The 144,179-nt window shown below is 34.7% G+C and overlaps 9 protein-coding genes, 1 long non-coding RNA gene and 1 pseudogene across 17 annotated transcripts; 3 read left to right on the top strand and 8 right to left on the bottom strand.

The window, feature by feature from the left end:
• Positions 1-4,682: 4,682 nt before the first annotated feature.
• On the bottom strand, positions 4,683-5,726 carry LOC120623965. The gene is made up of 2 exons (XM_039890260.1): positions 5,613-5,726; positions 4,683-5,031 (listed from the first exon to the last, which is right to left on the bottom strand). Exons 1-2 carry the CDS (start codon positions 5,684-5,686, stop codon positions 4,683-4,685), a joined length of 423 nt encoding a protein of 140 aa, XP_039746194.1. The 5' UTR covers positions 5,687-5,726.
• A 9,495-nt stretch (positions 5,727-15,221) lies between these two features.
• On the bottom strand, positions 15,222-16,836 carry LOC120624134 (keratin, type I cytoskeletal 9-like). The gene is made up of 2 exons (XM_039890499.1): positions 16,695-16,836; positions 15,222-16,001 (listed from the first exon to the last, which is right to left on the bottom strand). The coding sequence occupies exons 1-2, from the start codon at positions 16,766-16,768 to the stop codon at positions 15,296-15,298; spliced, it is 780 nt and encodes a 259-aa protein (XP_039746433.1). The 5' UTR covers positions 16,769-16,836; the 3' UTR covers positions 15,222-15,295.
• A 9,853-nt stretch (positions 16,837-26,689) lies between these two features.
• Positions 26,690-60,909, bottom strand: LOC120624025. Its single transcript, XM_039890333.1, has 7 exons — positions 60,893-60,909; positions 58,635-58,733; positions 36,232-36,319; positions 35,398-35,483; positions 33,790-33,897; positions 27,813-27,872; positions 26,690-26,897 (listed from the first exon to the last, which is right to left on the bottom strand). The coding sequence occupies exons 2-7, from the start codon at positions 58,731-58,733 to the stop codon at positions 26,811-26,813; spliced, it is 528 nt and encodes a 175-aa protein (XP_039746267.1). The 5' UTR covers positions 60,893-60,909; the 3' UTR covers positions 26,690-26,810.
• A 4,415-nt stretch (positions 60,910-65,324) lies between these two features.
• LOC120624138 lies at positions 65,325-68,646 on the bottom strand. Its single transcript, XR_005658743.1, has 2 exons — positions 68,474-68,646; positions 65,325-66,276 (listed from the first exon to the last, which is right to left on the bottom strand). It is a non-coding gene; the product is annotated as an uncharacterized LOC120624138 (long non-coding RNA).
• Positions 68,647-72,746: 4,100 nt separating this feature from the next.
• LOC120623743 (protein qua-1-like) lies at positions 72,747-85,903 on the top strand. 2 transcript variants are annotated; one of them, XM_039889945.1, is made up of 9 exons: positions 72,747-72,896; positions 73,868-73,912; positions 74,519-74,590; positions 75,434-75,691; positions 82,327-82,362; positions 82,444-82,638; positions 83,063-83,383; positions 83,748-84,125; positions 84,651-85,903. In XM_039889945.1, the coding sequence occupies exons 1-9, from the start codon at positions 72,829-72,831 to the stop codon at positions 84,727-84,729; spliced, it is 1,452 nt and encodes a 483-aa protein (XP_039745879.1). In that variant the 5' UTR covers positions 72,747-72,828; the 3' UTR covers positions 84,730-85,903. The 2 variants fall into 2 exon arrangements, with proteins under 2 accessions (XP_039745879.1, XP_039745880.1); XM_039889946.1 differs by lacking the exon at positions 83,063-83,383.
• A 9,254-nt stretch (positions 85,904-95,157) lies between these two features.
• On the top strand, positions 95,158-97,587 carry LOC120624115 (protein rtoA-like). 2 transcript variants are annotated; one of them, XM_039890470.1, is made up of 3 exons: positions 95,158-95,287; positions 96,242-96,375; positions 96,412-97,587. In XM_039890470.1, the coding sequence occupies exons 1-3, from the start codon at positions 95,214-95,216 to the stop codon at positions 97,455-97,457; spliced, it is 1,254 nt and encodes a 417-aa protein (XP_039746404.1). In that variant the 5' UTR covers positions 95,158-95,213; the 3' UTR covers positions 97,458-97,587. The 2 variants fall into 2 exon arrangements, with proteins under 2 accessions (XP_039746404.1, XP_039746403.1); XM_039890469.1 differs by having other exon boundaries at positions 96,242-97,587.
• Positions 97,588-99,691: 2,104 nt separating this feature from the next.
• On the bottom strand, positions 99,692-103,827 carry LOC120623835 (keratin, type I cytoskeletal 9-like). Its single transcript, XM_039890100.1, has 2 exons — positions 103,707-103,827; positions 99,692-101,280 (listed from the first exon to the last, which is right to left on the bottom strand). The coding sequence occupies exons 1-2, from the start codon at positions 103,778-103,780 to the stop codon at positions 99,708-99,710; spliced, it is 1,647 nt and encodes a 548-aa protein (XP_039746034.1). The 5' UTR covers positions 103,781-103,827; the 3' UTR covers positions 99,692-99,707.
• A 9,296-nt stretch (positions 103,828-113,123) lies between these two features.
• On the bottom strand, positions 113,124-114,507 carry LOC120624076 (vacuolar protein sorting-associated protein 4-like). Its single transcript, XM_039890412.1, has one exon. It carries the CDS (start codon positions 114,426-114,428, stop codon positions 113,124-113,126), a length of 1,305 nt encoding a protein of 434 aa, XP_039746346.1. The 5' UTR covers positions 114,429-114,507.
• Positions 114,508-120,478: 5,971 nt separating this feature from the next.
• On the bottom strand, positions 120,479-127,244 carry LOC120623778 (acanthoscurrin-1-like). Of its 6 annotated transcripts, XR_005658731.1 has the most exons (5): positions 127,105-127,244; positions 125,714-126,321; positions 123,572-123,707; positions 122,488-122,606; positions 120,503-120,559 (listed from the first exon to the last, which is right to left on the bottom strand). XR_005658731.1 is itself a non-coding variant. In XM_039890010.1 (3 exons), exons 1-3 carry the CDS (start codon positions 127,173-127,175, stop codon positions 120,513-120,515), a joined length of 726 nt encoding a protein of 241 aa, XP_039745944.1. In that variant the 5' UTR covers positions 127,176-127,244; the 3' UTR covers positions 120,479-120,512. The 6 variants fall into 6 exon arrangements, 3 of the variants coding, with proteins under 3 accessions (XP_039745944.1, XP_039745945.1, XP_039745943.1); XR_005658732.1 differs by lacking the exon at positions 123,572-123,707; XR_005658730.1 differs by lacking the exon at positions 120,503-120,559 and having other exon boundaries at positions 122,024-122,606.
• An 11,704-nt stretch (positions 127,245-138,948) lies between these two features.
• On the top strand, positions 138,949-140,830 carry LOC120623821 (ctenidin-1-like). The gene is made up of 2 exons (XM_039890078.1): positions 138,949-139,104; positions 139,991-140,830. Exons 1-2 carry the CDS (start codon positions 139,031-139,033, stop codon positions 140,724-140,726), a joined length of 810 nt encoding a protein of 269 aa, XP_039746012.1. The 5' UTR covers positions 138,949-139,030; the 3' UTR covers positions 140,727-140,830.
• A 2,926-nt stretch (positions 140,831-143,756) lies between these two features.
• LOC120624104 overlaps positions 143,757-144,179 on the bottom strand; it is a 1,907-nt pseudogene continuing 1,484 nt past the window's right edge.

Genomic DNA, 144,179 nt, shown 5'->3' with positions numbered 1-144,179 from the left:
TCGGCTACATAACAGAAAGCAATGCAACAAACTTTAACAAATTGCGCTACAAAATTGGCAATAGTAAAATCGCTTAGTATCTAAACGAGATAGATTTTTATTGGGCACATACATTTGCCTTGTTTCAAATACAGATGGGTAGCATCTTAAATACAGCGCGAGGTCCTATTTCGGGGAGATCCACAATTTAATTTAATTTAATTCAATTTAATTTAATTTAATTTAATTTAATTTAATTTAATTTAATTTAATTTAATTTAATTTAATTTAGTTTAATTTAATTTAATTTAATTTAAATTTAATCTTAATAAATAAAGAAATTGCTTACCATGGCTTTGGCTTCGCATTTACTAATGTGGCTAATACGATGACGCTAAGATTAAATAGTATAGATGTTTTCATGATTAATATGTTTTTAAACCAACTTCCAAACATGTGATCCACCAATATGATTCGTTATTAATTCTGGTATTCCGTTAATAACGTGCTTTTGTTTCAACGAGAACTTGTGGAATGATATGACCACGTCGGTTTTATTGTTTGGATTCCGGAGAAAATATTATTGACCTCAAAGATAACATTTAGTAACAGTAAAAAACCCCAATGCATCTAACTGAGATAAAGTAACTCTTAAGTTCGTAGGTATAATCTGGATTTCTCTTTTAACGTTTGTTACCTACCTATGTAATTTAGGTACCGATTTGGATTTTTTTTCTTATGTTCACGGTAGGTGCATTTCCTAAGTGGTCATCAGGTTAATAGACATACGATCTATTGGTGGGATTCTGAAGATATTGCGGGCACTCTTCAAATGCTATAAGCACGCCTTCAGCGATAGGTGTATTTTTTAAAGTTACTTGTACATTTTCTGTCGGAAAGCAACAATTGATCAAGTGATGATGAAGTTGTGGATGCCAACCGCAACTACACAATAGTACGTATTTCATGAGTTGTCATATTATTACTTTAATGTGAATGCATTATGGGTGGTAATAATACCAGTCGCAGTAATGTTGCTGAGAGTGAAGTACCAGGAAAATTAAGCAATTAACGTCTCTGCACCCTAAAAGTGATATATTAAAATTTTGTAATCCTACCTACGAAAAAGAAACTTTGTATTGCTTGCTTTTCAGTTAGTATACATTTATAATCGTTATCGTTTTTTTGTAATACTTGCAACCTTCTAATACGTCGTTTCTTAAGTTAAAAAGTTTTCATCACTAAATAGCAGTTCTAACTTAGCATGCTAAGATTAGTTTAGCTGCTTATGTAAAAAGGCACAATTATACAGCAGACATTTTTAACCCCGAGGAATGCATACAATTTGAATGAATGTAACACATACTATCAGTATGTGACTTTTTTATATATTTAGAATCAGCGCCAATGGTACCTCGGGGATTGTTAGGGATGAAAAGTATCCTATACATACATCCTGGATGTAAGCTATGGATGTATTTAATTAATTTCAGAAATAGCAGCTGCTGTGGTTAAGTCGAATATAGATAACAAAACCCGAAAATATTAAATTAGTATTGATAACATATATTCAAGAAGCATTGCTCCTTTTTACAGTGGAACGCGCTAAATAAGTTGTATCGCGTTAACCCCTTGCCATATTTCAGAGCAAACGAACCGGAACTAATGTTCAACAGCACTTTATTCCTCACAGACGCCGATCCGTTCAACCGTTAAAAGGCAACAAACGTTCTATAGTTTCGGTTTAAAAGTTGCCAATGAAGTTTGAACTGATACCTCCTCATTGTTAATGGATGATTTGGCTATTATTATAAGACCATCATCAATAGTCATTAACAGTTCACTGCTATATTAGAGGCCTCTCCCAATGGGAGGTTTGCCCACAATCACAGCTGAGCGTACCTACGGGTTGGTGATGGTAACTAAACTTATTACGAATGCCGGTGTTTACAAGGAGTGGCGGTGAACAACCAGGCTATTCCTTTGCGCAAAAATTAAGCCGGGCTTGCTTATTCTATCTGCTTATGTCTACTTACGCATTAATAATTCTTCTGATATTCCATTCGGCTGGTTTAATATACACAATTTTTTTGTGTATTAGGATTAGGTACTCGGATTTATTTAGAAACTCCTAAGCCTCCTCCTGCAAAGATACTCTTGTGCATTATTCTAATACTTGTTTTCTCTAACGACGAACATGGCAATGGTATCGCCTAGTCTAAGGAGATTCCTAGGTATATATTTTGCCTTACACCGAGCTTTCCAATCCATTTTCATGGGCAACTATTATCCTAATTAATTTCCTAGCTTGTCTATGCAATCTTGCAACAGGTTGTCATATTTCGTGTTTGATTTTGCCTAACAGATAACAGAGAATAGATAACAGTCCTTTATCAGAAGATTTTGCTCAGTGGTTTTGTATCTGAGGATTTTGATGTTGTTTTTACGATCAACAGTAACATAATAAATCAATGGTTTAGCTGGCTATCTTGTGTCGGCTATCCAATTAATATTTAAGTTATTTAATCGGTGTCTTCGATTTTGAGCTATAATATAAAAATAATAATAATAAATCTCTTTATTCAGACAACTAAGGCCCATTTGTTAGTAATACAGCTTAAACGACTAAGTTAGTATATATTAATTATATCATAGAATGATATTATATTGTAAGAAAATTACAAGATAGTTCGGTTCACCGTACAAGCACCGAGATGAAGTGTTGCAAGATAGGTGAATCAAAACTTTCATGCTAACATATTTAATTTTAAGATACTGTTCGAGCTCGACCGCTATAATGTCAGGAGGGATGCCGTCTTTTTCCTTATAAATATATTTACCGACTTTTCATTATATAACATATATAATTTTAAAAAGTTGACTCATAAAAATAACGATTTGAGAGGCAAATTAAGAAGCGCTATAGATTGAAGATGGTTTGTTTGTCTATGATACAATTGCAACAATCGCAATGTTATAATCATAAGTTTCGCGACCGACCGATTTCTTAACTAAAAAAACCCAAATGTTTGTGGGTACTTATCTAATTGAGGTAATTATTTTTTTTATTTCACTACTAGCTAGCCCTTGATTGCAATCTCACGTGGTGGTAAGTGATGATGCAGTCTAAGATGGTAGCGGGCTTACCTGTTAAAGAGTATGGAAGTCATATCCCTAATTGGTTATCTAGGTTTAGGTTTCTACGCAACGTCGCACCGGAACATTTAATCGCTTAGCGGCACGTCTTTGTCGGTAGGGTGGTAAGCTACGGCCAAAGCCCCCCAACAGACAAAACTTTCCTTATTTTAATAAACTTGCATCAACCAATTGTTAATGTACAATTTTTTTTACCAACTAATACGTATTGCCACGATTTTATCCTCTTAGGATTTTTCTGAAATTAAAAAATATTCCAATAATAAGGCTTTTAAATAATATTTTTATTATTAATATACATAAATATAGATAATAAACACCCAGACACTAAAACATTAATGTTCATCGCATAAACATTTTCCAGCGGTGGGAATCGACCCCACTGCTGCCCACTGCGCCAATCGGCCGACCAATGATAAAGATGACACATGGAATCCGATATTAGTGTAACCTCGATATTTATTTCTTACAAGTATACAACTTACCAGTATACCAGTTTAAAATACGAACTAATTACGGACTTTTTTATTATATCACGCCTAAGGACTCTAAAATCAAAGTTGTCAGGAAAATAAGAATTAATAAAAACGTCGTAGTTTTTCTACATAGGATATAAATAAAAGATAATAATAAAAACAAATCGAACTGTATTTTAAAACAGAAAGCAGTTGTTGATTTGTGTTTTATTTCACATCTCCTTAAATCACATGGCAACTAATTAAAAAGTATTCTACTGCTTAGTATTATACATATTCTTCTATTCAAAACAAATGTAGCTAAAAATAATCAGTTGGCACTTTAAAGCCACTAAATTTTTAATTTATGGCTAAAATATCGCTGACACCGAAATAATACCGCAGTAGGATTTCGAGCGCAAATCGGAGAAATCCTAAATGAAAATGTTACATGAAATCGGTTCAATCTTTTCTGTGGTATTAGAGTAGGTTTGCCATATCACTTCTAGTTTTCGCCTGAGACTGCTGCTTACTATCGGTTATCCAGACTTAGACACGTCTGGTGACCTTAGAGCTGGCTCTTATTTAGCCCAATGTTTGATTAGTTAGCCTAGTAATTAAAATCGCCCCAGTTCTAGGTACAATACCCATATAACATTTAGATGGCTACAATTGTTGGCATTCATATTCTGTAAATATAATCCGAAAGAGTTTTAGAAAGTATGTAAATATGATATACTCGTATAAAGCTCTTGATGAAAATGCGATATATAGGAAATCAAATAAACTTTACCTTCTTTTAATTTATTATAATTTTTGCACAAAGTGGATAAATATCAGCAGTGCCGTGCATAGAGGGTATGCACAGGGTATGCAGATGATATAAAATGAACAAAATATCCAGTACGAGTTATAAAAAACGAGGAGGACAGGCATTGTAAGATTTATAAACAGTCTACCCTCAAGTATTTATAACTAATACTGGAGATTTTCTTCATTCACAGTATTTTGGCCTAAGACATTCATTAAAATTATGGTTTATCAACGGCAATGCACTTTTTTGTTATTATTAAAAAAATTGCAGGTTCTAGTTTAATAATAATTATTGTATTGTGAATAAACATGATAATTATTATATCTTCTTGGCTGTCGTCGAGGTGGCCCTCTATTTTTATTATATGTTTCATGAATGTGGACCTTATTTGAGGTACTATTTCCGTTTCCGATATTATAGAGCGTACATCCATTGCAGATCATCGGTTTGTTCTTTTCGGTCACCTCAGATTTAGGTTCATCTTCCTTTTTACCACCTTGATTGCTATTAGTATTTTTAAAATGACTAGGTTTTTTATCTCCATCATCATAGTCGTCACCATCGTAACCATCAAAAATATTCTCCCATTTTTCTCCGCACCACGATAAGCCCAGTGCACCAGTTCCGCTGTAAATAAATACTTTTATTACTACTAACCGACGATGGGAGGAGATAGGAGACGGTATAGTGGGCATTTGTTGTGAGAAAATGTTTGTGTTCGTGTGTAGGCGGTTTTGCATTTCCTACGCGTTAATTTTTTTAGCTTATTTATTTTTAACAGTGATAATAGTTTTGACGCCAATCGCTTCGAGCGTTTTTGTTTCTTATTGCTCTCGAAAATTACGGCTAATAACAGAGAACCACATAAGAATGAAATCCTATCCTGACCCTATGAAGGTTTAACTTTTTATAGATGATAATTTGGCATAATATTGTTGTTTACTAACAATAAGTCGTGAGTTCTCTTGCTAAACAGTTAATACTTGCAAGCTATAGATACTGTAAGAAACGTCTTGCAAGTGAAAATATGACATTATATTTTATAAATAATATTAAAGTTGATCAAAGCAGTTTGCGATTATAGTGGATCGTAGCATTTTGCAATCGTATTCTGACGCTTAGTGTAGTATTTAATAATGCGTTCCGCACGGCTGGCTCTATGTTTGTTGCGACAGTGTGCAATCATCTTAAAAGTTTTATTTACTTACCATGGCTTGGGCTTCGCGTTGATTATTGTTAATAAAGCGAAAACACTAAGAATATAAAGTATAGGTGTTTTCATGATTACTTTACAACCTACTTTCCACAAAACGTGAGGATTAAATTCGATTCGTGTTTTGTATTTCAGTACTTCTATAATATGTTTCTGTTTTAACGAGCTCTTGTATACTGAGTAACGAAGAATATGTAATTTTATATCCCGGAGAATACGTTGACCTTAAAGATAACAATAACTGAAACCCTGATGATGTACCTGAGTCTTTGTAGTTTCCATTACAGATAAACTCATTTTAATCAATCTCCGAACGCACCTCTAACCTTATTTTTTAACTAACTGCTGCTCGCGGCTTTGTCGTCGTTAAATTTTCACAAGATTAACTTTGTCAAAACGGTCTTCAGCTATCGCCATACTAGATGGCGCCACAAGAATCAACGTCGCGCTATTGAAAACTCGAAAGAGTGCGCCATATATAATTTAAAAAAAATCATGGTTTGGACCTTGGTCCCCGAGCACAATACCAGCTCGGAGGAAGATCTTTCTATTATTAAACTCCCGGGCCTGCGCCTGAGTTTGTCTTTGATACGTCCGTATAGACATCTACTGCGTCGGTGTCTGTTGTGCCCGTATTGTTTCCTTCCACATCTACTTTGTAGTGCCTATCTAGCAGTTGGTTGGCCCAAAAAGGTGGCCAAACGATACTCAACGAGTCGTTGGGAGCCACTCAAAACAACCAAGGACCGTGGATTTTGTGCCGCTCCCATCAAAAGACCTATTTACCTACAGCAGTGGACATCTATCTTTTGTAGTAATTATATTGATGCATTAGTATTTAATTTATACTTATTTAGATAAGATTGTGTGTAGCATTATTAATTATTTCTTTTAAATTTACTTATATTAAGGGAAATACGTTCCTCTAGGTGGATAGAACAGTAGGATTTCTTATCTTATAATACTACACAAAACCGGCGAATCGTAAAACGGCGATCAGAGGTAGGATTTGCAGTCCCAATTGGTAATGACAAAAGATCTTACGGCTCGTAAATAGGACTATCACATGTCCGGTCTTTCCGGCTTACTGTTACATTCCTGAAATTCCTGACGTTTACCATAAAAGAACCTTTATCTGTCATGACGAAATGCTGTTCCGGAACGGTTGAGATTCAAGGGACAAAATAACTTCTAGAGAAGCTGTAGAGATGCTGTGCTGTTCTGTGTCTATTTTCATCGATTCTTTATTAAAAATTATCTTTTTACGAATCTTCCTCAAATTTGGTAAAATAAATTCCACACATTTAGTTTTTTTCGCATTTCAAAATAATTTGTTGCCAGAGGCACATGCGACAGCACGGTTTACATCGTTAGCTTTGTGTTTACTTCCACGCATCTTAATAATAAGAGATTTATCTGCAAATAGTACAATATCACAATTGCTACCGATGAAGTATACACAAAAGAAAGGGACTCAAAATTGAGCCCTGTGGGCGAACCGACTGACCGAACTGAGATTATATGTCTTTTATGCATGCCATTTGGGTTCTATCATTTAGATATGTTAACTAATAATATCGTGGCTAACATGATATTATAATTTAACATAATGTATACTTCTATATATATACCTCTGTACTAATATTATAAAGAGGAAAGAGTTTTTGAAGTAAAACTTCTTTAGGCGCAACTAGGAAGTAACTCAGATTTTTTTCTGGCGAAAGTAACGCTTACGTCAGACATCTGTGTAGTTTCCGCTATTTAAAAATAATAATTTTGATTGGTCGTAAGTTTATGGCATATACTCCAAGCCTCTTGACGTATACTCCAGCTAGTGGCAAATATCATAATCAATTAGTATTATTTATTTCCAATATTGTCAAACCGATCAATTGTGAATAGCATTGTAAATAAAAATTCAACAGTTTTAAAAAAAATATTCTTCATTGCAAAGTTTACTCATTATTACCTTAAAATATCCGTGCATTCTATATACATATAACTATCACAGTTAAGCCGCAATAACAGCTTTTGTGTCCTGTAATTTATTAGATCGCCGGTAGAAACAAAAGTGGGTTACATAAGTATCGCAGTAATAATTAAATTACATATAAATTATCAACAAGGGTACCTATTTATATATAAGTAAATACTTTTTAATTTATGCCACTCGGACGTTTAATGTAGATGTTATTGAAAGTTTAAATACATTAAGGACTGCACCTAAACAAAACTTAATTGAGACAGTCCTTTTTAAAAACTACACCCAATTTTTTTAACATGAATGAATTTTTGAACATGAATTTTATATAAGAACTTTAAAAACAAAAATAAATGCGTGCGAAGTTGCAGGCAACAATTTGTATATTTGGACGTTCACAAACTAGCCCGCATAAGAGCTTTATTGTAGCGATAGTTATTCGTTGTAGCATTTTGGCACCGTTGTGCAATTTAAGTGTCGCTTAATGCTGCAAAAAGTTATGTCCAAAATGTCTCTAACACATTTACGGTAGGGCTGCAGTGCAAAATATATCACTTAGCTGTAATACCTGAGGGGTTCCGAACCTTATTAAGCCAGCGGCGCACTTACAAGTTAAGAACAATGTCAAGGCGCTCGCGCTTTAACTTAGCTTGTTAGTTAGGCAGAAGAGCGCAAAAAATAAAACATTCTCATTTAAAACTAATAAAACCATAATAAATAATGAAAAATAAAACTACCCCAACAATGGGATGGCTGTGCTTAGTGGTGTTGGATCTCCTCACCATTTTTCTATGTGTGGGGATAAGTCGTGACATTTCTGCACAAAGATAACTATAGGATAATAACTAATAAATATTTTTTCTTGATTTTTTTCAAGGCGCTTCTCGCTGTGCACCTCTGTACTTTCTACAGCGCCAAGCGCCGCGACTCCCAGTTTGGGAAGCCCTGTCTTAGGGCATAAACAGATTGGCTCTGAAGTCATTAAGCAACATTTTGTGTTAGTATGCTATTTTAGATAGAGAAAAATACATGTTGTTCTTGACCATATTTCTGGCTATCTCTCTCTATCTATCTGTACACGATTAAGTAATTTTTTTCTACCTAAGAAAATTCATTCAAAGTTGCTTCTAACTAAAATTGACAGTAAGGTTTTTTAGTTGTGTTAATACTTTTTGGATAAAGTAAAAAATGCAAAATATTGTGGTTTTAAACTATCTACTACAATTATAACTTTTTATTAGGATAAAAAAGGTATTGACCACTTCTAAACATCGAACCACATAATTAAGTTAGTTTCAAAAGAGTTTTTGCTTTGTGTGTTAGCAGACAGTTTTAATTGTCCTGTAACATAATACACAAATCGGTATCAAACCTATATTTTTCACATTTTTAGCTTTGTAAACTACAGAGACCAAGGGCGTTATAGTTTTTTGTAAGTAATTTTGATGCCAGAAATGTTGACGTAAGTCAGAACTATGATTTAAAAATACCTCTTTTGGAATTTGTTCATGATGTCCACTTAGTGTAGAAATCTGTTCGGTTTGTTTTTGCCCCTTTTTGTAATAAAAATGAAAATATTATTAGCAATCAGCAGTAATAGAGCTTTTTGTGACAGAGCTCGTCAGGGGAAGTCCACCACCACGCTTTTAGCCGCTAGGCAGCATTCTGGCAATTTGATGAAATTCTGGCTGCTGTGTTCCGGTCTGAAGGGCGTGGGTACCGGTTAAAAGGCCCATGAGGCGTATATACGCCTCAGGTTGATAGACACAGGGCAACACTTTGCAGGATGTATTCCTAGTATGTCCGGCGAAGTATTGCTTGTTTTATCGTTTTATAGGTGATGATTTTCCACTTAACATAAGGTGGGCCATCTGCTAGGTCCATTATGACATAACTACATAAATTTGAAAAAGCATTGTCTAAAACTATTCCTAATTTAAAATCGATAGAAGTCTCCAGTAGGTGCTGCGTAAGTTTGATTTCGTCGTGGGTTTTTTCTATTACTTTCCGTCGCAATCATATTCGATACAAGAACGTTGGAAGTGGGCCAGGCCAGTCAACATTTTAATTTAAATAGGTAGAGATGTAAAATATATATCAAGTTTTTTACCATTAACAAAGCTGGTAGAACGTTCCAATTCGTTTAATATCGGGTAAAGCAAATAGCTATACGTCGTCCATCCAGCAGCCAAACGGTGTCGTCGCTTATTAATATTTATTGCTCATTGTTATCCTGAATTTAAATTGTATTTCATGCCTCATGAATATGAATATCATTGTTGATGTTTAATATAATTTTTAGCCTCCGATAAAAGAGGGGTTAAGTTGACCGTTGGGATCGTCTTTGTCATCATCATTATATCTTCTCCGCTCCGAATGACACCCTAGTTGGACCCACGTCAATATCGTGGACAACTCTCAGGCAAAGTTTATTTTTGAATTTTCATGAATTTTTATGAATTTTCACCTTACGAGCATGTAAAGATAGATATGCGTGCCAGATGCGTGATCGAACTCGGTTCCCTCCCAAGGGAGGCCGAAGGTTTAGGTATAACCACTAGCCTATCACAGCTTTGCCATCACAGTGCTTAAATAGATGGATCGAAGTACATGCGACTTTTTTGTTATATACGCAACAAGCACCACTTCTGGGCAGGCCTCTTTGGAATATTTTATAATTCTTACACAACCTGCACACATCGTACTGAACTTGCAAAATAATAAAAAATCTTGTGCTGCAACTTTGTCAATCCGACCATCACAGACGATTTTTCCTTAACTACTAAAGATATTTCGATATCGGTTGTTGTTTAAAATTGTAACCCCGATATTACATTAAAAAAATACTTATTATTATTATTGGTATTATTATATTGGTGTTTTAAAACCGGGGTAATTAAACCTTTAAGATAGATAACTAAGTTAAAGAGTTTTCATATATCATATGAACCTTTACAAGTTTTACTTGTAAATACTAAAACAGCTGTAGCAATAACATTTATTTATTTTTAAGCACAAAAGTTGTTTATTGTTCAAAAGGTACATTAGTCTTTTTTGCTACATAATAACTTCAAGTTTTCTTGCGGGGAACTCTCGGTGCACGAATAAGACTCGTTCTTGACCGGTTTTTTTAAGCAGAGGTTTAGATTTGTTACCGATATAGCCTAAGTTAGGGTTACAAGTTCTCAGCTGATTTTCTTAGGTTCTATAGGTATAAACAGACACTAAAAAAAGTTATTTTTTTACAAGATTAGATTTACTTCCTATGCGTATTAAAATTAATCGTGAACGAAGCTGATTTTATTAAACTTCCGTGAATTGTTAAATAAATTCGGAATGCTGATTGCCTCGAACAGTTACTGGCACAATTTCAATATTCAGAAGAGACTTTTCATTTTTCTATATCTTTACAATTTCTTTAGAGACTTTTGATACAAAAGTGGTTTTTCAATTTAATTAGTATGTTTTGATAAGTATCCGTGTCTATGACGTACCGATTTCTGTAAAATATTGGATAGTCTTTCCTATCCTTAGTTCCTATACGTTGTGAAGTCAACACAGTCGTATGTATATATATAGTCGTATGGATCTGCTTATACTAATGCTGAATTAATTTTAATTGAACCGTCAAATGAAATTGATTGAACATTATTAAAAAAAGATTCAAATTCATTTTCAATATTTTGTTGAGCAACCAATGTTGGGCAACTAAAATAGAATCCGTTATTAGGAGTTCCATAGTAAATTGAACATAAGACACGGTTTTCGAAATCGCAAAAAAAATTCATTGTCTAAGTGAAAAATCTGATGAGATAATTTTCTTGGGCATCTTATCACCAGAAAAAAGTCTAGCTGCTCTAAATAAGACACTGTGTAAAACCATCTTAGTACCCGTGACCCCATTAAATTGAAAACGTAAGCTAAAATATCAGACCGAAGTCGTAAAAGCTTGATGCGTTAGTTACGACCCTCTATCAAAGAGTTCTTTCGCTTTTGCTCGTATAAAACCTATATAACGCGGGACATAGGTTTATAGGACAATAGTAAATTGTGTCAGGTTGATTTATATGTGAAAGTTTATTTGCTTTGTACAGTGCTCCTTTGGGGGCATAAAATACGTGAGATTTTTAAGGGGGAGACAGGGTCTAGTCAAACTGTTACTGATAATTCTTAATTCAATAATTCTTTTCTCTCTAAAATGCTTCAAGCATTTCGGTGTAAGAACTGATTTCGCAAAATGAGGATTTCAATCGATTGGTATGTTTATACATTGAAGGCTATAAAATCCCTTTCATGTCCTGCGAAGTGTTGCTCTGTATGAATGATGAATCTGATGAATTTCCACTTACAATCCAATGAGCCATCTGCTTTGTGTCACTTATTACTTTTGAAAAAGCCGGTACTCTAAATTAGTAAAATAAATAAAAAAAACACTGTTTGAACAAAACATTTGAATTGGAAACGTCGATACGAATAAAACAGTATCGTTTTATATTAGGTGAATTCCAAACCCAGTTTGATTGACAAAGTTGTGACACACGTATCCTACTTCAAACAAACGGGATACATCGAGTATCGAGGGCACTTGCAATTCGGATATTGGACTTTTCAATGGATTTAGGCATTCCAATGGATTGCGACTGGCAATAGTAATATGTAGGCTAACTATGGTATGCACTTTCAAACAGTTTTTTAGGGAATTTTTGTCAACATTCCTAGACCCGAATGAAATTGATGCAGAAAAAATTGATATTGGTCTTTACAGAAACGTAGTCGCTAACTATGGGTCTCATAAGAAGGCTGTGGGTCACTCAGTAGGCCATGGAGAGAGCCACGTTTGGATTACCTCTACGTGATGAAATCAGGAATGGGAGGGAGGTCGTTGAAGAAACAGGGTCAACAATTCGCAAAGCTAAAGTGGCAAAGAGCGGGGCATATTGAGGTTGGAATGCCAAGGTACTGGAATGGCGACCTCGCACCGGTAAGCGAGCCGTTGGTAGTCTCCCGACGAGGTAAATGGATGCTATCACGCGAGATAGAATTTTCATAAACTCGTTCTGTTTTGATTTATTGGCATCTAACATCTTGTGTGCCGTGTTGTCAACACCCCTCCTCTTCCCGAGGGTGTCGTACGAGGCTACTAAAGCAACATAAAGAGAACGGGCAACAGCGTTCTCTGAGCTACTTCTACTGTCTACTGTCGTCTACGTTTGATTTTGTTTTTTGATGTGGCATTCAATTTAATTGTAGTTCTAAAAAAAATTAAAGTATGCAATATCACTGAGCCTTTAATGAGGGGTTTGCTGCTGTCCGCTGAGGAGTCCTGTCCTCTATCTCTAACCAAATTCATCAGATCTAAACAGTTTGGGCAAAATAAAACACATATTATAACCTCTATAGCACAAAAATAATTATTTAAAATGGTTAAAATTTGTCGGAGTTACGGTGTAAAATCGTCAAACACTTTCAATCCCTCTCCCAAAGGAACCGAGCTTAATGTCTGGATAAAAAATATTCTATATTACTTCTAACACTTCCAAGAATATGTGTACAAAGTTTCATGAGGATCGGTTAAGTAGTTTTTGCGTGAAACCGTAACAAACAAACTTACATTGACATTTATAATATTAGTAGGGATAGGGATTCATGTCCTACAACCTTGTTTTTGTATATCTTCCTACCCTCTTTCTGCACACACTGAGCTACTTAACTTTATGCCCGGCAGCAGCCGCTAACATTTCAATATTTATTTGAAGGCCTTACATTATAATCTTATCAAACTTCATACGTTTGAATAAACTTTACAAATTATGGGCCAGTGTGTTTGCTATACACACATACGTGTCGTGAAGAGAAGCCTTCACGCGGATGACAACCAACGCCCTGTAACTGGGTTAATGAAGCACTTTGATTCACGCTTCATATTCGTTATCAGACTTGAAAGCTGTGGCGTTTAAAAGCTTTGACGATTTTCATCGACGGAAGCTTCGGTTCTAATGACGATTGTAAATCTGTGATTTCTACTTTGTTATGTTATGGCTGGAATGATTCAAGCTTTCTAACAACGTTGTACATTAAACGTTCAACGTTGTTAGACATAGTAGTGAGGGTATCATTATAACGTATATTACAATACATATAAATACAACAACTTACTTCACGTAAAGAGTAATTATTTACGTAAGGTGATGTATAAGGATATGTTAGATATTATCTAATATAACTCATTGAGACTTATTCTATTAACTTGATGTGCGATGCGGCTTCGCCCGCATAAAATACGGAACACAGCACACATCTTTATAGTCTACACCTACCTCAATTTATCAGATAACAAACGTAAAGTTTTTTCAATAGTACTGGAAGTGCCAAATATACAAACCTTTACAAACCTATGATATTAAGTACAGATAGTCATCATCATCATCATCCACCTCGTTGGGGGTCGACCAACGCTGCGCTTACCAGTTCGGGGCTGCCATTCCAGCACCTTGGGACCCCAACGTCCATCGTTTCGCCGAACTATGTGCCCGGCCCATTGCCACTTTAGCTTCGCGACTCGTTGAGCTATGTCGGTAACTTTGGTTCTTCTACGAATCTCCACATTTCTGATTTGATCGCGTATAGATACTCCGAGCATAGCTCTCTCCATTGTCCGCTGAGTGACTCTGAGCCTTCTAATGAGTACAGATAGTATTTCATAATATTTAAACGAACAAATATATCTGTTCTGACTCTTGAAGGTGCAATAACCCACTATTTGAAAGCCATAATTACGTAAACATTCATGTCCTGAAGACCTACCCCCGTTTTGTCTTATTTAAAGTAATTTGAATTCCCTACAACGAATGACTGCTTTAATAATGTGTGGTTTAAAATTCAAAATTTAAAATTCATTTATATAGAAGGCCTACTTTATATGCACTTTTGAAACGTGACTACAGGAAGAATCGAAATAGTTGTTGTATTGTTTTTCGATTCGGTTAGCAAACCCAATATCTTAAATTTTCTATTCACTCGTAGCAATAAAGACCTCAATAAAATTTGGCAACACTTTACAGATTCAGTATCGGTAAACTCAATCTCTCACGTTCATATGATTTCAACGAAATAAAACTAAACTGATAGTATAACCTATCCAGTACAAAAATAATTGTTTAAATTATTTAACATCTGACGGAGTTATGTTGTAAAATCGTCAAACTCTTTCACCCCCTCTCCATGAGGAACTGAACGGCATTTCGGGATATAAAGGATCTTTTGTCCTGTGTGATGAACTCAAATCTCGCAAAGTTTTATTTGAGTTTATTCAGTAGTTTCAGCGTGATGCGCGGCCCAAATACAGACCGATCAACAGACATACACGAATGAAAAAATCACATTTTGGTTCCGAATTGGCTATAGAGTGCCCTACAATTTTTTTTTTCTTAAATCTTCTATGTATAGAATTCAGTTACAGTTTTATTATAAGTATAGATGATTCAATGGTACTGTTCTTTCGATGAGGCCTGTCTAAATAGATGCACTTGAATATTTGTATTCACAACGGGTAGATATAGTGACTGATATGAATATAATAATGATATAATAGGATCCAAAAAAATAATACTTTATTTTATATATTTTTAAATAACAATATAAATACAATGTTTTCAAAGGTGGACATAGTTTTTATTTCTCATTTTCTTAGAGACAATTTACTGCACACGAACTTCATTAATATTGCTCCTTCCATTACCAACATTGGTAGTTGATCCTCCACAGTTAGGACAATTGCTGCTACTGCTTTGGTGAGTCCTACCCCCGTTATTGAAACCACCACCGTTGTTTCCACTAGCCTCACCGTAGCCAATATTGTCACTTCCAGTGTTATAATTACTATTGTAACCAGCATCAGTACTACCGTAACTGCTGTCTTGGCTACCGACAGTAAAACTAATACCATTATTGGCATCATCATAGCTGCCACCTTGACCACTAGTAGGATAACTACTACTACTGCCTACATCGTAGCTGCTGCCTTGGCCTCCAGAAGGATGGCTTCCGCTGTAAGTGCTGCCACCTTGACCACCAGTAGTGAAAATGCCACTGCTATCATCATTGCGGCCTCCATTATAGGTGCTACTTAGAGATCCGGTAGTGAAGGTAATCCCTCTACTGCCTTCACCACCATTGTAACCTTGACCACCCACCTGGCCGCCATCTACATTCTGATTACCACCATAACCTCCTTCAGCGTAGCTGCGACCACGGTTAGCACCACCTGCTCCATTGCTACTACCTCTAGCGCCAGTGTTACCGCCACAATTTGCACATTTTCTGCCATCGCCGTAGTCTTCGCTACCGTCGAAATAATCCTCCCATTTCTGACCACAGTACTTTAAACCCAAAGGTCCTGCGCCGCTGCAATAAAAAAACTCTTATTACTTTCTGTTATCAATATAAATTAATGCTATTAATAAACATTAGTGATACAGTACATAATTACATAAACAGGGTTTAAATAAACAAAAGCGAAATAAATGACAGCATAAATATATAATTCTGTAAGCTGTAGCTGCTGAGAATTATTTACAAAAAGTTTATACGAAATTATCAAATGACTTCCTACGTTCTTAATTAGCTTCTTAACACTTGCGCGACCTTTGAACGTAGTCTTAAATTACTTTACTTTTTGTTGTTATAGTGTAAGTGTTTTCTGAGATAGGCTTTATTACTCTCACTCTGTCAGTAATTTATTTCAGAGAAAAGAGATATTATTAAGTACATAATTAATTTAATGAAGTGTTTCAAACTGCGTAAATTATTTGAATTTTTATTAACCATGCAAAAACTTATACATTGCTGAAGACATTTTATATATTGCCTAAAAGATACTTTAAATCGGATAACGTAATACTCCCTGTGATTAGTGAATTTGATAATTCGTCAAAGGGTACTAAACTGAACCCAGTTGCAAATAGTCACAGTTAAATCAAAATAACTTAATCAGTCCGACCCAGCAATGTGCATTTTCGCGTAGTATTTGCCCTATATTCTTAAGTCAATGGGATTTGAAAGGTTCGGTTTTGTAGAAAATAATATTGTTGTACTTACCATCTTTCTGGATTCGCGTTAGTCATCGACAAAACAGCGACGAAGCTAAGAGGAAACAATAGAGATAGCTTCATGTTTATTATTAAAACTCCAATAGGATTGCTCTACAATCGTGTTTCTGCTCCAATGTTCCCTTGGCTACTAAACATTCATGCTTGGACTCGTGTTTATATAGCATTAATATGATACGTAAACCTAATAAATTGTTCATGAGTCATAACGAAAACCCATTATCTTTATATAACTTGAGTTCTTAATCAATAAAGAGGTCAAAAATAACCCAAGTAATAAGTAAACTATCAGCTATCGGCTTCGCTTCATAAAAATACTACTAACTTTTTTCTGTGTTTATTGGTACATTGGTTTCATTTACAGCTCACTGGTTAGTACCACCAAGCTATTTAAATATGAGTTGATAGGCTTAGGTAACAAACTACGGTTTTTGGGTAAAATACGTATAACATATAACGTTAGTGTACGTTAATATTGTAACGTTAAGTATAATGTGTACGTGTGATAATGATCAATGATTTAACTTGCTTTCCATAACATGGTGGGAAGTTAAAGCCAAATTGTACCCACGATAACTGTCACCTCGAACACTTGCAAAGTATCGGCCATTGAGCGCTAATTTCATAAAATATAGTATAATATTGATATTTTTAGTTTCTTGTATATGGTCAAAACCAAAATTTGGGACACTGAATGGGGTTTCTACGGGTTCATATCTATCAACGATATGAACCCGTAGAAACATATTTAATCAATGTACATATCAACCAAATAAAAGCGAAGTAGTAAAAACTAAACCCTGACCAGTAAACTTTAACAAGTAAAATAACGCTGCACTATATAGAATAGGCCACGGCAATTTAATTAATGCGACCTGTTTATAACATGCGATATGTTTTGGTAGTATAAGGGCTGGAATGCACAGGATAAACTAAGATACCCTGAGAGTCTGAGAGACTTTAAAACCTACGCCTTAACTTAAAGAAATACAATAAAAGAATCCTTTCTTTTGATACCCAATTTGGGTAGTTGTGTAATCTGAAAATTTTCTTTTCCATTTTCGCCCTCTTTTCTATTCCTTAAATAGAAAATCCTTTCCAATAATACATTATACACCTGCTCCTAACAACACAGTTTGTTCCTTAAATCTTTACTATCAAAATCAAAGTACAACTTTTATACTTAAGAATAACAGTAATATATTCCTTTATGTTCCCACAGGAACCTTTTCTGATATTGAATCTTGGCGGGGCATTTCAGTAAGGCCTGTGATATTTGGGGAACATTTAACAAAAGATACGAGGGTATTCTTGTAAGGGTGCGGTGTGACATTGTAGAAGAATTTATGTGAATACATAAGCACCGAAATGCTCAGAGGGAAATCTCTAAGTGTACATTTATTTTATTTGTTTTTGGTAGAAGAGTGTTACAGGTGTTGTGAATGCTCAAATTGTTGTGTGGGGCTGTTTTAGTTGGATGGTTTAACTGCTAAGATTTATGACCAGGCATCTGTCCCACTGGAGTAGCGAGCAGAAGTCGAAGCTACCTATTTTTTGGTATTTATAAAAGATTTTAAAATTGATGTGATGAAAAAAAGACTTGAACTACTGAACTATTCTGAGAGCTGACCTATACTCCAACGATTTTTTAGCAACTCAGTGTTTCCTCACTTATGTAAAACCTACGCCTTTAAAAATACAATTAAAAATCCTTTCTTTTGTTACCCAATTTGGGTAGTTGTGTAATCTGAAAATGTCCTTTTCCTATTTCGCCCTCTTTTCTATTTATGGAATAGAAATGAAATCTTTTCTATTCCTCTAATCGTGGATAAAAAAAAAAGAAAATAATTATTAAGAAAAGAATACTCACGTGGAATGTTGCTAAGTACACACATTATATATATGTACTCTATATATACATATATATATATATATATATATATATATATATATACATATATATATATATACATATATAGTATACTCTAAGTATATACATTGGCGCAGTTTGTAGCGACCCTGCTTTCTGAGTCCATGGCCGTGGGTTCCATTCCCACAACTGGAAAATGTATATACTTAGAGTATACATATATATATAAAGTATAATCTAAGTATATACATTGGCGCAGTTTGTAGCGACCCTGCTTTCTGAGTCCATGGCCGTGGGTTCCATTCCCACAACTGGAAAATGTTTGTGTGATGAGCATGAATGTTTTTCAGCATCTGGGTGTTTATATGTATATTATAAGTATTTATATATATTATTCATAAAAATATTCATCAGTCATCTACCTATAACACAAGCTACGCTTACTTTGGGGCTAGGTGGCGATGTGTTCCGTCATAGTACATACATACATAGTATATATAAAAGATACATTTTCCCGCAGCACAAAAAGTTATAGTACCCCAAAAGAAAGAAGATCTGAAATAGCTCAAAAAGGTTGTGTTTCACACTTCGATTCCCTTCATTTATTAGGCTCTGCAGTGTACAAATTTGATAATCTCGTTTGAATTGTGATCGAAATAATAAGTGTAAGCAGAAGTAACGCGCTCTGGTCTAAGAAGGAGCCAAGAACCAACTTATGGCTAGGTAAGCCTCCCACTCATTCATTAATTCATTAATATTGTAGTAGTCGAGCTTTTTGTGACAGAACTCTTCCGGGGAAGTACTATCGCCATCCTTATTTCTGCCGCTAAGCAGCATTGTTGCAATGCTGTGTTCCGGTCTAAACGGCGTAGTTGCCGGTAAAATTACAGTCACATGAGGCTTAAAGGTGCGGAAGCGGTTGATAGCCAAGTGGGTAGGACTTCGACTTCACTTTCGAGGGAGCAGGTTCGAATCCCAGAACGCTGTAACTTTTTTAAGTAATGTTCGTTTTAAGCAATTAAAATAGCACTTGCTTCAACGGTGAAGGAAAACACCGTAAGGAAACCTACATACCTGAGAGTTCTCCATATTGTTCTCAAAAGTATGTGAAGTCCATCAATCCGCACTGGGCCAGCGCGTTGGCCTATGGCCCTTAGCCCTTCTCATTGGGTGGGAGGAGGGCGGGAGGGTGGGAGGTGGTAAAAACTGCTTAACAGATCCTCATGAAACTTTGTACACATATTCTTGGAGGTGTTAGAAGTAATATAGGATAATTTTTATCCCGACATTAAGCTCGGTTCCTTTGGGAGAGGGGATGAAAGTGTTTCACGATTTTACACCATAACTCCGACAAATTATAACCGACTTAAATAATTATATTTGTACTATAGAGGTTATAATATTTTGCCCAAACTTTGTGTAGATCTGATGAATGTGGTTGGAGATAGAGGACATAACTCCTCAGCGAACAGCAGCAAACCCCTCATTTAAAGCTTTAAAGAAATACAACTAAATTGAATGCCACATAAAAAAAACAAAATCAAACTCAGACGAAGTCGTGGGCAACAGCTAGTAACTATATAAAAAAAAGGAAAACATATAAACTATAAATTCCCAGATTTGTTTTGCCGGGTACCGTACCTGGGACCTGACACTGGTATTAGACCATAGCGCCACTGCACCAAGCGAATAGACAATACACGATTTTTGACTTGGGTATATTTGTGTGCGAAACTTTTGTTTACAAAGCAAGTGGTGACATGTTGTACACATACATTTGGAAATCTTGAAAAGCGCTTTGGCTGTTGGCATTCGTCCAACTGTATATTACATACGAGCTGAGAAACTTTAAATCTTGTGCAAAATCTTCAGTCATTGCGGAAGGCTTGCTAAGCCTTTCTTTATTGCTTGCGTTTTATTTTATTCACACTCAAAAACTTCAATTTCTCATTCAAATAGAAATTTGAAAGCACTTTAGAATCATGAAGTATTTTTGTCGATCAGTTATATAAATCTGATTGGTTAGTTCTTAAATAATCCTAACCAAATTCATAGTATGCACTTCACTGTAAATAAATAGCATCTGGAGATAATAAGTTATTTTAACTTGATCACTTCTTAAAAATTAAATGGAAAATCTCTTATTACCCGAAACTAAGTTATTATGGGTGCGAAGTACTTATTTGTCCATTTCATCAACAAATTGTCGACAAAGCCTGCTTGATGTAGTGACCCGCGCTACGCCAATCGTATCGGCGGGCTTTCACGATTATTGTCACAACTTAGTGATTATAACTGGGACAGGCAGCTTAACGTGCTCTCAAAGGCAAGGGAATGGGCAATTTCCTTACTACCCTAAACCCAAGTCCGGACCATCATGTGGACTTGGATTTTAAAAAGCTATCTAACCTAGTTTAATAAGCTTACCTGCTACATTGAGTTATTTCTATTGAACTATTCCTCAAGTTACATAACACTGTTAAAAAAATACTTATTGGAGTTTACTCCTTAAGAATCGATTTTTATATGTAAGGCGCCCTGTATGAGAAAAATGTGAGGAGTAAAATCTACTGATGAATGACCTCGTTACGTTTTCAATTTGCGACGTTGCATGCCCGGCAACTGTGATGTGCAAACATGCAACGTCGCTTTCGTTTAATTATCTTATTTTTCCTATTTAAGTTACCAAGGAAACCGAATATTATCTAGGTAAAGAAACAAACACAAAATATATGGGACAGAGTGAGATCTAAAAAATTATACATTTTTTTCCTATTCTTGTTACCATGGAAACTAAATAATAAATATTACATTTATCCTAATAGTTCTGATACTCTACATCCACCTCAATCTCCCGTAGGCTACTTTTAAGAAGTTACACTTTCGCCGTGTGTGAGTAAATTGCACAGGATTTTTAATTTACCCTTTCATATGGTATTAATCTTTATTCAGCAAAATAAACTCTTTTTGTGTATGTTTCGACAATCGTACAATGTTAAAGAGTAAACTCCAGTCGTGCGTCGGAGCTGACACACACTTTTTTTCTGTATCTGTATCTGTATCTATATAAGACTACAGTCTTATAGTATTAGTAATTTTAAGTATTGTTGCATGTATTTATTTATATTGTAAGCCTTAAAAATGCGCTTAATATAAGGGCCTGACTAAACAACAATTACTTGGCGTTTCTGCACCGGGGCAATAAACTCACAATCTCTTGTTATTTAGCTTACTCAGAACCTTTAAAATTCCCGTTTTCACAATATTTCATAATGTCAGCCTAACATCAAGTGCGGGTTCTTGTAAAATCTTTTCAATTAAATACGGCGCGTCATCTCTTTCATCTAAATTTTACTTCCATTATTGTCTATTATTTTCTAAAGCGTTTTCCGAGGAATTATTTGAATGAGTTTAGAATAAATAATATTGTTGCTATCTGGGAGGTTAAATGAGCACGTACGATTATTTATGGTATTATTTAAACTTAGGATTCAATATCCGGCTCAGGAAAAAAGTTGTTAGGTATTTGGCTTTCATGTTAGGAAATTCTCAGAACCGTTCCGCTGCGAATTCTCAGAACTCGCAGGTCCACTGGCCAACTCACGATTAAAATAAATGTGTAAAACTTTTTGAAGTAATGTGCATTTTTAAAAATTTAATGTCACTGGCGCTAAAAGTTAAGGAAAATATCGTGGGCAAACCTTCACGCCTTAAAGCTCTGGTCTGCTTTAATATTTATTTTTATAAGATGCCTATTTAAATATTGGATATATATTTTGGATTGATGCCTATTTACTCTTGTTTTAAAGATATCCAGGTTGTAAGAATTAGGTAACACAGAACTCGGGAGGGCGTTCCAAATTCAAGGCAATCTTATATGCAATAAGAAAGAAAAATGCAATTTGTTTATTGCGTGTTTTTGGCAATATTAATAACATGTAAACTCGCCCGAGGTCTTGCTGTGTGACGGTAGGATGGTGAAGAGGGAACGAATTTAATTTTCTCAAAGTCTTGTGAAGTCCAATAATGCAGTCGTAGTGGACTAAGGCCAAAGCCTTCTGGGAGGGGACCTGTGTGAGTGGGTCGGTCAGCGGGTTGATTATGATGCTGATGAAATATTTCTAGAATAAAATAGAATATTAATGGGGTATAAAGGAAACAAAACCTAGAAACATTCAATAATATTTTATTTTAATAAGATTTTATACATTGCGTAGTAGTTTTTTACATGTTTATTAGGTTTTATGTATATTTATTATGTTTATAACATTTTAATTAGATTTTATACATCCAATTGTTGACTGTTTTAACATATAAGATGTATACTGCTCTAATTATTTATTTTCTAACATTATATGTCTCTTAAAGAGAGTAAACATACCTACAGCAAATATACGGCCTGAAGCGTCATTATTTTTACAGTGTTTGCTCATTATCCTAACCGATATATTAACAAAAATTATACACGCAAGTATTTACAATTGTAACTATACTAAGCCGATAATATTATACACTCTTATAATAATCTGATGTTGGAACAAACACTGCGGGAGAATTTCTAGTTAGGTATGTTTGTATTTGTAAATACGGGTGTATGTACGTCCATGTCGGCTCATGTTTACTGTTTAGTAAATAGCGGTAATTTTGCTCTTATGTCGTATTAGGTCGAATGCCCTGTGACGGCAGATACACACGATACATTTGTCACCACCATTGGCGTGCATAGAGGGTATATGCACAGGGTATGCAGATGATATAAAATTAAGAAAAACTCCGACGAGTTATAAATACTTAAGGGTAAGCTTTTTATAACTCTTACAATGCCTATTCTTAAGATTTTTATAACTCGTACTGAACATTTTCTTCATTCCTGCGGTTTTCGTACGAGGCGACTAAGGAAATGTAACGGAGAACGTGTAGCAGCGTACTCTGTGCTACTACTAATATCTTATGCTTTTACCAACCTATACCAGCATGATGATTATGGGCAAACCCTCCTGTTAGGAGAGGTATTAAGCCCAGCTGTGGACTGTCATAGCATATTGATCATGAATTTTAGGTACAAGGTTTTTAACGACCTTTTGGGAGGTCCCGGGTTGATAGCAGGCAGGAAAAATGTGGAAACATTCCTTTATCTCCCAATCAATCAATCAATTTTTTATTTTGCTTGAATATGGTACATGCAACATGTTTACATAGGTGTTAATTAAACTTTATAAGTATCACATATCCTGCCAAGATTGGCGTGCAAAAATTATTCGTTAATTATTATATAAATTTTCTACATTAAATTACAAGTCACATTTAAATAATTAATTAAAAGTAAAAACACAAAAAAAGGAAGGTCCAAGGTCTAGTCTGGTGTCAGGCTTCGGCCATGTTTAGTTGCTAGTACTGAAAAAAAAGTTAAGCTTAGTGATTTAACGTTCCGGTACAATTCCGTCTAGCAACCGTAGGGCTATAGGTTTTATATGACTGTCATACTTCTAACAGTTTTGCCGACTACCATCTTAGACTACGACATTACGGTAATAAGCATCAGGTGAGACTGCAGTCAAGGGTACTAGTTAAGTCGAACTTGAAATGGAGAAAGTAAATTGAAACCTCTGATACTGATTGATTAAGGGTTCGCTAGCTGTGGTTAGGTTGTTATGTTTTGAATCTATATCGCCATTAAATCTTTCCCCGAATAAAATGTTGAAAAAATCATATTCAATACATCAATACTGTTACAGTATAGTTAAAAATGTAGATTTAATCAAAATAAAATAACAACGTGGGTACCTCAAAATAATTAATTGAAAAATAAATTGGAATTTCTCGTTGGTATTAGTTTTTACAATTTACATAAAAAATAAAAGTTACGTCGAGTCGAGTGAGTTGTTAGAACCTCTAGATTGGCTACAACGTAGAATTCAACTTTGTTAATTTAAAGGTTAGGCGTCTTCACATATCGCATTGGATAATATGCAATTGCTCTTAAAATCCTAATTTATATACACAACGTCTTTGTAGCTATTATTTACATTTTCTTTAGAACAGGCATTTTTATAAACATCTGCGAAGCTGTCTCACTTTGCGTCTTCTTTTTGTTTTCAAACATTGAAAAGGATTGTTACACATAATATATGGAAAACTGTTTTGAAAATATTTACATTTCATATTCAACGTCATTATTTTCGCATTGCTAATGTAGATTAAACATCTAGTAACATCAAAGATGAAAGAAATAAATGAAGTTTGAATAAAAATTATCGACCAATACAATAAGGCATTTTATAGGGCAATTAAAGTAACAATATTTTATTACGTATGGTATGGTCTTACCTACAAATGTAATATGAAAACTGTGAAATATTAAAATAGAGTTGTCTAAATTCGTTGCATCTGTACAAAATCCATTCCATTAGTTGACCAGCTTAATTATTGGATTTCAAGATCATCAATCCACTGACGTTAACCCTTCCTCCGTGCTTAAGAAAGCACGTTAATAACGTTTATCATCATCGTCATATCAACCCATTAGCGGCCCACTGGGCACGGGTCTGGGCTTTTTGCAACTTTGTACTTGACTGTCTTTCGATTTATACATTTTAAACTACAGCATATGAATTCCCGCAGGACAGCAACGGCTCGTCGAATAAGCTTGTGTATAGTCAATAATTTGGCGAGGTGTGCAAACTATTACAAAGGTTTACTGGAAAGTAAATATTCATCTCACTTCGGTTGTTTACTTAAAAACTTACAATAAGGGTTTTGTGTAATTATATCTTGTTCGGTATAGCGGTCGAGGCAATTAGACGCGAGTGTGTATAGTAGAAGTTTGATAGGTGTAGATTATAAAGATTGCAGCTGAGCAGCGAGGGACCATACAAAAATAATGTTTAAAAAAGATTAAGTTACAGGCACCAACGAGATGGGCCAGTTGAAAGACTCATCATTATACTCATTAAGATTCTGTACTGTCACCTCCAGCAGAAACTGATGAAAACAATTAACCCGATCGAAGCTGAGATCTTGCTAGGACCACGATCTTCAGTTATGAAGGAACGATAATAAAGAGATATTATAAAGCTAAGAGTGATTTTCTATTGATCGATAGAAAAGGAAGTTGATGAGGTTTGAAAAGAGAATGGCGTCGATATTAAATTAAATATCGGTAAGTGTGAGGGATTGGGATGTCCAAGATTTGTAAAATGAAATAATCAAAAGAAATATTAAGAATATCCAAGATTTGTAAAATAAAAAGAAACTAAAAAATACACGCCAATAATATAAATGTCAACTGGGAAATTTCATTTCAATTACGCCCGTCAATAGCACAGGTATAGTATAGATTAGCACTAGACTGCTAAGTTGCTAACCTGCTGTTAATTAAAAAATACCTTCACTCTTTGTTACGCAAGTTGGAATTATTCAAATATCTCGCGGGAAGTGTGCAGGCGTGTACTCCAAATGTGTAGTTTGAGCTTCGAATAATCATGAATGCATAGCAATTCGCAAGACACTTTGTATAATTTGGCATAACGACGCGCGAGTGTACCCGCCGGGGTGGAATTATATATTGTTATGCTAACACAAATATGAGATAGGTACCTACTCTGTTATGCTAATATAAACATAAGATTTAGATTTCAGTAGGTAGGTATATAAGCGTTACCATTATTTGATTAACTACTCATTTATATTTGAAATTATTTTCTACCTTTTTCTATTTGAAATGAAAATTTTATTCTTTGTCCAAAAAAAACAAAGTAATAAAAAAAAAAACCAAAATTATTAAACTTTTCTTAAAGTTTGGAAAGTAATACAAGACTGAAGTGTATCGCTATATTTGGCAAAAATGCTAGTCAATTCATTGAAATATTTTGCATATATCAAGTTCCAATAGCGAAATGTTTAAAGTACTGTAACCTGTAACACACAAACAGTAAATTAACTTATTTGAAATTACTGGCGTGTAGTGATTTATATACGTACTTCTTTTAATGAGGCAATTTTTGGAATATTTTTATGAAATACCTTATTATTTTGATCGATAAAATTATTAGTAACACATTATACTACAATAAATGAATATAAAGTTATTAAGTCTAGTTAGTACAATCGACAGATTTGTCATAGTGAATGCAGACTGGCATCTGTGTCGCTTTCGGCTCCGCCAAGCAATAGGCTCGTTTCACACGGAGGGGGACGCGTCGGCGAGTCGGGTCGCACGTCTGGCCGCGGCATTAGTCACAGTTCTATGGCTGCCGAACCCTTCCACGTGATGCCGGCCCTCAGGAGGTGGTAGAGTCTTAATACGCACCATATGCATAGACACTGCAACAATCAATCATACTTTGTGTCTTAAGCCATATTGAATGAACGAATGAAATTAATTAATGAGTGAATGTATACGCCTTAAATGAAGCTTAGGTTATTTATGCACGGGTTAGTAATGTTGAAAGGATCTGGCATTACAGTTTTGTTTTTACTTAATTGAAATTTAAAAAAGGATTTTTGGAAGTATTATCAGTGATGATTACGATCTTCGTAGGCTATTCTTGATAACAAATAAATGCACAACAGCAGTAAACAATTCAGTAACTTTCCGATAGTTGGCCACCAGTGAGACCGACATACAAAACTTGCGAAGAGTTGTTGCTATCGTATTGGTGCTCTGAAGCGTATTAAATGTCTGATTTGTAATAAAATCCTTGTCACAAATAATATTTGTATATGCGTGGTGTTAACTTATTGACTCTGGCCCAGAGTTCGACCCTAAAGTGAATTTCTGGCTACCGCTTTAATCTCTAGGTGTTTTATAAGCCAACAAAATCCCAAATGAATTTATTTCAAGTAAGCTTAATATAAGCACTTCTGAGTCACATAGTAGGTATTTTATGAATGACGAATTTTACAAGTGCACGTTCGTTAAAAATCGGTTTTCTATACACAAAAGCAACGCCACGCCCGCGCCAGTGTGATAAGGCTCTTACTCTGATACTGAGAGCATTAAAGCAAAATTCCACGTAAATTTTAAGAATTTTAAGTATGATTTTTTTCATTCCTTTTTACGTAGTTACGTAACTGTGTTAATTATAAAAGTATTCTTTGCTTTCATTATAAAAAGCTTTTTATAATTTCCATAGAAAAAGAAATACCTAAATTTAAAAAAGTTAGGCTTTCGGAGCAAAAATAGAAGGGATTAAAGAATTATCGTACTCTCAAGGCACAGTTTAATGGTGTACTTACATTTAAAAGTACTCTTGGTATTAAAAATAATACCTCCGCTTTGCATATCGCGTCGAATTGCTGAAACAAAAAATAAACTTAAGCTTTCTCCGTTCTAGTTCTTAGTATTTAACCAAGGCCTCAGCATTTTAATTTCAGCCCAGATTTTCTTGTTTTCAGGGCTTCTACTTTTCTTAAAACACAAACACAAAGACAAAAACTTGGTATGATATTATAAAATAACACGCAGTGGTGGTTTTATTGACATTTTTGAGATAGTGGCGAACACTGTGGTTTGGCAATGGGTATTTTCAAGGTAAATTTTCAGCTGGGTCATATTATACGCCACTATTTGCAAGACAGCCGTCTTTTAATTTTTTTTAATTCTGTACCAAAATAGTTAAAAAAATCCCTGTAGCTTTACTATCAACTACAGATTTTTGGTATAGTTTAATGAAAAATTACTAAATAAAATACCGTTCTTCCAAGACACAGAACTCAAATAAGTCGGCCTATTTTTTGGTAATAGTAATGCAAGAGCTGCTTTCTTCCCTTTTAGTTATATAATTTTTTCAACCGCTGTATAACTAACAGTAACTATTCCATCTTGACTAGCAAATTTCCTGAAGCTTGGAAGAATGCACAAGTCACCCCTCTGCCTAAAAAGGCCAATCCTGTTTCTTTCTCTGATTTCCGTCCCATTTCTATTTTACCGTTCCTTTCTAAAGTTCTTGAGAAGCTAGTTTACGAACAATTCCATCTTTTCCTTAATAAAAACTTACTTCTCAGTCCCTTGCAATCCGGCTTTCGTGCTGGTCATAGTACAGTTACAGCGCTAGTAAAAGTAACTGATGATATTCGGTGGGCGATGGATAATAAGGAACTCACAGTACTGATACTGCTAGACTTCAGTAATGCCTTTAACTCAGTTGATTATGATATCTTGTTGAGTATCCTGCGCTCCATTAACATATCTCCATCGGTGATAGATTGGTTTCGGAGTTACCTGTTTGGTCGTCGGCAACGCATTCGGATTGAGGAGACCTCTTCATCCTGGTGTGATGTTGCGGCCGGGGTACCTCAGGGCGGCGTGTTATCTCCCTTACTCTTTGCTATTTTTATTAATTCAATTTCCAAACGTATCTCTTCTCTCTATCACATGTATGCAGATGATATCCAAATCTATCGTCATTCAACCCTTGATAACCTTGGTTCTACTGTTGCTGCTATTAACACCGATCTTAATCAAATTTTTGAGTGGAGCAGGCAGTATGGACTTAAGGTTAATCCAGCAAAATCTCAGGCTATTATTATTGGAAGCCCTGGTATGCGGTCAAGGGTTGATTGGGGAAATCTACCTAGTGTTGATTTTAATGGTGTCATAATTCCGTTTTGTGCCTCTGTAAAGGACCTTGGCTTGCATCTTGATAAAGAGTTATCGTGGTCTGTGCAAGTCAGGGATTTGAGTAGAAGGACTTTTGGCACTTTTAGGTCGCTGTGCCGTCTGCGATCCATTCTTCCAATCCCGACTAAAGTTATGTTAGCACATTCTCTTTTTCTCTCTATTCTCGACTATGCGGACGCAAGCTATCTTAATTTGTCCGAGGACTATCTTAACAAACTTGAGCGTCTTCAAAATCTAGCTATTCGGTTCATATTTGGATTACGCAAATATGACCATGTATCTGAATTTCGTCAGAAGCTTAAGTGGCTCCCTATCCGCCGTCGCCGGGATCTTCATGTACTTTCACTTCTGTACTGTGTGTTATTTAATCCTAAGACTCCTTCTTATCTTAAGGAGAAGTTTAAATTTCTTGGAGTGCAGTCGGAACTTAGATCGAGTCGTGCGCTGACTTTGAGCATGCCGTTCCACAAAACGAAGTTTTATAAGCATTCGTTCACTGTCAAAGCTACTGAATTGTGGAATGCACTCCCATTGATCATAAGACAGTCGAAGTCATTGGGCATATTTAAAAATGCTGTTAAGGCTCATTATCTCGCTCAGTAAAGACGACTATTATTATTTATTATTATTTATTTATCTACTCAAACTCATATTTAAGTATTTATGGTATATTAGGATATGTATTAGTATATTTATTTTTTTTATATTTATCAATAGTATTTTTAATTTTTTTTTTTATTTGTGTAGTCTGGTTTATGTATTAGTATGTAGATATTTGTATGTATGTACTAAATAGTGTACCCCACCTATTTGTTTTCTTTTTAGTTTTCCTAATCCTAAGGTTGCCTGGCAGAGATCGCTACTTAGCGATAAGGCCGCCTTTTGTATCCTGCTTCATTCTTCATGTGTTTGTTCTTTTTTGTCTTGTTTCTTTGCTTGAGTGGTGTACAAATAAAGAGTATAAATAAATAAAATAAATAAATAACAGTGTTATAACGGCAGCTATTTGTCCGTTTTATCGAAGTGCGTAAGATAAACAGTCATGAGGTTCAACATCAGCGCGCATCAACAGTCACATAATGCCACTCCTTACACATCATCAACATAATTATTAACTGCTGTACTTAGATCTATTGTAGAGAGTTTCATTCGATTGTCATGCAAAGAGAATATAATATAGTCATGTTAAAACCGTAAAGTGAAACTGGACATAAACGTATATTTTTAAGTAACCTCCGCGTAGGTAACCTTGACCACTACGATGTAGACTTAATTGTTAGGGCCTTGACACCTACTGAAGCCGTGTGTATTAAGGGTGAAACAATTGCGGGGTAAATTCCAAAAAAATAAATAAATAATTGTTAAAAATTGATATAATGAAAAGTTGTGGTGTCTATGCTACTATGGTCTCTCTATCTAACACCACTGTTAAGCTACGACAGTGCGATGTATTTAATATAAATGTTACACATTAAGCACATATGCAATTTTAAACGCTACTAAATGGTTGTGAGAGAAAATAACTTCGATTTCCAGTCAGTAAATTTTTAATAAATTTACCCAGGCGCATTCGGTTATTTAATATGTACGCAATATAAAGTATCTAATAAAGCCATCAAAAGAAAATATTACTAACAAACTAACTACGTTTTTTTTGTAATCAGCCAATTAGTATTCCAAGAGGCGTGTACAAATTGTATATTTCTCGGTAATCTGTATTTCCTAAGCTGTAGGCGTTTAAGTAAATGCTAACCAAAACCCCCGATATAATCTTTATTAACCGATTACTCACTAGAGGGCAGGGTCTCCTGTCAGAGTGAAAAGGACTCAGTGTACCAGGATGGCCGAGTGGGTCCATTGGTCGGCTTCACAATCTTTGTGAAAATAAAGGAAAACTTTCAGGCGTGCATATTTCCGCACGATGTTTTCTTTCACCGATAAAGCAAGTTATATTGATTTGCTTAATATCTGTTCTCTTTAAAGTTAACAGACGTCACAGCAGCTTTATATTAAACTGCGAAGTTTATACGGATTAAATTCTTTTTAGTCACTCTCAATTTTACTAACTGTGAATAGAAAATTTTACTGAGTCTTGCAGGAAGGTACGGATTGGTTAATGAAGGCTGAGGAGTTGAATTTTGAATATCTACTAAATATACAATGAAAAAGATAAGCTTGCCATAATCCGCGACATTCAGAATTTCTTTTAGAAAAAGATATTTATTACGGATTTATTATAGATAAGCGGCTTCAAATAAAAACTAACTTACATTAGACAGATAGGATTTTTTTTCGTATCATGTATCATGTACGTTTAGATGGATCGGTGAGACTATTTTAACGTTTCTCACAACAGCCATGTCATGATTAATTAAAAAACTAACTAATGTTTTTATAAATAAAAAATATCTTACCGTGACTTGCCTATATATTTTCGAAATCTGCATTTTTGTTAAAAGTTAACAAGGAGTATTTCGGTAAGAAATAGTATAAAGATAAAATTCGTACGAAATATAAATATAATATATGTTACGTATTTGTGAAAGTACATAAGTACTTTCACAAATACGTAACGTACTTGCTTGTGGTATAAAAATTAGACGGAAATATTTTAAAAATAGGGTTAAGAATTTGGTTAATAAGTAAGGCGTATTATAATACTAACGAATATTTTTGTGACTGTCCTTAGTTAGAGTTTTAATTTCAAGTGTTAAGATAACAGTAATTTTTAAAATAAACTCTAAATATGTAAGAATATTGCACGCCAGAAAGTGGCAAACTGTTGGAACTATTCCCACTTACAACACCATCAAAATGTACACAGTTAAAGCAATAATATTAATTATTTTCAAATAAAATATTATTCTATTCTATTCTACTGTAATAGACGGCGACACATCCTTAAACTACGTTATAACGACGGCAAGTTATAGCTTTAATAATTATTTGGCTTTTAATTTTTTATACTTAATAGAATACGTTCTAAAATAATGCACTATTTTCATTTATTCTGTTTGTTTTTTTCCCCACTACCCTCAACTTTCCATATGTAAGTTTCCTTAAGGTTAACCACTGACTAATTAAAATAACATAAATATACCGAACTTTGGAAAATATCGCGAAATAACCTCAAAATGATAGTACGAAACTGATTAGTTCGTCACTGTTACAATCATTTGATTCTACGAGTTATATTTTACACCTGTAAATGATGGTTGAAGCTATTATTACTATTATGTATTAAAACACATCAGCGGTTTTCATCATTAAAGTAATGAAACAATTAAGTAGAGTACCAGACACACCCAACGAATTATTGCGTTAGTAAAAGTTTGCTGGTCATTTAGTAATGGATTCGTAATGGTAAATCGGTATAGAAGCGTAGTAAACTACGAGCATCGAATTAGGTATGCAGGATAAATATAAGTTTCAAGGGCGGGTAATTTGTTGATCAATATTACCGCGTTCTGTTTATTGCAGAGTTTTTGCAACGTCACCAATAGAAACCGCTGGAATTTGAAAGCATATCGCTAGGACCGCTTTAAAAGATTGTAGCCCAAAACTACTACATGTTTATGTGGAACACAGAAGAACAAATAATGTGTACATCTCAAGGTGATAAATGTTTATTGACCTGTCGAACTTTATTGACCTGTCGAACTGAAACCACGTTTGGGACTTCCGAACAAAATTCAATTGGAACCAAGATCAAACAAATAAGTTTTGCTTCTGTAGGGTACAGAACTTTTTTTGTACAGAAAAGCATTTAGACTTAAATCGGTAAATTAACTAATTGGAAAGATAGTTCCAAAAGTGTTTAACTGCAGAAACATTACATCGTTGCTATTAAAGTAATTACTGGCCAGTTAAATAATTGTAAAATTACTCTTCTGCGTGGTAGTCAGTTACAGTAAGTTATTCCTTCTGGAATTTTACGGGGTTGAATTTTCCGGGATTGAACATAGTCTACGTGTTAATTCAGGGTTTAAGACAACTGCATACGTCCTAAGTAATGCATCCAAATCGATTTAGTGTTTGTATGATAAGGTAACAAACTTTTCTACTTTCACCTATGGTAGGTAAGTAGGTAGGATTGTAGACTAGACTTGCAAGTCCAGGTAAGGCCTCGGGTAGCTACCTGCTCTGGCTTCACAAGAGTATAAATTAGATATTAAGATTGAAGTTGATACATAAACAAACACGTCCGTTTTATTTCTAGATTCTAAGCCTTAAAGCTACGTTATATTATCAAAGTTACGAAGAAATGTGATGAAAAAGTCATTAAAACCTAGAGAGATACTACTATAACCTAAAGATAATACTATAAGCTTCTGCAGCACGTCCTAAAGCTATAATATATAAATACATATACAGCCTCCACACTGCTTTAAAAGCGATATATTATTTACCATAGATAGTAGTATGTATATCTATCCTATTAATTTGGATGCTTTCTAAGGTTACCTACTTTTTCTATCTCTGTGTTCCTAGTAAAAGCTTACGAACGTTAGTTATGTTTTATTTAGTTACATAATAATAATAATTTTACAAGCTTCATTTGTATAGTCAAAACTATAAACTAAAATAATTTACCTTGTTAACGTGATCTCGGAGTATATTTGAATAGACCATGGCCATCGCTTCTAATGCCATAAAGGTCATGCAGCCAACGACCCACGGAACCAGGAATGCGATGTTTTCCTAAAACATGTCATTAGGGTGTTAGAAAATTGTTATCATCCAGTCCTTGGCTCCGAGACGTTAGATCAAATGGTCCCTGTTATAACTAACAACGAAGGGTTGGAGGGTTGAATTTTTCCTATGAGAGATCACTTCTATAACCAGCAGTGTGATGTATAATATATGAATGACGTGAATGTGAATGATGAATGACGACGTTATATTTCAAAACGTAATGTTTATGCAGAGGCAAGATTCAGTTTTCTATAACAGAACGACCTTTACTGGCCTCAACAGTAAGTGACACTGTCTAGAAGATGTCGGCATTTACGACGAGATGAAAGCCGTCGAACTACTATATCTTCTCTTAATATTGTGATAGTAGATAAGCTAAATAAAATCAACTTTAAGATGAGCAATATAAGCATTATATTAAAAAATTAATTATACCCTGACCTCCAATTAATTAAAGTCATTTTGGCGCCGTATGTTTAAACTTTTTACTGTATGTTTTTAAATTTCAGCTGTCATTTGTGTAAGGGCAGCTAGTCCAGTGAGGTAATAATAGATTTTAGTGTGATTATATGTTTAACTTTATATTTTTTCTTTTATAAGCAAATATAAACCTAAATTAGTGGTGACTAACAAAACCACAGGATAAGAATTAGTTTTTTCAGTAACACCATCTTTTAGACTATTGATACAATGTAATATTTATGTTTCGTCACAGTAACCAGCTTTTGCTTGTTTGTTGTAAATAAATTCACTGATGTAAAAGTTTTGTAACACCGAATTAACGTAATGCATGATCTCGAAATGATTAAAGCTTACAAAAGCAGTTAAGATAAGCCCTTTATAACTGCTGTAACACTGCGATAAAGTTATAAAAGTGGAAGCCCCTCATAAAATCCTACTTGACACTCAATCTTACTTCAGAACACTTTTATCACACTTGTGAGTTAAGTATATGCATAATAAAAAGCGAGATGCTCGTACACATAAGGCTCGAAGTTCTTATTCAATATTGGAAAGACTACTCCCAACGAGGATGCATGTGATGTCATGGATACATCATGATACCGTACCGATATTTCACAATTTGGAACTTGGATCGAAATCCCGAACGTATCGAAACTGAAATAAAGAGCATATGCATGCACAAACATATCTTCGTAACCGCATTTCTGTCACATAAAATAAATATAACTATTAGTACAACCCGGCCACGAAACAAGACGGTACAAGAAATGGCGAATCTCTCAATATTGGTATCAAATCAACGGCAGTAGAATAATATTAAAGGCATTCTGGAAGTCTGGGATTTGTTTAATTTTAAATTTATATGTATTTTATAAATTTTAAATTAAACAAATCTCAAATTATTTTTAACCCCAAAAAGAATTTAGTAATTATGAAGTCTACACTTCCGGTCTTGGTAATTCGAGGCAAGGTAAATCTATTATACCTATTCCGACCACAACTGATCACAAAAAATAATTAAAATAATTTAATAGCACTTACTTTATAAATCCCGTAAAACAGGAAAATGCTGAGGACAATCATAAACATTTGCGTTCCTATGATTGCAAAATACGCTATCTGAACACCTGAAACAATAGGATTAATTAATTTAAATTAAAAATTTATTTTATAATTTAAATAATTGCTTCCTTTAGGTATCGAAGAAAACCCTAACTTTCGAGTTTTTACTTACTAAAATATGCTGATTTAAATAATGTTCAAAATTATAATTTAAATTAATTATGGTTAAACTTCCACGATTAGGGGACCATTAGTTTAAATTATTTCCCGAGTACGAATGCTTTCGTACAACTTCTAGATCATTCATATCATTTGTCGTTTAAGATGTACAATAAGGTGTGATAGTAGTTTCCTAAAAACACACTTTAATGGAAAAACAGATTATTTATTTTAGTTAAGAATAATATATATCTGCGTTTGCGTCTGCGTTTTAATTGATAAAAATATCACAGATGTGCTCCATTTGTGGACAGAATAGCCCTGCCCTGAGAAAGGAGGTCTTCCGTTCTCATAAAGCAAAACACATACGTTGTCGGTTTTTATTTCAAACGTGTCTCATTGTAATATGGAACTTTGTAACAAAATTTGATTTTAAACTTTGAAAAGTACAACGAAACTGCAATATTTTCTACTAGATAGCGATACAATCGCTATAAGCCGTATCTTAGTGGCCAGACCACAACTGCCAGAGAGTAACAGGTTAAAATCCTTAGGTTCCGAAATTTTTATATGCATTTTGAAATTTATAAAATACCACAGATAATTGCAAATTAAATCTATTACAAAATATTGTAAAAACTAAAATACACTCACCGTAATATACATCGTCAAGTTCCTTATATCTCTTTGCATTGACACCTATTCTCCAGCTGTATAGCAGAACCACAAGTATTGATATATTCTGTAACAAAGGAAAATAATCAAGTTTTTTTATCCTGACCGGCATGTGCATTGAATATCCCTTATTTGCTTATGAATGCTTTGAGGATAAAAAAAAGTTTCCTCACGGTGTTTTCCTTCACAGTTGCGAGTGGCATTTTAATCTCTTAAAACGCAGATAGGTCCGAAACGTTAAAGGTGCGAATTGATCTCACACTAGATCAAATAATCTTTATACCTATGTATCTAAAATTACATGTAGTGTATTTAAACCGGTCATATATACATAAATTAATTTTTGTATCTCGAAAACGGTTCGATTTAGGTACAACTCCATGGGTCTCCATCGGGTTGGATCCTCCGGTACGTGTAATTGGAAAATTATAATTGCTGAATTTTCTCTAGCAAAGCTTTCTACCCTACCGATAATGATGCTTTGGATATGCTACCAAGCGATTTTGTGTTCCGGAACGACGCGACGCTTCACAAGGCAACGTAAGGTTTCACAAGTTAGTTCGCTACAATTTTCAACCTCATCATGACTTATTGACGGCATCCTGCTTTCTGAGTCCAAGGCTGTGGGTTCTATTCCACAACTGGAATATGTTTGTGGGATGAACATGATTTTTTTAGGTGTTGGGTGTTTATAGCTGTATTTTATAAGTATTTACATATTATATTATTTATAAAAATATTCATCATTGATATCAGTACCCATAACACAAGCTACGCTTACTTTTGGGCTAGATGGCGATGTGTATATTTATTTATTTACATTTTTTTTATCACTAGTTTAGTATTCCAGGGCCTCGCTTGTTATATTAAAAAAAATATACCTACCTTCTATGATATTTTTTTTGGTACAAAAATGAAGTAAGAACTATTTAACAGCAACACGGTATTCGGTGAAAACTTGAATTTTGAATTCAAATCGATATTTCGTCACGTTGCTTAATTCCCACGTTGCCGTTGTCAGCTATCATACGTGCCGGCAGCCGCAAAAAATGTACAATATGAATCCATTTATTAAGTTTTTTACGTCTACCAAAACGAATGAATGTAGGTAGCGCATTTAAAGAACCCTTACTTATTTTGATTGCTTGTTTGTCCTTGTTTGACACCTTGACTAAGCAATTAATCAAGTTGATCTTTTGCATAGAGTTGGATAGAAGGTCAGAGGGTAACATAGGCTATTTTTTATCCCTGAAAAACCAACAGATCCCACGGAATTTGTAAAAAATTCGTAATAAAAAAGGGGACGAAGAACGCGGGCAACAGCTAGTAGATTTATACATAAGGCAGCTTATGAAATATTATCTCTTTCGTACAACATAGAGGCATGCAAATACGAGCATTGTACGAATGAAACAGTACCGGCCGCCAATTATATATCTATTCCTTAATGCGCGGGAGTTTTTCCTATACATAATACAGCTGCAACTGGATCTTAGTTTTTCAATGTGATTAAAATCAAATACAATCTCCTAACTTCTTATACAATTCTCCTTCTCCTATTTCGATTTTCATGCAATGTTTTAAATGCATCGCATGAAAATCATGCAGAACATGTAAATTTTCTAATCTGTGTTCTAAATTTGATATTAAAATGTTATTGTAGTTTATTTAATGGCGAGATAATTACAACCTCTCTAACGCAGAACTGTTATTAAGTAGAAAAAGTTACAAATAAATTCATCTAAAAGTAAATTACTCCTTTTCAGTCAACATATAAATCGTTTGGCAAACCCTACGTAATAATGGTTGGCATGGACCCTTAGGAAATGTTAATGTTTTCCTAATAGAGCTATTTGTAAAACAAGGGTAGGTAAAATAAACCTACCCCCTAACAAAGGAAACAAGAACAAAGAACCAAACGTATAAAAGAGATATGGGAACCTACTGAATTACGTTTTCATTTAGCTTTGAAACTTTGATAAAACTTTGCCTTCTTGAATATAAATTCATACCATAAAATTTTTAATGTCAGCCTTTCTGTTTTCTCTACTATGACTTACTTGATTCAGACTATTAATATTGTGTTGTACATAGGTCAGCGAACACATATCAAGTAGACGCCTTAATTTTTTGTGCCAAAATAATATATATGAGGTATCTAAAGGGGGAACATTGGCCCACCAAAGACCTACCTGCGGGAAAATCAGAAATTATCAACCTCCACAAACTGAAATCGAAACTAGGTGGGCCATTTATACGCCAACAGCGCTCGCCACTGCAACAGGGGGGTTGCCAAATCTCTCTTAAGGGATTATGAATTTACAACGGTGCGCCAACGTTCATTAGTAACTTTAAGTAAGTATTAAAGACTGGACCGATGCAACATCACTTGTCTCGCTCTCCAAGCCACGGGGTCATCATCATGTCAATGGACGTCCACTGCTAGTCTTTTGTAGGGAGTTCCAAACACCACGGTCTTGTGCCGCTTGGTCCAGCGGTTCCCTGCGACACGCTTGATGTCATCCGTCAACCTCGTGGGGGTTCTACCAACGATGCATTACCGGTGGGAGGTCGCCATGCCAACACCTTGGGACCCCGACATCCATCGATTCTCCTAGCTATTTGCCCCATCGACTGCAACTTTACCTTTGTGACTCTTTGAACTGCGTAGGTAACAGTTCTTCCACGTGCCTGATTTGATCACGTAGCGATACTACAAGTATAACTCTATCCATCGCCCGCTGTGTGATCCTGAGCCTTCTTATGAGACCCATAGTTAGTGACCACGTTTCGAGGCACGAGATGGATGACCGCAATGTCCTTACTCTAGACTTACTCGAACCCAGGAACATGTTATATACACTTTCTATTATTGTTACTTAATATTAAATCAAAGCGGTTTGAAGACGTAATAGCCTGGTGTCTTCAGCCGCCCATCACAAATTTTTCAAAGATATGTGCGTTTTGAGCCGTTTTTTTGGACGTTAAAACATCCTTGAGGCATGAGGAAACTTGCATGCCTGAGAGTTCTCTATTCTGTTCCCAAAGGCTTACGAAGTTTAGAAATCCAAATTTGGCCAGTGTGCTGGATTACTGCCTAAGCCTTCGTCATACTGAAAGCTGTGCTGCGTAGTGGATCGGTAATAGGTTAATAAGTAAATAATATTTTATTCGCACAAAAATGATAATATTAAATTTATATTTTACAAATGGATAGCTCAGTCTACTAAAATTACTCTTATAAATTGCTCAGTCGAAACTGAGCAATTTATAAGAGTAATTTTAGTAAAATGAAGGCGACCTTTAGACGGGTCATTCGAGTTCATTTCACTAAAATACTTGTTTTAACTCTTACTCATATTTAAGTATGTTTTAGTATACATTAGTTTATTATTTTTTATATTTATTATTATTAGTATTTTATGTGTGTAATCTTGATAAGTATTAGTGTGTAATTGTTCGTAAGTATGCATATAATAATAATACACCCCACCAATCGGTTTCCCTTGATTTTCCTAATCCTAAGGTTGCCTGGAAGAGATCGCTACTAAGCAATAAGGCCGCCCTTTGTATCCTACTTTTTAAGTTTATTTTTGTTGTGTCCATTGTTCTTTTTTACTATTTGTGGTGTACAAATAAAGTGTATAAATAAAAAAATAAATAAAAATAAAATACGTTTTATATAGAGTTTTATTCAGTCACGCAAAAATTAAGATAAGAGCAGCGCTTTGAAAACTGTAAAATTTAAACTCGATTTGGGCCTTAATCCTAGTTTAGGATTTGTTTATTTAACCAGTAAAATAGAGAAACCATTCCTAATTACAGTTAGGAATTAACCGATTTACCGACACGAATAAAGTTTTTTTTAATCGCGGTATAAACCGGTTAACTTACCTAAATTAAACGTTATATGTCATTTCGGTTCCTTAATTTAAATTCGATCGATTAAACGATTAAAAAAAAGAACAACACTGAACAAAATTTGGTCATTTACCAAAATATAGAGATCCTAAATTAAAAATCGGTTTAAAAAGCTGAATATTTTTTTTTCTCGTGGGGAAATCCTCATGGATAACACTACACCACGGGGAGATGCAGTGGTTATGCCGGACTCTTACCGACTAAAGCCCCACGGTGTTCTAACTCATCGTCTGGTGACTGGGTCATGGCAAAGCTTTCGCACACAACCGCAACCCAGCCAGCTACTACTATCATGGGCTTACCCTAACGTGCTGGCCAGAAGAAGCACGAGGCGATCTTCGTCTAATGACTGAAATAAATGTATGGAAATATACCATGCTTGCCACGGGACAGCGGCGATCGGAAACGCGGCACATTTGTCCCAGTTTAGCCAGGACAGCAAACAGTATATTGGCGGGTATCTTAATTTATTAGCTACATCTGTGTCCACTGTGTCCATCGAGTCTCGCAGCTTGTTTTGGTGATTTATTTAAGTTAGTTGCTGCCCACGTCCTCGAACCACCTTTATTAAGGTTTCTACACATCCCGTGGGAACCGTCTGTTTTCCAGGTATAAAAAGTAGCATATGTAACTCCCCGTTCTTTGAACTTTGAGCTTAGTTAAGGCGCCAAGGTATAATAAACAAACAAACACACTTTCTTTATTGGGGTACGACACGGGCTGCTATGCTATTGTTATAGCCCTTTAAAAGTATCCAAGAAACAAATAAGTTCAAAATTTTAAATTATAAGAACTATAATTAAAGTTGACTTCGGTGGCGAATAACCAAATCTGCTTCAGTTTCTATATTGCGTGATAGCTTCGTGAGTTTTAATTAAAACTGTCAAACCGATTTCATTCCGAAAATTGTTACGTGCACGTAGCACGAAGTCGTCACGCAAACACGCACTCATGCTCAGTTATAAAACTGTAGGCCTTTGGTTAATTATGAAGTGACATCTTTAACACCGATACAATTCTGTATGCCACCCCACAAAATAAACTTACCAAAGATAGTTAGCCTGCATATCTGAATTAAACTCGTATTATCTACGTAGCAATATTTAAATATAATATAACTCTTAAAATGGTTCTTTATAACTCGTACTGGAGTTTCTTTTTAATTTTACATCATTTGTAAAATTAAAATTACCCGCTTAGTGCATACACTGTATGCACGCCACTGCCACTGAAAAAAAAAAAATCGGTGGGCCTTCTGCTTGGTACTATATAAATAAACCCTGCGTCCATAAACATAAAGCGTTCGTGTCAACCACACCCTTCAGACCTGAAAATAGCAATGCTGCTTGAAGCTAGTCATAAGCTTGACGGCAATAAAAGAAAAGATATAAGACATTAGATATTTTCCGAATAGAATAGTTGGATAACCTAGTTTACTGAGTTGGATAAATATCTATGTTCTTCCTATCTGGCAAAGTTTCAATCATAAGTGAAGCAAACAAGTAACGAAACCTTGCAATTTCAAATTCAGAAGTTTCTCTGAAACGAAAACGGGCGAAAACTAAATTGTATCAGTTGGGTTTGGAACCTACAATCGTGCCCCAATCCAACTTTATGAAGCCTTTTCGAGGTGAATAGGAATAATAAAATCCTTATACTTATTTGTCGAAATCGAGCATCGCAAGTGTTTTTCATCTGAAGTTGAAATCACAAGTATGCCTAAATTAATATCGTTGGTTGGTTTTTATCCTCATAATTATCTTGACTAGATAAGAGCTTTACTGCAATCCCGCATGGTGGTAAGTTCTGATGCGGCCTATGGAGGAGTGCTAAAGATTCACCCTTGATTTGGAGGTACTTATTCTATGTAAAGTAGTAGGGAAAATGGAAGCCGGAGGAAGGAAATAGTACATGTCCATGGGATATCAATTACGTAACGAAGTTAAAAACTAAGAACATGAAACACTTCTTGAGCACTTGAACACTTTACAAGTAGAGTTTAACTCCCGAAGCTTAAAAGGTGGTCCATATTGGGAACGATACGGAGATGCCAAGGTAGTCTGTGCATTTTCATTATTACGTGTGGCACATCCATCATCTGTTCTATTTTTTGTTATTTTTCTAAAAATTTCAAGTTGAAAAAAAGGTGCAATTTTTTTTGAAAAATAACAAAAATGAAATGAAACTATGTAAGATACTCGTTGCATAATTCGAAGAACCTATCAAAACAGCTAAAATCTAAATCAGTACTTACAAGGTATAGATAGTACTACAATCTAATGCTAAAATCAGTACTTACAAGGTATAGATGGTACTAAGAAAGGTAAAAAGGTCTAACTCTCTAAGCACATATAGAATCTCGTAAAGCTGAGTCTTGATTGGAATTATAACTGCATGTCTCATAGCTCTATGTTCATATAGAGGTTAAATAACTACTGTTTTAGCAAGACATAAAATCACAGACTACTGTTTTAGCAAGAAATAAAATCACAGACAAAGTCGAGAGAAGAAACTAATCCCTACTAATATTATAAATGTCAATGTAAGTTTGTTTGTTACGCTTTCACGCAAAAACTACTTAACCGATCCTCATGAAACTTTGTACACATATTTTTGGAAGTGTTAGAAGTAATATAGGATACTTCTTATCCCGACATTAAACTTGGTTCCTTTGGGAGAGGGATGAAAGTGTTTGACGATTTTACACCATAACTCCGACAAATTATAACCGATTTTGATAATTATTTTTGTACTATTGAGGTTGTAATATGTGTTTAATTTTGCCCAAACTTTCTGTAGATCTGATGAATGTGTTGGAGATAAAGGACAGAACTCCTCAGCGGACAGCAGCGAACCCCTCATTTAAGGCTTACCGATACTGAATACTTTAAATTTTTTTAGAACTACAACTAAATTGAATGCCACATCAAAAAGCAAAATCAAACGCAGACGAAGTCGCGGGCAACAGCTAGTATTAAATAAATAAGCCCACTCGAGCCTAAACAAGTAGGTAACATGTAAACAAAAGGCTAAGATAGACTATAAAGGGCAAGTCTATTAACATAGGAGGCCGTGGCGTGTTCTTGATTATGCAGGCCATATGCTAATAATAAAGATCCTTCGAGAAACTCTCATCATTAAGTCTTAGACAAGGTTGCTCAGAGCAAACTACTCTATTTATGACGTCTGGATCGAATAGAACTCCCATTATAGGAGAGGCCATTTAAAATCGAATAGTCATCCTTTTCAAAGTTATAAGGCAATATTAGATAGTTCATTGTTGGTTTCATTTTTGATGTCGAATCGAAGAAGCACTATAAATGAGCAATTTGAACATTTCATTTAATTCACTGCCAATTTGTTAGTGAAATTTGTATAATTTTTATATGTTATTGATTTTTGTAATAACCGTCTTATTGCGTCCTACGAACCGGCCCTTTTCAGAGACAGTAATGCAACTGTGTGGTTTGTTCTTGCATTGTGTATATTATATACAAGCTGTTGCCCGTGTTAAATATAATGATAGTAACAACTTGATGATTATTTATTTATGATTTTATATATGATATAAAATTCAACGAATTAGTTGACAGTGTTCTAAGAACATATTTCAAGACCTGGCTTACTAAAAAAATCTATTACCCGAAACTTCTTCCCGTGTGATCTTTACTGTATAAAATGTTATGTACAAAAAGTTTTTGCGTAAATGAAACTTGCTCCAGAATGTACGTTACATTTATCAAAAAGTCGTAGGACCGAAGTTTCACTTCAAAAAATTTGATCATCATCTAGTAAGTAAAGTAGTAATAAACGACTAAGACACCGGAAGGTATCATTGGATCGTTCGAGTCCATGTAGGACGTCGATAATGCAGTCGTATTTATATCAAACTATCCACCAACTCAATGTCATGAACAAATCTATTAACCTGATGGTATGACGCTCATACCTTGGAGGCTTGGAAGGTCACTTCTGTGGGATGCAACTTGTGTGGATACCCTAGCTGCATCACACATCCAGGCCACCACGTCAATGGTAGGTGCGGCTGCTACCAGTGCCGAGCAGGCCAAGAGGCGTAAATATGAAAACCTGGATAGCAGCTTAGCAGATTTTTGCGCCTTTTGGAGTAGAGACTTTGGGACCGTGGGGTTCGGAGGCAAGAGCCCGTTTTAAAGAATTATCGAAAAGGGTTGTCGAGTCTACCGGTGATCCTAGAGCGGGCAGTTACCTTTGCCAACGAATTAGTTCGGCCATCCAAAGGGGCAATGCTGCCAGCATCTTAGGAACTGTGCCTCGCTGCAGCGGTTTCGAGGACGTTTTAGATTTTATTTAGTTTTAAATAGTTTATTTTAGGTTATATTTATAAAAAAAATTGGTTGCCTGTAAAGTCGGTATACGGGCGAAAGTTTTACGTGACAACGACTTTGAGTGGTAAAATAATTTTAATGTGAATATTCATTCGTATAGTAGGAAGAAGGATGAAATAATAGTAACAATTTAAAACATTTATTTATACAAAGAATTATATTTAAAACATTAATTTATACAAAGAATCTGGCACTGAATTTCATATTAACAAAATTTTATTTTTACCTTTACACATACATACGTATTTATATACAAATATACATACAATAACTTGCAATACATTTGCGTACAATGAAACAGCGTTTACTACAAAGGGACGCGTGCCTTTCACTTTTTATGTCTGTCTCTCTCGCTCTTAGGCGGGCTAACCATGCCCGAGTGGAAGGGACGCGTGCCTCTCATTCGCTCTCATTGTGAGCGCATAACGTGAGCGGAGCGTAACGCAGTTTCTTGAAGTGTCACCCGGCAAACCAATTTATAAGACGTTGTCACGTCAAAAATAATTATCTATTAACTATTTAATAAAATATCTGGCAAATATGAATTTATAGTTTAAAGTTTAATTATTTACCTCTATGTAAATTTTATGTAACAGTAGTTTTAATCATTTATCATTTACCTAATTTTATTTCGTAGAACGAACAGTAGCTCTATGCTGCTACTACTACTTTCTTCTGCGATAACGAACCCACGGTGATCATGGGCAAACCCTCCACTTGCGAGGGCTTTATTTAGTACAGATGTGGACTGTTATAGATTATGATATGTTTGCTAAACTAACGTTGAATTCCAATGTTACAAACAATCTAGTCCAGTCAGAATTAAAACGAGGCAATCCTATGGATATGTACAGGTTCATCGCTTTTGGCAATACACACATGTTCGCAGTTGGCCAGAGCTTGCTAATCTATCCACTTTAGATCCAAAATCCTTCGTTAGCTGTTCGTTTATCTGGAGACATTGCTGTCAAGGGCTAACTTTAGTAGTGCAATAAAAAAAAGAACTTGAATTGAAACAAAATATAAAAAAATATGTAAATCGAATTGTATACACAGTGACTAGATGATGTAGGTACAACATATTAAATAACTTAGAAAGAAATCCGAAGCGACAATTCCCATACGAAATTACCAATTTCGATCTTGTACGCTTACGGTGAATCTTTTCGTTTTTATCTAATTTTCTTCTTCTTACCACTTAAAAAAGAAATAAAAATAAAGAAAAACATTCAAATCAGTGACTCAATTCCTGACTTTTTACGAGACTGCCATCTCTGGAAATTATACAACATATTCCAATATCTATAAAGAAGTTTGCAATTTCAACTATGAGAGCTCAACTCAGTGAAACCTTGAAGATTGTTGATAAGAAAAAGCATAAGATGCTTATGCTTATAAGATTGATTTAAGTGAATTTGAGGTATACAGTCGATTTTTTTACACAAAATGGATAATCACATCATTAAAATTTAGGATTATTGGGTATTAGAAAAAACTTGCTTTTTAATAACAGAAGATTGATTATCTTACCAGAGATAAAGCACGAACGCAAAATATTCTTTTTCCTTAAAATCATAGTCAGTTTTAGAAAATATTTTTATCACACTTAAAATGGCCGTAAAATTTTCTGATCGGCTTTTTCACATAATAAAAGAGTGGTAGAGCTCAAAAGGATTGAGGCAACATCTGCGGATAGATAAAATGAATTTTGGAATCTTTGTTTGCCATCAGTTTAAGAGAGCTTGTATAAAAAGAAAAGTTAAAGAAACCTTTCCTGAGCAGATGAAAGATAAAATTCAACCATTACCTGTACACTGTTTAGTTTCTGAGTGAAGCACAAAATTTTCATTATTTAATTCCATTTTGGTAAAATGAATTATTTATTATTATTAATTATTAAGAAATATTGCTTCCCTAGACCAAATAACGAGTATAGTGCAAAAAATCTGTGATATAAGCGATGGTGTAACCCTTATTTTTATAGTACAAAAGCCTCAATCGAATGTCCTATCTATCAAACCGAAAACTCATTGCTCATCAGGAGGATATCTTCTTCTTTGTCGATCACTCTTGCCAGAGTGGTCGTGGTCATCACGGTGTGGCAGTTGTTACTCGCCTCACGATCATTCGCCACTTCTCCCTATTTGCAGATAGTCTGGTACATTCATGCAAGGGACCTCCCACTGAAGATTTGATCTGATCGGTCCATCACGTGGGTGACCTACCGCGCGGTCTAGTGCCTTCTACCTTGCCCTGCACAACAAAGCGTTCTATGGAGTTGTTGTCTCTCCGGGAGACGTGTCCGAAGAATTTCAATATGCGGCTGTGTACTAATGTTGAAAGACGTTGCTTGTAGTCGAGTTCTCGGATGTAGTTTGTTACATTTTCATAAAGTAAATGACTGTCGGCTGAAACAGGGTGTATTAAGTCTCGGCCCAAGAAGCGAACAATTACTGCTTTTCTGCTGACAGGAAACTAGCTTCATGCGACAATGCACTCGTTTAAATTAGCATCTAGCAAAATGTCATCTCGCTTCGGTTATATTTAGTAGGTTCTATCTATCTATATTATGTTTTTCGCTTTCGGAAACTCTCGCGTAGCCTTTAGACACGGGCCCCGTGTGGATCGTTCAAACCATCAGCGTAGTGAAGATTTTTTTTTGTATTGTGATTAGTTAAGAACATAGAATAGAAGAATAGTTTGACAAGAAACAAAGAAGTCTGGGCTTTTAATATTAATCAAGTTTAGCAGCAATTATTTGACAACATGGCGAAAAAATAGGAAAAAATAGGAGCGCACATGCCGAATCAGTTATTTTAGTGTAAATACATAATACTGGGTTTTGTAGTGTCGTGGGGCGCCAGAAATATATCAGATCCATAAAGTTATTACGATGGCAGAGGAGGTGGTGCGGCTACCTCCATTACATAATTGTAACAAAAAATTAAATAAATAAAATTAAAAGTCGTCGACTGTGGATTGGCATACTTCCCATGCCCTCATTATAGAGAACTGCCATGCATGAAGGATTCCTCACGATTTTTTCCTTTACCGTTAAAGCATGTAAAGTTGGAGCGTGCCGGAGTATGAACACGGTCCCAAGAAAGGGAAGCCAATACCTTACCCACTAGGCTATCCTATGGAATTCAGTCTCATAGGGTGCAAATATCATAACCTATTGCTGGACTTAGGTATTTTTTGCTCATATATATATATCATAGAGTGTGATCAGGAACTTTTAATTTTGTTTCTTCTTCACCTTTCTACCATCGAACTGCAAGGCATCGTAAGTATCTGCACCGTTACGTAGTTGATGTCCCTTAGAATCCTACAAAGGGTTTTACTTCCTAGTTCCTAATTCGCACCGCAAAGATCTGGTACATTCTTCCGGCTTCCATCTTCCTCGATACCTGTCATTTGGGTTTCTTCAAATCCTGAACGAATAGGCATCCTCTAGGTGTGCGCGTTCCATCTTAGGTTGCATCATCTTTTATTTTCGGTTATGATTGCGGTCAAGCGCACTAGCGCTTCGAATCGCCATTGCCGATTGCCAAAATGCCAAAATGCCGATTCATCTGATGTCGTCTGTTCTAGTTGAACTCCTAAATATGCGCCACCAACTGATAGATGCTGTGTTTACCAGCGCGGGGTCATTCTAGCACTGGGGTACTAGAATGACCCCGCGCCATTAGCGTCCATTTGTTCTCAAAGCTATGTGTTTGCAATTTTGGTTTTTATAATTGCACATGTAAACACATAGAGATATTTTGAGTATTGCTGACTACTTTTTTTCTACAGAACATAGACCCAAGTAGGTTTGGCCGAGAATGAGCCCAATTGAGACGCTTCAGGGACCAAGCATCAAAGCTTAGAGGAAATCAATAGGATTCAATTTTCAATCGGGTATCAACATTAATAGAATTTCGACGTATTGTTTGCTGTCCTCAGTATCAAAGCCTTGTGTTACAAAGGATAGTTTCAATTAGTTACGATGATTGGAATTATTCATTAAACTATTCATCTTTATTTTAAAATTTTCAATAAATATTCTTCACATAAACTCATTACCAGCCCACTACAGAAAACGGGTCTCCTTCCACAATGTGAAGGTTAACCACTTAGTAGCTTAGTAAGCCGTAGTCCACCACGCTGGCCCAGTGCGGATTGGTGGACTCCACACACCTTTGAGAACATTATGTAGAACTCTCGGGCGTGCTGATTTCCTCACGACGTTTTCCTTCACCGTTTAATCAAGTGATATTCTAGTTACTTAAAATGCACATAACTTAGGAAACCTAGAGTTGCGTGCTGGGATTCGAACTCGGCCCTCCGAAAATGTAGTAAACAATGCGCTATCATCGCTTCTCGACCTTTTGGCTAAGATCAAAGTGTAGCATTAAATTTTAATTAATAGAAAATAATATAATGACGATACTGTAAGATAGCTACTCCAATTAACACCGAGTTTTATGTCTGAATGCACCTGTTTACGGACAATGAAATTAAATGATAGAATTTCAGTCTCTCTTTATATATTTCTTATTGTGGTCTGACATTTAACATTTAACAATTTGAGTAGGTACAAATTAAGCACCTAACAATTAACATAAAGTTTTTTTTCAACAAGTTAGCGTTTGACCACAATCTCAGCTGGTGGTGAAGTGATGATGCAGTCTAATATAGTAGTGGACTAACCTATCTAACCTGTTAGTGAGTATGGCAGTTGAATAAAACCCATATGTATATTCGGGGTATACGCGACATCGTACTAGAAAGCTAAATCGCTTAGACCAGAGAAAATTGAGAAATTATAAATTTTCCTATTGCCCCTGCCGGAAATCGAACCCGGGATCTCAAACTTTAAACAACAGCGCTAACCGCTGTGTCACGGAGGTCATCAAAGAAGGTTTTTTTTTAATAATATTTATCAGAGCAGGCTGATAGTAAATCTGAAACTATTGCATAACAGTGCATCAAATTCAAAATTCATTTATTTCAAGTAGGCCTTCAATTTCAGCAGCAACATCAACAATTTACATTTTACATTTTAACATTAATTTTTCTATCTTGTGAGAGCTGAAAGCGGAGCCGGATGCTTCCAAGCAACCCTGTCATTACATCACTTCGAAGGGTATGCAACAAACACGTTCTACAACGTTCTGCAATGCTCTGACGAGTCCATGAACTTTGGGCGAGGCATATAATCACACCAGCAACCATACTCTTAAGACTAGAACACAGAAATATTGCTTGGCGGCAGAAATAAGCATGGTATACAAAAAGCTCTACTGCTACTAAAGAAGTTTTAAAATCATCATCATAAAAACCAAAGGAAGTTCACTACTGGATATAGGAGCTTTATAGGGAGTTCCAAATATCACGGCCTTGACTTGTTCGCCAGTGCGGGGTCACCATTCCATTAGGAACTCAATGTCCATGCCTATTATCACTTGAGCTTTGTGACACTTTGAGATGGTTCAATACGGATCTCGGATTTCATCACGTAAATATACTCCAAGTATAGCTCTCTTCATCGCCCGTTGTGTGACTTTGAGCTTTCTGATAGGGTTAGCACAGGCTACACGCGCTGTTCAAACACGTCTGTTAAGATAAAGTCAAATATCACCTTAATTTTCCTTTATCTGTATCGACGACATCAGAAAAGTTTTACGGTATGAATAAAATTGCATACGGAAAGATTAAAAATAAAAACATGTTGAGAAATAATAAAATATTAAATTTAGCTATAAGGTTCATAAAAAAGTTCTAAGCTGTGGCGAGCTGTGTCGAAAATAAATTGAATTGAGATACGATTCCAGTGATAAAAGCTCTGAGGAAATCGATACAATTTTATTTACAATTTTCGGTTCGCGTAGTGGAACATTATTGGAATTCCGAGGTGTTGTTTGTTGTGTTCAACTTTACTGCCCTTTTGAATGCCACAAAGGTTCATTACGAACGACCTGGATTTTGCCGATTGGAAACAAAACAAAGGCCGGTAACATTCTCGAACATTTGGGCCAATCAAATAAAAACAGAAGGCCAGTTGTATAATAGGTAGGTATGTAAAAACCGCTTATACTTATGCGAACGTGCTTAATTAAATACTCGTATTTGCTTATTTGTACAGCTTTTACATTAATAGGCAAACAAAATAAACCTCATTAAGAAGCAGCTTTAGCATTCCTAAACATAATAAACGGTCGATTAATGAATTTTGGTACATTGTAGATAATATAATAATGAATAATATTCTAAATATTCATTCAGATTCGTTACGGATTCTGATGACTTCTTTGATTTAGCAAATCGTTACGATACGAACGTACACTATCGAAACATCGATCCTCCTTCCGATCAGCTTGAGAGAACGGTTCCTCCGGTTAACGGTATAAATAAATATATAAAAAATATACTACGACAATACACTCATCGCCATCTAGCCCCAAAGTAAGCGTAGCTTTTGTATGGTTACTAATATGGCTCATGAATATTTTTATGAATATAATGGGTTGTTGTGATGATTAATATAAATAAATACTTATAATATACAGATAAACAAACACACACAAACATTTTCCAGTTGTGATAATCGAATTAAAATTCAAATTCAGATTCTTTATTTGGAAAATATATGGTAGGTACTCGTACTAAAAACTTTTATATAGATGTTATCATTTTGTGTTTCACACATGTTTTGTCATTCACATCAACGTCAAAATATTGAGGTAAATTAAAAAGCATACTACTAAGTATAATGTCAGTATAGGTAGTTAGGTATAGATATCTAGTCTACTAATAAAATGAATTTTGTAAGAGCCATTTCTTCAAAACAACTTTCAATCTTCTTAGAGGTAAAATCTGTATATTTTGTGGTAACAGGTTGAAAGACTTAATGCACATTGCAATACAGCTTTTTAACACACGACCGTGGACTGAAAAAAACAGTGTCGGTGCCCACTGCACTAACCGGCTGTCTCTGTGATGTATGATTGTTATGAGTATCATACTTTTAGGTTTTAATTATTGATTGCTATGTTATTTCTCTTTTATAACACATAAATTTAATTATTATCTTGTCCACTACAGTGCATGGCAGGATCATTACTGTCAAATGTCAAAAAAATACAAAAGTTACGTTTGACAGCAAAAAATGCAAGATATGCCTCCTTTCAGAAGGAGAAGAAGGAGAAGGGTGTAGGCCATAGTCCAACACGCCGTGCTGGCGGAATGGAAGCCTTCACATGCCCCCAATGCTCTTAGCATTATGGAGAACTCTAAGGCATGCAGGTTTCTTCACGATGTTTTCCTTCACCGTGAACTAAAAACAACAAGTTAGAGGTGATTCACCGCCTTAAAAAAAATAATTAACGATATAGTTCAAGATGTTTAATATTTCCTTAAAAATATTAATTATGCTCGAAAAGACGTAGAGCTACGAAAAGCTACGACTTATATTCCACGACAAATGAATGCATTGTATTTCAAATTTACGAAATTTCGAAGTATTCATATCACTTTTCAGTCCTATGTTCGGAAATTGGAATGCTATCGGTTCCATTAAACATGGAGGCAAGGCAATTGTTGGAGGGATATATTATTAAAAAGAAAATTTTTAAAAGAAAAATCGAAAATAAATATTTACCATAACATTTTTAAGTCGGTGCCAAGTAAATTGTACAAAATTACTAGGTATTTTTCCTTGTTTAATTAGAATAAGGTATTTTTTTTTATCAAAAATTTTTTTTCACACTTTAGGTACTTTTGCAATTATCTAAGTTATAATTGCCAAATGCTAACTGCTTCCTGCAGAAAACTGCCCAAAACCCTTTACAAGATATTGCTTTTCTCGAGGCCGGGGTGTTACTGGTTGAGGAGTTCTCCTAGCACTACACCATCAGCTTATACTTTGATATTGCAATACAAAACAAATGTTATGCCAAGGTTCATTTTTACCATCATGGTGTTGGAACCCTAAATATTGTCGAGCGTTTTGTAGCGTCTTTTAAAGAACAGTAGATCAAATCGAGAATTTTCTGAACTGCAATACAATATTAATAGCAATAGGTATGCCGGTTTATAAACTTTATTTAGGTACTACGGTGTGTGTGGATAGTACGTTTTGATATCGCAATAACGAAGGCGCGGGCTCTGAACTTTGAACATGAATTATGTATCATATTATGTGTCGCCATTACGTACAAACTTTAGCGAGCCCGGCGAAAGCAATGTTTAATTTGTTATTTCGAAAATTACAGTTTGTTAGTTTGTGTCTATGAAACTGAAAATTAATATTTTACTGTGAAAATTAAAATAAGTTTGTAGTAGTTTGTGATACAGACACAATTATACTACTGCTATAATGTTTTAATATATTTTTTTGATATTATATTACTGATGTAATGTTTTAATATATTTTTCAGAAAAACTATGCTGTCGGTTTAGATGGAGTTTTTTACATAATTACCTTTTAAGCAGGTTTCTTTTATGCTATCACCCTCCCAGGCCTCATGAAGTGCTGCGAAATTAGGTGATTGTCGTCAGATTTAAAATTAGGGTTCTACAAAGAGAACCTATATGGTTGCAGTTCATGATTTCACACCTTATAGGTCAAAGACTGCTTCAGGTTGCAAGTTGTATGTAATACGTTCCAAAAAAATATAACTATAGTTATATTTTTTTATTTGCATACATACTCAATTGCCATTTCATGTAGTGTGTTTAGAGCTTCCTAGTTTTCATTGCGTTTCATAATGTATTTTAGTACTATTATTTCCTATATATTCCTAGGTTATTGTAACTTACTTGTTATAATAACTCAAACCTTATTGAAGCAGTGTGAAAAGTCTAACCTTCAAATCCCTCCTTCTATGACACAAAGGCATTTGCCCCATAGAGGGAATAATGGGTTGTTGATGACGAAGCGATAAAATCTTAAGGAGTACTAATATATCACTAAATACATAATATTTGTAAAGATTTATTCAGGTGTAAAATAAAACCTGACGGTAACAAAACAAGCTTCAAAGTTAAGGCACATTCCAACGATAAATTTTCCAGTAAATTAGGTCGTAGCATGAATAGATAATTTATAGGTATGGAACATAAATAAAGGTGAATGAAGACACCGTACATCAGTTAAAAAGATGTGTTTTTAACTACTGGTGATATAGATATAAATAAATAGGTTTTTTCAGATTCCAAATCTCTCGACGCTTTTTAATACACGTTTATCAATGCTTATAATATTTGGAATCATTAAGTCTATAGCAGTTCACTAGTGGACTAAAAGACTCTGCCAACGGGATGGTTTATCACCACGCTGGGTCGACGGGTCGTCGCAGTAGATGGTAGTAACAGGACTGAAGACGCTGCTGTCATTCCTCCGTTGTATTCCCTTAGCCGCCTCGTATGACACCTTCGAGAAGAGTAGGGATGGTGACAACTGTATTCTAACCTGCCGTCACCACACGGCATATTTGATATCAAAGAAAATTAATGTGCATCGTTAGCCTATTGGCATTATTGGGCATAGACCTTCTCTCGTTTAAGTAAAAGAGTACTTTGACATTTTTAGTAGTTCTTTAACCTTATTCGAAAACATCTCAAACATGTACTTACGTAGCTTAAATTTATTTATTTATTTTCCGTTTTACATTTTTATCATCCCCTTTCTTTGTACAGCTAATCAGTTTTATACTTTGCTTTATTAGTTAATTAGCTTTTAGATTATTTTAATTAAGCATGCTGTGGTCATTTCTACAAGGTTTCAATCTCCTGTATTTCCCTTTTGTTTATGTTACTCTCATGATAATGTCATTGAGTGTTACGCCAGTTTAATAATCCAGTGAAAAAAAGGGTTTAGAGTCGACACACAGCATAGGTCGCCAACTTGCTTTAGCTATTGTTGTTGCCTTTAAGTGTTATTACCGGCACCGACGTCTAGACATAGCCAACTTCCTAACTCCGAGCACGTACTGGCCTTAGTACAAGAATTGCTCGTTCACAATTGAGGAGTCGTTTTCGAGTTTTAAAGTTTGAATCGTTAAAGTAACTTGAACCTAATGTCACTCATTTAGAGTCGCAAATCCTGTACTTCTGATTTTTTGTTTTATAAACGTTCTAGCAAATGCCCGAGGTAAAAAATGTTGTATAATTGATTGGTGGCAGGCTTACCCCGTGGCTAGTTACCCACCCGCAAAGAAGTGCCGCCAAAAGTTTATTTAGCGTTCCGGTACGATGTTGCGTAGAAACTGATTAGGGATACCTGTGGCTTATAACTGGCAGGTTAGCCAAAAGTCGTAGGCGAATTTCAACATTAATGCAAAATGAATAAGATTTCACTCCGATGTTCGATTTCCCAAGGTTTAAAACGACTCCTCGAATGCAAGCGTGCAAAACTTGCACTAAGGCCCCAACCCTGGAATCGAAACCAGGACCGTGCGATCCGTAGTAGAACATACTACGTATTAGACTAAATAAGCAGACTAGCTAATTTTATCACAAACATGAGTCATTCTGGGAGTATTTGTCGTAATCAAATCAGAAATCAAAGGATTAGAAAGAAGACTAAAAGAATTGGAAATGCTAACATAGCTCAGTAGGAAAATGCTTTCAAGGGTCATCTGTGGACGTCCATTAGTTTAAACGTCGAAGACTATTAAATAGAGAATATTTTTTTTCTAGTATAATTTATGATGGATCCTTCTTCATTAAAAAGCTACTGTTGACACATGTGATTCTAACTCGCATGGAAAGTTTACAGTTCTACAATTATGTCTGAACAGTGAGGCCCTCTCCATACTAATACTATATATATTTGTTGGGCTTAGGCCGTGGCTAGTTACCACCCGACAAAGACATGCTGCCAAGCGATTTAGTGTTCCGGTAAGATGTCGGGTAGCAACTGATTAGGGGTACCTGTAGCTTATAACTGGCAGGTTAGCCTGCTAACGTCTTAGACTGCAACATCAATTACCATCAGTGGAGTTTGCATGTCAAAGGCTAACTTGTAGAAAAATAAACAATGCGAAAATATATCCGTTTGTTTATTTGTTTGCTGCCTAGGTTTATCACAACCATTGCGTCTTTTTCGATTAAATTTCGTACATATCATATAACTTCATCCTGGAGTTGGACACATAGGAGACTTTTTATCGCCAAAAAGCAATGTAACCATTCCTGGCTAATTAAAAATGTAGCCTTTTTTTACATATGTACGCAGTGACATATTAAATCAATGTATTTACTTACGGTTTCAGCTAATCTAATCTAATCTTGAATAGAGATTATCTATCTCTATCTCCGAAATTGACGATTCGCGCGCATTTTCTGAAAACCCGTAATATACTAGTCAGAAGTCGTGGACAAAAGCTAGTTTTCCATACAATTTCAAAATTTTAGGTTCTTAATTTGGCTATAAGTTTAAATTCACTCGATCTAAACGTATATAACCAGGCATTTTTTAAATCTTCTAATGTGTCTGCGAAATCAGGATTGGTTTAATTACGTTTAAGTTTCGCCGGGTTCAGTCGCTTCACTAGATATATATACTACTACTACGACAATACAAACATCGCCATGTAGCCCCAAAGTAAGCGCAGCTTGTGTTATGGGTACCAAGATAGCTGATGAATAATTTTTTTATGAATATAATACACATAAATACTTATAATATACAGATAAACACCCAGTCACTGAAAAACATTCATGTTCATAACACAAACATTTTCCAGTTGTGGGAATCGAACCCACGACCTTGGACTCAGAAAGCAGGGTCGATGCCCACTGCGCCACTCGGCCGTCAAATATGGTTGATTCAGTATGTTTTATTTTTATTTTTCTTCACTATTATTTTGTGTGCAAATAAAGAGTATAAATAAAATAAATATATTCGTATAAAATTACAGTTCTTAAATGCGCTTGGTTTTTTCAAAGGATTTAATCATGGAAATGTTTTTTTTATAATACTGACAGTATTGTAAATTCATTCCAAAGTCAGTCGAAGAATATTAAATATCCTTTGTCGAGAAACGAAAAACAAAAGTTTCGTGCCGTGACGCGATTATGAATGCTTTTTGACAAGTGAAATTGCTATGAAATCAAACTAGATAAATATCAAGAGACAAAAGTAATTTTTTGAAGATATTAATCAAAAGCTTAATTGCATTGTAATTTGTCACTAGATAAGGCAGTTAATCTGCCTACAGTATCAAGTACATACGTAGATTCTCATTTATCGTGTCTTGCTACATCAAAATTAATTACCCATGAAGACTCATGAGTGGAAAGTATAATTGTCGAAACTTGGTTGAATTGATCTTCTGCGTCGCTTTTATAACTCTTGATAACTTCGTTATCTCAATATAATAATATTATGAGGCGAATTTTAAATGTAATCAAAAAAGTTATACCCGTATTAGTATTTTGTAGCTACAATGATGGTTAAGGTTTTTCTATCTATATGTGCTTTCAGCATATATATCATCTATGGCAAAAATTATGGGCTTACTAGCGATGTGCTCTTAAGTGGAATGTCCCGGGTTCGAGCCCCGGTAGAAGCAATTTGGTAATATTATTTTCTGGTCTGGTTTTCTAGTAGCCACGTCTTCGTCGGTAAGATAACTTTCTTACCGACGAAGACGTGCCACCAAGGACATTAACGCACGAGTACGGTTCCGCGTAGAAACCGATTAGGTTTAATATAGCTGCCATACCCCTAACAGGTTAGCTGGCATAACAAGGGCTAGAAAAATTCTTAAGGGTTCGCTTCACTTACATGCGACATTCGAAAGTGAAGTGTTGCGCCTGACTGGTGACGATTAACAGTCTGTGTATATATTTACGTACATATTTATATTTATACTGATACACAGAGGTTTCACTTCTATGCTTAAATGTGTTCAAAACCAAGGCATTTCTTCATTGCGTTTAAGAATTTAAACATATTTGATCGAAGTTACTTTAAATAGAGAGTTGTTTATTATCGAATGAAATTTAAATCACGGTAGTATTTCCAGATTAAGTATTCGACAAACAATCACGTCCATCCGTTGTTCCATCGTTGCTCGATAGACCATACTTTCGGATTTCTAAATTCAAATAACCTTGCCGATTTTCGTCCTCAGTAAAGAAGTTTTGTCTATAAGAGTTTTTAAATTACTCACAATGATGGTTTTTAAATAAGATGTAATTCACTTACATAATATAATTGAAAAGAAATATTATAATAAAGCTTTAATAAAATAATACAATCCAGTCATTGAGGTTTTAATTTTGTTATTTTGGGATCTCTTACAGTGAGAATATTATTGTAGGTACATGAACTAGAAGCAAGTACTATTTTATCTATTTTAGAGCTACCCCACGGTTACGAGTTGGAAAATAAACTAAATATATTCATTTGTACATTGAGCTGTAGTTAAAATGGTGATTAAGTTCTACATACAATCCGCCTTAGAGTGGCATGAAAATTTTATTCCTTAAGAACTAATTTACAATTAGAAAAATAAAACTATTATTATTTATATCAGAAAGATTGCATTAAGACTGTGTACCGCAGCTGTGATGGTTCAACACGGTAAAAGACGAAACACATATTTGTTCCATTTCCCTGAGGCCATGGAGACTACGTGTGAAAAAATAATTGCGAGACATTACACCGCGGTTGACTGCTCATCTGGTGACAGAAGGGTTGGCTTATTTTTTGCACAAAGAATCATCCTGGCTGTGCAGCGCGAAAGCACAGCCACCATTTTTGACACAATTCTACGCGGGTATGACTTGACCTTTAATTAGTAGTTAAATTTTTTAAATAACATTTAATTTGCCAAATAATTTTACAACTATATGATGTGCAGGGTGATTCCGTATCTCGTGACAGGCGTAAATCTTGCAATCACTGCTGTCAAACGTCACTTTTCCATACAAAAAATGAAGTTAAAGTGAAGTTTGACAGCAGTGATTGCAAGATTTCATCTGTCACGACATACGAAACTACCCTGCCGATCTATAGTTGTAAAATATTTTTTTTAATACCCCTGCCGATATAACAGGTAATCATAAAATTGTAATGGAAGTAGAACACGTACTTACCAGTGTGTAGAGGGCGCTCACATACGCCGCGTGTTTTACATGCAGCGATCTGCAACAGGACAGTGTTGTGTCCTGCTCGTGCGCGGTCCACGCTTTCATCTGGAAATAGCATATTATTTTTAACATCATCAATGTCGGCCTCATAGTGTTCATCCCATGTCCCATTGCTGCCCTATTAACCCTTGGCATGCATGTAGGGCTAGCATAGGCAGGAGACAAAAATTATATCCCCCGATTATATACCCTGACAAGGGATATAATTAACGTATCCACCTGCTAAAGCAAGGGAACAGGAAATAGGAGAAGTTTATACCCGTTTATTATTACACATATATTATTTGGATACTATTTCCATGCGCTAAAGCTGTGGGAGAACTTAATTTTTTATCCTTTCTCAGGGGAGAAAATAGTCTTCTGTCCATGCTCGCCATGCTGAGGGTAAAAAATTACAAATGGCAAAATATTTTTTTTCCTAGCACGGCGGCAGTACATTGTTATATACTAGAATTATTTTGATGGTGGTTGTTATATACTTCACTGGAAGTGCAGGAGTTGTTTTTGTACTTTTTTTTTTAGCCTGAAGCTAATGATAGCACAAAGTATTAAAGCTTGATCTAAACAAACAAATACTAACTTTTTTTTAATCTTATGGCATTTATTTCCAAAGTAGTAGCCCAATTAACCCCTGCTTCTGTCTGTGTCTTGTGTGTATCGGAATGCCATGATATATTAGGAAAAGCATTGGAATCTTTATGGTGTTATTTATAATTTCTTCAATCCTTATACTCGACACCAAACAGACCTTCGGCCTTCGGAAACCGGATCATCCTCAGGAGATGATAACTTTACAATGAATAATTGTTAAGACTTAAAAAAAATTACACCATTATACTTTATGTGTGCTTTATATTTTATGTTGTCCTATTATGCGTTGAATAAAGGAAGCTTTGCTTTGCTTTTCTAATAAATTCTCCAGCATCTATTATGATATGAGTGCCTTTAAGCAAAAGTAAGTAGGTACTATTATTTAATGAATAACAAAAGCTCTGGTCCCTCGCTTCTAATACATGTAGTTAAGATCTGGAATGCCCTACCAGTTTCCGTTTTCTCCATAATCTTTAATGAGTGCCTTTAAGTCTAAAGTTTATAGGCATCTTATTGGTAAGCGCTCTCTCTCTACCTTAGAATGCATCGTACCTTGAAAGCCTGATGTCACTACATTCGATTTTAGAACGTTGGAAACTAATACGACACTTAAAATGCTACGAGGCCGCTTCGTACACTTTTCTGTACTGCTCTTCTGTGCAATTTCGAGTTGTCTAAAATAATTAACAACCTAAATAATCATTAATATATATTTTGTTTATTTTATAAAATTTTTAATAAATAACTTATTATTAATTTAAGTTACAGAGACCTTTGAATTTTTTTCTGTCAAACAATAATTTACTTAATCATGTTCAGCGGATAAACTTTTAGTATTATGACACAGTGAAAAAATATGACCATAATACTTCTTGTATTATGGTCATGTTTTTTCACTGTGAAGAACTGTATAGATGTAATGTTATTTGAATATAATTTTGGAATAGATTTTGACATTGATTTTCGGTTGCATTATAAGATTAGGAGTTCACCGACTTTTGAAATTTATATTTGCTCTGACCTGGTCCGGTGGAAGGCTGCGGACTTGGCTAGTTAGCATTCCCCTGACATAGACGTGGCAAGTGACTTAGCGTTTCGGTACGATGCCGCGTAGGAACCGATGAGGGATGCCCTACCCCAAAAAGGTTAGCCCGTCGACATCTTAGACTGCACCGTCATTTACCACCAGGTAAGATTAAATAATTGAAGTTGTACAAAATATCAATTTTCCGAGTTTAAAAATTTTTTTTACTGTTTTTTAGGAACACATCAAATGAAGTCAAACAGTCAAAGGTTGTCAACCAGTAAAAAGGATTAAAAGTCCAGAATTCGTTTTGATATAGACTCTGTATAAACACAGTGGCAAAGCCTAAGGCAATGAAAATTTAATGTATCACGAATTTGCGCAACCTTAAACTTTTCGAGAGAGGTCCTTTTCACGTACCTACAAGCTAAAAGGTTTCGTGTTGGATATAATTTGTTATACTTTAACATCACCCTGATAAATCACTTGAAAAGTAGGCAACACCATACTGGTCAGGTAGGATTATTTAGGTCCCATTGTCAAGTTAAAGTTTTCCTTTAAACCTTTTTGAACGACAAAAAATAATCACCTTTGGGTTATTGTTGATGTCGGAGACAAAGCTGAGTTAAATAGCATAATACCGCAAGTATTCACTCACTGTTTATTTTTATCGTATTTATTCCCGACAAATGCGATGGTGGAGAGACGTGCGTTCAGCACCGCAGTCGCGATCTCACTGAAACTGGAAAGCTTTTCAGATACCGTGTCCTTAACTGTAGGTTCCACTATACCACGTCGTTGACTTTAGATCCAACTGTACGTTTACTTAGCAGACCTCGCTAGAGATTGCTTGTATGTGTCCTTAATTTCGCAAGCATACAGACCTGACTAGATAACTAAGTATATAGAACTGAGAGATTATATTTAAGGTATATTTTGTTGAACATTAGGGTTCCGTAGTCAAAAGAACGTAAAAAGACAGTAGGAGATAATAGAAGAAAGATAATAAATAGCTATAGAGTTGACCTAAGTTGTTTTTATACTTATAAATTAACAGACCAAGCAGATGGCCTAACTGAGTGGAAAACCATAGTCTATAAACATACCAAAACTTCACAGGGCACGCAAGAAACACGTCCTAAAAAGTGAAGCCATGTGTCCATCAACTTGAGGCGTAGCATTAAGGCAGTTATTATGTATGTATATAATAAGTGCCTGTTATTAAGGCTTCAGATTCCCTCTGTACGTTTCTATATTCGTATGTTTGTATGAGCGTCACATTATTTAAACTAAACGCTTGGTTTTTTGGGATTTAGAAATAACTATAGAAAAAATATAGCATATAGCATCGACCCCTATGGATGAACTCACATATAAAAAACTGTCTTTAGAAGCTAAGCTATACATCCACGTATATTTTGCAGTATTCACGGTACTGTTTTATAGGTGGTTTATGATATAAGTGATGGCAGTTACATCATAATGTCGAAGCAACTAAAAATATTGCTGTAAATAGTGCAGAGAAGATCATTGTACTTACGATCAGCAGAGTGGGTAAAAGAAATGATTGTGCTCACGTGGCATTATTTACTTTGTTTTGACGATCAGCCCGTCGCAGCAGTGAGTTCTGTGGTTTTGTGTGGGAGGTCTCGGGTTTGATCTCCGGTAAATTGCCCCAATTTGGAAATTTATAAGTTCTAAATTTGATTTGGTATCGTCTGGTGGAAGGCTTTAGCCATGGCTGGTTACCATTAAAGACGTGTTACGCCAAGTTATTTAGCGTTCCGGTACGATATCGCTTAGGTTTAACACTTAAAAGGTTAGCTCGTTACCTACATTATCCCTTACCACCGGGTGAGATTGCGGGTGTTAAATTGTATTGGAATGAAGAATAAAAAATAAACTTAAAATCATAGTTAGACACTAAGTTATATCATTGGACTATATTATTCAGTTGTAACTAAATGTATTTAGTAGTTTTAGTCAAAATGAGGTTATTTTAGCAAATCGTAATCTATCTATGTATAATAAACTTTACTATTTATCGTTATCGTTTACGCGTTTATCTCTGAAAGTACCTCTTTTTGCATTTGATAGCCCAATTTTCGAGGTAGGTAATATATTTTTTTTGAGAAATAGTAGCCTTATGCCAATTTATAATTTTTTTGTGCCGTGTAGATTCGTGGATTACAAACTAATTAACAAATTATGTTCATTGTATATTACGGAACTACGCCAAGAAACGCTTGCTTCTATCAGCTAATTAAAATTGTAAAATATATATTTTAGGATTTATTTATATTCGATCCCTAAATAAGAAGCGAAAGTTTATTTATTAAAACGCACTAAGGTCACAAAATACCGGACCCTTAGAAGCTAATTAGACGTAGTAAAAGCACAGATGGGTGGGTCGTGGTAAATTGTAAAATAACAGAAGAACTTTAATGGGAAACCTATTAGAATTTATACACGGATGTTGGATCACGGGTGACCGTGAGTTGGTAATAAAGCATCACACAGAAGCTTTATGGTTCAAAAAAAATAGTTCCAAGTATCGTTATGTTGCAATTTCTTACACCAAGGTCAGATAAACAGAGTTTCACGTCACCAACAAAGCCGAGCCCGCGGTAAAAATAATATTTACCCATCCACTTAGAGTCGACAAACTTTGGGGTGGTTCAGGACAATCTTGTTAAGGTAAATGTAAATACGGCTTCATGAATAAGAATTTTATTACACACTTTTTTCTTTTCGATTTTTTCGTCTGGGTATATCAATACAGTAAATTGAGTTAGTGAAAACACCAACATACCTGTACCTTATAGTATAAGCAGTTGTGATCTGGTAACTACGTCAGCGAAAAATCCTTTATTTTTGAGTCTTCACTTTATATGCATAATCAAGACTAATATCTCTATAAAACAAAGTCGCTTCGGTCCCTATATATGCTTAGATCTTTTAAACTATGCAACGGATTTTGATGCATTTTTGCTTAAAGATGGAGTGATTCAAGAAAAAGATTATTATGTATAATATAGTAGAGAAACACTGATAATTCTAGAGGTATCTTATATGATGTCGTTAATGAACGTATTTTTTTGCGCTTACATTGCGAACTCTGGCTGAATCCTACGAGTTGGATCAAACTAATGAACTGCAGTATTGTACACCTTATAAAAGTCTACAAAAAATCCATGGTGATATATGTTTATCTCCAAACGATAATCAACTGTAACCATTTTTATCTTTCTCATTTTGCAACAAAATATGAGTAATTTAAAAAACTATTTGAAACAACACAGTAATAATTCCTTATCCAATAAAATACATAAAATGCGTTTGCATTTCATATGGATCAAAATTGTCCCTTATAGCATATCATTTAAAATAATATCTTAGAATATATAAGAAATTTAAGAAACGCGGTTAAATGCGGGTGGCGGTCATGACATTCAAATTTCCGAAAACAAATTCAAACGACCAAATTTACATACATTGCACCAGTGCGAAGCCGGGGCAGGTCGCTAGTTAGATATTAATGCGAAAGCCCAAAAAAGAGGTCTATTTTCTTAATTGACAGTATTTACAAATATAATATACCTATATATACAATATACATATATATTATATAGGGAAAAAAAGCAGGAACTATTGAACTAAGCACATACAGATTCCTGAACATGCAGTTAAAACGCCGTGTCTCACTTTACTCCTGCGTAATGTTGCTAGCTCACAAATTTTATCCCATTTTCCCATTTTATAGTGAACGTTTAGAACATTACAGGTAAAATACCTACTGTCAACTGCTAAATGGTATGAAGTGCCTAACCGTTTGCACACTAAAGTTGAGTCGTTTTTTATCCGTCAATATTAGCCGTGTACACGGCTTCACGGGTTTGTTTTTTTACGCTTGCTTTTTTTTAATAAAGTAATAATAAATGTACCAAGCAGGTGATCAAGTTGATGGTCAGTGGAAAACCATCGCCTATAACATAGCAACACTTTGCAGTGTAGTGTTTTTTTTATTAAAACAATACGTTTCTAAATAATAGAAAAGTCCCCTCTTCAGATCACGAAGTTCCGATATTCAGGTTGGGAACAAATTGTAAAGTTATTATTGTTTCTGTTTAGAAGTTTGCTGTACCACTCCGGAGTTCAGAAATTAGCACTATCCAGCGTCAGTACCGGTTGTCGTCACTCATATGTGATAATAATCCTTAGTTACCAAAGCAAGCGTGCCGCAGTATGGAAGGCCTAAATTTTAAATCTATCTTATGACATTAAAATGACCGTCTAAGATTTCAAAAGCATCTTATCTATGAGAGAGGACAGGGGCGTGCATAGAGGGTATGCAGATGATACAAAACGAAGAAAATCTCCAGTACGTGTTATACGGTAGTTTTCGGTACTAGAGATTTTTTTACATTTTATATCCTCTGCATACCCTGTGCATACCCTCTATGCACGCCACTGCGTGCGCTACACAGCACCTCGCCTTCTCAGGTCTGTCATTAGTTGGGTGAGAAAGTGACGGGCTTTGAATCTGCATTTCTCTGGATATCGTGGCCGGAATCCTTTTTTTTATTGCTGTTACTCGGCAATCTGTCTTGAGACATTCGCCGTTCGTTTGTAAGTTAAGGTATTTTTTTTATTATTATTGCTCTTTTTCAGATATCATCCATTAATGAATTTAGCTTAAGCTCCCTAGTGGCTCTTAAAGCCCACCCGATTGCGATTATTTTTATTAATGTAACTGGAGGTAATTGGAGTTTTTTTTTTATAATTGGCGGACCAAGCAGATGGCGTGATGGTAATTCACTTAACAGCACAATCACACCGAAACACAGCCTTGCAACAATTCACAAATAAGCATGGTGATAGAACCACCCCAGACAAGCTGTGTCATATCGCAAAAAGCTCTACTGCCACTAAAGCAATCTACTTAGATCAATTTAATAAATTCTTCTTTCCGAGTTAAATTTTCATATTGAGTTCCAATGAGTTTCCAAAGAAATATAACACATTTTTCATTTATATATTTATTCAATGTATAATATGATAGGTAAAAAATTTAGTAAATTAAATGCCAAACTTAGATCTTCTCGTTCTAACCAAAGTAACATATTGACATCCATTTTTCATAGTCAATCAAATGTATAAACTGTTGAAAAGTTGCTTAGCAACAAAGTAAAGTTGTTATTTGTTCATAGTTTTATGCATATTTTTAGTCAATATCAACGTTGCTAAGTCTTAAATCTATAAATAACGGATATATTGAATATTGAAAATGGACGTTAGTCAATATTCTGACAGATCTTTATCGTTATTGTGACAGATCTGTACTAAGTTAGAACTCTAAGTTATTTTTAAGGCTAGGAATAAAATTAAGTTTTGAGCAGCATCATTATTATTTGTTTTTATGTAGACAATAACCTCCTGCTCTATGTTTCGTATGTTTATATATCTGTAACTACTTTTTGATTGGGTGTACAATAAAAGTGTATTCACTCACCGTGCCTAAAGTTTTGTGAGTTTATATCATCATAATTTTTTTTACACTTTATATAATATTCAAACTTCACAGTCAAACTATAACATATATCAGAACTATTGAGGGAACAAAGAGGCCAAAATTAAAATTACGTCGATATTATAAACAATCAAGCAATTTGCTTGACTATATTGTTTTGCTCAAGTACTCGTATGACTCAAATACACAAATACAATAATGTGTTGGTATAAATGCTTTCAATTGGTATAATTTATATTAAAGAAATATAGTTTTAGACGTGTGTACTTCGCTTCGGTAAGTGTCTCTCGTATAAAATGTGAACTTCGTTATGATTTTTGTAGCCGTTTCCGATATTGTTTATGGTACATCCATCACACGGTGCTTCGTTGGAGTTTTCTTCGCTCTCTTTACTCTCTCCACTAAACGGAAAACGATACCGTCCCATCCTGCCTCTGCTAGGTCTGTAAAACAAAATGATTATCATTAAATTATAAGTTTTCTGAGGAAACGTACCTACGAAGAACTTTGATATAGCAAATTACCGGATTCAATCTTAGATCTGTCTCTCAATAAGTTCAAAGCTGATATAAAATGTAAGCTTATCGAGAAATCCCTAAAGAATATTAAGGATTACGTGAATTTCTTAAGTATAGTTCAACGAGTACCCAGTTGCATGTATTGTGGTCCCGTCGTGACCATGATCCATGCAACTGGGTCGAAATATCGACAAATCCAAAATATTATCGTGGTATGTACCCGTTGAACTATACTTAAAAAATGTTGATTAATCACCAAAATCTTAGTTTAAAATCTTTGATTACGTGAATGGCAAGCTTGGGCACGAATTGTTCTAACTTCATAGCTAAATGTTAATTTGTCTGTAAGATGGTGATAATAAAACAAAACACCGGCTAAGTTTGTTGTAGGCTCTTCTTAGATCAGGGCGCTTTTGGATTCCCCTAGCTTTCGTTTTCCACCACCATCGGCAAACAATAATGGTAACATATATGCATGAAAGCTTCGTAAGTGCCTTTGATAGGTCTATATATGACTTTTCCCCGTTTTTAATATTTACGACAAAAATCTGGAATGCCTGGTTTCCGTTTTTCTCAACAATTAGGTTTTTCATGACAGTGCGTTAGAAAAACAAATTGAATGTTTATTTAAAACCGTCCACTCGTAACCAAACGCTTGTATGTTAAAAAAATACTAACCACGCGATACTGGGGCTTACCAGGTCGGCTAAATTATGTAAGGTGAAGGCTTATGTAGTTGCACTAAGCTATCAATGCTGTTTGTTTTAATCGCTTATATTATGACGCAGGAACAATACAATATGATAGTGTAAACCTTTTTTTTTCACTACAACTTAGACCTTGTCTGCAATCTCACCTGATGATAATGCAGTCAATCTCACTTAGTGATAATGCAGTCTGAGATGGTAGCGAGCTTACCTATTCCGGACTAAGGTAGTCATACCCCTAATCGGTTTCTACGCGACATCGCACCGGAACACTAAATCGCTTAGCGGCACGTTGTTGTCAGTAGGGTGGTAACTAGCCACGGTCAAAGCCTCGCCCACCGGACCAAATTTAAATTTTCTTTTATTTCCTTTGTGTTTATGAGTACTATTATGATTTGGACAAAGTTATTATAAGTATTACAACTATGGCATCCAATTTAATATTCCATACTTTTACTCAATATTCACAAGTGAAGTATAGCCTATATGCTTCACTACGACCAAAAGAGACTGACATTTTTAAGCCCAACTGTAATAAGTTAAGATATAGTTTCACAATCACTAAGATGACAAATCCAAATTATCGGTATTAAGTAACTACTGCTAACTAACTAACGGTATAAATTTATCGACCAAGGAAAACATGGTGAGCCTGAGAATATTCCATAACTTTCAAGGGCGTGTGAAGACTACCAATCTACAATTGATCACCGTTGTGGACTAAGTGTTATAAGCCGCTTGTTTCCAGCGGCTCCCAGGGACTCGTTTGATGTCGTCTGCCAACGATGCCTTTACCCATGCGGGGTCACCATTCCAGCACTTCGGAACCCCAACGTCCATCGCTTCTCCGAGCTATGTCGGTAACTCTGGTTCTGCTACGGATCTCCGCATTCCTGATTTGATCACTCAGCATTGACAAGATCAGGTAATGTTTTGACGATGTTTGATTAGTTCTCTAATAGATAACATTTAACAGAACCAGCAAACTTGCACTATTTTTTTGGGCTCTTCCTACAATGAGAGGGGCTAAGGCCATCGTCCACCACGCTGGACCAGTGCGGATTGGTGAACAAGTTAATTTCATGTAAAAACAAGTAATTATAAATAATTGTTCCTAGCGTCTTTGTTTCTCGAATTTACGCTGATAAAGTCTAAAAATAGTTAACATGCCAACTGTTTCATGTATAATAAACATTTGATGTCATATACAAGGAAGTTATTTATTTAAAAACAAACATGCAATGTCTCTAGTTTTTTAAAAAAGGTTATGTTAACTTTGAATTTTTTTAATTGTTGTATTTTTTTGAGGTTTTGAGTGTGTATCTAGCTTGCAAATATCTGGAATATTGTATGATATATCTTTTTCCGGAATATGATGAGTAGGTTATGTGTAATTAAATAGTTTCACTCCATACCTTGGCTTAGCCTCGCTTAGAGTCACCACAATAAGTAAGCAGAGCATAAAAATAAATGATAAGTTCATTTTGACCTTATTTTGAAAACGTCCAGTTTCTTTTTTATGCAAAAATATGCTTAAACACACGTCAAAAATGTAACATAACAAAGCACTCGTAATAAATGACTGGGTATTAAAATATGTGACGCTTATTTTATATGTAGCCTGTGGTCAAACGGACTGGGGTTACTCTGATAAGAACAAATGACACGTCTTAACGCACATTATAGTATAATGATCCAACTGAGAACAATTTATTTTTATTTTTAACCATTGAAAAAGACAGTGGAGGTTTTAAGCACAATTTGATAAAGGATCAAGTAATAAAGTGATGATGGAAACCACGTTTGCCTACCCGAACTGCACGCTATTGGGATTACACGGTTGCAATTTGATTATTTTAATATGGTTGCTGAATTTATGCTCATCATAACAAAGGAGCTGCTAAAGTACCAGACGAACACCTACCACAACAAGTTTTATAACTGAGATAACTACAAACCCTTGACCAAAAGGAAATATGTTTTTTTTTAATATAATAACATGGTCTCTATATAAAATAACAATGTTTTTCTGTATTCTGTATAAAGTTTTTTATATTATGAGTAAATAATAGTTATAAAAATAAAATATGAATATATTGTGTAATATTAATATTTTCCAAATTATGCCTAATTCGTCGAGTAGATATTGTTTATATGACATTAAAGGTTATCATCAGGAGGTTAGCCACGAATGATTTTTTTAAATTATGTATATTAAAATATGTCGGCAATAATTATTTACTTAGTAACGATTAAAGCTATTCGAGTATCTAGCTATCTACTTATGAAATAGCCTTGCCTTCTAGGTACCTAATTAAAACACAAAATTAAATTTGATTGGAAAATACTTTAATATAAATGCCGTTATCTTTTTTAACGTTGTTTTTTTTATATAAGTATAGTATTTAAAAATTGATTTTTACTTATACAATATTTAAAAAAAAAAATTACAATCGTTTGGTTCTTTTGTCGCCTTGTTAGAAGGTAAAGTAAAGAAATGAAAAATAAATGAGTCTGAAAATTAAGAAATTCACAAAATATTTTGAAGTAGCCAGGAAAACGCCCACAAAAAGCGATACCAGTTATTTTTAGCGAATATTGTTAGAAAAGAGGAAGCAAGGCGCTTTAAATAGTACTATTTAACTATACATTATTAAATTAAATATACATTATTTTTATAGTTTTTTTTGTCATTTGTTGATTTTCATTTTTTTTTCTAATTAATTAAAAAAAAAATAACATTGCTTAAAAAATATATAAAACACAATTAAAAATTAAAAAAAAAAAAAAATAGTGAGCTCTTACTTAAACATACCAAACTTTGATAGTATAATTAATTATGTGTTATACCAAGCAATTATATATACTAGCTGTTGCCCGCGACTTCATCTGCGTTTGATTTTGTTTTTTGATGTGGCATTCTATTTAGATGTAGTTCTAAAAAAATTAAAGTATTCAGTATCGCTAAGCCTTAAATGAGGGGTTTGCTGCTGTCCGCTGAGGAGTTCTGTCCTCTATCTTCAACCACAGATTGGCCAAAATTAAACACATAGTACAACCTCTATAGTACAAATATAATTAGTTAAATCGGTTATAATTTGTCGGAGCTATATTGTAAAATCGTCAAACACTTTCATCCCCTCTCCCAAACGAACCAAGCTAAATGTCGGGATAAAAAGTATTCTATATTACTTCTAACACTTCCAAGAATATGTGTACAAAGTTTCATGAGGATCGGTTTAGTAGTTTTTGCGTGAAAGCGTAACAAACAAACTTACATCAGGTAAAATAATAATATGGCAATAATTTGTTCGCTGATTTTCAGTTTATTTCAGTTGGATACTGAACTGACAACTGCGTCGCCCGCTGCCCCTCTCAGTGCTAATTGTAGTACTTAGTTGTATTACCTGATTTATAAATGAAAACGATGATACATGATAATGAAAAACATAAAAATTATATTTACAATAAATTATTTATTATAAACGTAAAATTAGAATTAAACAAATCAAGGATGGTATAAACAAATTGAGCTGCCTCGACTGAAAATTAACTGAAAGTTGAGGTAGAAGTTTTCAGATTATACTTTATTAAACCGGCTTTTACATTTTTTTATATAATTATTTTCACACTGATTCTCTATCCTTTAACGAAAATTTGTCTAAATTTACGTCAAATATTTCTTATTTAAGTAAAGACACAATTACCAAACTTTGGCTTAAGGCATATAATATTATTTTTGGAAGTCATATATTATAAGAAGATAGAAAGACTTTATACAGAAGTATTCTATTATCTTTGCTACACGTCTAAAATAAAAATAGAGCATGGCAATTAAGTGATTCATTATTATTATTATTTAAAATTTTGATTACCTACAATGTAGCTAAATGTACCAATACTTAGGTGATTAATTTAAACTCCAATTGAGTTACGTAAGCACACACAATATTTTCGTAAGTAGTTATTGAGGTTGAGATGCAATACAATTAATTGCGTCCAATTTAAATCCATTATCAGGATGTGTGTCCATTTGTAGCTTACAATTACTCAGAACTGAATCCCGAGGAAAACCCTGAGTTTGATAGTGCAACGTCTTACATAAAACAATTATTATTAATTACATAAAATATCCACAACTGACCACAAAATTCCTACCTCATGCTGATAAGTATTCAGAGACCTGCAAACGTTCGAATCCAGGGTGCATAATATATAAGTAATAAAATTTAGAGGGATAATCATAAAAGCAACTTATTTTCGGTCGATATATCATAAAATATAAATAAATAAATATAATACGACAATACACACATCGCCATCTAGCCCCAAAGTAAGTGTAGCTTGAGTTATGGGTACTAAGATCACTGATGAATATTTTTTAATGAATAATATATATATTATACATAAAAATAAACATAAATACTTATAATATACATATAAACACCCAGACACTAATAACAGTCATGTTCATCACACAAACATTTTCCAGTTGTGGGAATCGAATCATCAGCCTTGGACTCAGAAAGCAGGGTCGCTGCCCACTGCGCTAATGAGCCATCGAATCATAGAAGCTTAGTTAGCTATTTTAGTACCGATATCACAAGCTATGCTTACTTTGGGGCCAGATGGCGATGTGGGTATTGTCGTAGAATTTTTTTTTTATTGAAAATAAAAAGATTCACAAGTCAAAAACTCAGTTAAAGTGCTAGGACCGCACTGGTAACAAATCCTGTTTGAAGGCTTTTGCCGTGGCTAGTTACCACTCTACATACAAAGACGTGTCGCTAAGCAATTCAATGTTCCGGTATGATGTCGCTTAGAAACTGATTAGGGGAATGGGTTAAATGTAAGCCCGCTACCAACTATGATTGCATCATCACGGACCATCAGGTGTGATTGTAGTCAAGGTCAACTTGTAGTATTATAAAAAACAATTAACGCAGTATGTTAGTCTGATTAAATAGTTTTATACTCTAATATAGGTCCAGCTTTTGACGACCTCCCTGGCGCAACGGTGAGTGCTGTGAATTTAAGTGAGGTTCCGGGTACGATTCCCATGCCGGGAATCGTAATTTGGGAATTTCTGGAAATTTCTGAAAATTTCTGGATTTTCGCAGGTCTGGTCTTTTGGGAGGCTTTGGCCGTGGCTAGTTACCACCCTACCGACAAAGACGTGCCCCTAAGCAATTTGGCGTTCCAGTACGATGTCGCGTAGAAACCGATTAGGGGTACGAATACCATAATCCCTATCAGGTTAGCCTGCTACCAACTTAGACTGTATTATCACTTATCACCAGGCACTGTGCCTGGTGGTAAGTGATTGTAAAGAATTAAAACAACCTTTGTAACCTATCATTAAAATTTACAGTTAAAATATAAATACCGTTTAAAAATTTAGTATTAACTTAACTTAACTTTAACTTTAATTATTAACTAATACTTTTTATTGTTAGTGGAAAACTAACAATAACAAGTATTAACTAGTAAATTTTAAATCAAAAATTTAATTTTTAATTTAAAATTTACTAGTTAATACTTGTTATTGTTAGTTTTCCACTAACAATAACAAGTATTAGTAATTGATGAGGATAAAATGGTCTTAATTACATTATTATAATTATTTTTGGTTGAAGCGGCTGTTACGTGTTTACATACAAAGCGTACCAACTGAACCCAGCGTTATCATCTCAAAAGTTTCTGTATAAAATGAGTATTGCTACAGCCTCACTTGTCAGTAGGTAAATAAATAGTCGAGTGAAGAGACACGATGCACGCGCCTCGGTTTTTTATTTTTTGCGTTGTTGCATTATTTGCAATAGCCGAAGCTACACCATGGTAAGTTAAAATTCGAAATTCAAAATTCATTTATTTCAAGTAGGTCAAGCCAGCCTGTTTGTAGTGACTCTACCAACGGTTCGGATTGTAATTAGCACATTCGTTCATCAAATTGGCATATCACAGGTTCTCAAAAATGTTTCATACAGTTAACGAAGAAAAAAGTAATTTCCTCAGAAGTTAGCAAAATGAAAAATCGGAAATAAATGGAATTCATAGGAATTTATGTAAACATTAAATGAACATAAAACTGCTTTTTCTTTCATAGCGTATTTTAAAAACAGGTCACTGTTGTCAGTTTTATCGTAACAACTTAAATAATAGATGTCCAAAGAATAAGATTTATTAAACTGTCAAGTGATTATTACGAGGGGCTTAATACAGCATATAATCTATGCAAAATGCATCAACGCATATACATATAGGTTTATTTGAATAAAGACATTTTTTACTGTGACTTTATTACACGTGTGTGTCATGTTTTTTTTTTTCATAATTCCACTGCAAGTTAGCCCTTAACTTCAATCTCATCTGGCGGTAAGTGGTGTTGCAGTCTAAGATGGTTATGGGCAAACTAACTTGTTAGGCTTATGGCAGTTATATTTAACGGTGGTACGGGCAGTGGCGTGCATAGAGGGTATGCACAGGGTATGCAGATGATATAAGAGGAAGAAAATATCCAGTGATAGTTATAAATACTTGAGGGTAGGCTTTTTATAACTCTTACAATGCCTGTCCTTAAGTTTTTTATAACTCGTACTAGAGATTTTCTTCATTTTATATCATCTGAATACCCTGTGCATACCCTCTTTGCACGCCACTGGGTACGGGGTAGCTAAGTAGAGACAATTTATATGTTGTCAATCAATTTATTACGTACAACTATCTCATTATTAAAGTAAAATAAAAAAAATATGGATTTCGAACATATACAAGTACACTTATTAGTTGCATATGAAATATTTTTTCAGGTACAGAAGTAATCCAACGAAAAGAAACCAAGAAGTCGCTGAAAGGTATGTATTTATGTAGTTTAGTTTTCGAAACGTGAGTTTAACTTTGACGAAGAAAATATAAAAGGAACTACTAATGCTTTGAAAATGCCACCATAGAGTCGCCATATTGGTTTCTTATTGTTTCAAAATATGTATAGCCAGTTTAATGGTTAATGATTCTAACGATACCCCATAAATCCAAATCTATTCTGGTTTTTACACTTTATTGTGCAGCTTTAATGATTCACGCACAATATTTTTTATTTTTTTAATCCACTACATGTTGGAGTACGGCAGTTAAATTAAACCGGTTTACACGCGAAATCGTACCCTAACTCTAAATCGCTTAGTGACACGTCTTTTACATTCATCTATCTTGAAAACATCAATTTATTTTCTGGGCATTCCTGTTATAAATAAAGAGAAACAGAATTGAAAAATTACCTTTAAAATAGGAACAAGGTGAAAACAGACCACATATCGGTATGGCTTATTTTTGTAGATAACACGACGTTTCATAGCCTCTACTGGAATCGCTTACTTATCTAAGAATTTATAAGACCAGGCAGCTAGATTCATTCATTCAATTCATAGTAAAAGGTTTTAAAATTAATGACTTTTTTATAGTGACAACAATGGAGCAAGTGATTTTGGTGTGGAAGAGTTTGGTGGTAATGCCGGAGACACTGCAAGAAAAAGGTAACATATCATGAATAAAGACATTATTTTCCTAGAATTTATGTGATGGCATAGGAATTTTAAAATCAAACGTTTTTGAAGTTACACTTCTTTGGGGCGTTAGGAAAAATAATGAGAGTAAACCGTTACATTAAACCGACAAACTGAAGTTCGCTATAGTCAAAATTTAAGTTTTTCAAAAAAAGGTTTGATAGTGTTCAATTGTGAAAGTGTGCGGGCTCATGCCAGTGATTTAATTACAAAAAGTACAAAACTCTCAGATTTAAATGTTGAGTGTAACTTAGTTTTCCTATACTGAGATAACTAGATAATGCGTTAAAATAAAACTTTCAATTTATTAAATACCTTTTTCTATTGTTGGTGTCGTTTTATCTACAAACGTAGAAGGATAACATTTTTGAAAAGACTTTTATCTTGTTACACGAAAGAAGAATAACTTCTAAAGCGTGTACATAAGCATACACACGTTTTTTTTTTATTTTTAATTTTAACCTGTGTGTGGATCCTTCTTATTTACAAGAAGATGGTTAGATGGTTGAAAGACAGGAATAGATTTTCTTCCTATTAACTGGTGCTTTCCGTATAGTCTAGTCTAAACGGAAAACATCAGTTCTCAATGCTACCAAAGATTGACCATCTAGAGCTTACTGGTATTTTTTTGTAACATGACAGTTTTGAATTGGTATCCGTAAATAAAAAATGTTTTTAAATTTCTTCATTTAACAAATAGCAGTTACGACTTTAGATACATTTATTATGTAAAAAAGAAATGCTCAAAGCTTTAAGAAATATAAAAAGGTATTTCTAACGCTAAGCAACATTTTAAATGTGTTTTGCTTACAGTGGTGGTGGTTTAATCAGTGTAGACCTTGAAAACCAAGACGCTGACACAAATCAAGAAGCAAAGGAAGGCGTTGATGAACAAGGTGGCGAAATAAATCCAGGTGGCGAAGTATATCAAGGCGGTCGTAGATTCCAAGGCGGACGTGGATATCAACCCCGCCGCAGACCTCAAGGTGGTCTTAACACAGGCGGCCGAGGAAACCTAGGTGGCCGTGGATATACAGGTGGCCGAGGCAACCAAAACAGTGCTGAAGATAGGTAACATGGCATGTTTATAAAATTCATCATCATTTCAACCAATGGACGTCCACTAACTACAAAAGACCTATATCCAGACATAGGTCTTTTGTAGAGTTCCACAATCCATGGTCCTGGGCCGCTTAACTCCAGCGGTTCCCAGCGACTCGCCTGATGTCATCTGTCCACCGCGTTGAAGGCTGACCTACGCTGCGTTTACCGGTGCGGGGTCGCCATTCCAGCAATATAAGACCCCAACGTCCATCGGTTCTCCGAGCTATGTGCCCTGCCCATTGCCATTTCAGCTTCGCGACTGGCTGAGCTATGTTTATAAAATAAATAAGATTCAAATGAAAAGCTACCTTATTGCTTATCAGTAATACTTTTTGGTAGTCAAGCCACTCTTTTAGGGTTTCGTACCTCAAAGTGAAAACAGAACTCTTATAGGATTACGTTGTTTGTGTTTAGTTGAAATTTAAACCATATACGGTGGGGTAGTCCGATTCGCACTTGTTCAGTTGTTATATTGTTGGCGTTTTTTTAGCAATTTTAATTTATCGGGGCAGTCATCATTAACCTATGTCATCAATCCACTGCTGGACTAAAAGCCAGAAGGGACAGGGAAAGGACGGAAGGGTTTGCCCGTAATCATCAAGCTGGTCAGACGAGTTAGTGATCGCAAAAAAGAGCATAGAGAAGCTACTGCTGCTGCTTATTCACCTCGCACGACATCCGAAAGGGGATGGTGGCACCTGTATGCCGATTTGCCGCCACCGATCTGCCGGTTAGAAATTCAAGAGTGATGTCAACTCGACTAAATGCACGTTTTTAACCGACTCCTTAAGAGCTAGGTTCTCAATTTGTCGGGGTTTTTTTTTTAATTAGTGTTATAGGAATTTCATCTATGCCGAGTTACTCGCAGGCACAGCTAGAGTCTCATAAATGATAGATAATAGTCAGTGGCGTGCCTAGGGTTTTGAGTTTGAGCAAGCCCAGTTACCTAAAGGACAAATTTAACTCGTCATGATCTCTAAGTCACCATTCTTGTTGTGCTAAATGACAAACAATATCAACAAACGCACGCGAATTATGATAAAGAAGTTTCTATGCAATGTTTGTCAAAATTAAAAAGTAATCATAGAAATCTCAAGTATTTCTTTGAGTTCTGCTCTCTTTAATTCTTATGATGCCTGGTAATTTATGTCGTAACCAGCCGCGTTCCAACTATTCTTTTCATTAGAAAAAAAATATGCAAAGCCAACAAACAATTTTTAAATTAAAAAAATTTACCTGTTGTTCGCCAATTTTTTTTTTTTATTTCGCCACAGAAACAACTTGCACACAATTTGAGCTCATATTTAACAATATTTACTATAATTTGTAAGAAAACAAACCAGTAAAATTTACTATTCAAAAAACAATAATTAACTCCTAACTAGTTACTAATCAATAATAATGAATCTGTCAAGTGTCAACTAGTTGTAACGCAAATAATAACACGCGTGAAGTTGTTTCAATTCGCTCGCTGGTCATCTTCACTAACTTCAACTCGCAATCTGTGATTTGATCTCCATACTAAATTATTAAATAATCTAGATTGTCTCTGCTTAATACATTAAAATTTATATGAGAGAGAGCAGTAAAATAAAAGCCCCATATAAGCAAATGAGTGTGAGCAAGACAAAGCGGGACCTCCGATCGCGTACGAAGACACGCGAAGAGCGCGATAGTGATAGTTCGGCGCGGCGCCGCGCCATTCGGCTGGTTGCTACCACAGAGTCTACCTGCCAGAGTAACGTAGGGCTTGCAGTAAAGTAGACAAAGAGTATATACATTATTGAGCAAAAGTTAAAACATTGTATTTATATCCTCATTGCTATGAAGTTTTAATTATTTTGTTAATTTCATTTCGTAATAGTCAAGAAAAATTTAAAAGAGATATTTATTGTAAAGCCCGGCTTTTCGGCTTGTATGGTAGTACCGCCACTGATAATAGTACGCATTAAATCGTCACGTAATGAGTGACCTGGTAATTAAGATACAACACGTAGAATTAAGAAAAATATATTTGCTGTATTATATATATATATATATATATATATATATATATATATATATATATAGGTTGCGATTACAACATTATGACAATGGTTAAACTCAAAAATAATAAGAAATATAATCGAAGAAACCTTTAGATGAAATTATAGTAAAAATACACCTCTATAGTACTCTGTACCAATATTTTAAAAGGAAAGATTTGTTTCCTTGCTTGTTTTCAGTAAACTTAACTAACTGAAACGACTTAATTCCAGCCTGAAATAATGGTATTTGTAAACCAAGCCAGTAGAAAAAAGTACAATAACTGTTTGTCTGCACGCGCCTTCTTACGGAAATAATATGTTCTACGTAAATACTGGCGTTTTACTAGATCAGTGGCATTTTATTAGAATTTTAATGAGTTTCAATCATTTTTAGGCATCAAATATTATTCGTTAAAAATAAAAATCAGTGTATTTATTTTTTAAACGAACACCAATAGCTTGTTTACAAAAAATAATAAATTAATTGTTACCTTTTATGTTTCGAACCACATAAAATCACTTACTATAAAATTACAGTACAAAAATTGTTAGTATCTGAGCGCGTGCACTGACTAAATAACCTGTTATAAAAAAAATGCTTAGAACTAAAAATACAAGTCATCGTTTAGTCATAATAACATTCTAAAGCATTTACAGGCATATAATATACAGGCAGGCATAGGCGTTTGTTACGAATAAAAAGAGATTTATTGGTAAGACAACTTTGTGTAAATAAACGTTCCCTTTTTAATCAGGTTATTTGGTTGCATCGTTTAGTAATGAAAAATTTAATTATGGTTACCGCTTACTCAGTTTAACTTTACGACCTTTAGTAAACACGTGTATAAATACAATCAGCTAGTAATATATACAATTTGCACCAAGAACATAGCAGCAGCAATTTGGATACGTAGGACTAATACATTTACCAAAGAAATAATAAAACTTATAAGTTCTAACTCTTTAATTTTTTTAAATAAATATACTACGACAATACACACAAATAAATGAATACACATACTTTTATTTTACACCACTTGACATATAACATAAATAAAAAACAACAAGCAGAAAATTACACAATAATTAAGACACGTAATAGCTATATTGTTTTTCAGACGTAAGGGAGATAGTGAAAGTGGAGAGGATTCGGATGAATATATTAAGAAACCCAAACACAGTTGCAGGCGATGCAGAATGAATAATATCGGAAACGGTGTCGCTAATAGCAATAAAGTATTTTTAGACGAAAATTAAGAATCTATCTAGTAAATTAAAAAACGCTTTTGTATAGACGTTCAATAAAATGCAATACTAACATACGTACATGATTTTAAAACCTACTACCGATATCGATATAGTAGTTGGAGCAATAGGAATTTTCTTTAAAAAAATCGGTAATATCTCGCCCTATTTAACTTTCATCATCAAAATCGAAAAATGACAAAAACATGGAAAACGTTTCGATACTAAGAAATCCTAATAAATAATGTTTGTTTTAAAAGAGTTAAAAGATAAATCAAACATAGAGAAAATATAAAATATCTTAAACAGTGAATGAACTTTAATATATATTATAAAAGTGCAAATGTGTTTGTGTGTTGTTTATTTGTACTTCTTTCTCTCAATAAAAGACATATTATATATTCGTTATTGTCGTGGTCATTCTAATTATATCGTGTAGAGACCATCTCTTTTTTATTCACTTTTTAAATAGCCTTAGATTTGATCTCATCTGGTGGTAATTGCCGATACGACTTGACATGGCAGCGCGTTTAACTGATATTTTGAGCAGAAAAATCAAATATCTTGTAATTATATCAAGCAAAAATGATAATACCTATTTAAATTTCAATCTGGTAGTGGTATTTTCGTTGCACAACAATTGAATACTCATTGTAGCCAACAGTAGACGACGGTATCCGAATTCAAATCCTAGTCTTATTTTATTTTCATACCACTACATATATTTTTAATTATTTACAGAAATATCATTATCAATATAATCGTATCAATAGTTCTTCTGTAGGGCATTCCAAAATCCATAGTCCTAGGCCGCTGGCCAGCGTTTAGCTTGATATCGTCGGTCCGTCTAGTCTAGTCCGTTCGACCAATAACGAACCGACAGCGCACCGTCGCCATTCCAGTACCTTAGGACCCCAACGTCCATCGGTTCTTCAAAATATGTCGTTGAGCTACATCAGTAATTCTAGTTCCTCTACTGAACTTCTCATTTCTGATTGGATCACGAAGGGACTCTTCTAGCATTTCTCTCCGTCGCCCGCTTAGCGACTCTGAGCCTTTTTATGAGGCCCATAGTAAGGGCAAGGGCCCATGTTGCACAGCCGTAACTCACCACTGGCCACGTAGGGATATATATATGACATCTAAATTAACTCTTATGGACGTAGTACTGAAAACTAGTAACATACGAGTATTGCTAAGAGGATAAGTCGTAAATAAACGCTAGCTCTCGAGTTTACAGGTGCATGGATAAATTATACCCAATATCATAAATTAATTATTTATTCAAAAACTAAAACAAAGCCAACGACCTCATGATCAATAGTCAAAATAAAACTTGTAGACCAACGATACAGTTAACTTTACTTATAACTGAGTAAAAAAAAAGGTATTTCTTCAAATTTGTAATAACTGTGATCTAGACTTGACTGAGGACCTTCTTTATAATATGGAGCGACTCTAAAATGTATGAATTCGATTTATATTTGACCTCAGGAAATTTGATCATATCTCAGAGTAGCGGAACAAACTGAATTTGCTTTCTATAAGGCATTGGCGTAATCTGCATGTATTATCTATCCTGTACTCTACTCTATTTCATCCTTGTGCACCATCCACCTTAAAGAATGCTTCCAATTTCTGGGCTTGCGCACATCCCAAGGCTCTCAGCGATCCACCAGAGAAAATATTCTAAGATTGGTAAAATGTAACTCTCGCAGTTATTCGGAGTCCTTTACTGTAAAAGCGACAACGCTGTGAAATGCACCTCTTATGGCATTCGACGTTTTAAGTCCCTGGCGATTTTTTAAAGTCGTGTAAAGAGGTACTATTTGTCACTATAAATATGTTAATACTAATTGTGTATGTATGTGTATTTACGTACATATAGAAGTATATATTTATATATATTATTTTTTCTATTTATTCCGTTAGTTAAGGTAGCCAGAAATACATCACTTTTAGTGACAAGGCCAGGCCGCCTTTTGCACATTTTTATAATTAAGTGAGTGTTTCCTGTGTGTGTTTCCTACATTATGCAATAAAGTTGTTAAATAAATAACTTTAAAGTCAATCTGTCAAACTAATAATAAATTCAAATTCGAAATTTATTTATTCATGTAGGCCTATCACAGGCACTTATGAAGCGCTCATACATATTTGTTTACATAATTGTAACGGGATGGTGATAACTTCGTTCGCCAACTTAAATCTAAAGCTACGAGGGTTCCAAACGCGCCATGGTCTAAGAAGAGCCCACAACAAACTTAGCCGGGTAATTTTTTTTTTTGTTATCACCATCTTCCAGTAAATTTATATTAAGCTATGAAGCTAGAGCAATTAACACCCAAGCTTTTTTATCGTTTAAATAATCCTTAATATTATGATAGGATTTTTCTGTAAGCTTACGTTTTATATAAACTTTGAACTTATTGAGAGACATCTGAAAGATTTCATTTGGTAATTTGTTATAAAATAATATACACTTGCCCTTGAATGAATTTGCAATTTTGTGTAGCCTAGTAAACTGCAGAACGAGTTTATTTTTGCTTCTAATATTTATATTGTTACAGTGCATTTTCTTTTTAAATTTTGATATATTTTTATGGACATAAATTAAATTTTTCATATATGTACTGACTAGACCAATCTATATGTAAAAAATCATATTATAATCAAAAACAAGTTCAGAAAGGAGAAATTACTCTCTTCTATGGCCTATAGGGCTAGCATGCGTGCCACGAAATAATTATTGTATTGTGTCGTATTTTCTTATAACCCGCACGACCCTACTAGGACATAACGTGCAAAAAATAGGTATTTGGGATTCTAAAAATATTGTTTTCTCAACATTTTCTTATCTATCTATCTGAATAAATAAATATACAATGCATACTAAATTTTTATATGTATTTTAAAATTACACATTTTGTGTATTTCCTCCAACTGAAAACACTATAGTAACAATATAGAACTATATTTTTTTAATCATTTGTAAATCTAAAAATATTTTGGTCGAAGCTTCTTTTACTAAGTTTTTAATACTAGTAATGCTCAGCGACTTGTGTTTGTTTTCTATGAATAAACTTTGTTGAGAAATAGCCCTAGCCCTATTTAAATTTTATTTTAAAATCCGACTGTGTTCATTAGCTTAGCGCCTCCAAGCTTAATTACTTTTAAAGTATACATAAGTAAAGATAAATTTGGACATTGAAATACATACATAGGTATAGTATATTTTTTGTAAACAAAGGCAATTAAAAAAAAATAACATTAGCAAGTATCGGTATGTATAATTAATGTTAATAATATTTGTTTTTTATTCCTTTGCAGTGATTATGAAGACAGCAATGAAGAACTCTCGGGAAGGTATGAACAATATAATGCTAACAACTAGCATTTGCCTACACTATGAATTGTGCGGTATTTTATAATTTGGATTTATTTTAGGAAAAACGTAATTGCTGCCAGATGGTTACCAAAATATCGAAACTACGGCTTCCAGAACAGATATCATTATGGCTATGATGTCAGATTTCCAAGTAGTGTTGAGAGTGGATTCAAAGCTGCTAACTTTGGTGAACCGGATGATATAGATTTGTACCATAGTGGAAATAGACCCTATGGCAACGAAGAAGATGTAAGGTAATTCTCGTTGGCTCATTAAATACTAAATAATGAATAATCGTCAATTAAGATTGCTATAATCATATTCATGATAATAATCTAGTAAGTGGTGCTAAGAAGTAATGGCAATTTGAACTTTATAAAATATTGTTAACCAAGCTTTTGGAAGTAATAAACGTATAATTTCACACTTTTATTTCAAAACTTTGTTGATATTATTTTTTTTGTGTTGAGCTGTTGAGACAGGCGGACAAAGTTCAATTTTACTGCGAAGTCAACCCTTAGCTTTGCTTCACTTGATAAAAAATGTACAAACATTTTCTTACATCGTTTTACCAAACCAATAAGTTCGTTAACTAGCTCAGGGAAGCACATTGATAATTCGAAAATTATAGATCGCTTCTTCAATGTTATTTATTTATTTGTAATTCATTATAAATAGAAGGCAGGACCAAAACCCTGACAGACGTGTCAATCGCGGTGAATATCATTATGGTAGAAGATTTGATCAAGATGGTGACGCAAACCAAGCTAAAAATGGAAACCAATATGGTAGCGGAAACCAAGGTATACACAGAAACACCAATATCATTCAAGATAATAATAATGATAAGGATCAATCTCTTGAAGAAACCCGCGGTGACGTCGATCATGGTGTTGAAGGCGGACAATCTAGTTTCGAGGGTCAAAATGATAATAGGGGCCTAGTTAACAGCGGACAAGCTGGTAATAATAATCAACGCAGTAATAGAAATGGCGAAAGGTATTTTTTAACGTATTTCACAATTAATAATTTACCAACTTTTAAAATATGCACTGTAGAAGTTTTTAGGATAGAAAGTATTTAGATTGACTGGTTGTTCATGGATATTTCAGTATTTATTTAAAACTTGCGTGGGACTTTTGAGGTTTTGCGGATTTTTTTTAAATTCGCTATATTGATTTGTTTAGTTGGTGCGGATTAAAGCAACTTATGCTTATTGGAAATTGCACAGGGCAGTTATTTAAAATCTTATCTTACTTATTATCTTAATTGTATTAAGGGCTTACAAAGATACGAAGCCTCACGTACCTTACGATCGTACCTTAATCTATTCTTTCTCATCATATTAAAATTTTAATTATAGTTGGCAAGAGAGAAATCCGGCTAGACGCGGAAACCCTAATGGTAGAAGAATTCAAGGTGGTGGCCAATACCAAGGTATGAATAGAAACCAATTTGGTGGCGGGAACCATGGTTCAAACGGAAACCAGTATGGCAACAAAAACAAAGAGGGTGATAGTAATGTAGAGAACAATGAAAACCCCAATGGTGTTCAGAATCCCAGTGGTGATCTTGACCCTAATGGTGTCAAATGGAACCCCGGTGACATTAATTATGATAGTGACAAAGGCCTCGGTACTGAGACGCAATCTAGTAACGACGGTCAAAATGTTAACAAGGGCCAAGCCGGTAAAGACATGACCGCGAACAAAAACCGAAGCCGTAATCAAGATGGTGGCAGGTATGCATCATTTAATTCATAACTAAAAGCGTCATCATCGAGGGGATCGAACTCGATCAAGTTGAAGCTTCAACCAAAAACTCAATACTTTAGCCAAAACCTCTTTTGAAATTGATTTTGAATTTGGTATATATCAAAAGCAGGTTCAACTGTTTTTGATACAGATCAAAATGTGGCACAAGCACTGTCTCGAGAGGAGACGCTAACCCTATAATGGGCCGGCAATGTGTTGATAACGATAATGATGGGATAAAAAAAGCAGCAATAAAAGTTGAAACTTGAATGAAGTACTTAAGCCTAATCTCAGTACGCAGCAGTGGCGTTATAAACATCAAACTGGCTTATATACTTTATGGACCACGATAGCAACCTTGTAAATTTAATGACAGAAAAATGACTGGTAATTAATCCCTCGTGATCTCTATTTGAACTTGCTATCCTCTGAATAACTAGGCAGCTAATCTAGACATATTTATACTAAACAAATAAAAACCCATGTACTAATTTTTTTTTTATTATTTACAGGCATGCTAACTGGAACCCCGGATTTCTGAATGTAGGCAATGGCGAGGGCAATAAAAACACAGTTTATCTTCCCTATTAGGGATAGCCCCTAGTGTAAATTTTTTTGTAAGCAAGCAAAACGGGGTCAAAGTTGCGGGCGCAAGCTATAACTATATATATGTATAGACTATAATTAAATAAAAACTGATGAAGTCAAACCTTACTCGGTTCAGCTTGGAAGGAGCTTTTAATTATTATTGTTTGCTGAATTCAATCGCCTCAAAATGAGCTGTTGCTGTAAAAGTAAATTAGTTTGTAAAAATTATATAAATCCTTGGATAATGGTAGCGCCTAGGTAGTCCGAAGATTCTTATGATTTGATGTTTTTATTAGAGAATGTTAACTTTAATAAATAGTGTGTTTTTAGGATTAAATTTATCCTTTTATGTATTATCGTTTATAAACCGAAGCTTTTGACGTCTGTTGGGTACGGAGCCCTAATTTTTTATTTAGCTATTTATATTTTATTTTTAATATCATGTGCACTGTAATTTAGGAATATTTTAAATTATTATATACAAGAATAAACTATATGCCATAATAAAACGAATTAAAATCTAAGACTTATTCGAAACATTCATTCATTCACAGCAGTGAGAAATAGGGCCTAAGATACGGGCATTATTGCCCTTTTGTCAGAGGTCAATTTGTTAGTCAGACCTGTGTTTATGACATAATGAGTTTTCTTTTATATTAAATACAAGTACAGACGCTAGATTTTAGAATAATTATAAATTAAATTTATATACCTATTGATAAGTTAAAAATTATTTCGTAAATGTCACTTGAAACATCAAGGTAATTGTTAAGAACAATGATAATTATTATTGTAGTAAAACCAGGTCATCTTATATTAGAGCTTCGTCTTCGCTTCGTTCGTTTGTCCCAAATATCATGAAATTATTTCATTTCATCTTAGTACCCATAACACAAGCTACGCTTACTTTGGGGCTAGAGAGCGGTGTTTGTATTGTCGTAGTATATTTGTTTATTTTATTATTATTTACTGCTATTTTTACTGATACAATATTCACAGATTATAATATTTTTTGTAACGCTGATAATCTTGCAAAAACATATAGGAATCTCCTCGGTATAAGTCATTGATTATAACCACCAAAAACGATGTTATATTATAATAGCAACTAAAAGATTATACTTACATTCTAAAATCTCAAACTTTCCACAACTAAATTAAAGTAATATACAACTGACTTGAGACTTTTTTTTCTATGATTCTTTTATATAATTAATATATAATAAATAGGTAATATATATATCTTAATATATCTTGTAGTTTTAGCCAGCCTCAGTTAAAGATATACAACGTGTATTAGCATATTTGTTATTTTATACGAACGAATTCAAAAAAATTTAAGTGTTTACTTAAGACCATATTGAAGATAAAAGACCGACACGCGCATTATACCTGCGCTACGCGACGCGTACCTTATAAAGTGACACCAGACCAAACCAGAAAAAATGGAAATTTTATATTTTCCCCGCCGGGAATCAAGCCCTGGAGCATCCTGGAACACATGCGCCATCCTGGGTTTTAAATACAAACAGAACGACACGTTGCATGTCGAGGACTCTACATGAAACCCACGAGTATGTCCATCAATGGACGTTGATCAGTTGAAACGCAGTACGAATGTAAACAGCCACCTTTTGATAAACACAAATATATTGTCTACCCTTTTTTCATAGTGATTGCTCGATATTCACAAAGATTTGGCGATATCGGCATTTGCAACCCTGACCGACTTCTATACCGATCAATTGAAATTAAGAGTTAATTTAATCTCAAGATGGGAAGAATTTCCTATAATATGTATAAAATATGCAAAACTTAGTTTTGCACTCAAGGCGGTTTTATGCCAAGGGTGTACTAATCCAAGCATGCGTGTCTCAGCACAATTGCTAGGAAAAAAACAGGATAAACTTTCAAAAACGTTCTGAGAAATAATGAATAAAAATATTTATTTTTTTACGCGCTAAGGCAATCCGACATACAGCCAGCAACGTATACTGTATACAATATAGTAAATATAATAAAGGAAATATTTATTTATAAATCTAACTTACGTTCATAATCAAACAATTTGAATTTGAACTTAAATTTATATTCGTGACAATAAAGGTGCAAACTGATGGAACTTCACCATTGCAGGGATCTCCTCAACCATTAATGCTCCGCTGGGGGAAAATAATATTTTGTAAAAGGTTATGAGCAGTTGACAGTTGGTTTATATAACTAAAATAATTGCAAACGAACACACTGAAAAGCATAAAAGAAGAACAATTTTGTCAAACAAAAAACAAGTTTGCTATACAACTATTAGTTACTAGCTGTTGCACGCGACTTCGTCTGCGTTTGATTTTTTTTTTTGACTTGGCATTCAATTTAGTTGTAGTTCTAAAAAAATTTAAAGTATTCAGTATCGCTCAGACTTAAATTAGGGGTTTGCTGTTGTCCGCTGAGGAGTTCTGTCCTCTGTCTCCAACTACATTCATCAAATCTACACAAAGTTTGGGCAAAATTAAACACATATTATAACCTCTATAGTACAAAAATAATTATTTAAATCGGTTGTAATTTGTCGTAGTTATGGTGTAAAATTGGCAAACACTTTCATCCCCTCTCCCAAAGGAACCGATCTTAATGTCGGGATAAAAAGTATTCTGTATTACTTCTAACACTTCCAAGAATATGTGTACAAAATTTCATGAGGATCGGTTAAGTAGTTTTTGAGTGAAAGCGTAACAAACAAACTTACATTGACATTTATAATATTAGTAGGGATAGGGATCGGGATGTTTGGGATATATTTTTATTTAATAAAGTGCTTTAAAATATAAATATAACCTAAAATAAACTATTTAAAACTAAATAAAATCTAAAACGTCCTCGAAACCACCGCAGCGAGGCACAGTTCCTAAGATGCTGGCAGCATTGCCCCTTTGGATGGCCAAACTAATTCGTTGGCCAAGGAAACTTCCCGCTCTAGGATCACCGGTAGACTCGATAACCCTTTTCGATAATTCTTTGAAAAGGGCTCTTGCCTCCGGACCCCACGGTCCCAAAGTCTCTGCTCCAAAAGGCACAAAAATGAAGCTGCTATCCAGGTTTTCATATTTACGCCTCTTGGCCTGCTCGGCACTGGAAGCAGCCGCACCTACCATTGACGAAGTGGCCTGGATGTGTGATGCAGCTAGGGTATCAACACAAGTTGCATCCCACAGAAGTGACCTTCCAAGCCTTCAAGGTATGAGCGTCATACCATGGGATGTTTTAAATTTATATTTTTTTTCTTTATAATACTTTTAATATCATCTGTCTACTTGGTTTGCGGTTTGTTTTCCTCGCAAGTGTGATGAATACGTCGTATGAAACGCTTGTGCATTGATACAATGATCCACACTTGTCATCTTACTATTATTAGGTCAAACCAAAGTATTTCTTAAAACGTCGTTATCACTTGCCCCGAGTTTACAATAAGCGGTACCTACGACGATTAAAAACAATAAGAAGAAAAAATAAAATTTGTAGGTACAGGCGTGCTATCGAGTAATAAACTGTTTGTGATAAGCAATGTTTATCCCCACAACACTTTAAGTCAGTAAATCAAGCGGTCAAAGGTTATCATTACATACCAGGTTTTCCCTGTGCTAAAATATTCAATATAATATATTGATAATATTGTAAAGGCGGTATTTGGCCCCTAACCTTAAGTTTTATCTGTGTTCCCGCTGCTGTGTATAGTTTCATTAATATGATATGGCATTCACGGGTCTACTCCTACAATGAGAAGGGGATAAGGCCGTAGTCCATCCCGCTGACCCAGTGCGGATTGGTGGACTCCACACACCTTTGAGAACATTATGTAGAACTCTCAGGATTACAGGTTTCCTCACGATCTTGTCCTACACCGTTGAAGCACCTGATATTTTGAATTACTTAAAACGCACATTACATAGAAAAGTTAGAGGCGCGTGCTGGGATTTGAACTCGGCCCCCCCAAAGTGAAGTCGAGCTCCTACCCAATGCGCTATCACCGCTTCCGCTTTAATAAGAATGCACAATAAGTCAGAAGATGGGGCCGTAACACATATTTTGTCAGTTCGGCTTAAGTTTCGCTATAAACTACTTAAATAGCACTTGTCACCCACCAACCCGCATTGGAGCAGCGTGGAGGGTCTAAGCTATAAAATATATTATCTTCAATGAGGTACGTATGTCCTGCACTAGGGCACTAATGCAGCATTTACCTAGGTTTATTACTAAGGCTGATTAAAATGGTATATGAAAATATTTGTCAGATTGTTGATTATCAACGAAAAATAAAAGAAAACAAAACGCAATGTGGCTATTAACGCCTTAAAAACGGTTATTGCTGCTACTATTTAAATCATTGTTGCTATAACCGTTCATTTTTAAATTTCATTTTTGAGAAAAACAAAAAATAATTTATAGATCGTACTTCGTGGTAAAAAGTACCAATAATTATTCATTATTTAATTTATTGTCACCTAATTACATCTTCTTACACACCCTTGATTCTGTGAAAACCGCTATTCTCATCCCAGAGATTAGTTTAGTTTTATGGAGAGCTTCGTTTTTATTGCTTTGTTTTATAGAAATATATGTCATTTGTTTTCTGTAAGCCAGTCTTTTAATAAAATGTTGAGTAAGGATGGGATGAGTTTTTCAGCACTAGCGAAGGAATATTGCGATTATGAAATAAATAAGGACATTTGAATTGTAGCATCAATATTTTATTGTATTATATTTTATTGTATATTATTATATTATACTTTTTTTGTGTTTATCGAATTTTATAATATAAATCTTTGTATTAACTTATAAATTTAACAATAGTTAACCTTGTCTCATGTAAACCGTATTGAAATTATTTCTTCCGTTACCAATGTTATTAGTCGATGGTCCACAGGTCCGACAAGGACGGCCACCGTTCTCTTGTCCGCCCCCTTGCCAACCCCCTTGTCCACCCCCTTGACCACCACCCTGTCCACCACCCTGTCCACCACCCTGACCACCACGTTGTCCACCCCCTTGGTTTCTCCCATGAGACCCACCTCCGTTACCACCTCCATTCCCACCACCATTGTCGTCGTTGCCATAGTCGCTATCCCAATAATCTTCCCAGCAACGGTCTAACGTACTGTGGACAGCGCCACAGTACGTTAGACCGTTGCTGTAAGAAGAAAATACCTACTTTATTACAACACTTTTATTTTCGTCAGTGGTCAGGTTTGATTCTTAGTTGAAGAAAATAAAAGTAAAAGAGGTGTCATACTTGGCAGAGGCAAGAAATAGTTGGTCTGCTCTTAGTCCCAGTATTTTGCCGGTTTCTTTTTCTTCACAGAGACAATGGGACGACATTATTTGCAAAAAAACCTTTGACACACTTTTAGACCAAATGCTCGTATAAAAAATCTAAAAGAGACCGGGCTCTTCTTCATGCTCTCTCTGCTAAGGAGTCCGGCCACTGGGTACATGCTCTACCTTCAGTTAACCTGGGCACTATGTTGTAGACCACACCACTCTGTCAGTGGTGATTGGTCTTAAGCTTGGCGCCTCTATAATTCAGCCTCATCGATGCCACTGCGGTGACACCTACGGTCACCATTGACTCTCCTGTTCAAGAAGCGCTGGTCGCTTCTCTCACCATAGCACCATCAACGACATCATCCGACGATCTCTTGCTACCGTTTACGTACCAGCTGTATTAGAACCTATTGGTTTGGCGCGGAGCGATGGCAAGAGACCTGATGGTATGACTCTCATTCCTTGGAGACTTGGCTAGTTGTTAGGTAACTTATGTGGGATGCAACTTGTGTCGAAACCCTAGCTGCATCACACAACCAGGCCACCGCGTAAAAGGTGGTTGTAGCTACTACCAGTGCCGAGCAGGCCAAGAGAGGTAAATATGGAAACCCGGATAGCAGTGTCATTTTTGTGCCTTTTGGAATAGAAACTTTGGGATCGTCGGGTCCGGAGGCACGAGCTCATTTCAAAGAATTATCTAAAAGGGCTATCGAGTCTACCGGTGATCAAATTAGTTTGGCCTTCCAAAGGGGCAATGCTGCCAGCATCTTAGGAACTGTGCCTCGCTGCGGTGGTTTCGAAGACGTTTTAAATTTTATTTAGTTATACATAGCTTATTTTAGGTTATATTTATAAAACAAATATTTTAATTATGAAATGATGTTTATTTATTATTGAAGTAAAATGGAATGTACTTATAATATTTATTGGAAGCTACGATACCCAGAAAGATACACAAGAACACAGCTGATATAAGGGCACATAGATACACAAACCCAAATATACATAGGCACACAGATAAATACATACTCGTAGATTACCAGATGCATTGATTAAACTTATAACACATCTGTGTTTGCGTTAGGGGGTCAGAAAAGTTATAATTCTTACCATGGTTTTGGTTTTGCCTGCACAATTGAAAATAAAGCGATAACGCTGCAAATTAGCACTAGATATTTCTGCATATTTCGTACCTTTTGCTCTTTTTGTAACAGAACTAATTTCAATACTGATGAGTTTGGAATACTGAAGCTGATTTTCAAAGCTTGCCATTATATACATTGACGACTGTTACAAGTCATACTGATAAGTCAATGAGCAAAACCCATGATATGAGAGACAAGAAAGGATTTCCCAACAGAGATTAAAATAAGTGTGTTAATTTATAAAATCGCAGTGCATAATTGGCTGGATTGGAATTCCTAAAAAAGTTGCCCTGTCGACCGGTATTATTGTTACGTACCTACTTAATTAGCTATCTTTATTTATCTACTAGCGGACCCGCGCGACTTGTCCGCGAATGAGTCGACTTCCAAAAATAGTCGTATGTTGTCGCGGACTGTTTTATAGACCTTTAAAGAAACAACAATTCCGACAATTCCGATATACTACATACTTCCGTCGTTTCGCGTAACCGTTTACCGTTCACGCATCGCACGCATCATAATCTCTCAAAAAGGATATTTATTGCAGTTTTTGCAACATTTCTCATTAATGATAGCCATTGGTCATAGCATGATGTTATATAGCCATAATTGTTACTAGCAATCCAAAAAAAAAAACCGAAACAGCATTTTCTATTTTCTGAGATTAGCTCGTTCAACAAAACAAAATTTAAAAGCTTAAATATACAATATCTCAATTATGCCTAACCAAAAAACCACATCAATCGAAAACTCCGTTGCGCGGATTTTGAAAGACAAATGCGGAAAAAATAGCGATGCTATTCCTATTCTGGAGAAGCTGTTTGCTTTTCCGCGGTAAAAAAAACCCTATGAGCTATTCCAGACAGTATTGTAGGTATCTCTGCCAAATTTTAGCCATATCGGTTCACTCGTTGTGACGTTAAAGCGTAACAAACATTTTTCCACCGATCCATCCATTATACATACATCTATTCTCACAAACTTTCACATTTATAATATAAGTAGGATGTTACGCATGCATTCGATCGTTGTCCCATATGCCTTGCGACTTGCTTTTATCTGTGAAGCATTATGTTCCTGATCTCCAAAAATATTTATCATTAAAATTAGACAATACATGCTTGGCAGTACACACTGTCAAATAAACTTATTGTTTATCGGGATAAAAAGTATCCTATCTGTTGACCCGGGATACCAGCTACCCCTATACTAAATTTTATTTAAATCCGTTCAGTAGTTTTCACGTGATGCCCCGATAGCCAGACAGACAAAAATTAAATAAAAATCAGTTTTGGACTCAGTATCGATTATAAAGCATCCCCCGGTTAAAATTTCCAAATATATTAAATGTACAGAAATCTTCCAGTTACAGTTTTATTATAAGTATAGATATTTATACCAATTATAATAAAACTAACTGACCGTACATTACAATTTCCATCGCAAAAAGCTCCATAGCAAAAACATCGATAAAGAACCCAAAATATTTTTTCTGTCTGTCTATCTACAAAACGGATTTGAATGCATTTTGGTTTATTTTTGGTGTAAATACAGCAAAACCACATACGTCACATGTATACCTATGTATCAATCAGACAATAATGTCAATGTTCAAGTGATTGAAAAATTCTAGTAATGAGTGATTGAAGTTCCATATAAATATATTATATATTATCTTTAAACGAGCAATTCTTGTTATATCTTTAAACGAGCAATATATAAATGGAGTCTCGGAATCGCCTCCAACGATTTTCATGAAATTTAGTATATAAGGGGTTTGGGGGGCGATAAATTGATCAAGCTAGGATTCATTTATATTGGACATATGACTATTTTTTTAAGTCGACTCATTCGCGAACGAAGTCGCGCAGGTCCGCTAGTGAATATTATACCCGCACACATTAGTTGATTATAATGATATAAAGTTGCATCGCTATTTTTACTACGCTCGAAATTTAAGAAGCGCACACTCTTTTTTTGTTCGTCGGGAAATACGCTTTAATAGAACTACGATTTGATGGGGGTGAAACCGCTGGGCACAGCTAGTATTAAAATAAATAATATTATTATTGTAATAAATGTATCATCAACTTTTCCATCGCAGTGGTCAGAAACTTAAAAAAAACCCTATGAGCTATTCCAGACAGTATTGTAGGTATCTCTGCCAAATTTTAGCCATATCGGTTCACTCGTTGTGACGTTAAAGCGTAACAAACATTTTTCCACCGATCCATCCATTATACATATATCTATTCTCACAAACTTTCACATTTATAGTATAAGTAGGATGTTACGCATGCATTCGATCGTTGTCCCATATGCCTTGCGACTTGCTTTTATCTGTGAAGCATTATGTCCTTGATCTCCAAAAATATTTATCATTAAAATTAGACAATACAGGTAAATAAGGGTTGTGTAAATAAGGTTATAAATATATAAAAAAGGTGTGTGTACTTATGTACACGCGTTTCAAACATTTTATTTATAGACACTAACAATAGAAACAAGGTATTTAATACATTGATATTAATATTTAATACATAGTTTTATTATAATGCATTATCTAGTTATCTCTATATCGAACAACAAAGTTTCAATCAACATTAAAATTTGAGATTTTTGTACAATTTAATTAAATCACCGGAATGAGCCCGCAGACTTTGACAATTGGAAGTGTACATTTTTTGAAATACTAAAATGTTGACTATAGCTAACTTCAGGGTGTCGGTTTTTTGCGCGCGTATAGTAAAAACTTACAATCATAATTTTTCCCTAACGCGCCAAAAGAAGTATTCGATTACTTGATTTTTTAATTTTTACCTATTTTAGTTAAATTAGTCTCTCCATATAACTACCTAGTCCTATTTGAACTTTAAATGTAGGAATTTTCATTTGAATTCCTTCTTATTACTCAGATATCGATTACCTATAAACATCGGAGCTAATTGAAATTGTTGAACAGAATGTTGGGGTCTTAGTATTATAGGTGCTCGCAGATTGGAATACATTTGTCATCACACCCTTCCCGTGTGTGTGTCGTACCAGAAGACTAAGGGAATATAACAGAAAACGGTCAGCAGTGTTCTTCTTGCTACTACTACCATCTACTGCGCCCACCAATCCGTCTTCTAGCGTGGTGATTATAGCAAACCCTCCCGTTGGGAGAGGCCTTTAGCCCAGCAGTGATGACATAGGATATTAATACATTGAAAATTTCTAAAAATCACCTAAACTATAAAAAAACCAGACGAGTGCTAGTCGGACTCACCAGCTGTCATCATCATCATCATCATATCAACCCATCACCGGCCCAGTACAGAGCACGGGTCTCCTGTCACAATGAGAAGGGGTTAAGACCACCACGCTGGCCCGTTTGGTAGATTAGTTGTTAAACTGGATACCGCGCGATACAGACGGTTAGCAAAGTGGCTAACACAGCGGTATATTACCAAAATGCCGCTCCTTTAGGGTACTTTATTTATTATTATTATAACTCTTTATTTGTACACCACATACAAGAAAAAAAAGAAACAAAAAAATAGAAGTAGAATACAAAAGGCGGCCTTATCGCTTAGTAGCGATCTCTGTCAGGCAACATTAGAATTAGGAAAAAAAAATAGGAAAAATAACTGCAGGTGGTACAAAATATAAAATAAATACATTCGAATAACTAAATACTAATACATAAACAAATATACACAAATACTTCTAGCATATAATAAATATTAAAAAAAAACTAATAATAAACAATATAACATACAATAAATACTTAGATAAAAATACTTTAGTCCAGCAGTTGACTACAATAGGTTATGTTTGACCTTTTTATTGATAAAGAAGACGAGGTGAGTAATAATGAATAAGATTCTGGGTATTCGATGTTAGGTTTTCCTCGATTTGTAATGTTAATATATTATGATACTTAATGTTATATAAACACAAGTTCGATCATAACTATTTAGTATTCAAGGGTTTATTAAAGCAGACGCACGATTCTAGGCTACTTGAGTTTGAATAATAGTAAATATGAATATTTCTTTACTATTTTATATTAGCGTCGTCGCTGTACTTTCGTTGGCCAGCGCGAAGAAAAAGCCATGGTTAGTATATAAGATGGAATAGTGCATTCCATCTTATCACGGTGACCCGTTTATTATTTAAAACCATGTAAATTTTTTTTCCTAAAGTAATTGATCCGGAAGCGGTGATAGCCCAGTGGGTAGGCCTTCGATTTCACTTTTGGGGGAGCAAGTTCAAATCCTTGCACGCACCTCGATCTTTTCTGAGTTATGCGTGTTTTAAGCAATTAAAATATCACTTGCTTCAACGGTGAAGGAAAACATCGTGAGGAAACCTGCAAACCTGAGAGATCTAGTCCACCAATCCGCACTGGACCAGACTGGTGGACCTTAACCCCTTCTTAAAAAAAAATTATTCAAGTATTATATACTTATTTGCGGTGATAGATCGTTTTTTTTTTAATTTAAGCAATTTAATATCACTTTCTTTGGCGGTGTAAGAAGACAACGATGCCTGAGAGTCATCCATAATGTTCTCAAGGGCGTGTGAAGTCTACCCATCCACATCTAGCTAGCGATCTGGACTACATCTTATACTGAGAGGAGAACCGTGTACTGGGCCGGTAATGAGTATATAATGATGATGATGAATTTAAAAATATTTTTCTTTTAATAAATTTAAAGAATCATAAATTGAATAAAAAATTGTTGGAATTTTTAATAATTTTAAGAACCTTTCTTTTATTTTTAAAAAGTTTAAGTTGTTAATGATAACTTTTTTTTTTTGTGTAACTCGTACTTTATATGTTAATTGCTATGTGTTGTTTTTATCCCAAATAAAAGATTTTATTATTATTATTATTTATTAATTTATTAAGGAAAAACGTTTTGTAAAATTATGTAGCAACTCTTACTTAAAGAAATATTGTTAATTCTCAGTTCGATTTATAAAATTCAAACCATTTTTACGTACTTAGCAATTAATATATTGTAATTTCTAATGTTATAAGAACTAATAAGAGTTTTCTATTGCAGCGGTGCGGGACCTTTGGGTTTAACGTATTGTGGTCAGAAATGGGAAGATATTTTTGATGACAGCAATGATAACGATGACGAAGGTGATGGTAGACGATGTCCAAGTTGTGGAAATCCAACTAAAGTTCGAAGTCGTAGCAATGGAAGAGGGAGTGCTAACGGTGGCAGCAACAATGCTGAAAGAAGTGATGGTGGTAGTAGCAATATAGATGCTGGAAAAATACATGGTAAAGGTTACAATTATGGTGGAAGCGAAAGCAGTGGAGGCTTTGCTGCTGGAGCCCATCGCAACAGCAATGGTGAAGATAGTGGAATTAGCTTTACTATTGGAGCCCAAGATGGCTTTAATGTAGGCTACAGTGATGGTAGCATTGCTGGTTATACTACTAGTGGGCAAGGTGAGAGCCTTCCTTCTGGAGGCCAAAGTAAAAGCTATGGAATAGAAAGTAGTGATAAAAGTTATAATACCGGTAGTCAGGGAAGTAGCTATGCTGAAGGGTATCACAGTGCTGGCTTTCCTACTGGTGGTCAAAGTAATAGTTATGGTGTAGGAAGCAGTGATAGTAGTTATAATACCGGTAGTCAAGCAAGCGGCTATGGTAAAGGCACTATCAGTGCTAGCTTTCCTACTGAAGGCCAAAGTAAAAGCTATGGAATAGGAAGCAGTGATATTAGTTATAATACCGGTAGTCAAGGAAGCAGCTATGGTGAAAACACTAAGAGTGCTAGCTCTTCTACTGGAGGTCGAAGTAATTTCTATGGTGTAGGAAGAAGTGACAGTAGTTATAATACCGGTAGTCAAGGAAGAAGCTACGTTGAAGGCACTAAAAGTGCTGACTCTCCTACTGGAGCCCAAAGTAATAGCTATGGAATAGAAAGCAGTGATAGAAGTTATAGTACCGGTAGTCAAGGAAGTAGCTATGGTGAAGGCATTAACAGTGCTGGCTTTCCTACTAGTGGTCAAAGTAATAGCTATGGTGTAGGAAGCAGTGATAGTAGTTATAATACCGGTAGTCAAGGAAGCACCTATGGTTTAGGTAGCAGTGGGGTTAGTTATAATACTGGTAGTCAAGAAAGCAGGTATGGTGAAGGCACCAACAGTGCTAGTGTTCCTACTGTTGACCAAGGTAGCAGCTATCGCAGCACACGTGATGGTTACATTGTAGGCCAAACTACTGGAGGTCAAGGTACTGATTACGGGGACAGTACTAATTGATATAATAGATTTTGCCTAACTGCGGATAATCAACGTTTGAATGTTGGTACTGGAAGGGAAAATATAAATGAAGTTCACGTGTTTTTATTTGTTTTGTATTATAAAATAATAATAATCATTAAAATTTAACTGTAAAAAAGATTTATTTTGTACTATAATATACTTGTATTTATTTTTCTACTTCTAATAATAAATAAAGAAAATAAACTATTATTTTTTTAATATAAGATTTGTTTAAATTTATCAACGACATCATGCGCATAAACGAGTCTCATCAAATTACTTTATACTTATCTGTGGCTATTGACTCATCAAACAAACATTTATTCATACTTATAATCCTTCCTTACTAGTATTATCATTGCGAAAGTGTGTTTGTATGTCCTTGCTTCACGCTCTAAGCAATCAATCAACTATATTTTAGCAAAAAGTTAGTTAAAAGACGAAGAGTACCTAACATAGGCTGCTTTTTATCTGAGTAAAGCAAACGGTCTTAAAACTGGACCAACTAAGGAAGAAAGGAAGGTAGCAAACCTTGCTAGGAAAATATAAAGATAAAATACCGCCTTAAAACACGGGTAACATTTTATTTTCACTTTATTATTCCACTACCAGTTAGCCCTTCACTGCATGGTAAGCGATAATGCAGTCTAACATGGTTGCAGGCTTACCTATTTTTTATTTATTTATTTATATTTATAATTCACAAACTAGAAAAAATATCAGAAATATTATCTTTGCGTCTCGAAATTCTTATTAGTTTATATGGACGTTACACATTCCTCTTAAATTAGAAATCTTTAAAATACCTAAAAAATATAATATTTAACTACCTATCAACCTACAAATGCAAGGATAATTTATAGTAATGTTTACGTTCACGTTACTCGCTGCGACGACCCCTGCACTGTCACTCTGACAAGGTATAAAGGGTTTATATAATGATGATCAGTATGATGAGGGATAATGTGAAAGTGTGGATGTTTGTTAGCTAGTCTGGTTCAACCGCTGAGTTGGATCTAAGCCATACACACATTCACCTATCTTAGGAAAGAAGACAACCCCAGGACAGGTTCACGATACTACTATATAGGTCTAGCAACTAGGCATTTTTATATAATTTCAAAATTTTGATATCTTATTTACTGGCATGTGCAAAAGGCATATCTTATTTACTGGCATATCTTATTTACTGACACTACCTGCGGTGCGGTGCGGACCACGCTGCGGTGGTTTCGAAGACGTTTTAGATTTTTATTTTGGAACATAGGTAATATAGGTTAATTTCGGTTATTTTATTTATGAATATATGATAAATTTAAAATTTTGGTTAAAAAAGTTAGAAAGAAATGATTCAATAATGCATATGAAATTTAAAGGGAAAGCTTATGAACGCTCCATTCCTTCAACGCTTCCATAAGGCTATTACTTAACCAGTCATCAAAACTGGAGCTGAAGCGAGCTGGTGCTGCAATTGTGGATGCCGGCCACCCACGGTGCTGCTGGAGCGATGACATCCTGTTCGGGCAACAGTGCCGCAGGATGGAGGAGTCGTTGATTAGTAATTTGTACACGGTTATTAATAATTACTATCCAAAACTCCATCTCTCCAGGCAGAGCCTCATTCTGTAGCTCGCCAGCTTGATCACACTTCGCTATTACAACCCATAAATCTTTGGAACTTACTATCAGAACATATTAGACACTGCCAATCGGTGCACTATTTTAAACACAATGTAAAGGAGCATTATCTATCGTTGTCATAGTATATTTATCACTGTTTACTTACTATAGATATATATTTATATTTATATTATATAAATATTTATTATATTATTTTTATGTATTTTGTATATATAGTATATTCAAATGTTATTGTATTAGTATGTAGAATTTTGTTATTATTTAGATATATTAAATATACTTAGTAGTTATGAAGTATATTGTACCTTTATTTGACCTATACCACAATTAAATCTGCTTACTCACATCCTGGGGTAGCTGGAAGAGATCTCTTATAGAGATAAGCTTTCCTTTGTACACTTCATGTATCTTATGTTCACAATCACAATTTATGGTACATAAATAATAAATAAATCAACAAAATAAATAAATCTTATAAGTAAGGAGTTGTATAAATTCGATTTAAAAAACATTATTTTGAAACCATTCTCTTTATATATAACCATATTAACTTAATTATATTTTACATTATATTTATTTACAGGTAGGTATATAGGTACTATATTATTAGTAATCATAAATATGCTTATTAACTTTATTAAGGTTTATACCATTACTTTTAAATGTCTCTCCTTCATCGCCATACGTAACTCTTCGACCACCGTCAGTATAACTACTACCGCCGTTTTGATTCTGATCCTGGTCATCAGCATGACTATTGGCCTGGGTATTGCCTAGGGAACTAAGTTGGCCATCCCCATTTATTCTTTCTTCAAAATTGTCACCACCAATGCTACTTTCTCTATTACTGCCATCCCCATTGCTACGTCTATCATAAATGCTATTTTTATTGATGTGTTTTTTATCGCTTATGTTGGTTATTCCACCATAGTTGCTAGTTTTTTCATAATTGCCATCTTGTTTGCGATTTGCTCCATTGATATCTGCGCCGTAACGGTCAACTCCGTTATTATTTCCACTAGATCCTTCAAAACTATTACCATCATTGTTACTTATACTATTGCTACCACCACTGTTGCTTATAACTCCAATGCTGTCTTTTCCGTTACTGTTACCTCTTGCTCCTTGATTATAATTACTGTTTTTATCTCTTCCATATTTGTCATCATGGTTCACATTCTCCCCATAACTGCTATTTATATTAACGCCATGGCTTCCTTCACTATTCATACCTCCACCAAAGTCATTACTATCTCTTCTATAACTGCCGTCTTCTTCGCTAACTTCCCCAAAAGTAGCACCTTCGTTGACGCTTTCTCTATAAATACTCTCTTCATTGTTTAATCCACCATAGCTTCTACCTGCTTCAGAAAAATGATCAACATTGTTTGTTAAACTATTGCTTCCATCGCTGTTCTTACCAACATCGTAGCTGATTCCATTGGTAGCTTGTTCATAACCCTTATTTTTGTTAATATTTCCTCCAAAGCTATAATCACCGTTTTTACTACTATCATAGTTGCCTCCATCAATACCTTCTCCATAACTGCTAGTTCCATCACTACTTATCACATAACCGTCACCCTTAGTTCTGCCACTATCATAGAGTCTATATCCGCTACCACTATAGCGCTCACCACCGTTAATACTTTCACCATAGCTGCTACCTCCATAGAATTCTCCTCCATAAGTACCACCCCCATTGATATCGTCACTATAATTATTACCTCCATTATATAGTCTGCGATAAAAACTACGTGCATTACTTTCTGCCCCAAAGGTACCACTTCTGCTAATATCATCACCATAACTATTATCAACATTACTACCTCCCTGATAAATACTACGTCCATTGCTTTCTCCTCTATAAGTTCCACCTCTATTGATATCATCACCATAACTATTATCAACATTACTACCTCTCCGATAAGTACTACGTCTATTGCTTTCTCCTCCATAACTACCACCTACGTTGCCACCATCGTCAATTCCACCATAGTTGCTTCCTCTGTCCTTGTCTTCTCCATAAGTGCCACCTCCATTGCTACCTCCATGGATAGTACTTCTGAAGTGGTTACCGTCTCTAGTATTTTTGTCGTTATCATCGTACTCGTTACTACCGCCATAATAACTTTCCCAACTCTTTCCACAGAATGTTAAACCCAGACGTCCCGCACCACTGCAATAAACAAATCATTTATTACTCTTTTTCTATTTTTATAATAAAACTGTAACTGGAAGATTTCTGTACATTTCATATATTTTGCCTGTCTGTCTGTCTGTCCGGGCATCACGTGAAAACTACTGAACGGATGTATATAAAATTTGGATATTCGTAGCTGGTATTTTGGATCAATATATAGGATATTTTTTATCCCGATAAACAATAAGTTTCTTCCGGGAAACGGGATGAAATTTTATATCAATTTTACTTCATAGCTCCGTTAAATTTGAACTGATTTTAATAATTCTTTTTTTATTTTAAAGTGTATCCTAACAAGCATGTATTGTCTAATTTTAATAAAGATCTGACAAATATAGTCGGAGATAATGGACATAATTCTTCACAGATACTAGCAAGCCGCAAGGCATATGGTACAACGATCAAATGCATGAGTCCTACTGATATTAAAAATTCGAAAGTTCGTTAGGATGGATGGATGGTTTCAGTGTATATTTTAGTATGATTTACTGTAAATTGGCTTTCTAAAGATGTCATACAGATTTCGAGTTTTACTGGCGTACGCCACAAAAATGATTGATGATACATAGAAATAATGTACCTACTACATGTTAAAAGTAATCGTGATTATCTACAAAAGAATCCACGAGGCTATATTGTCTAACTGTTATGGTTAAGTTACAATAACTGCTTTTTTTATAATTTTTCTTTCTAAACGCGGGTATAATCGTAAGATGTTGATATTCCAATCATGATATTAACCCATATCCAAATAAATAGTTTTATAAATATTAATTTTGATTATGTACCTTAAAATTCCTTTTTAAATTATTCAAATTGAACCTATCGCTTAGAAGTTGCGATAGGTTCAATTTGAATAAGTGAACTTATTCAAAATATGTTTTATTTTATTTAATAAAACATATTTTGGAAATAAAACTGGACCTACCACGGTAGCGCTGCAATTCGTTTCTAGGTTTTTTAAAGATATAGCTAGTTATTAATAAACATCGTCATTATCATCTTCATCCACAGACCTTTGATAACACCGCGTCGAGTTTCAAGTGCTTCGTATATATACGAGTAGCATAGCTTTTAACACTCAAGCTCAGCTTTGAGTATGCTCCATTTTTTTAAATAATTATCTTCTAAATACTGATTTATTAATCCTTTCTGAATGGGACAAATTGCAATAACGTAATGTAAAAAAAAATATATTTGTTATATTTTAAGATGAATTACACATTAAGGAAAAGTTTAGAGTAATCCACACTAATTTTATAGATGTGAGAGAGTGAGTTTGTTTGTTTTTCCTTCCTAAACGTCGTATCTAAGCAACCCACCGGCTTGATTTTTGGCATAGAGTTAGTTGCAAGGACGGAGAGTAGCTTAGGTTACTTTCCACAGTACATCATTTATTATTTAAAAAATAGACTAAAATATACTAGAAAATCGCAATAATGTAACCCAAAGTAAAAACAAAAATTGCCTATAAAATTCATTACTTGACGTTCACTGAGAAAACTATTGATGATACATAATAATTATGTATTACATGATTAAAGTACTCATTATTATCTAAAAAAAAGTACCGACACAGACGGAATATATTCAAGCTAAATCGAAATAAGAGCTTTTGTGTTCTTAAATTTTAATGTATCGCCTTTAGAAACAAAAATGTGTTAAATTAATATCGCAGTATTAATTCTTATTCAAATATATAATAAATAAATAAATATACTACGACAATACACACATCGCCATCTAGCCCCAAAGTAAGCGTAGCTTGTGTTTTGGGCACTAAGATGACTGATGAATATTTTTATGAATAAATACTTATAATATACAGATAAACACCCAGACACTGGAAAACACTTATGTTCATCACACAAACATTTTTAGTTGTGGGAATCGAACCCACGGCCTTGGACTCAGAAAGCAGGGTCGCTGCCCACTGCGCCAGTTGGCCGTCAATAGTTTTGTCATTCAAGCATTCATCATTTTACTGCAATATCCATATATTGATATTGCAGTAAAATGTTTTTTAATTAATTCAAGTTCATTCGCGAGTTTATAAAATTTAGGGAAGAAACCAATACATGTTCTTTATTGGTTTGGTTCTCCTTAGATATACACTTAGTGAAATTTATTTTTATAAACTACACCCGATATATCTTACAAGAATACACAATTTTCTTTAACAGAAGATAGACTTGCACTTAAATGCAATCATGTCTGATGGAAAGCAATTCGCATAAGTCAATAGCAGTTAACTCCAGATTTTTACTCAGGTTAGCCCGCTACCATCTAAGACAGCGCCATCACTTACTAGCAGGTTAGAATCTTGCCATAGGCACAATTGCAATGAAATAAAAAAGTATAAGCACATAAAATGATAATAAAAAAAACGTTTCGGTTCTCACCATGGTTTATGTCTCGCTTTTACTACCGTAAACAATACTGCAAAGCCTAAAGTTACAATTTGATTTTTTTTCATATTATCAGTTAAATAATTAAGACCTCTACAAATATTATGTTTCTGTAAGAACGAGCTCTCGAATACTAAGCATTAATTACGAGTATAGTTATTTATATTCCTGACAATAAAGTGACCTAAAGATAACCTATAGTTATTACAAAACATACAGTACGCACTAATTTAGACTCGAATACTAAATGGGGTTCTATAAGTTTATGTGGTATGCTAGTTTCCAGCCTTCCAGAAAAGCGCTCTGCCAAGCATTTTAGCGTTTCGGTACGATGCCACGTAGAAATCGATAGGGGTTACGGGTTTATGAATACCATATGCTTTTCAGTTTTGCCGGTTACCGTCTACCGTCATCACACACAACCAGGTGAAGCTGGAGTCTTTCTTTGTCCGTTAATGGGTTTCAGCTTGGCCAGTAAACTTTATTCTTATCATCTAAATTTGATGAAATTTGGAACACAGGTAGCTTACATCCCCTACTAATAATCAAAATATTCAAATAAAATATCGAGAAAATTTTGCAAAACTCTTGTTTCGACGTTCAACGACGACACACGAAAGATCACGCGGGTAAAGCGGCGGGCAAAGCTATTTAATATTTGTTATTTTAAGATCAACGAGATCTTCTTTGGTTCGAGTTTGTGTGGTTCCGTTATTCACCAAAACATGACGCCTGAAGCATGATAGCACAGAAGTGTGGTCGTTTTGTTCTTCAAAAAAGGTGATGATACCTTGCTGAAGAATTAAAGACCCAACTCGCTTCTGAGTCATGTCTACAAGCTGTTTTCGAGAGTAATTACGAATCGTTTCGTTTGTAGGTTTTCCGACTTCCAGCCTCAAGAACAAGCCGGTTTTCGTAAGGGCTTTTGCACCATAGATCACATTCACACGCTGCAGGTTATACAGAAAACTGAACAGTATAAACGGAGATTCGTAAAAGAACCAGAGTTACCGCCATAGCTCAACCAGTCGCGAAGCTGAAGTGGCAATAGGCGATGGGGTCCCAAGGTCCTGGAATTGCAGCCCCGCACTGTTAACATTGGTCTACTCCCAACGAGCTGGACAGTCGACATTAAGCGCGTCGCAGGTAGCCGCTGGACCCAAGCGGCACAACCGTGGAATTTTGAACTCCCCACAAAAGACCTATGACCAGCAGTGGACGTCTATTGGTAGATATGATGATGATGACAACGACGACAAAGTAAACTTTCGCCATCTAGCCCCAAAGTAAGCGTAGCTTGTGTTATGGGTACTAAAATTACTGATGAGTATTTTTATATTATGTGTGCTGTGCCTTCTTTATTAACTGATTCTCTATCTTAATAGCTGTCTTAGTATCCATTTTATATATATTACAAAAACAGCTCTGTTCTGCAGTACAAATATGGTGTCAATATCAGTAACATTACCTTATAATTATTTTTTTCATTTTCATTTGGTCCTGCATTTTAATTGGGATGAATACTGTTACAAACCAAGGCCGAAAACGCCTGAGATACAATTCACTGCAAAAACCTTGTAATCGCTATGACCAAATTCTTAATTGAACTATTTTAATCGTAATATTTAATAGCCCTACTATTGCCGTTACAAAAATATATACTTAGTTTCGTGCCGAAAAATTCAGGAGGATTTTTTGATTTAAAAATGAATGAAAAAATTGTAAATAAAATGTATACATGTATCCCAACTCACAGATGCTTAATTCAACATAAAAATATTTCCAGTTATAGCACATCATTGGGTTATTGTATGGGGGCGTCGATGTATGACTGACGGCCCACTGGCGCAGTGGGCAGCGAACCTGCTTTCTGAGTCGTGTCCATGGGTTCTATTCCCACAACTGGAAAATGTTTGTGTGATGAACATGAATGTATTTCAGTGTCTGGGTGTTTATCTGTATATTATAAGTAATTCTGTGTATTATATTCATAGAAATATTCATCAGCTATCTTAGTACCCATAACACAAGCTACGCTTACTTTGGGGCTAGGTGGCGATGTGTGTAATGTCGTAGTATATTTATTATTTTTATTTATTTATTTATGTATGCATACCTTTAGAGTGAAGAATATATTAGTGGATAGATTTACTTTAACATAGCTGTGGATGAGAGCATATGATGCAACGCGATGGGCTTGAATTCCAGAAGCGAGTTTATTCGCATTTTACAGAATTTCTCAACATAAATTTAATTTGTTGAAAACTCGATAAAATTTCGCAAACTTACAATAAATTGATTTAACTTTACAATAAAAGATTTTGCTCTATTAATAATTACATATATTTAAAATTAGGCACTAAGTTTTGTTTAAGTACAGGGTTAATGTTTTTATTTTTCACCACCCCCATTTCCACCACCGTTGCCAGCACCACGTTTACCACCGTTACCACCTACACTACATACATAGCTACTTCCATGATCAATTTAATCTTGCGGGTTTGTATTGTATTTGAAGAAAATGGGCACAAAAGTAATATTTAAAAAAAACAAATTTCAGTCAAATTCGGTGATAATATTATGGTAATTATTCAGAAAGTAAATCTACTCTAATCTTATAAAGGTGATGAATTTGTCTTTTGGTCTTTTTATTCCACTACAAGTTTGCCCTTGACGGCAATCTCACCTCTTAGCCAGTCATGACGCAGTCTAAGATGGTAAGGGCTAACGTGTTAGAGGTATGGCAGTTATATTAAACCCATATAATACCATTCACTGGGTTCTACGCGATATCTTACGCTAAATCGCTTAGTTGCACGTCTGTGTCGGTGAGGTGGTAACTACCAATAGACGAGACTAAACCAAATTCAGAAATTACTAATTCCCGCATTGATTTTGCTAGGGATCGGCTTAATTTCGGGAGGCTGAGTCCGACTACCTTTTCTGACTTTTGACGGCTGACTGGCGCAGTGGGCAGCGACCCTGCTTTCTGAGTCCAAGGCTGTGGGTTCGATTCCCACAACTGGAAAATGTTTGTGTGATGTGTGAGCATAAGTGTTTTTCAGTGTCTGGGTGTTTATATGTATTTTCTAAGTATTTATTTATATATAATTCCTAAAAATATTCATCAGTCATCTTAGTACCCATAACACAAGCTACGCTTACTTTGGGGCTAGGTGGCGATGTGTGTATTGTCTTAGTATATTTATTTATTTATTTATTATGACTTTTCTAAGTTATGTGTGTTTAAAGCAATTCAAATGTCAGTTATTTTAACGGTGAAGAAAAAACGTCGTTAGAAAACTTGCATGCCTGAGATTTCTCCATAATGTTCTCAAAGGCGTGTGAAGTCTACCAATTCACACTGGGCCTACTGGACTAAGGCCTACATCCTTCTTATTGTGGGAGGAGACCTTTGCTCTGGGTTAATATGACAAGATAGGTTTGCGGTTGACAACGACCTGATCTGATGAAAGTAATGATGCTTCTACAAAAAACCCGGCTAAGTTGGTTGTGAACTTCTTCTTAGACCAGTGCGCGTTTGGAACACTTCTAGCTGTAGTTGTGAGTTAACAAATGTAGTTATAAAAATAATGTAAACGAATATATATAAACGCGTCTTAGTTGCCTGTGAATTTGCTACTCAAGTTACCTATATGTTGTAGGAAACACCGTATCAAATCTTTAAGTACAACGTGAACCTCATAAGAATGAAGGATGAAACCATTGCTCATGCTCAAACAGCTCGATAGTTAAACCTTATGGGCCTTATTAAAGAACGGCATATATGGCATTCATCCATCATTTTTATTCCAGAAAAGCACCAGAATAACATTCCAGGGCGAGTTAAACTATAGCGTTTGAAGCTTACGAACTGGCTTCACACCCGATATGGTGATATTTTGCCTAGTTTATCTCGGGAAAACAAAAGGTCTGTACAGCTTTATAAAAAAAACCGACGCAAACGCAGACGCGCGCCCGCGCCAAGATAGAGTAAGTATTTAAAGATGTTATAGTTCAATTATTGTAGTCTATATTATAATAGGATTATGTTTTACAGCTGTATATCATTCCAGGAGTTTGGTGTTTTCCATCGACTTGCCTGGCCAAAAGTCAGTCCGAACTTATTATGGGGTATTATGGGGTAGGTCTAAGCTCTTAAGTTCCCTTATATGAGAGAAGCTGCCCAATAATGGGCAAATAAAGCCAAAGTATAGAGTCGAAGTAAAATAAAGGATGAAAAATTTAAAAGAAACATATAGGTTATATAGTAGTTACATTTAATTAGCTGCAGTCAGAATACTTTATTAATATTATACAAGCATATTTTAATATAAAAAATTTTCCCTTTTAGATACAAAACATTTTGGCAATCCTTACTCTTTTTTTGAATTGCATGGGGATAATGATTAACATACATTGGTTTTCTCTCGGTTATTACGTCATGTATACAGTATTCGTGTTTCCTATTCCATTCCCAATGTTATTGGTCTTCCACCCTCCACCGCAGTTACCACCACACGGAGGGCGACCACCACCGTTGTTACCTCTTCCACAAAACCTCCGACCGCTGTGAATAAATAAATTATTAGGTTACATTGAAAATATTACTTTAAAACATAACTTAATTAAGACGTAACCAAAACTAATTATTAATAAAGAAGCACTGGGAAATTTTGAAAGGATGGTTCTAAGAACTATATATAGTCCGGTGCAAGTGGATGGTCTGTGGCGTATCAGGTATGATCACGAAAGTGTCCTGAGAAGCCGAAGATTGTCCAGCACATACAAATCTTAAAACTGCAGTGGGCTTGATATTAATGACGTCACAGACATGATCGATCTGGAGGCCTTAATTGCGCTGGATAGATGGAATCCAGCGAGACGCACATGCGATCGCCATGCGATACTGGCGATTATGGCACAAGATATAAACATAAATTTAAATATAGTAAGACAATACACACATCGACATCTAGCTCCAAAGTAAGCGTAGCTTTTGTTATGGGTACTAAGAGGACCGATGAATATCTTTATATTCCCACAACTCCCACAACTGGATCTAATGGCCGTAGGTTCGATTATTCCCACAACTGTTAAATTTTTGGGTGATGAACATTATTGTTTTACAGTGTCTGGGTGTTTATATATATACTATAAGTATTAATCAATATTATTTATAAAAATATACATCAGTCATCTTAGTACCCATAACAAAAGCTACGCTTACTTTGGGGCTAGATTGCGATGTGTGTGTTGTGGTAGTATATTTATTATTTATTTAAGTCCTATTAGAGGGACATATATGCTGCTTATACAAGACAGGTCAGTATTAACACAATATTTTACTTACCAAGGTGTTGGTACCCCCTCGACTATCGCGGACATAGCGACAATGCAAAGAATAAACAATACAGCCTTCTGCATATTGACTTTTTAATTTCACTTGCTTATGAGTTATATGAACATGTGTTTTAGCAAGAGTATTTTGATACTGTACTACATTTGTTCATAAAATTCATTTTATATGATTTAAAAGATGATACTCTAGACGTAGAAACCATATAGGTTACATTATCATATTGACCTTTCTGGTTTTAACGTCGTTAAATTTATTTGTTAAATAAAAGTATTTTTCATAAGATAACGGATGTACAAAGCGTCAGTCTTATAATAGTAATAACATTACACAGGATGATAAAAAAATTTTGCAGGCATTGAGTTATTTTTGTTAAAATAATATAGAATTGTCACCATCTCTTTACTCTCATAATAACATATACATCTAAGCTACATATATACAAGTTCTTAGCATTGTGCAATTCATTGTTTTAACATAATACAGTATTATACTTCTAATAATTTAGTCCTAACTAAATTATTAGTAGGAGAGGATCTTTGACGGTGCTCATTCGGGGAAGTACTACTTTTTTTTCAATTCTCTACAAAACAGGGCTTCTTATTCATCTACAAGTTAGCCCTTTACTGCAATTTCACCTGGTGGTAAGTGATGATGCAGTCTAAGATGGTAGCGGGCTAACCTGTTAGGGAGTATGGTAGTCATACCCCTAATAGGTTTCTACGCGACATTGCACCGGGATACTAAATCTTTTAGCGGCACGTCTTTGTCGGTAGGGTTATAACTAGCCTCGGCCAAAGCCTCCCACCAGACCAGAGAACAAGAGAAAGAGAGAGCTTCAACTCCAGAAGCAAATTAAAATGTTATTTGAAAGTAGGTAATCTAAGATATTAATTATATGTTTGAATATTTTGTTTTTATTATTATTTTGAATTAGAATTTTTGGTTATTGTTTTTATAGTTTTATTTTATTATATTTTTTCTTAATTTTATAAAGCTTATTTTTATGTTTTAATTTAATTTAATTTGTTGTAATTATTACTCGTTCATACATTCTTTTAATAGCCCCGGGGAGACGAATTGGGCAACTGTAATGTCTTCACGGGGTGCGTTGCTAAATAAATAAATAAAATTCAGAAGTTATAAATTCCCAAATTGCCGAACTCAGAACCTCCTACTTAAATTCATAGCGCTCACCGTTGCGCTGTGGAGGGAGGTCTTCATATTATTATTTTACCTACACTTCACAAGAAGCATTTGAGCAAATGTGGCCGTAAGCTTCTTTGTAAAGTGTAGGTTTGTCGGCTGATTGGGCAGTGCACGTGCACTCCGAGTCCGAATTTTTTCCAGTTGCGGGAATCAAACCCACAGTTCCCGGGATTTTTTTCTATATAATACAGTAGCTTATGTCACTCTCCGGTATGTAGACATCTTTTACTGTACTGTACTTACTTTTTTAGTTTTTCACAGCAGTCTACTATGACTGCTGTGAAAAACTAAATAATATAATATCTAAACTAATAATAGCAGACCTGCTTTCTAAAGGTTAATTATATCGTTGCGGTCGTAACCGTAAGTCATAGCGGGACTACAGATTTTTTCCAATTTTACACATACGGTTTGTAATGTGATTTAAATTAGGGAGCATGCTCCATTCAAATATCTTTACATTCTTTCCTACCTCCTTAGACAAGTGGCGGGTCCCTTTTACTCGCCAGATTCCGCTAAACGCGTAGCATAAAAGTAACATATTAAATCAGAAGAACAATTTTTTTTACACTTCTCATGCTCTGAAAGTCATACCTAGAAGAAATCTTGAGGTAACAAAATTACCGTGACTGCATTATTTGCCGAATCATTTTTAAACAAAACCTATACCCAAACATATTTAAAATTAAATCATGTACATATTTTGCACAGAACAAACACAAGTTAAAAGTAGCTAGGACCAGAACTAAACTTGGTGCAAAAACTATTCAGTTTGAGGGACTGCAACTTTTTATTTATTTATTTATACTATTTAATTGCACACAAATAAAAATACAGAAGAAGAATAAAAAAAAACACAGACAGAAGCAGTATACAAAAGGCGGCCTTATAGCTTCGTAGCGATCTTTCCAGGCAACCTTAGGATAAGGAAAACAAAAGGATAACAGACTGCAGGATGTGCATATTAAAAAAAATACATACTAATACTTGAACTAGATTACACAAATAAAATAAAACAATATAAAAAAATTATATAATAAACTAATATATACTTTAAGATATCATAGATACATTAATAACAGTAAATACTATTACAAGGTTTACATTAAAACTATATAATCTACCAAAATATTTTTTTATATAAAAGACGTTTTTCATATTTTAGAAAACATTAAAAAAAACAATTTAAAAATTTGTAACAGTTTAGATTATTAATTAAATAATTGTATTTGTCTTTATGTAGGTATGAGTCACCAATTAAAGTACTAAAAAACTTAATGTAATAAGTTGTAAGTTCTCTTGGAAGTGAACAGTACAATAGTCTTTGGAGAATAAATTATTTTAGTCATTAAGCTAGGTAACTTTAGCTTTTACTTTGAACCTTGAGGTAAGTTAAAGCGATGCGTCACGATTAAATCTTTGTTAATCTACTAATCGTATATACGTTTTAATCGGTACTGCAGAATACTGGAATGTCAGTCGGTAACTCGGCCGCGCGTCAAGTTAAAACTACTAAATTAATTCATATGAAACATTGCATGATATATGTTCACAATACTAGGTAGAACGTAGGATACGTTTTATCCCGATATTCATGCTTAACGATACTGAATACATAAAGTGTTACCACATTAATGAGGACTTCATTACTGGGACTGAATAAAAATTCTTAAAGTTTTTTTTTGGTTAACCTGTTTGTTTAAGTAATAGTGATAGGAGCTAAGACTGATGAATACCAAATATTTTTTCAAAATTTCAAAGTCGGGCACCCATCCTTTACTGGCTTGGGTGAAAGTTGTTTATCCAGCTCTATCAACTAATATGTGGTGCTGCTATTACGCCATACATTATTTTCAGTCATTTGCTATAGGAAATGAAAAGTATTTTTAGTAAGGCGAGACAGGAGTGGGTCCCCAGGGCGGTCATTTGCGATTGGCAATGTTTACGTGATGAAAAGTTTCAATTAATGTGTTATTAAAGCTCCAAGAGCAAGAACAGATTATATTAATAGCTCATGTCTTAGTCATATGTTTAAATATGTTGAAAAAGTTGCATTGCTATCTTTTATATCTGTACCTTATATCATAGTTTTGTATATTTGGCGCTTCCAGCACTATTGAAAAAATCTTTACGTTACGTATCTGATATATTGAGGAAGGATGTATACTGTAGCAGTAGGTACGCTACCTTCTGTAATAGGCATGGGCCAAGCCGCAGGGCACAGTTAGTAATTTGTTCTAACCTATCCTAACTCATATTCAGTTCTAAATAGCACTGAATTTGATTTTTTAGGAATAACTAGTTCAAAAAAAAACTGTTTTGACTATAACATAAGTATATTATATTTTAGTAATAAATAATTATAATAACATTTCTTACGAATTAATGAATGAATACACTTTAATTGTACACCACAGAAAAAAGTTTAGTTACAGTTTTTAAACACAATTGAGCAATACGCTAGGAAATCCTCAATTTATATGGGATATAGAAATAAATAAAAATAACACAATTCAAAGTATCCGCTTCAGCGATGCACAAACAAAAGAGACAAATACTGATCCGCCACTTGTTTCTAAATTGTAACTTATGGATATATAACGGAGTAACTTCCCCGTAGAACAAAATTCATCTGGTAGTGGTACGAATTCTACGTAGAGTAGAAGAATGAAATAAAGCGCATACATAACAGAAAAATTAATGAATCTTATTTTTTTTTATTCCACTACACACAACAAATGTGAGAATACAAGTGAAAACATAATTATATGTATGAAACGAAATAATTACCATAAGATCTCGCTAAGTACTGTTTCAATGACTTTTTCAAGAAGAAAGTTAATTTATCCTTTTTGGCCGAAACCTTCCAAAAACTTCTTTAGTTTTATCATGTCATCGTTATTGACTGTCGGTTTTGAAGTGGCTAGAGATTTAAGCATATCGGACATTGTAACGGGTGGTTCCCCAAGTTTATTGCTTTGTACGTCCATCCAAGTCATTTCAATCGCACCAGGTTCACCAGGCGAACATGGGGTGAATAAATCCTTAACAATAACATTTAGGTCCGTTGGACTAGGCCCGGTAACCTTTTTAAAGTGAGTAGCAGACTGCACTTTCCTCACAGGTTGCATAAGTGCATCTCGCACTACTATACTTATGTCATCTCCCGAATATCCCTCTGTTTTTGCTGCCAATACTTTAATGTCTGTCTCACTCAACTGGTGTTTTGTATTACCAAGATTCAATTTAAACATATCTAATCTAGCATGCTCTTCAGGCAAAGCTATGTAGATACGCTTCTCAAACCTTCTTCTAATGGCACTATCAAGTACCCATGGAATATTTGTAGCTCCCAGTACAAGAATGCCATCCATTACATTTCCTACACCTTGCATTTGTACAAGAAACTCAGTTTTTATCCTCCTGGCAGACTCAGATTCATTGTCAGAACGTGCTGAGCACAAGGAGTCTATTTCGTCAATGAAAATGATACTTGGTTTGTGTTGACGAGCCAGTTCAAACAAATTTTTCACAAGCTTCTCAGACTCACCTAGCCATTTAGATACAAGATCAGACGAGGATACAGAAAAGAATGTAAAATTATCAGCTTCTGTAGCAACAGCTTTAGCTAAATATGACTTACCAGTACCAGGTGGACCAAAAAGTAAAATACCTTTCCAAGGAATCCTTTTGCCTGTAAATAGATGTGGGAATTTAATAGGTAAGATTACAGCTTCTTTTAAGGCTTCTTTGGCTGTTTCAAGTCCAGCTACGTCACTCCACTTGACATGAGGTCTTTCTATCACTATTGCGTCCTCTATCTTTCCTAACAACTTTTTCTTCTCTAGATCATCCAAGTCGATATCAAAACTTCTCCCCTTATTTTCGCTCTTTGAGTTCACTGGTTTTTTCTTACAATCTTTCTTCAGAAACTCCTTAAGTTTCTCAGCTCTGTCCAAGTACTGTAAAAATTTCGCTTTTATATTCTTTGCCGTGTCTCTCTGTACTTCATATTTCACTGCATACAAAAAACATTCGACGCCACGCTCATAGAGTTGTAAAGCTTCTTCATAATTCCTGTTTTTGTCTTCTTTGGTAGCTTTTGTAACTAGATCAATAGCTTTCTCTAAATTATTAGATAAAGCCATCCTGGATTATATCAACAACTGTCACAATGCCAGAACATAAAATTATTATCAAATATTGTATGTTTCAAATGTCACAGGCATCGAGATTTACGTGACATGGATTTGTAATTAAGGAAATAATTTTATTTAGCACTGTTTGGTTAGTTTTCACTGTATACAATATTCTATATACTTGGTATATTGACACATAATATGTCGGTTCAGTAATAGAATAGTACTATATTATAATAAATAATCATAATAATAAGTGTAGCAACGGACCGCATTCGTAGATGCAATGGTGAATATAATAATAACCATTTATATTTATTGAAATTTAGACACAAAGATAAGAAATAATATTAAGATGATAATAAATATTGTTAGTACAGGATGCAAATGATAAACCCAAACAGGTCATGTACAGCGCGGGAAATTTAATGCACATTAGGCAATTCCACTTTTTACATTACCACGTCGCTTGACTTAGCGATCAAAGGGCGATTACAACATTAGCCCTTTGAACCTTGAGGAGGTGATTATTCCACCACCATAAATAGAGGGTTGATGTTAGGAAAGCGATCGGTTGTAAGGTCGGTGGTAGGCTTTTTATAACTCTTACAATGCCTATCCTTAAGTTTTTTATAACTCGTACTGGAGGTTTCCTTAATTTTATATCACCTGCATACCCTGTGCATACCCTCAATGCACGCCACTGTTCTTAATAAAACAGCTACCTAAAGACGTAAACATTGTCTGTATACTTTTAATTCAATCCATTATTTTTATTAAATATCATAAATGATTACAAATAATGTGTGGCGTAGTAGTAGTACCATATATTAGTCGCTGGGTAAGCAAAGTTCACGTCAGTAAATGGATGGATGGACTTTGAAATTGACATCCGCTAGTCTCAGTAACTATGAATAAAAATGATTAATGATCTTAAAAAGAGGAGTTGAAATCGAATTGTTGGTTAATAAGAATTCAAAAAGTGGACCAAAAAAATTCTCTGTCTTCTGGCTCCAAACATATTCATCGGATCTTCACGAAATTAAAACAAAGTTATACTGATCTTTCAGTGCAATAACAAATATTAAAATTCACATGGTTCACATTTTAGGTATGGTGTTAAATCATTAAAACATGCATCCCCTTTCCTACCATTCAGCACAGTTCTGTGCTGAATTAAAAAATTGATATAAAAGATTATAAAATACGCTGGAAATTACGATAAGTAGAAGAAAATAAAACTATTTATAATCCAACTATTTCAAGAAGTTCGTTATTTGGATTGTACGTATCTGATGACCATCCTATAGGCTATAGCAGCATATATAGGGTAAGGCGAGCGCGAATCCTCCTCAGAAGTTTATGAGCAGAGATAGCTAAGAGATAACGGGGAACATCGCCTCTTCTGAGGCCACTTGACTGACTGACTTGCCTTAGGGACAGCATACACTGGTCATTAGGGTGATGGTGGGTAATTAGCTCTGTTGGAATGGAGATTAGTTTGTATGACCCCGAAGCTTTCTTCCACTCCGCCTTAGTTGAAGGAGAAATTTGAATTTGTAGGTCGCCCAGATGATGTTTTCCGCCCTGCGAGGAAACTGATCCTAAAGGCCTTCTCATAATTCTTTCTTTTTTATATAATTTATTTATATTGGTTATTACTGATTTATTGATTTGTATTTAGTTACAAGTATAGTCGTATATACCTATATATATATATATATATATATTTATATAGAGGCTATATTGGCGTGTCTAAGCTTCACCATCATGTCATACAATGTACGCCCACTGCTAGAGTTAGGACTGTCGTAGAGAGTACGAAATACCACAGTCATGTTGCGCTTGGGTATAGCGGCTCACTGCCACTCGTTTCTCACATGTTCGTGTCGTTGGGGGTCTACCAGCGCTGCGTTTACCTATGTAACTCTATTGGTACACAAAGTATACTTAAAGCTTTATTTTAAGATCTTCAAGTAAGTTGTCTGCCTTTCGATATTCTATAGGATATATTTTGGAGAGTGTGCTCAAAAAGTATTTGATCTATTTCCCCCCATTAGCCTTTTTACCATCGAACCGCGAGGCACCGTAAGGATCTGCATCCCTACCCTAGGATGCCCTTCCAGCTTCCATTTTCCCAAGTGCCTACAATATAAGTACCTTCAAATCAAGAGTGAATAGGCATCTTCTAAGCAAGCGCGCTCCACCTTAGGGTGCATCATCGCTTACCATCAGGTGTAATTACAGTCAAGCGCTCGTCTATAAACGTATAAATAGGAAAAAGGTAGGTGTAAAAAAATTAAGAAATCAAACTAAGTTACAACATAACATATTAATTCAACTCACTTGTCGCAGAAACAAAATGGTCGCGCATATTTGAAACAGCGCTTTCTCGTTCTTATTGCGTGTGTTAGGAAATAGGTAATTACAGCACTTTATCTATGATGAACTCAATGATTATATTAAATATATCAACAAATTATAGTTTGTATGCTCATTGATAGTGTATTGAAAATAGAATAATGGACTTTAGTAGACTGTCAAAGAGGAGTATAGGATCTATGGCGGGAGATGCGAGTTTGACAAGTTAGATTGGCGGGAAAGAAAAGTTAGCAAGGATTGTAATTAATTAATTGAGAAAAAGAGATAAGTAAAGTATGGTAATAGAACTTTACAAATTGGAAATAGATGATTTATAATGGAAACTAAGAAACTAGGTATTTAGCTTTCAATAATACTGTTTATTAATGAAAGATCTAGGTGTAATTCTGAGCATTGTTAGTATTGAAGTTAATATCTGAATACCTGGTCATCCATCCCTATATTTTTTAGCACGTGCGTTCGAGGTTTTCGCAGCCATCGCACGAACCTACTGTACCTAGTGATAAATATAATCAACTACCACCTTCATCATCATCATTCCAACTCATTACCAGGCCACTACAGGGCACGGGTCACCTCCTATAGTGAGAAAGGTTTAGACCGTAGTCCACCACGCTGACCAGTGTGGATTGGTGGACTTCACACGCCTTCGAGAACATTATGGAGAACTTTTAGACATGTTGGTTTCCTCACGATGTTTTCCTTCACAGTTAAAGCGAGCTGTACTTTAATTGCTTAAAACGCACATCCCTATTAATATACTTACTTAATATTATTATAAATGTGAATGTAAGTTTTTCTGTTACTCTTTCACGCAAAAACTACTTAACCGATCATCATGAAACTTTGGAAAGATATTCTTGGAGGTAATAGAAGTAATATAGAATACTGTTTATCCCGAAATTAAGCTCAGTTCCTTTGGGAGAGGTGATGAAAAGTTTGACGATTTTACACAAGGACTATATAAAAATTAGCATATAAATTAACTAAAAATGCGATTTCGACTCGTCCTATAACTATTAATATTTTTTGTAAGTGATAGGAGGAGGTCAGACAGTTCTTGTCTGAAATTGTTTTTTTTTTATATATAAGAATACACAACTTAAAAATTTCAGTACAACTACACCTAAATTTAATGTCCATGTGACTCAAAAAAACAACAAATGCAGACAAAGTCGCGGACCACAGCTAGTAATATTATAAATGTGAATGTAAGTTTGTTTGTTACGCTTTCACGCAAAAACTACTAAACCGATCCTCATGAAACTTTGTAAACATATACTTGGAAGTGTTAGAAGTAATATATAATACTTTTGATCCCGATATTAAGCTCGGTTCCTTTGGGATAGGGGATGATTGTTTGACGATTTTACAACATAACTCCGACAAATGAAAACCGATTTAAATAATTATTTTTGTACTATAGAGGTTATAATGTGTGTTTAATTTTGCCCAAACTGTGATTGGGGATAGAGGACAGAACTCCTCAGCGAACAGCAGCAAGCCCCTCATTTAATGCTTAGCGATACTGCATCCTTTATTTGTTTTTAGATCTACAATTCCATTAAAGCCACATCAAAAAACAAAATCAAACGCAGACGAAGTCGCGGGCAACAGCTAGTTACTTATAAAAATAGAGGTGCGTGCTGGGATTCGACTAGTCTATCACCGATTGAACTACTTTCTTAAAAGTACACCAATAATTAAAAAAAATCTCTTCTGTTCTATAAGATAACCACATTAATCAATAGCCTATAACAGTCCACTGCTGGACTAAAGGCCTCTCTCAATTGGAGGTTTACCCATTATCACCACGCTGGGCAGACGGGTTGGTGATCGCAGTAGATGGTAGTAGTAGTATAGAGGACGCTGCTGCCCGTTTTCAATTATATTCCCTAAGTCGCCTCGTACAACACCCGCGGGAAAAGGTGGGGTGAAAACTGTATTCTGATCTGCCGTCACCACACGGCCAACCATTTGATTATTGATAAATTCAAATTCAAAATTTCTTTATTCATGTAGGCCTATCACAGGCACTTATGAAGCGTTCATACATATTTGTTTACATAATTGTAACGGGATGGTGATAACTTCGTTTGCCAACTTAAATATAAAGCATGAGGGTTCCAAACGCGCCCTGGTCTAAGAAGAGCCCACAACAAACTTAGCCGGGTAATTTTTTTTTTTTTATCACCATCTTCCAGTAAATTTATATTAAGCTATTAAGCTAGGGCAATTCACACCCAAGCTTTTTATCGTTTAAATAATCTTTAATATTATAATAGGATTTTTCTGTAAGCTTACGTTTCATATAAACTTTGAACTTATTGAGATAAAGATAACCACCCTGGGCATTGGACTTGCATCTAAAGGTAAATACAGCCGAAGCTTACAAACGTTAGGGGGCTGGACCTACATTAGCCTTTTTGGTCACGAAGCAATTTCTTTTTAAGGCGATTATTGAGATCAGCAACTTAACTAACCTTTCTTACAGGTGGGGGTATATTTATATACACATATATTAAATCTTATTATTTCGATTCGAACTGTTATCTGAAGAACGAGAAATGCTCGTCTTCAAAGCCGGTAAAAGTCCAGAGACTGACATAGACAGAGTTTTAAATGTATTACCCGTTTGGGCTGTTAAGAGTGAGTGAGCGAAGAGAAATACTTGGGACGTGTCAATCAATCAAAAATACTTTATTGCACAAAATAACAAAACAGAAATAAATAAAAGAGAACAAAGGAACAAGTCATTTAATTTGTGTAACAAAGGCGGCCTTATCACTTATAGTGATTTCACATACCGTGACCGATAATCTGAAAGCCGATCTCGAGAAGTCAATCTCCTATGTCTTGTTGAGATGTTATGCAGAAGGAGCGCAGATCTTATATACATATAAGGCAGGCAGATATGCTTTCTGCTTTGATGATGTGAAAGTGACCTAGTTTGAAGTATTTTGCATTTGGCGTTTTCTTTAGTAAAATTAGTTTACTACATTTTTAGTACTAGTAGAGCCGAGTGTGGCAGAGCTCGACCGGGACGGTACTGTTTCTGCCGTAAAGCAGCATTGCTGTGTTCCGGTCTGAAGGGCGTGGTTTCTGGTGTAGTTACAAGCATGAAGTGTTGCTCTGTTTATAGGCGAATATCCTCTACATGCCATCAGGACATGTGCTTGGTCCGTCAGTTATTATTATAAACAAAGAAGCTTGTAACTCAAACGGGTTGGAACATCTTAATATAATATAAATTTACGTGGATATTCCTCCTGCCGGGAATCTGAACCTCCACTCTTAATTCTAAGCGCTCTCAATTGCGCCACAAAGGTGGCCAATGATCTTTAAAAAAAAATTGTAACTTCATTATTTTTATGGAGCACCAAATAATTACAAGCTTTACATTACCTATGTTACTACTAGCGGATGAAAAACCTCGGGGAACATTTAAAAACTCAAAATGAAATTAAAATTCATTTATTGTACACCGTACGTAAATTAACAAAGTAAATTGAAAGCGTTATAAACGAGATAAACTACCAGAGGAAAATAAGATAAGAAGAAGGGTAAGGGTGTACAAATACAAACACCCTTACCCTTCTTCAGAACAGTTAATAATATTACAAAAAACACAAAGAAAAAAAGCAATAAAATATATGAAAATTTCAAAAACTTATTTGAGTATACATTGTAATTTAATATATATTATATACTCTAGCCACGGTTCATTGTTGTATCGATGGATGTTGGAGACATAAAACCTAAACAAAAGAAATAAATTAGATAAGTAAGTATAAAATATTGAACATACAAATAAACAAAGTTAAAGTGTGATTGCTTTGTCTTATAACAAACATATTATGTGATTATTTGAACGATAGCAATTATAATATATATTATAATATATAAACGTATATTTAATACGTTTCCAAAAATCGCTCTTTTAAATTAGCGTATAGGCGTATTTTTATCTGAGATTAGCGGACCCATTTATTATGATTAGCCCACCTACCAGGTCCAATTGTGTTTCAAACTATCCAGAAATATATTGTTGTTAAACATACGTATGTATGTTATGTATACGTCGTTTAGAAGCATTTGGGTGACAAACACACGTCCAGAAGTATAATATTATTTTATCCATAGATTCTGACCTATGCAGCTGTTAAACTTAAGAGCAAAAATTTTGATTGGTCTTATAAAAAAACTGTTATTTCAATAAGGGGAACCCTAAATATCGCTAGAGAACACAACAAGATTCTATTTTAATTTTCTTCTGTCTGCCTGTTAGCGCATTACGGGATTTAAGTGTCATTTAGTATACTTACAGATACATCCGGGTTTTGTACAAGAACAATATTATTTCCTACTGTGGGAAAAGGTATGAACGTTTTAGACGATTTAATATCATAACTCTGTCATAACTCAACCGATTTTAATAAATCTTTTTTAATTGGAAGGGTTTTATCATCAGATTCGGGGAATATTATAAGAGATAGAGAACAAACTTCGAAGCATACATAAGCAACCCACTCTACAGTCTACATTATATGATAACATTATATTATTATTATATGAGGGCGTGACCGCTAACACTTTATATAAAAAATGGTAGGAATTTTCTTGGCTAACCGAAATTTTAGTCAAATAAGCATATGATAGACTTTAATTTAGGCCACACCTCTCGATTATTAGCAGTAAATTGTGATAGGGAGTGGAACGTATTAAAAATAACATGAAACCCGGGACGATTATTTACAATTGAGAATGTTTTTTTGTTTCTTTACCTACGTTTGAACTCGCTGGGGTAACTTGAAATTTTTATAATAAGTTTCTTTTACAACGTTAACTAGCAGTAAGAAAACATTTTTCGAAAATTCACCGCCAAAATAATTAAATAGGGCTTAAAGTTTGTACTAAAGTCTGTCATTGTTCCAGTCGTACCCATGAAGATTGGTTTTTAGCTCTTGTGTATTTCACAGATTATGGAAATTCTAAGGTTAAATAAGAAATGAGGTCCTCTATTTTCACAATTCAAAGTATTGAATTCCACCCCTAAGATAGTGAAATGAGGTTTGTTGATGCAATAAAACTACATTTAATGTTTTTTTTTAAACTTTAAGCAGAGGAAACTTTAATATCGATAGATAATCGAAAACAAAACTTGTCCTATCAGTTCGCGCACATCACGGAAACTACTGATCGGCTTTGGCTTATAGCTAAAGTCGATCAGTAGTTTCCGTGAAGTGCGCGAACTGATACTCCGGGTGAACATCAAAGCTATTTTTTTCCCAAAAACCATAGGGCTCTTCCGGTATAAGGAATGAAAGATTTTAAACAAACTCAGTTTTATTTCAACCGATTTTTAGGCTTCTGCTGCACCTTTTTATTGAAAAGTAATAGCAATAATCCTCTAGCTACCAATTAAATTAAAGAAATAAAATAAATATACTATAGTTCTATATAGTATATACGACAATACACACATAGTCGTATAGCCCCAAAGTAAGCGTACCTTGTGTTATGGGTACTAAGATCACTGATGAATAATTTTAAGAATAATATATATGAATACTTATAAAACACAGATGATGATAAATAGTTCGGTGTTTTAAATGCGAACTCAATCTACATGTAGGCATACATTTCGCGGTTTTTTTATTACGTATGTTTTAAAAGGTTCACATACCACGTCTGTTGTCTTTTCTGGAAAAATATTTTTTGATAGTCGTTGTTTTGCAATATTTTCTGTTTTCGACAATAATGTATTTCCTATCATCACAGAAATTCAAATGACCAACACACCAGCTGTAAGAATATTAAATAAATTAGACAACGTGTAAAAGTGAAAGATTTCTGTACTTTACTTCATTGCTCAAATCTAAATTTGAACCGATTTTAATAATTGTTATTTTATTTACAAGTGTATATAAATAAATAAATAAATATACTACGACAATACACACATCGCCATCTAGCCCCAAAATGTGATGAATCAAGCATGTATGTGATGTATCCTTATTAAAATAAGAATTTTAATCTTTAATCTTTAGATTTGATAAATATTTTCAGAGATAAAAAACATAACTCTTCACAAATAACTGTAATTCGCAAGGCATATGGGACAACGATCGAATGCGTACCGTCCTAGTTGTATTATAAATGCGAAATTTTGTGAGGATGGATGTATGTATGAGTATGTATGTATAAACTAAAATAATGACAACTTACTAACTCAGAATACCACGTAAAATAATAGTAGGTACATACTAGCCACGATGATTTTGATGTTAGCATCAGATATATTCTAGCTTCTCGATTGACTCATACGCGGACGAAGTCGCGGGGGTCCGCTAGTACTTAAATATAATAGTAGAATCCACCGATTAGCGGAAGCAACTAATTCATAGAAGATGAATAGACCGCAGATGTCGGACTACTCAGGGCATTTGCGGAGCACCAAAGTCATGAGGTTGTGTTGGCTCACCAGTGAAACCTTTTCACTTTTATTCCAATCACAATCCATCAAGTTAAGAAAGTTGTATTGAAAAAAACATTAATTACATTGTTATTTACCTACCGAGAGTTCTTTTTTTATCGAAAAGATTTAAAAGCGTTTTATGACAGGTGTAAAATAGGATGAAATAACGGATGAAGTCGCGGGAAACCGCTAGTTTACATTATAAGTTACTTTTTAATGAAAAGCCGTGGTGAGATATATGAAGATAAATCAACCTAATATGTATAACAATACCATTGTATACAATACTCACCATGAAGGCTTTGCCTCTATTGTTGTCAACATTGCCAAAATGCAAAGAGTAAATAATACAGCCTTCTGCATATTGAATTATTTAATTACACTTTCACTATGTGTTCTCAGGAGAGATGAGACCGTATTCGTAGAAACTAGAACGTTTAATGAAATTAAAGCAATATGTTTATTAAATTGTTGTGGTCGAAAAAGATAACGGCTATCAAGAGTAACTAAAGAAATAATAAGATATTAAATAAAATATATTGTGTATACAGGATTGGATCGATAAAACCGTAAAGGTCGCGTCAGTGCACGGGCAATATTTCTGCACATTTAATATATAATACGGTTTTAATTCTTGTCTAATTGTTATGATTAATTGAGGAAAATAACTTCTTAAAGATCTTTGTTTTGAGTTTTTGTTTTTTTATGATGTACAATGTATCTTTGACTTTGAATTGATTTTTGTATTTTGTGACTTTTGTATAAAAAAAGCCTAATTAAGTTTTTCGGTACGACAAAAAATTATATTTTGCAACCAACTTTTTACGTAGGCTAAACTGCAAGGTTCGCATAAAAATATCTGTTACGTTTAATTCAGTTGCCATCCATATACCTATTTTGTATATCCTTTAATTTAAAATATCGTCGACCATCGTACGATGTTATTTTTCTATTTATTGCTATCTCCTACTGTATTCTTAGCCTTTAATGTAGATTAGCCGAGGCGGGTCGCTAGGTTTTTTATAATATAAATATTAGCTTTTATGCCTTTATATGTCTTTGGCAAGTGTAAAAAATTACGTTGTCTTAGTAGATGACTAATAATACAACCTTTTCGTAGAAAAGATTTAAAATCGGTTTAGTTAGAGCTTAATACTCCGGCTTTAGCATTTATTTTAACGTTATCAGCTACTTATTATTCCGAAATACTATTTTTGTCGACTTTAAACTTCTGTCACCGTCATAATTAATTGTAAACCCGAGTATCAGCTATAAGCATAAAAAGTATATAATCCCATTTAAAACCATAAGAATCTAACGTCACCCAGCCGTAGCTATCCTATTGTTGGACAAAACAGTTCCGTCGTTTTGTTCGAAATACTGAAGTGCTCATTTTCACTTTTGCTAAATAGTGAGAGTTAAATTAAGGGTCGAAAAGGGTATGAATAAGTTTCAACCAAGAACAATTCTAATATCCCTTTTCTTCTAGGTAGTACAGAATAAAGACTCTTTCCACATTTCTCTTTCAAAAAAAATTCAAAATTCATTTATTTCAAGTAGGCCTAATTAATAAGAACTTTTGAAAAGTCAAGTCAGTCTGTTTGTAGTGACTCTACCACCAGTTTGGAAGGCAGATTCCACTGAGAAGAGCCGGCAAGAAACTCAGCAAATTGCTCTTTCCCAACATCATTTTAAAGTTTAACAATCTTTAGAATTTTTCTGCTTCATCCGTTGATTTCTTCTACACCAGCTCGAAACGGATTTGATGTGGTATTTACAATCAAACGATGATTTCTCAGAGATAGTTTATATATTACAAACATTAGTGTGTTTTTTTTGTAATAGTTGTAATACAACAATTCTTGAAACCTAAAAAATACGTTAATCACGCTTTTATTTGGTACTGTGTATATATCACGTATCGTTTACGGATAGAACTATACAACTTTCGGAAATAGCTTCTCGGGTTTTCTGTTTTGAATAATAATAATTACAAAAGTAAAAACGAAATAAATTTTTTATTTGCTACATAAATGCTAACATCAACAAAACATTATTATTTTGGTGTTGTAGACACACTGTGTGTACTCCGTGTCAAACATGACTCCAATATCACAGCAAAATGGGGCCCCAGATTGACAGGTAGGTACGGAGAGCGCGTGAACAAATAATATATTAAACACTTTTGGTTAGGCATAACTCTCATGTACACCAACCTTGTTACTAGCAGGAATTCTAGAAGTTATCACCGGTTTCATCGTTCTGTATTCCAGGGTTTGGACCAGCGTAGTAATACATTTTTAATTTGCTTTATTTTTATTGACCTAAACTCACAGACTACGTGGATAAAATTAATACTCCATTGTCAAGCAATGTTTTAGTTATAGTTAATGCCAACAATACTCTTTCCCAGTATAAAGGATTTTTTATTTACCTAATCCATCAACTACGTTGTTATTGTTTCGACCATTTCCAATGTTGTTTTCCCTGCGACCACCGCAGTTTCCGCCCCAACAACCTGTTCTTCCCGGTTTCATATGTACGTCGTTAATGTTTCCCCGTCCGTTTCCGACATTATTTATGGTACTTCCCCCGCAGTTGCCGCCGGAACATCCTTCGTCGTACTCATCGTCGTTATTACCACCATAATCACCACCGAATCCGCCACCATAATCGCCACCATTATTACCGCTGTTACTGCCACCGTTGCCACCGCCGTTACCATCGCCATAACCACCACCGTAACCACCGCCGTAACCACCGCCGTAACCACCACCGTAACCACCGCCGTAATCACCGCCGTAACCACCGCCACCACCACCGGCGTAACCACCGCCACCACCACCGCCGTATCCTCCGCCGTAACCTCCGCCGTAACCGTCACCGTTACCGCCTGCACCATAGCCGTTGTAACCGCCACGGTTACCACCTTCATAACCGCCGCCATTACCACCCCGACTACCGCTTCTCATATATATTGTGTTGTTGTTCCTTCTGCCATTTCCGATGTTATTAATTGTACCACTGCAGCCCCAATAACCACTGTAACATGATAAAAAAAAAATATAATTAGTCAGTAAACCTTAACAGTTTGGCATATAATATTTTTGCTGCTCCTTGTATTATATGCATTTTTGTATATTTTCCTATGTCAGTTACAAAGTTAATAAATATTTAATATGGGTTATCTCACTTTTTCTTATATGAGGGCTGCCGAATTAAATAATGAGGTTAGAGGGCTTTATCATGTAACTTTAAACTTTATAGTATTACAAAATAAATGGGAAAAAAAATAATGTTTCAATTTGGACTGGAGTTATCTAAGATCTATACGTACTAATATGCTTAAGAAAATACAAACACTTCAGTTTTATATACGAATTAAAAGAGATATTAAATCAGTTGGAATACATGAATTATTTAGAGGTATCAATATTTGGTTAGGGGGTTAACTAGTCGCCATTTAAATAAATTATAGTTACCTTCTGATCACTAAGCTTTCTATTGGTAAAAAAAGGTTAAAATTGGTGTAGTATTTTCAAAGCCTATTCGATATAAACAAACAAATAAAGAAAAAATCTTTCCCTTTTACAATATTAATAATAAGTATAGATGTGCGTTAATAATATTAAAATATTATGATTATTATTAAACTCTTTATTTGTACAATATATTAAAAACAGAAACATATCGAAAGAAGTAGAATACAAAAGGCGGCCTTATCGCTTAATAGCGATCTCTGCCAGGCAACCTTTGAATATTATGCTTTAGCAATGGTAGTAATGGTAAAATAGTAATGTATTATGTATAAAATATGTAACATACCAAGCTGGTTTCGCCTCAGTTATGTACGACATAGCGACAATGCAAAGAATAAATATAATAGATTTCCGCATGTTGACTTTAAATTACAGCGCTAAGGACAAAATTAGATACGTAAAGTAAAGTGAATTCAAAGATTAATTATTCAATACTGAGTCGCGAATACTATCGCAAGAATATTTATATGATACACACTGAGATTGACCGCAAACGTAGAAACCAGAAAGGTCAATATGATAAGAACTTTTAGGTAGGTAATGTATGTGATAATACATTGTTTATATTATTAACTAGTGTTTTCTATTGATTTAATATATTAATAAACGGTGACAGCGCATTGGATAGGAACTCGACTTCACTTTTGGGGCCGAGTTCGAATCCCAGCACGCACCTCTTAGTTTTCTAAATTATGTGCGTTAAATAAAATATAACTTGCTTCAACGGTGAGGGAAAATAACGTGAGGAAACTGGCATGCCTGAGAGTTCCATATAATGTTCTCAAACGTGTGTGGAGTCCACCAATCCGCACAGGGCCAGCGTGGTGGACTACGGCCTTAACCTCTTCTCATTGTGGGAGGAGACCTGTGCTCTGTAGTGGGCCGGTAATGGAAAGGAACCGAGCTTAATGTCGGAATAATTATTTAAATCGGTTTTAATTTGTCGGAGTTATTGTCTAAAATCGTCAAACACTTTCATCCCCTCTCCCAAAGGAACCGAGCTTAATGTCGGAATAAAAAGTATCCTATATTATTTCTAATACCTTCAAAAATATGTATAAAAAGTTTCATGAAGATCGGTTCAGTAGTTTTCGCGTGAAAGCGTAACAAACAAACTTACATTCACATTTATAATATTAGTAGGGTAGGGATAATACAAAGGATATCTTCTATATAATAAAGAAAGAAATTAAATAAAGAAAGTTTCGGCCATTCCATAAAAATGTACTAGGTAGACTTTACATTTCAAATATTATTGGTGTTATCACCGCCAAACCCGCCACGACCACGTCTCCGCACGCGTACCACTGCCACCTCCAACCTCTGCGCCTCTCCCTAGCGTGAGGTTATCTATGAGGATTTCCGTACAAAAATAAAGGGAAATATCATCATGCATCATCCTTCTGAAAACAAAGATTGAAGGTGACATTTACATTATCTCTGTTCAAGTTACCATATAGCACCTAATCACTTATAGTCATTAGTCAGGTAAGTATGCCCCATGTGGGCCCAATGTATCACCAGCTCCAATTTTTGTGATTTCGATCGATTATAGTTGTATTTTTCCCTTTTTAGCAGCGTCACTATTCCTTTCCGGATTTATTTGCGTTTTAAATTTGAAAGCAATAAAAATATCACTTGCTTAAACGGTGATGGAAAACATGGCTACATACCTAAGAGTCCTTCAAAGCGCTCTCAAAGGAATGTAAAGTCTTTTTGCAGCTAATCTTTATGGTAGAATACGGTCTTTTCTTTCCGAGAATAGACCCGTACCCAAATCTGGGTCGATAATATTTTGATGATGATGAATCAAATGAAGTCTTCCTCCTACAAGAGTTATATAAAAATGTAAGGAAACACCTCTGCTTGATGACTATCTTCGCTATCCAACTGAATTAAAGACCCACGTATCTATTTATTTTATTTATTTTTTATTTCAACTCTTTATTTGTACACCACTACACAGTTAGGAAAATAAAGGACGAATAGAGAGAAACACAAAAACTGGAGTAGAATACAAAAGGCGGCCTTATCGCTTCAAAGCGATCTCTGCCAGGCAACCTTAGGATTAGGACAACAAGAGCGAGAACAAATAGGTGGTGTAAAATTATTATAAACCTACATTCAAATAACTACATACGAATACATAAACAAAATATTCACAAATAAAAACATAAAATAAAAAAAAAATCTGAATTGTGTCAAAATCATAAGTGGCTTCTATTCACCGTAGCCGAGGTGTGCACGTTTGCTTCGGTATTGTGTGTTATTTCATCCCAAAACACCTACTTATTTGAAGGAAAACTTCTTTTGTGTAGGAATACCATCTGATCTGAGATCATGTTGTTAGCTGACCCTAAGCACCCCATTCCTCAAGACGAAGTTTAATAAGCTTCTCTTCACAGTGTAAGCTATCAAATTGTTACTCTCCCAATCAAGATACGACAGGCAAAATCGCTTGATATATTTAAAACCGCGGTTAAATCTCAATAACTTGCTCAATAAAACTAATTGTTTTTCCATTTATTTTTAAATATATTTATGTACCTATACTAATATACATTTATATATTGCTGCTCCAGTACTTATAGCTCTTTTTTATTCTTATATTTATTATTTTTTATTAACCACTAAGCTATTTATCCCTATTCTTCCTTTAGTTTCCTTTCTGTGTAGTGGAGTTTCAATAAATAAGGATATTTGCTGGTGAATTTTATTTAGATATGATGTTGAGGTGCATGCAAGTGTGTTTTCGTATGCGGTTTTAGGGTGGGATACCTCAAAATATGAGGAAAACAACATCACCAGCCACATATATAGACAATATTTTGCTTGATACTGAGAATAATAATTATAGTAAATTAATTAATAAAATAGGTTTCGTTGTCTGTAAGAGGTTCATTTTTTCCTTGTAATAGACTATATAACATGAATAATATATATATACGAACTGACCCGCGCAACTTCGTCTGCATCAAATCGGTTATTATCTGTTTTAATATCTTTAAAAAACTAAGAACCTAATTGCAGCGCCACCTACCGGGTCCAGTTTTATTTCCAAACTATATATTACACGGCCCTGCGTCCCTCTGCATTTTTCTTGTTTTGCATTTCTATACCCGTCGTAACTTCAAACATAGTGACCTATTTAGAATCGACCTAGAATTAAAATAATTTAAAGAGGAATTTGCAGGTACATAATCAATTTTAATTATAAAATTATTAATTTGGATAAGGATTAATATCATGATAGGAATGTTACCATCTATAGATTTTACCCATGTTTTGATTGACAAATTATAACAAAAAGCGGTTATTGGGACTTAACAGTTAGACATATAGCCTCACGGACTTTATTGTAGGTAATACGGATTTCTTTAAACATGTAGTACATTATTTTTATGTATTACCAATCATCTTCGCGACGTACGCCAGTAAAGCTCCGATTCGGTGTAACATCTTTAACATACATCGTTATATTTCAGTCAATTTATAGTAAACCGTAATAAAATACACCAAAAACTTACGCATGAGTCACTCTGTTCATTAGTGAAACCATACGAAAATCTATTTGGTAATTTTTCAGTTGTACGCTAAGACAGACAACAGAAAATAGCCTTTGTCCACGATCCAAAAATCCACGTCAATCTAAAACGCAAATTGCGCGGATTTTGAAAGACAATTTCGGAAAAATAGCGATGCTATCCTGTCGGAGCTGTTACTTTTCCGGGATAAAAAGAAGCCTATGAGCTATTTCAGACTATATTGTATGTCTCTGCTAAATTTTAGCCAAATCGGTTCTTTCGTTGTGGTGTTACAGCGTCACAAACATCAATCCATCCATATGAACATCCATACATCCATTCTAGCAAACTTTCGTATTTATAATATTAGTAGGACGGTACGCATGCATTCGTTGTCCCATATGCCTTGCTACTTGCTATTAATAGTGAAGAGTTATGCCCTTTATCTCCGAGAATATTTATCAAATCTTTCTTAAAATAAGACAATACATGCTCGATAGTATACACTTTCAAATAAAAAAAGAATTATTAATATCGGTTCAAATTTAACGAAGCTATGAAATAACATTGATAAAAACTTTCATCCCATTTCCCGGAGGAAACATTTTGTTTATCGGGATAAAAAGTATTCTATATGTTGACCCGGGATATCAGCTACCACTGTACCAAATTTTATTTCAATCCGTTCAGTAGTTTTCACGTGATGCAAGGACAGACAGACAGACAAAAATCTATTTTGGACTCAGTATCGGTTATAAAGCATATATAAATATATTAAATGTACAGAAATCTTCAAAAATCGCGATAGAAAAATAGAGGTTGATCGTAGAGGATTGAAAATTTGGGGTTGTATGTATTTTGAAAAGCTGTATCAAAAAAAAAAAAAAATAACTAAAAATTAAAAAAAAAAATCAAGCGTGTGTCCTTAAATATTTACGAGGATGAAAAATAGATGTTGTCCGATCCTCATACCTACCCAATATGCACACAAAATCTTCATGAGAATCGGTTTAGCCGTTTCGGAGGAGTTTAACTACAAACACCGCGACACGAGAATTTTATATATTAGATTATATATAATGCAATTTTCATATATATAATTCACTTATTTTTCTAATTAGGATAGATATATCATCAACATATCAACCGATAGACGTCCACTGCTGGACATAGGTTTTTTGAATGTTTGTGCCGCTTGGATCCAGCGGCTACCTGTCGCGCTTAATGTCGTCTGTCCACCTTGTTGGGGGTCGATCAACGCTGCGCTTACCAGTTCGGGGCTGCCATTCCAGCACCTTGAGACCCCAACGTCCATCCTTTCTCCGAACTATGTGCCTGGCCCATTGCCACTTCAGCTTCGCGACTCGTTGAGCTATGTCAGTAACTCTGGTTCTTCTACGAATCTCCACATTTCTGATTTGAGTCGCGTAGAGACACTTTGAGCATAGCTCTCTCCATCGCTCTCTGACTCTGAGCCTTCTTATGAGGCCCATAAATATAAACAAGTATAATATTGTTGGTTATAAATTATTAGTACACATGTATTTGAATATATTATTTATGTCCATAATATAAAAAAAATTTAAAAAGAAAATCGATTGAAACAATATTTATATTAGAAGAAAAAAAAAAACTCTTTGTGCAGTTTACTAGGCTACATGAAATTGCTAATTATCATAAGGACATTATTATTACATTATAACATTTATTGTATATTATTTTATAACAAATTACTGAATGAAATCTTTGTGACTTTAACAATAAAAAGCTTGGGTGTGAATTGCTCTGACTTCATAGCTTAATATTAATTTACTGTGAGATAGAAAAAAAAATACCAGGCTAAGATTGTTGTGGGCTCTTTTTAGACCGGGTAGCGTTTGGAAACCTCGTAGCTTAAGGTTTAAGTTGGCGTTGGTATGAACGCTTCATTAGTGCCTGAGATAGGCCTACATCAATAAAGAATTTTTGAATTTGAATTATTTTGGGTACGTGGACCTAAGTAGTCGTTTTCCTTGAATGACTTTTAAGTGGCAAGTAACTTTTTATGACGTCCGTACGTACGTCCGACGACGTAACTTTTTTTTCCATACAACTTTTTTCAGGAGGTTGAGTATTATATATTTTATAAATATAAATTTTATATATATATATTTTATATAAATGCAATTCTTCCCGTCCATTAATAATTATAATCCATTTCTTACCGTCTTCTGCATTTATCAAGACACGTGGAAGAGGTTTCAATCCAAGTTCAGGATTATTGCGGTGTCCATACTTCCATACTAATATTTCAAATGTGAAAGTGTGTCTTATTGTTTGGGGCAATAAAGGGCTTCTACTTGTTTGGGGAAATGAAGAGCTTCTACGTGATTCATAATTACATTTATTTTCAAGTATAATATTTTAAATAGTTTTGCATAACTGATTAATCAATTTTAACGTATATTTTCATTTGTACTGATAAAGATTACATCCTGGAGACTGGCAAAAATACTATTAAATATGAGAAATTTTAAATACTTCACCTAAAACTATAATACTCACCAAGGCGATGGTTTCGTTTTAACTATCGCCAGTAGAGCGACATTGCAAATAATAAAAAAAAAAATGCATTGGCATGTTGGCCATGCATGTTAATCTAGACGTAGATGTGTATCCAACAACGATATATCCATTACTGATACTGCACTTCATTGTCGCAGTAAGTCTTTTATTATCTATCATAAAACCCAGAACCCCAAGCAACGTGATAAACGATTCTCAACCTGCTTCCTAAAGGGAGAGGTTATCAGTTTAAAGTTATTAATTATGTTATATCTAAAATTTATATCCTTTTCTGGAAACATATTATTTCCATGTTTTTATTTTATCAATATGGATGGCCCTTTTGGTTTTTACGTTAAACACTTAACCGCAGAATTCAAGATGACTTCAAGCATGACTATGCATTCCGCGATCCTAAGCGTAGTATCTTGCGATGGATGTGTGTTCGTGCACCTCATACAGCCGGTATCGGTTTCTACGTGTTCGGCAACCTCGTAACCTTAATTTTAAGTTAACGAATATAGTTATCGCCGTCAGTCACAATTATGTAATCATTTTTTATTTAATTTATGCATTGGTATACAAATAAACAGATGGACAAGAAAGACAACACAATGGACAGGCCCACTAGGACAGAGAAAGAGAGGAAGACCAAATGCACAAAGTCAAAGTCAAAGTCAAAAATATCTTTATTCAAGTAGGCCCACAGGTGGCACTTTTGATGCGTACATAAGAATTACACGGTAGTGAGATGATGGCGATAACCACATTCGTAAACTTAAAACTAAAGCTACGAGGGTTCCAAACGCGTCCCGGTCTAAGAAGAAGCCCACAACAAACTTAGCCGGGTGTTTTTTTTTTTTTTTTGTTATCGCCATCTCACAATGTAATTTTAAATTATTAGAAGAGCAACCTGGTTAGAGCAATAATTTACACCCAAGCTTTTTTATCGTTTACGTAGTCCTTTATACTATAATAGGACTTTTCTATAAGCTTACGTTTAATACAAACTTTGAACTTTTTAAGAGACATCTCCAAGATGTCAATTGGTAGTTTATTGTAGAATTGTATGCAATTTCCTTTAAACGAATTATGATTTTTATGTAACCTAGTATATTGCACTGTAAGTTTATTCTTACTTCTAATGTTTAAATTATTGCAGTCACATTTTTTCTTAAATTTAGAAATGTTTTTATGGACGTACATTAAATTTTCAAATATGTACTGACTATACACTGTCATTATTTTAAAATCTTTAAATTTATCTCTCAATGACTCTCTCGGACCCATTTTGTAGATAGAACGAACAGCCCTCTTCTGCAGCACGAAAATAGTGCTAATATCAGCAGCATTACCCCAAAGTAAAATTCCATATGACATAATGCTGTGAAAGTAACTAAAATATACCAGTCTAGCAGTTTCTACGTCGGTCATATGGCGTATCTTCTTTACCGCATAGGCAGCAGAACTAAGCCTGTTCGATAAATTATTTACATGAGGGCCCCATTGAAGTTTAGAATCTAACGTTATTCCTAGAAAAACTGTCGTATCCTCCAGTTTCAGTTCCTCATTATTAAGTAGTACAGTGGTTTTCACGTGTTTAATATTAGGTAAAGTGAATTTTATACACTTGGTTTTTTTTCCGTTAAGAACCAAATTATTAGCTTCAAACCACTGTACCACTTTAGCGAGAGAGTTGTTTACGTCGTCAAAAGCTAGTTCACGTCGATTTATTTTAAAAGTCAGTGATGTATCATCGGCAAACAGAACTATCCCGTGTTTATCCTTGGCAAGGTAAGGAAGGTCATTAATGTAAATAAGGAACAGAAATGGTCCTAATATAGACCCCTGTGGGACACCTATTTTCATAACTGATCCATTAGACCGTTTTCCATTCACGTCGACTTTCTGAATTCTATCGCGTAGATAGTTGCTCATTAAGTCTAGAGCTACACCCTGAATTCCATAGTGGTGTAGTTTCCTAACTAACGTTTCGTGTTGAACACAATCAAACGCCTTAGATAAGTCACAGAACACACCAAGTGCATCACGTGACTCCTCCCAGGCTTCAAATATGTTTTGTATTAGCTCAACACCTGCGTCGATTGTTGAGCGACCCCGTGTGAAACCAAATTGCTTAATATGAAGTAAATTATACTTATGAAAATGGTAAAGTAATTGATTTAAAATGAGTTTTTCAAAGATTTTACTGAAAGTGGGTAGTACGGATACTGGTCTAAAGTTAGTGGGGTCAGAAGTACTACCCGATTTAAACAATGGAACTATTTTACTAAGTTTCATTAAGTCAGGAAACACACCACAATCTATACAATTATTAAATATTAAGGCTAAATCGGGTGCAACAATATCAATTAATGATTTGACAACGTTTACGGAAATGCCCCACAGATCATTTGTTTTTTTATTAATTAATAATTTAAAGGCTTTAATAACGTCAGAGCCACTAACATGCGTGAATTTAAAAGAATGGTTACACTCAGGCACATTTTCCTTTAATAGAGAGAGAGCCATATCTAGTGAAGAGTTTAATGATTCTGTTGTGGAGACGGGAATGTTGGTAAAGAAGGTTTCAAAAGCAGTAGCCACCTCGAAATCTGTTGTTAAGGCTTTATTATCTACATTAAGTTTAAAATTAATATTTCGTGGTGTTACTCTTCCCGTCTCCTCATTAATTATGTTCCAAGTAGTTTTGATTGCATTGCTGCTATTTTTAATTTTATTTTTGATGTATCGCGTCTTTTCTAAGTGGCAAGCGCGTTTAAAATTCTTGGAAAACAATTTAACATAATCCCCAAACTTATCACCAGTGTTAAATTGACGTTCAGCATACAATTCGTACAGCTTTTGCCTATTTTTATGAAGTTCAACTGTCGCCCACTCACTAAAATTTAATGTATCAGTAATCACAACCGACTTACTAGTAAATATAGAATGAAATAGTCTATTAAAGGTATTGAAAAAGGAGCTGTACATTGCATTTGGAGTCGCCCCTGAGGGTAGGAATGGGAGGTCATTTACTAGGCTATATCTCATTTTCTCTATGCGGTTGGATGTTACAGGAACAAATGTTATTTTACGTTTAGAAACATTTTTCTTCACATTTTCAAATTGAATAATTTGACCACAATGATCAGAGTCTAATTTACTAATAATATTTTTGCTTATAGGAATTATATTTGTAAAGATGTTATCCAAACAGGTGGCGCTAGTAGCAGTTATTCTTGTGGGCTCCATGAACATATTTGATAGATTGTAAGTTTTAAATAAATTCAATAACTTGATACTTAAAGAGTTATTTTCTAAAATGTTTACATTAAAATCTCCGCATATTATTAACTTTTTATTACACTTTGATATTTTAAATAACACTTCATCCATTACCTTTTCAAAAAGTTCAAAGTTTGACAAGGGTGGCCTATAAACAGTAACAATTATAAATTGCTCTAGTTCAACCGAGGCTAGCTCTATTGTCCGTTCAACAGAAAGGCTAACAATATCGTTTCTGTTTTTAAATTTTAAATTTTTATTTAATAAAATTAAAGAGCCTCCATGAATCGCTGTAACCCTGGTGAACGAACTACCAACCTGGTGGTTACCAAAATTAAACAAATATTCATGGGTTTTCAACCAGTGCTCAGTTATACATAAAATGCTAATGTTAAAATCATTTAAAAATAATCCAATCTCTAAGTCTTTTCCTCTAATACATTGAATATTTTGGTGAACCAAGTTGATATAATTAGAATTAGATTTTTTATTATATTTTTGGTTTAATAGTACATTGTGCACGCTGGGTAGACGATATCATAAAAGTGGCAGGTCCTCATTGGTTACGAGTGGCAGAGAATAGAGAGTACTGGTCTTCTCTGGAGGAGCCCTTTACCTTTCATGGAGAGGGTTCTTGCTAAAAAAACATTAAATTGATTACTGTGAAGATGTTATGCCAATTATAACACTAACTTAAATCGACAACTAATGAATTTACTTATACATTTTTAAATGAAACTACAAAAATAAAATGGATTTGAATATATTATTATTACATTGTAATTATTTGCTAATCATAATCACATTAATTTTAATTTATTTATTTCTAATCTATTCTATATGCACACTGTAAATGAAATTGTACTATGGAATGCAAGAAATAAAAGGCTTTTTATTTTATTTTATTTTTTATTTATTTATACAAATAAATAAATAAATAAATAAATATACTACTACAATACGCACATCGCCAACTTGCCCCAATGTAAGCGTAGCTTGTGTTATGGTTACTAAAATGATTGATGAATATTTTTAGGAATAATATACATTAACTTACATGTACACATAAACACCCAGACACTGAAAAACGTTCATGTTCATCACACAAACATTTTCCAGTTGTGGGAATGTTTGTGTGATCCTGCTTTCTGAGTCCATGGCCGTGAGTTCGATTCCCACAAGTGGAAAATGTTTGTGTGATGAACATGGAAGTTTAACAGTGTCTGGGCGTTTATATGTATATTATAAGTATTAATGTATATCATTATGTATGTATACCTTAACACGTACGTGTTCGGCACGCTACGCTTAATTTAGGGCTAGATGGCGATGTGTATATTATCGTAGTATATTTATTTATTGATAATGCCCTGTTCCTTGATAAAAAAATAATACTCATCCTCTAATCTCTAACAGGTCTAAAAAACATCACTGTTGATGTATATAATATCACGTTACGAACGAAGGCAAAACTGCAGGCTTCTTGTTGTTCAAAGTTATTTTAATCTTAGTGATTTGTTAATAATTATTTAATTAATTCTGTTCGGAAGATGTTTAGAGTTTTTGTTTGTTTTTTATCTATGCTAGAGGCGAGAACTGTCTACGGCGTAGTTATGTGTGCTACGAATATAACTAAACCTACAAGAGCTACAACGGTTTTCAACAAGTAAAGTAAAAGTCTTACCTAACCATACTCCCCAATCTTATGCCACTTGAGGTCATTGAATTATCTTATATCAGATGTCTACCAAGCGAGTGCTCTACCAATTCAGCGTATTCTGGTGCCGGGTTGATGTGATGCTCTAGCTACGCCCGATGCTACTTGAGCTATGTCGATTACTTTATCCTACTACGGATATTTCTTATTTCTTATCCCGTAGAGATTATTTGAGCATAGAACTTATTTTTATTAAAATTTAAAATTCAAATTCAAATCGTTTAATTGCAGATTGATTTTACATTGTTGTTAGATAAAATATAGGGACCAACAATCCGCCTTAGATGGCATGCAAAAAATTTATATGTTCTTACACTAATTTCTATATTCCTAAGATGGTAACGGGCTGACCTACTAGACTTGCTATATTAAACCCATACCTCTGATCGGTTTCTATGCGACATCGTACCAGAACGCTTAACCACTTCTCAAAATCTTAAAATCTTTAGCGGTAACTGGCCACGGCTGTAGACTGATCATCCATCTCTTCTACGAGGGAGAAGTATTGTGATCAGGATGTAGAACCAGACTTATTAATATCTCACAGTTAGTCACGAAGCTCCTCTCTTATAAACATCAGATGATTTTAAAATACCCAAAATAGCATGAATCTTGGTTTCTTACGAACTGTGTACATTCTTTAAACTCAGTGGTGCCATTTAAATTATATGAGGACAAGTCTTAATACGTTTAGATATGATTTAGATGTTCAAAGTGTTAAACGTATTCATCTAGAAACAGCTAATCACTCTTAATCAATGCTTCAGTAAACAATAAACTTTTAAAACTCTTATTTTTAGCCAATTAAGTTAAGAAACATTTATGTCGATAATTGCTTGTATTGAATTCCAAATTTAATTCAAGAACAATGATGTCATTGTAAATTCCAAATAATAATGTGGAAATTACGTGACATTACGCGACTTCTTCATATTGCTTTCTATGTACTTGGCTGTTATCGTTTTGACAGCACTTCTGAAGCTGATATCACATTGACCCTTCGTACATACCATTAAACCACAATTATCATCGTATAAATTTGTTGTTGAGTATAAGGTTTGCTCAGTATTTGATCATTTATGCATGTGAACATACATATTTACACGAGTCTTAAATATTATTAAGGATTTATAGTCAACATGCAGAAATCAATAGTTTTGTTTATTCTTTGCGTTGTCGCTTTGTCGGCAATCGTTGAAGCTGGACCAGCTTGGTACGTAACATATAGTTTTCATACATAAATTTCCCATAGTTTAAACACATAAGCATATCAAAAGGAAATACATACTTATTTGCCCCAGTTTCCCTCGTTAGTTAGTTTTGTTTGCTGTTGGAAAAAAATAATCTTTTACTTAAAGCTATCGAATAATACGAGCGATTAATAAGTTGGCGACAACCAGCTAAAACCTCAACCACTTAAAAATTTGGCAGCACAGTAAGTTGATTTTTCTGAAACCTCAAGATACATTTATTTATTCAAATAAAGTGCGTCATAGTAATTGACCTGCCAAAGCTAGTTTTCAGAGTTTATTTCGGTGAAATTTCGTTTAATTCTGAAAAAACATTGCAACCACAAATTTGCTCCTCACATTAGTTCATATTAGTTTAGATATATTATTTACGTATTTTAATCCTTCCTTTATCGGTTTTTATTAATAATAACATCTGTTTCACACGTACTGTGAAACATTTTTATGTTTTATTTCTCTGTGATTCCCAATAAAAGCGTATTTATTCAATCATTCATGTACATGTTTTTAAGGGTATTAAAAAAAAAGTTTCAAAAACGTTAAAAAGAAGCCAATTTCTTTGACTTATAAAGAGATGTTATTGATGTTTAGTTCGAAATGAACCACCCAGTTATGCTGAAATCACATAAAATTGGTACTAACATTTTTTACAAATAAAATAAATTTTTGGTATGAATTACGATTACTAGGATATACATTTCTGGAAATGGCCAAGGCTTCATGTACTTCTCTTTTGTTTCGATTGTCGTGTTATTGCTTCGTATATAGCCTAAAATAAAGTGTAATTTCATTTCATTTAACTATTTAATCATTCTTTCAAATGTAATTTTTTTTGTCATTGTTTTACAGTGATTATTGGGGGTGCGGTGGAAACATCAATAATGTTGGAAACGGGAAAAAGAACAATAACACCGTACGTATGAGGGGTTCTGGTAATCGAGGTGGAAACGGTGGCGATTACGACGGCGGCTACGACGGTAGTTACAACGGTGGTTACGATGGTGGTTACGACGGTGGTTACGACGGGGGTTACGACGGTGGTAACGACGATGGTTACGGCGGAGGTGGCAGCCGTTACGGTGGCGGTAATGGAGGACGTGGTGGCGGTGCTGACGCTGGTAGGAATGGAGGAGGAAGTGGCGGTACTAAAGATGGTGACTACGAAGGTGGCGATGGCGGTGATTACGGTGGTGGTAACGGTGGCAGCTATGGCGGTGGTAATGGTGGTAGAAACGGCGGTGGTAGAAACGGCAGTGGTAGAAACGGTGGTGGTAGAAACAGTGGTGGTAGATACGGTGGTGGTAGAAACGGCGTTGGTGGCGGTGGCGGTAACCGCGGAGGAAACCGCAGCGATAACGACGGCGGTGATTATGTTTCCAATAACGGCTATGATTACGATGGAGGATGTATCAGTGGCCACTGCGGTGAAAGTGTCATTAATAATATCGGAAACGGACAAGAAAACAGTAACGAGGTACGCATGAAACCAAAAGAAAAAGGTTGTGCGGATGGAAAATGCGGTGATCGCAGGGAAACGAATATTGGCAATGGTCGCAACAATCACAACATTGTTTATGGACTTTAAGTAAATAAAAAAAAATAAAGTAGCTAAAACATGTTGTATTTTACTAAAACAACACTAAACAATTTAGTATTTATTTTTAAAATGTATTTTAAAGTTTAAGTCAATAAAATTTAATGCAAATTAATGTATTTTATTATTTGTGTACACATTCATTTTTAAATTAAGGTGGTATGGTGTAGCTACCACTGTGGGACTCCGAAAGATGTTCCGAGTCAACAACTAGAGGGAAACCGCAGTACCTCGGCGAACAAATAAAGTGGTAGAACCTATACCTTAACATACTTTCCACCAGAGATGTGTGAGGAAACGTTGCAAGAGATGATTTTGTTGAGAACCAATATAATCACTTATTTAGTGTCGCTCAGAGATGTTGTAGTGAAAACGGCTCAGACGAAGTGAATTGAGTGAAAAAATACCACTCTTTGTGTCTCATGGTGTCAAAAAATATGACTCAGTGGAAATAATTTCTGATATATTCTTCCTTCCTCAAAACTACACAATTAAGGGTTATTCAAGCGGCGGATTCCTTAAAAGCTAGCAACGCTTTGGTGGCTCTTGTGGTGTAAAAGATAAATAAATTAAGTTCATGGGCAGTGGTGATCACCTCACATCAGGAGACCCATTAAATAAAACGCCATACATAAAATTAATAAATTTAATTGCAAAAAACTAGACTAATTATTTACAAAGTTTAAACTATTTTGAAACAGAGGTCTTACTGAAGCGTATTTAATGTTTTTGGATTCATATTAAGGACACACGCACATACCTCACACACATACAGGCACTCACACACAAATAAAGTAAATTACTTAATTAAGAATGCACTGATTATGTTATTTTAGTACTTAATCAATATTAAGGAGGGTAGACCGCTGATGCCTATAGCACAGGGTTACCTAAATTAGGCAGCAGATACCGTCCATACTTTTTGTTTGTGTATTACTAAATGTAATTATGTTGCCACAATAAATCATTTTTTCATTTTTCATTTCACTTCATTTGCTCGTTAGCCCGCTATTAATATAGAAAGAAAAAAAACTCTGGACCGCTCATCTGCACAGTATCTTACTCGGACATATCTAGCGGCGATACTTACATTCCGCATCTTCGCTCAGCTCAGCTACATTCCAGATATCTGGTAGAACCACAGGCCTAGCCCGCTCTCAACATTTGGCCTCTTTGAATTTCGGCTCTTAGCTTATGATACCAGTTTAATCTTACATTAAACTGACATCATAAGCTAAGAGCAGGTTAGGTAACATACACCTACAGATACTCGAGAACCTGGTTTTTAGCTCGATGTATCTTCTTGCTTGCTATGCTTTTTTAATGTAGACTGTAGAGTCATTTTCAACAAATGACGGCTTTATGCTGTATTCCTAAGTCCAAGTCTAGGACTTAGGAATACAGCATAAACCCTTACCTAGCCTAGGCCTAAACCATTCTCAATGTGGGAAGAGCCGCACCCTGTATAAGCCTGGCGCAGTGGGCAGCGACCCTGCTTTCTGAGTCGTAGGCTGTGGGTTAGATTCCCACAACTGGAAAATGTTTGTGTGATGAACATGATTGTTTTTCAGTGTCTGGGTGTATATCTGTATATTATAAGTATTAAGTAAGTGTATCATATTCATAAAAATATTCATCAGCTATCTTAGTACCCATAACACAAGCTACGCTTACTTTGGGGCTAGATGGCGATGTGTGTATTGTCGTAGTATATTTATTAATTTATTTATGTTTATTTCAAAATATTCTTTAGTCTAAGTATGGTGTCTTTGGCCGTGGCTAGTTATCACTCTACCACAGGGCTAAAATTTCCATCAACTGACAGCTAACTTGTAGTAGAATAAAATAAAAAATACATTTTCGTACCTACATCTATATTTGCATTTATCTTTATTTTACAAGTATTTATGTATACTATTCATAAAATGATTCATCAGTCACTTAGTACCCATAACACAAGCTACGCTTACTTTGGGTCTAAATGGCGATGTGTGTAGTGTCTAAGTATATTTATTTATATATTTATTATTATTTTGGGGTGGATAAAACACGAATCGAAAGACAATCGCCATAACGCAGACGATCTTGCTCTAATATCTAAAGAGCAAAATATACTATGAAAATTATACTTTATTTGCTATACTCCGCGAAAAGCAGGATTTATATTTTATTCACTGTAAAGTCAACATCTTCTGAGGATGCTCCGGTATCGGAACGAATCGTTTAGCAAATTAAGCTTATTTTTTATAGTCATAGTCATCATAATCATCATATCAACCCGTTACTGGCCCACTATGGGGCACAGGGTTCTCCCTCAATGAGAAGGGGATAACGCCGTCCACCATGCTAGCCAAGTGCGGATTGGTGGACTCCACACAACTTAGAGAACATTAAAGAACTCTCAGGCATGCAGGTTTCTTCGCGATCTTTTACTTCACCGTTGAAGCAAGTGATATTTTAATTGCTTAAAACGCACATAACTTAAAAAAGTTACGTAGTACGAAGTTTAGCGGTACGTGCTGGAATTTGAACTCGGCCCCCCATAAGTGAAGTCAATGAAACCCACTGGGCATATCAGCGCTTTATTTTTATAGCATATCACGGAATTCCGCAAAGTAATGCCTGCTTCTATCCAATATGAAATAGCAAAACTCATACGTGTTCTTGCTAAATTTCAAGTTACTAAAAATGGTTTTTAAATCCGACTAAAAACTAAACTCACAATTATGATTTGTGTATTACTGTTACAATATTTACTTGCGATTTAGTTAACTACTAAATAGGTGTAATTTAGCCTCTTTAGTAAGCTACAGGAGTATGATCGAAGACTGCGCTTTTGAGGGCTTGCAAAAGCAGTATCCATGCAGTTGTTAACTAACGAAGACAGTTATTATTAATTTAATATCACCTCCCTCATTTATTCAATGATATGAACAAAAACACTCATAAAGGTTTGCATTATATTTTATTGACTTAAAATTAAATAAAACATAAATCAGATAAATACTACAATGCCTTGTATTGTTTTAGTGAAATGGAATGATAACGATATTATATACCCTCTGCAATTAGTGAGTATTTCCTTTTATCTAACTCCTTTTACTACGTTATGATTATCACGACCATTTCCAATGTTGGTTTCCCTGCGACCACCACAGTTGCCGCTCGAACAACCTCCGCCTCCCGGTTTCATGTGTACTTCGTTATGGTTTCCGCGTCCGTTTCCGATATTAGTGGTACTTCCCCTGCAGTTGCCACCAACACATCCTCCATCGTAATCGTCGTAATTGCCATCATAGTCACCACCATCATTATCATTAACATTTCCACCACCGTTAGCGCCGCCGTGTCCACCGCTGTTACCTCCGCCATTACCGCCACCGTTATTACGCCGAATTTACCACCGTCACTGCCTCCAGCGTTACCTCCACCACCACCGATACC

Source organism: Pararge aegeria, chromosome 5, assembly GCF_905163445.1.
Source record: "Pararge aegeria chromosome 5, ilParAegt1.1, whole genome shotgun sequence".
Classification (NCBI taxonomy): Eukaryota; Metazoa; Arthropoda; class Insecta; order Lepidoptera; family Nymphalidae; genus Pararge; species Pararge aegeria.
Note: the sequence above shows the minus strand (reverse complement) of the source record. Positions and strands in the feature narration are given on the sequence as shown.

Coding starts and splice junctions, on each gene's coding strand:
- LOC120623835 (XM_039890100.1), bottom strand. CDS start 103,780: ATGAAAAAAAATCAAATTGTAACTTTAGGCTTTGCAGTATTGTTTACG. Junction 101,281..103,706: donor AAAGCGAGACATAAACCATG/GTGAGAACCGAA, acceptor TGTTTATTGCAG/TGGTGCGGGACGTCTGGGTT.
- LOC120623778 (XM_039890009.1), bottom strand. CDS start 127,175: ATGCGGAAATCTATTATATTTATTCTTTGCATTGTCGCTATGTCGTAC. Junction 126,322..127,104: donor ACTGAGGCGAAACCAGCTTG/GTATGTTACATA, acceptor ATCATGTTACAG/TGGTTATTGGGGCTGCAGTG. Junction 123,708..125,713: donor CAACGTAGTTGATGGATTAG/GTAAATAAAAAA, acceptor TAAACGTTCTAG/TTTCTACGAATACGGTCTCA.
- LOC120624134 (XM_039890499.1), bottom strand. CDS start 16,768: ATGAAGCTATCTCTATTGTTTCCTCTTAGCTTCGTCGCTGTTTTGTCG. Junction 16,002..16,694: donor AACGCGAATCCAGAAAGATG/GTAAGTACAACA, acceptor TTTTTATTGCAG/CGGCGCAGGACCTTTGGGTT.
- LOC120624025 (XM_039890333.1), bottom strand. CDS start 58,733: ATGAAAGCGTGGACCGCGCACGAGCAGGACACAACACTGTCCTGTTGC. Junction 36,320..58,634: donor TGAGCGCCCTCTACACACTG/GTAAGTACGTGT, acceptor CCTTTGTTACAG/AATATATCAATACTTGTGGT. Junction 27,873..33,789: donor TCCGAGATCACGTTAACAAG/GTAAATTATTTT, acceptor TTTTTGTTTCAG/CAATTCGACGCGATATGCAA.
- LOC120623965 (XM_039890260.1), bottom strand. CDS start 5,686: ATGAAAACACCTATACTTTATATTCTTAGTGTTTTCGCTTTATTAACA. Junction 5,032..5,612: donor AACGCGAAGCCCAAGCCATG/GTAAGTAAATAA, acceptor ATTTATTTACAG/CGGAACTGGTGCACTGGGCT.
- LOC120624115 (XM_039890469.1), top strand. CDS start 95,214: ATGAATATTTCTTTACTATTTTATATTAGCGTCGTCGCTGTACTTTCG. Junction 95,288..96,241: donor AGCGCGAAGAAAAAGCCATG/GTTAGTATATAA, acceptor TTTCTATTGCAG/CGGTGCGGGACCTTTGGGTT.
- LOC120624076 (XM_039890412.1), bottom strand. CDS start 114,428: ATGGCTTTATCTAATAATTTAGAGAAAGCTATTGATCTAGTTACAAAA.
- LOC120623743 (XM_039889945.1), top strand. CDS start 72,829: ATGCACGCGCCTCGGTTTTTTATTTTTTGCGTTGTTGCATTATTTGCA. Junction 72,897..73,867: donor ATAGCCGAAGCTACACCATG/GTAAGTTAAAAT, acceptor ATATTTTTTCAG/GTACAGAAGTAATCCAACGA. Junction 73,913..74,518: donor AACCAAGAAGTCGCTGAAAG/GTATGTATTTAT, acceptor ACTTTTTTATAG/TGACAACAATGGAGCAAGTG.
- LOC120623821 (XM_039890078.1), top strand. CDS start 139,031: ATGCAGAAATCAATAGTTTTGTTTATTCTTTGCGTTGTCGCTTTGTCG. Junction 139,105..139,990: donor GTTGAAGCTGGACCAGCTTG/GTACGTAACATA, acceptor ATTGTTTTACAG/TGATTATTGGGGGTGCGGTG.